This window comes from Microtus oregoni, unplaced genomic scaffold, assembly GCF_018167655.1.
Source record: "Microtus oregoni isolate MIOR12 unplaced genomic scaffold, Mior012 000001F_ref0000356, whole genome shotgun sequence".
Taxonomy (NCBI): Eukaryota; Metazoa; Chordata; class Mammalia; order Rodentia; family Cricetidae; genus Microtus; species Microtus oregoni.
In genome coordinates this window covers 89,766,577-89,910,325 of record NW_024543060.1, presented here as the reverse complement: position 1 = coordinate 89,910,325, position 143,749 = coordinate 89,766,577, and the positions used below count along the sequence as shown (strand labels likewise).

General features: G+C 46.4%; 2 protein-coding genes across 2 annotated transcripts; one reads left to right on the top strand and one right to left on the bottom strand.

The window, feature by feature from the left end:
* Positions 1-25,302: 25,302 nt before the first annotated feature.
* Positions 25,303-60,169, bottom strand: Dram1 (DNA damage regulated autophagy modulator 1). The gene is made up of 7 exons (XM_041670319.1): positions 59,803-60,169; positions 46,966-47,033; positions 43,574-43,716; positions 37,516-37,693; positions 29,120-29,178; positions 27,784-27,876; positions 25,303-27,265 (listed from the first exon to the last, which is right to left on the bottom strand). Exons 1-7 carry the CDS (start codon positions 59,931-59,933, stop codon positions 27,221-27,223), a joined length of 717 nt encoding a protein of 238 aa, XP_041526253.1. The 5' UTR covers positions 59,934-60,169; the 3' UTR covers positions 25,303-27,220.
* Positions 60,170-73,757: 13,588 nt separating this feature from the next.
* On the top strand, positions 73,758-136,519 carry Gnptab (N-acetylglucosamine-1-phosphate transferase subunits alpha and beta). Its single transcript, XM_041668797.1, has 21 exons — positions 73,758-74,123; positions 90,099-90,184; positions 100,834-100,953; positions 101,322-101,363; positions 103,260-103,465; positions 108,418-108,482; positions 108,802-108,936; positions 116,985-117,146; positions 118,358-118,537; positions 118,729-118,899; positions 120,447-120,570; positions 124,882-125,085; positions 125,593-126,638; positions 126,855-127,054; positions 127,196-127,415; positions 128,478-128,591; positions 130,101-130,186; positions 130,546-130,644; positions 131,831-131,998; positions 133,951-134,041; positions 134,612-136,519. Exons 1-21 carry the CDS (start codon positions 74,007-74,009, stop codon positions 134,687-134,689), a joined length of 3,714 nt encoding a protein of 1,237 aa, XP_041524731.1. The 5' UTR covers positions 73,758-74,006; the 3' UTR covers positions 134,690-136,519.
* The last annotated feature ends 7,230 nt before the right edge of the window (positions 136,520-143,749 follow it).

Here is a 143,749-nt window from a genome sequence, read left to right as displayed (position 1 = left end):
GCTGAGGAGACAGAGATTCACGTTCACTTCAGAAAAGAGACTGTTGGTTTTCTGCTGCATACACGTTCCTGTTTCCACTCCCCAAATGTGGAACTAAGACCCGCAGTGGAGCCAAGCGCTGTGCTAGGCTTTAGGACCACAGGGGTGAAGACGAGAAACACAATTCCTGCCACGTGGCACTGACCGAAGGAAGATAAGTCGGCTGAATAAATGCCTTGGTGAGACTTTTGAGACACACACAAAACAGTGACAGTGACATTTTGGGACTCCGCAATCTGCCTTCGCCCTGTTGTGGTCCAGGCTTACCCACTCCCATTTATTTTGCCTTGGATGATTTACACAGCCTTGCTCGTCAGCGGAGCCCTCAGTGACAGCTGTCCTCACATCGCAGGGCTATGGGGAAGGTTCAGAGAGCAATAAAAACCTGTGCACAGCGCTTGAGCAAGCGTTTGATTGTTGTCTGTTAGCAACACTGGTAGATGGGCCATGCTGACCCTCCTCAGAAAAGACTGTTTCCTCATCCTTGGCTTGGTAAACTCATGGGTCCAAATACCACTAGGAGACAGCAAATTCTCCATGCCCTAACAGCCTCTTCCGTCCAAAGCACAGGTTTGCCCAGTGCCCAGAAGCGAGCTCTGTCTGCAGGGCTATACCTGTCTACCCTCAGCAGCCCAACACTGTTCACTTGCTCAGATCACCCGTGGCAAGAAGCCCTCACTCTAAGTCCTGACACTCTTACCCCAGAGATGGAATTCCCCTCCTCTCTCGGGAGGCCTGCCACCAGACACCATGTCTGCAGGCACTTGCCATCCCTCCCCTTCTGGGTATGTGTCAGAAGACGCTTCACTTGGCTCCGTGTGGGTCTCTGGAGCAGCAGAATTGCAGCTTTCCATGGTACTGGATATTGGGGGCCTTGAGTACCAGCCTCGGCACCCCCACAGGGTCCAGCTAAGATTCGCCACAGTGGGCAAAACTCTGGCTAATTGGATCTAGAGTAAAAGGGCGTGAATGGACTCTACGCGTTGCCTCCACAGGTTCTTCATTCTTTTGTGCAGAGAAGCAGTGAGAAGAAGGGGGAAAAAGGGGGGTGATCTCCACCAGGGTTTTAGTTTTTACAGACGTGGTTAAAAAATATTCCATGAACAAAACAATGATATCACATGTATTTTAGAATCACACAAAGGGGCAGGTAGAACCTGACAAAGCAGCGCTCCAGGAAGGGGTGACGCCTCTCAGGAAGGAGTCAGCATCTAAGGGGAAAAACCTGACATTCCAAACTATTAGATAAGGTTCTTCAAAGTCCCTGAACTTGGACCTCACCCACACCCAGACCTACTTGTCTGGTTAGGTCTTCCTATTTTTTGAATTTCCTATGTGGTCTGTTAGCAGTTAATTTTGTGGGATTGACTCTTTGTGAATTTGACTGTTAGAACAAAGAGTGACTGCTGTCTCTCTAAGTCTTCACGGTGTGGGGGGAATGGAAAGGTCACTCTGTTGCTCCTGCAGGAGAAGTCACACTGCTGAGGTGTTTTGGGAATGACTCCCATTCTGAAGGGAAGAATCATGGCTTCACAAGGTTTCTACAGATTTGACAGTGACTTGTTGACGGAGGCCACTAGTTCATTTCCCAGCTGCCCAGACTTGAAATAACCACACAGAAATCTCTATTAATTGCAATACTGGTTGGCCAATAGTTTAAGCGTATTTCCGGCTAACTCTTAGATCTTAAATTAACCCATTTCTATTGATCTGTGTATCGCCACGTGGTTGTGGTCTACCAGCAAGGTTACAGTGTATCTATCTCCTGCAGCGGCTACAAGGCTTCTCTCTGACTCTGCCTACTCTCTCTATATATATCTCTTCCAGCCTGGCTATATTCTGTTACGCCATTGGCTGAAAGCAGTTTCATTATTAACCAATGGTATGCAGAGGGGAATCCCACATCAGTGACTTTTCAAAAAGACAAGTGTGCCCATAGCTCTGCAAAAACGGGTTCTCCAGGCGGATGTGGAGGCATCCGCTTCCCATGGATTAGCCTGTGGATCTGCCGGCTTGTACATTCGCCGTGTAGTCTTGTGGGCCCCAATAACCGAGTCTTCAGAGTTCACTAGGAACCTACCTAGTGATTAACCCTGGATTGTTAATCCCTTGATACAGTCCTGGCTTCAAAACTTATCTCCAGATAAAAGCACCCTGCAGTTACCATAGCTACCGTACTTCTGATGACGGATGTGAGACAGCATGGCAATCTAGCTGGACCTTCCCGTAGATGGATGGCTCTTGGGTTCTTCTTGGCACATGGAGTCCCTCTGGTCAAACCATGATGAGGAGCAGAAAGCGATGCCAAACAAATTGTTCTAAATCTAGGTCTCTCCAGAACTACCTGTTCTACCCCACAGGAGAAAGATGTTTACTGGTGTTTGATCCTAAGACCCCAAATGGAGTAAAAGCTTGTAGCATCTAATTTGTTTACTTCCCTTCCCCCAAAGAGAACTAGCACACACAGAGAAATACTCCTTCATTCCTCCCAGACCACCCATTCCCAAGGAATTTATCGGTATTAGTCAAGGGTCTCTCTCTCTCTCTCTCTCTCTCTCTCTCTCTCTCTCTCTCTCCCACACACACACACACACACACACACACAGAGAGAGAGAGAGAGAGAGAGAGAGAGAGAGAGAGAGAGAGAGAGAGACTTACTGGAATAACTTAAAGGCTGCTGTGGTACAGTTGCTTCAAGAATCCAGTAGTTGTTCAGCCCACGAGGCTGGATGCCTCGGCTGGTCTTCAGTACACACTGGACTCCTGAAGAAGTGGGTTCTAAAGCCAGTGGCGTAATGGACTCGCTAGTGAGAACAAGAGCACGCGGGCAAAGAGAGATCTTTCTCCTTCCATGTCATTTACATAGATCGCAAACAGAAGATGTAGTCCAGATTAAAGGCAGATCTTCCCCACCCCAAAAGATCTAGATAAAAGGTTTATTTTTTTCACCCCAAAGATCCGGTGTGTCTTCCCAGCCAGCAGAACCCTCAGCAGCTCAACCACCCGGAGAAGCCTACGCATGGCGGAGGGCAGTGGAGACAGCAGTGGCTTCCAGAAATGATCTGGCTACTGGAGCCTCAGCCTCAGCCACGCCTGCTCCTCAGGAGCAACCACCTGAGCCTTGGACCTGTAGGCACCTGGACGAATGATCACCAAAGGCTCTGCCCTGCTTACACCTGAAGGAGCATTCAATGGAGCCACAGCCCCCAACTACACCAATTGGAGGAAAAGGGACCCCCCCCGAAACACAGGCTTCACCTGTTCCAATTAGAAGAAGAGATGGGTAGGCAACAGGGTAAGAATACACTCAACAAGATAAAGAGGAGCACAGCACCACCAGAAACTAGTGACTCTACAACAGCAAGACCTGGACATCCGAACGCAGGAGAAGCAGAAGAAAACGACATTAAAAATAACCGTATGAAGAGGAAATCAAAAATTCCCTTAAAGAAGTAGAGGAAAAGACAAACAAAAAAATTGGAAGATTTTTTTTAAATCCCTTAAAGAAAAACCAAGAAAAGGCAATCAAACAGGTGAAAGAAACAGTTCAAGACTTGAAAACTAAATAGAGGCAATAAAGAAATCACAAACCAAGGGAATTCTGGAAATGAAAAAGCTGGGTAAACAATCAGGAATTGCAAAAGCAAGCATAACCAACAGAATACAGGAGATGGAAAAAGAATCTCAGGCACTGATGATATGATAGAGAAAATAAATTCATCTGTCAAAGAAAATCCAACAAATTCTTATCACAAAATATCCAGGAAATCTGGAATACCATGAAAAGACTAAACCTAAGAATAATAGGAATTGAAGAAGAAGTCCAGCTCAAAGGCACAGAAAATATATTCAACAAAGTCATAAAAAGAAAACTTTCCCAACCTAAAAAAAGACATGCCTTTGAAAACACAAGAAGCTTAAATAACATCAAATAGACTGGACAAAAAATGTCCCTTTACCACATAATAATCAAAACTCTAAACATACAGAATAAAGAAAGAATATTAAGAGCTGAACATTGATGCAAAAATACTCAATAAAATACTGGCAAACTGAAAAATCGTCCACCATGACCAAGTAGGCTTCATCCCAGAGATGCAGGGATGATTCAACATATGAAAATCTGTTAATGTAATCCACCATATAAACAAACTGAAAGAAAAAAACAGATGATCATCTCATTAGATGCTGAAAAGGCCTTTGACAAAATTCAACACTCCTTCATGATAAATGTCTTGAAGAGAGCTGAGATACAAGAAGCGTACCTAAAAATTATAAAGGAAATACATAGCAAGCTAACAGGGGAAGTGGAGAGCTCCATACCCGTATCTCCCTCCATGCTGAGCCAGGAGAAACTTCACCTGTTTCCCGTGGCCTTGAAGCTGGCTTTCCACAGCTCCACACGTCCATGGGAGCCGCTATACCCTGGAGACCTTGCTCGAGTCTCTGACCATCTGTTGTTTAACCAATACCACCTTCCATCAGCCCTCTAAAAAGGGAGATGCAGCTCTCTAGTCCTTTGTGCTTGGCAAGGTTGTAACTAGGGAATTCTAAGCGTGGCCTGTAAGGGATGGAGAAATGGTTTGGGAAATGAGGGTAAGAGAGTACTTGTGTCTCCATGTTTTTCCCAAATGAATGAACCGCTATTTCAAAGAGATACACGTTTTAACAATTAGACATGTAACATGGGCCAGATACGGGGTATTTATCTATAATCCTAGGAATCAGGAGGCTGAGGCAGGAGAATTACCATAAATCCAAGGCGAGCCTGGTTTACGTCCTGAGACTTTATCTGAAAAAGCAAAAGTAAAGGCTGAGGTCATCGGAGGGCCAAAGGACAAAGAAATCTGATCCCCAAGGGTTAAACCACGACTCTGCGTATTTCTTTTATAATGAAGAAGAAAAGCGAGTGAGCTATATCTCAACAGTGCAGCACTTGCTATAGCAAGGACACGATTACATTCACAACAGGGGCAGGGGATCACAAGTCTGGTTAAGACAAAATGTAGTATAAAGTCAACCACGGAAGACTTTAATGGTCTATCTCAGGATGCCACAGGGGTCCTCTGTATTCCCACCCCAATACTTCTTCAGACGCCATCTTTGAGAACATTTTACTTCCATTGGACGTCAGAGGGTCCAGCCCCATCAGCCCCATCATCAAGGCAGTGGAGAGACGTTACAGGCCACCGTTACAGTTGCCTGTTCCCAAGGAGACCAGCCTTGTCCTCAACCCAGGTCAGGGAACAGAGCGAAACAGCAGAGTCGTTCTGAAAATCCCCCTGACTGGCCATCTGCTGTCCCAGGTGCCCTGAGTCGCATTGGTCACATGAGGCAGGGGCCCTGTTGCCTGCATCAAAACCGACTGAAGGGCTGGTGAGAAGAGGAATGGGGGCTGCTGACCAGTTCCCTGAAGAGCCCCAAGCGTCCTTGCTCTCGGCGTGAGATGTCTTCTCCACGGGTACTCAACAGAGGAGAATCTGGAAGGTATTCCAAGTCCACCAGGCTCCACCCGTACTGAAAGTAAGTTACACAGGTGGGCGGAGGTGGGTCAGCACTATGACCCGGAAGATAAAGGCATTTGCTGGCAAACCTGATAACCTTAGTTAGGTCCCTGGGATCTACCTGGTGAGTGAAGGGAACTGATTCCTGAAAGTTGTCCTCTGATACTGTGGCAGTGTGCCCTCCTGCCACTGCTCGTGTGTGTGTGCGTACACACTAAACAATAGACTAACAACAGGGCCCTTGGCGAAGCAGACCAGGTGAAGACTTGGTTTGTCACAGGATCAGAGAGGAGTACCTAGAGGCCTTTTGCTCTTCCAGGCCTTCGTATGGCTCTGCCTCAGTCATGAAGAACTGAGCGTCCCTTTAGATGGAACAGAAGAGCCCAGAAGCCTCTGGCCTCCAAGAGGCAACATGTCAGTGACTGTCTCTGCAGCCTGCAGGATGATGAAACCTCCCAGACCGAGGGAGAAGCCCGTGGTCAGGAATGCCTGCTCCCGAGAGCTCCCTAATTGCCATCCTCCCGTGAGTGAAAACAGATGTGTGCTCGCAAAGACAGCAAACATTGGGGGTCAACGTATGTTCCTCTCTGCAGACCTGGTTTGGCACGTCAGTCTAAGCATGTCGTCTCTGAGGTGGAGTGGAACTCTTCTTTAATGTCGGTGTCGTGACAGAAGTGCATCTACAGATTCGGGTAACTGTTACACCGACCATCTACAATAGGTCTTTTTGTCTTCCCCAGAAGGCTCTAAGCTACAACTCTACCAACATGGAATACATAAGAGAGTATAAGATGTGAGATCCTGTGTGTGATCTTAGTTTTAAAACGCTTTTCTGTACAGTCTGGTGCAAGCCATTTAACCTCAGTGCCTACATCTGTAAAATGGAGCTTTTGTTTTTTAAAAAAAAAAAAGTTTAAAATGGAAATATACATGAGCTTACTTTTACATCCTAGGGGAACAGGACGTTGGGAGAGAAGGAGCACCAATGGTTTCTCTGCTGGAGCTGCTATTCCCATACACTCATGCTAACGAAGTCACCGTGAGGCTGGGCCTTGTGTCCTTGTGTTGCCACCCTCCTGTACTGTGCTTCTCCACCCATCCATCCGTCACGCGACTCACAAAGGACCCAGACCCAATGGGTCAGCCACCGTACAGCAGAGAACCTATTGTATTTGTCTTCCCCCTGTGCTTAGCGTCTGATTATTCCATGGTGCTTGAAGAAGTGGTCTCCCAAGAATTGAAATACCCAAGTTCGTCTCCGTTCATCCCTTCCATACTGTTGATTGAATGCATGCAGCGTGCCGTGTTCAGAGCTGCAGCCGTAGTGACGGCACGGTAATAAGAGCCATGTCTGAGTCATTATGAAGGATACGGTCTCATGATTCATTGCTCTAAGTGTGACCACCCACACGATTCATCACCCAAAGCTTGGGTTTGTTTTTTAAAGGTTTATTTATTGAGTGTGCACGGGGATGGGTGTGCTCGAATGCACATGTGTGTGTTGTGTGCATTCAGGAGCCTGTGGAGTCTCCTGCAAGAGCAGTAAGTGCTTGTCACCTCTAAGCCGGCACCCAGCTCTAGGTTGGCCTTGAAACCTAAGACCCACATAGCAGCACCCTCAGAAAAGACAGACCCTAACCCATCATCTCACCCTACTCGGTGACTTCCTGTCTCCTCTATGGCCAAACTAGGGCAGAGCAACCCTTACCACAGTCATATGCATGGGCGTTGCCTTGGAAACCACAATATTACCCTCTAGTGGTTGATAGCCAAACGCCTTCTGGAGGTTCTGAGGGTCGAGCCTATGATTTGCCATGGGACCCTGGCATCTACCTCCTCTTTCTGGGTTTCCTGAAGACATGAAACAGAGTCTACCTAATGAGTCAGTGGGTACCTGTTGATCCCAAGCTCCACCTGTAAGTTGTACTACAGAGTTCCTGTGACCAGGCTGCCAGTTGTTACAACAGATGGATTTCAAGGCCTGCCCCCACCTTCCTTGGCTAGGAGATGACCTGCAAGCTCAACGCAATGTATTTTTTTTTCTTGATAAATTATCAGGCAGGGGAGGTCTGGTTACTCTCTGCACACCCACCTGCCCTCTCATTACCCTTCCCTTCTTTCAGCAGTAAAAATCCTCTGATTTTTAACTGCTCACAAAACCCTGCAGAATAATGTCTGTGTTGACCTTACTACTGTGACCAGTGGGATCATGGGTGTCACAGGGCTAAGTTTAGGAGTAGTCCATAATAGCTAATTAGCATGTTTCTGTCCTTTTCTCTGCTGTCTCCTCGTTGCTTAGACTGTAAGGATGGTGGTTGAAGCTCTTTCATCTGCATTCAATGTTGGGGTGACCATATATTGAGAGCTCTGGGACGGAGAGGAGCCTAGAGTAGAGCAGGGGCCCTAGTTTTGAGCTGGGTAGCCCTGGACTTTGGACAAAGAAGAAATGATCTTGCATAGAGGTTAAGCAGTGCTGCTTTGGGCCCTGTCACAGAGGAATAAGTCCTTGCCAGCCCGAAGTCCGGTGTGTCCATTCTGGAGTTAGGTGGTCCAGGTTCAGCCACCTGGAAGCCCATAGCTTTGGCAAATTTGCTCCACTTCTCCCCTTCTGTAAAGTGGGGATATTAAAGCCAGCATGGTTACCATCTATGATTGTTATAAATGAGCTAAAATATGTACTGCTTAAAACGTGCAAAGCCTGTAATAGACTAGGAATATATCGACTATCTTAACAGCTGCTATTTAATATATAAATGAAGAGATTCCCCAAAGGCAAGGTTGAAGGCTATTCTCTAAAGTCTGATACAGTTTTTTCCAGATGCTCCGGTAATAGCACTTGTTATAATAGTAATAGCCTTCTAAAATTGGGTTGGAGATATTCCCTTAGTGCGTGTCTATAGCATGCACAAGGCCTGAACTGCTTACTTCGTTTTTTTATTTGTTTTGTTTTTGTCTTGTCTGTTTGTTTTGTCAACTTGACACATGCTAGAAGCATTCAGGAAGAAGGAACCTCAGTTGAAAAGACGCCTCCCTCAGACTTCCATGTAGGCAAGCTTCTGGGGCATTTTCTTGATTGGTGACTGACTTGGGAAGGCCCAGGCTACTGTGGGACTTGCCACCCCTGGGCAGGTGAGCCTTGGGTTGTATAAGAATTCAGAATGAGCAAAACACGAGGAGTAAGACGTGACCTCTGTTTCAGTTACTACTTCCAGGCTCCTTCCTTGAGTTTCTAAACTTCCCTCATGTCAGGAAACATGAGCCGAAATATAGCCTTTCCTTCCCAAGTCAGTTTGAGTCAGACATTTACCACAGCCATAGAAAGAAAGCAAACCAGGATGTGGCCATGGGTTCAATCCCTTGCACCAGTAAATAAATAGAATTTTCACGTAGCACTTAGTAACTTAACCTGATGGGTCAGGTATTATTATCCTTATTATTTTGAGGCAGAGTCCTGCCATGTAGCCCAAGCTGGCTCGGAACTTGCTGTGCCATCTAGAACAGGAACTCATAATCCTCCGGCCTTCCACCTTTCAAGCTTTAGGTTTACAGGCACATACCCCTATGCCCAGAGAGTTAGGTATTGTTACTTTTTATTTCAAGGAGAAGAAAACTGATACTCGGAGAAGTCAAGCCAAGGATTACACAGTTGCTAAGAGACAGCGGTGACATTTAAACACAGATCTTTCCCTTCCAAATCCCCTACATTTTCCACAGGCTTTCGCTTGTCTTTCGATACAAACCAACACACCATTGTGCGCTGTGTATATTTTTTCTAAAGGACTGGATTTTTCTGTTAATAAAAAGACATAGAAAATGTGCACATCCCCACGTAAGAAACACTGTTTTCCAGTTCCTGGCAGAACCCCGACGGGACTAGGCCCTTCGTGTGTTTATAGAAAATGTCAATCCTAGACGCTTGAGGACAGCAGATCCAGCTGAGCCTTGGCCCGGGAGTGAGCGTGGACAATGAGCCTCCCTCCATCTTGAGTGCCGTCTCCATCCCCGGGCCTGATTCTGATATTCAGGCTCCTTGCTGAAAGGGACTCCAACAGGACTTGCGCATCTGGGGTGGGGCCGGCCTGGAAGCATGTGTTTCGAATTGGCAGTTCTTTTCACAGAAGCAATTTGGAACCCAGACAGGGAAGCAGCCGCTGCTGGGACTCTGACAGCCATTTTCCGTGTCCCCCGAGGGCAGGGCCAGCAGGGCCTCTCTGAGGGGACTTCAGTTAGATGTTTGGAAGAACTTTCTCAGTCTGGTGACTGGGGAAGATGTACTCAAGTGGGTTTTAGAACTTGGCTAAAATTGGGGGGCTCTGAGGAGAGAAGGGGTGTCACACAGGTGGAGGGTGTGCTGCGCTCCCCACCAGTAGGAACTAGGAAGTGAAAATGGGAAGTCTTGATATAGTGGTTCCCAGCAAGGACTTCTTCGTATGACAACCCTGAGTTCAAATCCCAGCTTACTGATTTGGTAACTTGGGCCCATGTTCCTCACCCAGAACAGAATGACTGAGGTTGAAGTAAAATGTATCCAACGTTATGGAAGGTGACGGGCGGATATTCGTTTCGTCTTTTTTCTATAAAGCTTTTCCTAGCCTGTGTCTCTCTGATTCATCACTTCCTGGAATTCTAAGACACCGGTAACTTTCCAAGCGTGGAAACTGCCTCGGCTGTGGCTTCCAAGCCCTTCCCAACATTCCTGTGAGAGGTGAGTGGAAGATACTGATCAGAAAGCAGCAGCCCAGCCCGATGTTCCTATCAGTGGACCCAAACACCGCATTCTTCTCTTCAGCTTCTAGTAGGACAAAAACAAAATTGTCAAACCAAACAAAGCAGGTTGCTTCATGAGGTAGCGGAATCCTGGTGGAGCGTGGTTTGAGGACTCCTGGCCACGCTGCCTGTGGAGGTCAGTGCCTGGAGCCCCTTGAACACCCAGGGCTAAGTCTACCGTAGGACCGTGAGCCACACTCCTTTGGAATGGGACTCGGAACCTGGAGCATTGGTAGGGCTGGTTCCCATCTGCCGCGCTTGACGAACCTGATCACCTTACAGACACAAAGAAATGATGCCATTAGATGAATGTCAGAAATCCTCTAAACTCAAAAGTTCCCAGGAACCAACCATGTACAGACTATCTATAGGCGGAGACAGATGGTCTGCCCCGACTTGGGTCCGCGGGCTGCCCCTACCCAGTGTCTGTTTAGACTTTCTTCCGGAGAAACGCTTTTAAAAGCCTACGTGAAATATTTTTCTTAAGTAGGGCTTTACGTAGAGGGAGGTATCAGTAGGAAAGGCAGAGGAAGAAAATAGGCGTCTTCTTGAGTGTTTGCTGCTGGCAATATTATTTCAGAGCAAGTCACCCCAGAGGGCTTGGGGTGCAGCTCAGTGTTGGAGTGTTTGCCTTGAATGCACAAGACCCTGGCTTCAATCCCCAGCACTGAAAAGGGAGAAAGTCATCATAAGTTGTGTTTAACTTGGGCTCCCTTCCTGGATAAGTATCACATGACAAAGATGTTAGAAAGATGTGTGTCCCCATTTTGCCCCCAAGTCTCTTATAGCCCACCCTATCATTAAAAGAAGTCAAAGTATAAAATATTAAGGATATATATTCTAAAGAAATCTGTTTCACAGCTGTGTGTATATCACTATGTAGCCCAGGCTGGTCTTGAATTCCCCATCCTCCTGCCTCAGTCTTCTTACTGTGAGGTTTAAAGACATGCAAACCACACCCTCTTTTTTAATTTATAATAAAAGAATGTATCAAGAAAAAAAATAAGGTTTTCATGGCCAACTGCAGCTGGCTCAAAGTGAGTACAGACCCTTGAAAAATGGATGAAAATATTTGCTTTATGGGATGTGTTTTCTGCCTCTGAGGACAAAGGGCAGAGCCTGCTTCTCTACTCGGTTCTGTGCTTTTCTTCCCCTTGTCCAGAGGAAATAGAAACCCCAAAGAAAAGCAGCTAGTTCTCAGTAGCTTTCCATTCGGTTGGGAAAGGAACTGCTCAAGTCCCCCTGGCTGCTGCAGCTTGGGGTTTGCCCTCCCTTGCCAAGTCTGCCGTGGGTCGGCCAGTATGACAGTCCACTAGTGCCCCCTATGGTCCGCCTCAGGACACTGGCCATGACCTATATACTGCTGAACCTTTCAACCCTCTCCGAAAAACTAATCTCAGAACTTCAAAATCAGAATTTCACCTTTGATTCCCCGAGGAACCACTGGAAGTCACGTCCTGAGGTTATCTCCTAGACTTATGGGATTCTAGAAAGAGTCCCTCAAAAGCACTCAGCCAAATTGAAAAGAAAAAGTGTGGAATTAATTATGACCAATGTTATTCAAGGCAGAGGGTTGGGAAATGCTGGGTGAAATAGACTCAATAAACCTCAAAGATGAAGGTTGCTTTCTGCTCTTCCTCGGAGCATTTATTCTGGACGTTATATCTCCCAAGGGGAAACGATATTCCCATTGCCTGACAGTAGATCAGCAGCCGGGAGGAAGCATAAAGAAATCGTTACTCAGATGTGTACACTGAGTCCCAGGAAGGTGGCAAGGATTCCTTGGAGGACGGTGACAAGAGTCCTTTGGTGATGGGCTCTTCACTAGAAAATACAGAGAGAGAGAGAGAGAAAGAGAGAGAGAGAGAGAGAGAGAGAGAGAGAGAGAGATCACCTTTAGTGTTACCATAAAGCAGTTATCTGTAGAACCTGATACGGCATTACCTTTGACCACCAGGAAAGCAAGTCGCCCCCTTCCACGCTTGGCTCACCTCTTCAGGAATAATTTGTTCCCATGACATTAACTGTGATTTCTCTGTTCCGGGAAAACCTTGCCGTTATACGAAATGTTCTATTCAACAAATACTTATTAAGCAACCACTGCCTCCACCTACAAATGAGGGCAAAAATCACGCATGGTCCAAGAAGAGCGGAGATTTGGTGGCTCAGGTTCTGCTTTGGCCATATCCTCGCTGTGTTCTCTGGGGAACTGCTCATCAGTCTAACGAAGCGGACTCCCCATGTACAAAACAGGGCTGACGATAGGTCCCTTGCTGAAGTGTATTGAGAGTACTCAGATCATATCCACAAATCAGTTAGCAGAAGGCTAGCATATAGGGAAAACTCAGTAAATATTTACCACTTCCATTATTGTTGTTGTTGAGATAATTCAGGCATGGTACCTGCCCTTGAGGACGTGATAGTTCCTCTGAGACAAGGGACAAGGACACTTACGGAATTAAACAGCGATATGAAGGAACGGGCCAGAGAGGGCAGCCAAGTTTCATGTCGTTTGCCCATTCCAGGCTGCTTTTAGTGACGGCCTAAAATGCCACTTAAATTTAGTTCTGTTCTAAAGGTCTTACTAGCATTTATTAAAGTACATAGTAAAGGGTTTCGGCATGATATTTCCTACTTCACATGACACGTTCCGTCATGTTTCTTCCCTCGTATCTTCAGGCCACTTCTCAATTATCTTTCATTTTCTTCTTGCTTCTCCTTCTTCGCTGGCTGGTTTCATGTCAGGTTGACACAAGCTAGAGTCATCTGAGAGGAGGGAGCCTCAGCTGAGAAAATGCCTCCGTAATGTCGAACTGTAGACAAGGCTGTAAGGCATTTTCTTAAATAGCATTAATGTAGGAGGTCCCAGCCCCTTGTGGGTGATGTCATCCTTGGGCTGGTAGCGTTTGGTTCTATAAGAAAGCAGATTGAAGCCGGGCGGTGGTGGCGCACGCCTTTAATCCCAGCACTTTAATCCCAGGGAGGCAGAGGCTGGCGGATCTCTGTGATCCAGGACAGGCTCCAAAGCCACAGAGAAACCCTGTCTCGAAAAACCAAAAAATAAAAAAAAATAAGAAAGCAGATTGAGCAAGCCATGAGGAGCAAGTCAGTAAGCAGCACTCCTCTGTGGCCTTTGCATCGGCTCCTGCCTCCAGGCTCCTGCCCTGTGTGAGCCCCTGCCTTAACTGCTTTGGACCATGAATGTTCCATGGAAGTGTGAGTGAAATAAGCCCCTTTCTTCCTATGTTGCTTTTGGCCACAGTGTTACGCACAGCAGTGGACACCCTAACCAAGGCTCCTTCCTTCCTTCTTTCCCTTCTTTCTCTCATTTGACAAGCTCTGTGTAGCCCAAGCTGGCCTTGAACTCACAAACTTCCTGCCTCAGCCTCCCAGAGTGCCTACACACCCCACGCCTAGCTCACTCTAAGTTTTATTGTAAGACTTCCAAACCAAACATAGAGATCAATGCCTATAATCCCAGCAGGCGTGAGAATAAAACCGGAAAATCACCAGTCCAAGGATGGTCTAAATTGCCAATCAAGACCTTGGTTAAGATAAAACAAAAACACCCAGTGACCCGTGTCTTTAATCCCTGCATTCAGGAGGCAGAAGCCAGTGACTCTGTGAGTTCCAGATCAGCTGGTTAGCACTACACAGACTCTGTCTCAAAAACAAACAAAAATAGGCACCACCCCTACAGATGTAGCTCAGTGGTAGAGAACTATCTGTAATACATAATACCCCAGGTTCAGTCCCCAGCAAAACAGAGAGACAGAGGGATAAAGAGAAGAGGGGAGAAAGGCATTGATCGTTACAAAGAGAAAGGAGCAAATCTGTAAATAAATACATGTCGGAGACATCACAGAAGAGGGGTGGAGAGATGTGGTTAGGAGCCATGCATTTGCTGTGGATATAGCAAGTGGTTAAATGATTAGACAGATCAATAAGCCATGAAGGAGGGCAGACACATCCCTGGAGGGTGAGTCGGCCATGACCACGAAGAAAACTGGAAGACAACGAATCAAACGGATAGTTTTGTGAGTGAAAAGCACAAACCCAACACAGGCTGTTTAGGGGTGACTGATCTGGAGGAAGATTTGATGCTGGAGGCTCACTTTGTAACTATGGTAACCAGAGACACTGAACCCATCACCCACCATCAAATAGGCTGCCTGTGATTCTGACAAACTCCCTTATACACACTGGACCACGGGCTTAGATCTGAAGGGGAGTGGCATGGACGCCATTCAGCCTCTGCCATGAAGCTGGAAGAAAGCTCCTTCTCACAGCCCTTGCTCTCAAAGAAAATCCCACCATGTCAACTCGATGACCAGGAAACCCCATGGCCAGGACTATGCCTGGGTTTGGAAACAATGAGAACCCGGGGGTCTGAACACCACTGGCCTTCTCTCTTCCTTCGCTTGTTTCTCTTGCTCCCTTGTTCCTCATCAGCTTTGTGCCCACGGAAGATCCACTTTTTCCACGTGGCAAAAGACATTGGGGCCAACAGCTCCTAAATTTCTTAGCACCCTGCAAGAAGGCTGGTCAGTTTCTCTGGTTCCAAGACCAAAAGTCTCAGGAAAGACCAAGAAGCAGAAGGAGTCAGTCCAACCTGGAGAGTCACAAGATAGTTCAGCTGTTTATGTGGGGGACACAAAAGTGGGGGGTCAAAGAAGAAAAAAGCTCTGGGGAAGGGGAGAATAAAATTCGAGGCAAGCAACATAAAGATGCCTGCTACATTCTTCCCTTATGTGTCATTCGTCTCCTGTATGGTTTAAACGCAAAGGTACTATTCCCGTGGTGGCGGCACTGTTCCTGGATGAGTTACAACCTCTTGGACATGGAACCTACCAGGAGAGGTGAGTTGCTGAGGTGACCTTTGAAGGGAATATCCATGCCTGGGTCCAGCCTGAGTTTCTACTTCCGGAACCAGCAAGATATCTGCAGGCCGAAGCAAACGCTCCCACCATGATGAACAGGTATCTGCTGAACCCAGGACCTGAAAGCAAATCCTTTCTCCTGGAACTTTTTTCTGTTCATTACCCTCTCCCAACAGTGAGAAAAGCAATATACATGGCAATTAAATTTATCTGCCCACCAACAATTCTATTGCTTTAGTAAGCACCTGTTCTCTGGCCAAATGTGTGCACTAGGCCAGGTTGTGCACTGGATTTTAGGAATGTACAGAACTTCCCATGCTTTTCTGCAAATAATGCGTTTCTCAGGGGACCAGGCATTCAGAGATACAAAGAAATATAAGACAGGCATGGAGCCTTTAGTAACTCATGTTATAGCTGGAGAAAGAAAACAATACTGAGTCATATAGTAAGCTGTGTGTCGTCTATGATGGGGCAGGAGGTCCCAGGTTAGAGAGGCCAGTGAGGGCACTTGGTGGGGGGCATCTGGGAGACATCAGTGGCCTTGCAGGGTCTTTAGAGGAGGAGGGAGCTTTGTTTACAAGCGCATGTGTTTAGCATCCCGTATTTCCACAACATCGCACCAAATGAGGCCATGTGTGTCTGGAGGCTTTCGGGAGCGCAGCCTGCAGTCGGCGGCCTGGTCCTTGTTCACAGACAAGACTGCCACCCACAGCTCTTCTGATAGTCTTGTTTTTACTTGTTATGGCCTGTTGGATCAAAGCCGCTGAGTTTGATGCAAGTTTAAAATAATTTCCTTCAAGGATTAACTCATCTTTCTGGACTTGGGGAGCTCCACGAGCAACATCTGGTATGGCAGTCAGAGGGGTTTTTTTTTTCTTTTTCACCCAAGGAGTTTCAGATTTCAACATGTGAGCCATCCTGCTGAAAAACACGGACGGGAAATGGGTCTGGGTGGCTTTATCTTGTAATGAGAGTCCCGCAGAACACCCCCGCCGTCATGTTTTGCACACGACCCTAATAAATAGCACCAACTGTAACAGGTTCCTTATCATTCCCTCTCTTGCCAGAGTGACTGGATTCCAGCTGTCGGGTTGAAGGCCCCTTGCAGGTTTCCTCTGGGGCCATTCCACAGCCCATCCTAGGCCCGTGAATGACACAACACCCTCCCTTGTGCACCGAACAACCCTTTGCTCGCATTTTAAAGCATCCTCAGGGATTCTGCTGGATGGGTCCTATCATCTGACTCCACCCACCACCTCCCTGTCTGCTCAGGCCTGCTGGCAGGATCCCAGGGCCTTCTCTGTGCCTTGTGATCTTCCCTGGCCAGTTTTCTCCATGCAGTGAACTTGGTATTCCCGGCTCTCTCCTCTGCATCTCCTGGTCTAGTCCGGGCATCCCTGGAGTTCTCTTCCAGGGTGAGATATTACATGTTCTTAAAGAGGGGACACCGAGAGTTGGGTGTTGTGGCAGGGATGTGGGGCTTTCGGTGTCGCGATTATCATCAACCGAGACTTCTTGATGGAAAGATGCCTATTGTGAGCAGAGAGCTGCAAAGCCTTTCCCTGGGCTGGAGAGACAGCACAATGGTTAACAGCACATACTGCTCTTTCAGAGAACCCAAACCCAGTTCCCAACACCCGCGTCAGGCTCACAACCACCTGTATCCCCATCTCCAGAGGGATGCAGCGCCTCCAGCCTCCCAGGCACCTGTGCTCACAATATACACCCACACAGAGACACTACCCCTAGTGACAAATTAAATTCTTTTTTAAAAACGTAATGTCTGGGTCTGGAGAGATTGCTCAGTCAGTAAAATGCTTCTTCCACAGTGTGAAGGTCTGGGTTCTATTCCCAGCACCCACAGCCAAAACATTTAGTTGTGGCAGCATGCCTGTCCTAGTACTGGGAACAAAGAGATAGCAAGGTCCCCGGGACTTACCGGCTAGCCCAGTCCAACTGGGTCAACGGGCTTCAGGTTCAATGAGAGACCCTGTCTCAAAAAAAAAAAAATCTGACATATGCACACATACTCATGTGTGTGAACATGCACACGTATGAACACATACGTACTCAAACTCACACCCCAGGGTTTCTCTGTAGCTTTGGTTCCTGTCCTGGAACTAGCTCTTGTAGAGCAGGCTGGCCTCGAACTCACAGAGATCCGCCTGCCTCTGCCTCCCGAGTGCCGGGATTAAAGGCGTGCGCCACCACCGCCAGGCTTGGGACTGCTGTTTTTAAAGAACAAACATGAAGATCCAAGGAAATGGTGACGGAAGTCTGTGCTTCCACGTGAAGGTAAAAAGGATGGCAGGGAAGTAAAACACGAAGCGCCGTGGCCGGAATTGGAAGGAGAAACTTGTCTGAAGCAGCAACGTCTGAGCATACAGAAGCCACCGGCATCCAGAAGCTGCTAGCACACATTTTCCAAAAACAAAAAGTTCAGTAGTAGGTCTGGAAGAGGTTGTGAGAAAGGGGGCAGGAAGGGCGGAACACAAACGAGAGCAGTTGGTAAGAGAACTGGTCTCTCTCTCCTCCATTGGAGATCTGGGCCTGGGGCCTGGGGCTCATGGCCTGCTGGGCCCTGCAGGTGAGGCTGGCTTGCTGAACTGGAACCGCGGAGCTCCGTGAAATTCCTCTGTAATTGGTCTGCTTTCTGGGGTTTGTCAAAACTCTCCCGGTGGCTCCAGTGTGCAGCCAGGGTTGAAAACCACTGCTGTGGAGAGAGGAGAGTGGAAGGGGTGGAGGGGTTGGTATGAGACGCGAGCTCCAGCCAGGCCAGGCACGGTGCTGAGGCTTGGGATGATCGTCTGGATCACTGAACAAGCCCCTTGGCACCTGATTTCAGGGGGTGAGTATCTCAGTGGACAGTGAGGGCAGAGCTATGGTGCAGATGCCAACACTAGTCCTTCCTGACAGATGGCTCCAGGAAGTACCTGACGTCCTGGGTAGTGCTGGGACTGGGAAAAGTGATCTTTTTAGGCAGCAACATACTCAATTTTTAAGAAAAGTATAACAAAATGAAATACTCTAACCTTTTTTTTCCCCCACTGTTTTTTTTTTGTTTGTTTGGTTGGTTGGTTTTTGTATTTTTGAGCTAGGTTCTCCTGCATCTCAGGCTGGCCTTGAAGTCACTAGGCAGCGAGGATGACCTTGAACTTCTGGTCCTCCAGCTTCCACCTTCCAAATGTTGGGATTACAGGCCTGCACCACCACACCCAGGTTTAGTTGGTGCTTGGCATGGAGCCCCTGGCATCGTGCATGCTAAGCAAACATTCTACCAACCAGGCCACCTCCCAGTTCTGCAGCTATTTTTAGTGTATAGTCCAACAGTATTGAGAACACTGTACAGCCCCCATTACTGTCCATTTCCAGAAATGCTTCAGCACACCAAACACAATCTCTCATCCATTAATAACGATGTTCCCCTCCCCTTCCCTGCCCCTGCTGACTTCTGTCCTTCATCTCCATCAATCAAATACTCATTCTTCATCCCTGTGTCGTGATGGATTCCAGCAGAGATGGAGGTACTGAATGTGATCAAGGGATTTCCTTGAATTAATGGTATCTCCAAGTTAGCCAAGGCCAACACCACACCTTTCACTCCTAAAACAAGTTTAAATACCTTACTCCAAAGCACATTCTCTCTTCCTCCCGTGCTTCTGCACTTCTGAAACCCTCTATGAGTTGTAGCCTCACCCCTACCTCACCTCCTCCTTCATTTAGCATATGTGGCCCCCCTCTGAGTCTCTAGTCCAGACTTCAACCAGTGTGGTCTCATGGACCAAGGTTTCAAAAAGAAGCATTCACTCAGTTTGCTTGTGGAAATGCAGGAGTAGATTCGATGAGTCTGGTGCAGAGGCCTGACGCTTCTTTCAAGCTCCCAGGTGATGCTGAGGCTGAGGCTGGGTACTAGCCCCCACTCTGTTAGAGAGGGCTACGGATGAAGTCCTCCACGGTGATGGACTTTACACTAGCGTTCGCTTGGCTGCCTCACTACTCCACTGGAAACATCTTGAGGGCAGAATGCCATCTTGTCATTATGTCCCCAGACTCTAGAATTGTGACCGGTCCAGAACAGCATTCGATAAATGCTGAATGGGTGAACAAATGAATGAGCTCAAAAGTTGGCGGGAAATAAACAGGAATCTAAGATGTTTGAGATGCATCAGCCTACAGGCAGCCTCCAGAGGATTTTCAGTAAGCGTGTGAGAATGTTAGATGTGTGTCTGTGTTTGTGGCATGTAAGATGTGTAGAGAAGGGCCTAATCTGGAGGAGACGGCCGCACACTGGGAATCTTTATTTCCTTCTCTCTCTCTCTCTCTCTCTCTCTCTCTCTCTCTCATTTGGTTGGGTTTTTTGTTTGTTTGTTTGTTTGTTTGTTCTTTGTTTTTCAAGATAGGGTTTCTCTCTGTAGATCATGCTGTCCTGGGACTCTCTCTGAAGACCAGGCTGTCCTTGAACTCACAGAGACCCACCCATCCCTGCCTCCCCCAGCATCACTATCTAGAAAAAGAACTCGTAGCTTTTCTTTGAAAGTCTTTGAGTTGGAGAGTTATCGCGACGTGTGACGTACTTTGCAGTCCAGGGCTCGGTAGGAATTGTGCAGCAGACACACAGTGGTTGCTGTTAGTAACATAGGTAGAAGACACTGCCAAGCAAGAACACATCCCCGGAAGCTCAGGATTGAGGTGGTCCTGGAGATTTCATTACAGAGGGAACCTGCCTTGTTGGCTATTGAGACAGAGTGATGACAGTGGATTGTCCAAAAGGCTAAGCCATTCTGGTTTCCATTTTTCTCTCCTCTTTCTCTTTCCTCCAGATCACCAACGCGACTGCCTCTGTTGGTGTTCTGTGACTTTTGAGTGTCTTCAGAATGAACTGGACCAGTTAGCCAAGGTCATTTACACAGTCCGTGTTAACTACTTACCACATCAAGGCCTGGCTATTTGAGTTGGAAGAATGCGTGCCCTTGGCCTGACAGTTCCAAGCCAAAGCTCAGGGACACAAAAATGTCCTGCGTCGTTTATAAGCCTCATGACCCGAGAGCATTACTAATCCCCAGTCCTCCTTGCCAGCACATCGGCTTCCACCACCCCTGCAGTGTGTCAACATCTAGGTAATTATTTAATAACAACAGGAGACAGGCTTGTGCTTCCTCCCCTGGCGAGTGATAAGGGATTTTCCTGGTTTCAGTTTCAAGGTAGCTCTGACTTAGTGGCTCAGAGTGCAGTCAGATGGAGGATCAGATCCACCTGCTGCCGCCCTGGGGGGAGCTTGGAAACAGCACGTGGCTTTTCAAGTATTAAGAAGAAATGAAAGACCGAATCTGTTCATTGTAATCTGTGTATTAAGGAGTCTGTTCTCAGCGGTCTATGTGCTGGCCCGTTCCACGGACATCACTCTTCATCTTGAATCAGGTGACCCGGGGTGGTACCCAGCCGGAACTAGCTTCCTGAGGATTACCCTGACGGAAGCGCCGTGGAGAAAAGATAGAATATGCCTTCTAGGTCTTCCCATCATTGGTCCTACTGATATCCTGATCAATGAGACAGAGAAAGAAAGCTGGAGCCCAGGACTCCAAGTCCTACTGCTCTCTGGGCTCAGAGAGGACGACACTGTGTGCCGGAGTGTCAAACCTGTATATTCGATGTATATTCGATGCCAAGACACCATCTTGCACTCATTCTGATGGCTACTATCAAAAATCCTCGGAGAGAAAGCAGCAAACACTGCAAGAATAAGGAGAAATTGCAAACCTATGCACTGAAAGGTGGAAACGTAAAATGGTACAACCGTTGTCGAGGAACTGAATGGAGCCCCCTCTGAAAGGACTGTCTGGAGGACAGCTCAGTAGCAGAGAGGGGCTGGAGAGAGGAGAGAGACAGAGACAGACAGAGTGACAAGGAGAAACAGAGACAGAGAGAGGAGGCTAAGACCAGGCAGGGTAGCTCATACTTGTAACCTCAGTACTTACAAGGCAAGAGGGTTACAGAGAGGTCCAGGCTTAGGCTACAGTGTGAGACCCTGTTCCAAATGGCCAAAATGCGGCGGGGGGGGGGGGGGGGGTGTACCATGAGTTACAAGGTTATATAACAGTTTTACTTGTGAGTGTGTACCTGGCAACAGGGTCACCCAAGGCTGTTTGTACGTCTGTGTTGGCACCAACATCACACATGATAGCTGAGCTATGGGAGCAGCCAGTGTCCTTCGGGTCTCTGGTGACTGCAGAAGTCGAATGGGGGACATTGTACAGTGAGGTCCTATCTGGCCTAATATAGGAAGGCGACCCTGTCACACAATACAAGAGGAACCTGGGGGACAACATGCTAAGTGAATCAAGCCGGTCACACATGATGAGGACCGCTTGATCCCAAGGCAGAAAGTAAAATGGAGGCCTCTAGGGCCTAAGGTAGCTGAAGAATTCTTGTGGCTACGTGGCTTCTGCCTTTTAATGGAGAGAGTGACAACAGGAAAAGCCCATTTATTAACATTGATGCATGCTTTAAAGAGCCTGAGATAAATAAATGTGATTTCGTGTGGCCGTACTTCGCCCCAACTGTATGTAAAAGTAACTAATGCTGACAACAAAACTTTAACCTCAAGATTTTCTTCTTGGAGAATTCAGTCTCCCAAACTCTTTGCTCTCATTGACCAAGTAAAGTACCTAAGTCATAATTATTATTTATCTCTGTGTTAAAAATACCACTATTCTTTTTAAAACAAGATCTCATTACAAATCCAGTCTAGAACTCACTATGAAGAGCAGACTGGCCATAAACTCATGGTCCTCCTAAGCCAGCCTCCCAAGTACTGGGATTACTGTAGTCATCATTCCTGGCTTGATTTTTTTTTTAATAAGCTCTGCCCTTCCTCTCCTTTCTCCTTTCCCATCTGTCATCTTCTCTCCTTTCCCTCTTCTTCCTCATTGCCATATAATATATATATTGTTTTATATATATAATCAATCTATGTCATATATATATATATATATGGTGCTGGGGAGTTGGGAGGGGTAGAGAAAGAAAAGACTATGCTGCTACAGTCGAGTGCAGACATCCTCTTCCGACCACTTCGGTACCCACACATCGATGCTCACATATACACACACTTTAGATCTTAAGAAAATAAAAAAGGCCAGCTGTGCCACACAGCTGTCCCCTGCAAACAACCCCCAAGAAGATCTAGCTGTGTTAACAAAAGTATCTCCAAGATAGCTTGCTAAATCAAGGGAAAGAAGGCTCAGATCAGTATTTAGAAACATAGTTTTAATGTCTGTGCTTGAGATAAACATCTAAAGGAGAAAACTAAGAAATGTTTCGTTTTGCTTATGTTTAAAAAAAAAAAAAAGTAATGGAAGTAACTATCTATAGGCCAGTGGATCAAAGAGAGTTTGATCACCAGATCCCATGGTATAAGGAGAGGATCAATATTCAAAGTCACCCCTTGATTCCAACATGTGCTGAGCACATGCCCCCCACCCAATACAAGTTATAATTTATTTTTAAAGTCTCTTCTGTTATCCATTTTCATTGCAAAATGACCACAACTATTTTTATTAGTTTCTGATCAATACTCACCCCATCCCCTACTTCCCCGATTCACCCCTCCCCTCCCTAGGCACCCAACTTTCTTTTATTCTCACCCCTCAAATCCAATTTGTGCACCCCTATATTCTTGGAGGCATGGCCTTCCGATGAAGGTCGCGTGACTCACCAGGGCCTACACTCCTAGAAAAAACTGGCTCTTACTCTCCCAGAGCTATTGGTTGCCAGTAATTCCCAGCTATGTGTGGGCGGGATTTTGTCTCCACTCCCCCTCCCTCCCCTCTTGGGGCTGAGATTTAATTTTTAAATAGTTATCTTTGGGGATAGGAGTAACCTGAATAGATGGAGATACTGCCAAGTGAATTGGCTGCTCGGGGTATACGTAGTTTGACGTTGTTATAAGACTTCAATCAGTAATACACCGTTTACTTAAAATGTTAGAGCAAATGGTTCAAAGGACTTCGAGTATAGGTGACCGAACCCCACTTACCGTGAAATTTCTTTTCTACCCATAGAGTGACAGTCACAAACTGTCATTGGCTTTTCTGTCTTTCTCTCGAAGAGGCAGCTTCTGTGTCTCCCCACTTCTCCCCTTCCCCCTTCTCTCTCCTCTCCTCTTCTCTCTCTCTCTCTCTCTCTCTGTCTCTCTCTCCCTCTCTGCTCTTCTCCCCTTCTTCCTGTGTCCTCCATAATCGACTAAATAAATATTCAACCTCATTCTGAAAAAAAAGAACTGTCATTGGTAGGACCCCGGATTAATTGTGTCAGAAGTCTTACAGGCAAAATGTCAAATGTGTCTTGAGCTGGGTCTGGTGGCTCACACCTGTAATTTCTGAGTTTGGGTACCTGAAACAGGAGTACTGCTTCAAGCTCAAGGACTTGGCTAGCAAATTGGGTTCAGGCCAGTCTGGCCTACAGGACCAGATCCTGTCTCAATTTTTAACAAATGAATCTAAAATGGATTCCTGCCGGAGAGCAACAATCCACTCCTGATAAGAACAGAGGTGGAGCCGTCTCGGGGCTTGGGCGGCAGACAGAACTGCTTCCTGAGAGGGAAAGCCTGCACCACAGGCTTCCCAGCAGCTCTGGGCACCCCGGCCTCAGCCTCACACATTGCGGGAGTCTCCTCCAGCCCTTTTCGAGCGTCAACTTCGGAGGTCGCTGCCATCTCCATTACGAGCCTGGGGTTCTGTTGCCCTTCGGTTTAGAACGCTGATCTGCTGGGGGTGACCAGAGGGAGCCAGCAGCTTCCCCTCCAGGGCTTCAGTGCGGTTGCTGTCTTGTGCAACCGACATGATGCAGATGCATGACATTCTGGGCTGGAGAATGTGGGGCACTCAGAGCCAGACCGAGAGAGTGTGTGGGGAGACAGCTGGGCTTACCGGCTTGCCAGAATCAGGGAGGGGGAGCGAGCCGGAGACCACTTATCTCCCCCCCACCACTCCCCTTTCCCCATTCCAGGCCCAAACTCCAGACCAGCGTGTCTCCAAGTGAGGGGGGGGAACGGGAACATGGGACAATGCCACATGTAAGGGATGTTAGGAAACCCAAACACAGTTCGGCACTGATGTACTTAATTTGGTTTATAAAATTGCAATTTGCAATTTCTGTGGAATCCTCTGTTAGTGTTAAGAGGGAAAACAAAAGGGCTCAGTTGAACAGAAGACAGGAAAAACAGAGTTCCGGACTGGAGTCTGTCGCCATGGGGCTGGAGACGGCTCACAGGTCGCTGGGCCGTTCTGTTAGTTTCCTTATCTGAAAAACGTGATGATAGCCTAGGCAGCTTCACAGAGGTTAGATAGAAACATAGGAGCCACAACTTAGATCTTAACAAAAGGCATATGTGTTACGGAAATAGCTTACTTTTATTTTTTTAATCTGAAAAGATTATTAGTAAATATAGTTTATATAGCTTGATCTGCTTTCAAGTAAGTGGGCTTCTTCTTCTTTTTTTTTTTTTTCAACCTGTCCAAGGCCTGTTGCTACAGCTTTCTGAAGGTAGCTTTACCCAGCATCAACCCAGGGATTCTGGGTGATGCCAACCACTCCTTCCACCCCCCCCCCAGTAGACATGTGACCAATCCGAGCAAACCCGTCCCAGACACGTGACCCATGCTAACCAATCAGGGCAACAAGTTTCAAATATAGCTTCCGGTGGAATTATTAGACAAGTCCATCTCCTCAGAATAGGTGGCAGGCCTGGGGGCTCTAAAATCCCTCCTCACTCCTCCAGAGGAGGGGCTGCGGGAAAACACCCACCAAGACGCTGCTGCAGTCCCTAACGCCAGTTCTGCTCGGTGACCACTTCAACTTGACCAGTCTGACCAGCCAGTCACAACCATCCTCCTGTATCCTGGCCCCTCCCAGCACTGGGGCTCCAGGGCTCGTAGCCCTTATGTGGGTGCTAGGGTTCCGAACTCGGGACTTCACGTTCGGGCAGCTCTTGCCCACCGCATCACGTCTCTAGACCCAGCCACACCCTTGGAACAAACACCCAACTGTCTGGAACCAGATAAATATTCTTCGTCAGAGCACCCAGGGGACATTTTATAACAAAGACAAATGACTAGAATAAAAGAAATATTTTTATTTTACCTTCTTAGGCATGAAGTTCCAAGGAAATACACATTTGTAGAAATGAAAAAGAACACCAAAATGGGGATAACGTTAGAAGTTGCATGGAATCTGCAGAATGGGGTGATTTGGGGCCTTCTCGGTCTAGCCCGTGTAACAATTGCTGTGGTATCTGTCCAGAAGAGAGCTGTCACCGAATCATGAAGCCCAAACAACTGCAATGTGTGCAGGGTACACAAAGCAAAATGGACAACGTTACTAGGTAGCACAGCCTAGCTGTTAACATCAGAATAACTAGTGAGCTAGAGTAAGTAAAGCCGGAGATACGGCACCTCACACATCCCCAGTCATTGTGGGATTTGTTCATTCGTTCACACGCGCATACATTCAGTGGGCATTTATTAAGCACCGACTGTGTGCCCGAAGGCACTGTGTTGAACTCTAGGTTAAGGCACATGTTCCGCCCTGAAGGAGTGAGTGTCCAGGAGTCTCCAGTGGACAGGCAGAGAGCCGCCCGCATTCTGGGAGGTTCCGATGTTCCTGCTCAAAGCCAAGAGCAGCATGCATTCAGTCAACCACAGTTCCCACGGGAAAGGTGCCGGCTCCCCTTTCTCTTCACGATGACGAAAGGCCACTGTCTTTGTGTCCCGGGACTAACGTGGCATTGTATTACAGCGGACTCACAAACGTTTGGTCGGCAGTTTGCACCCCTCCACGCTTGAGGACACACAAGACGTCATGGCACAAGTGGCTGCTGACGCTCACCCAAGCAGGACTCAGCACTTACGTGCCCCTGGATCTCCAGGAGTCCCCTCACCAAGGCTGCCCAAACGGGCTGCTAGGCCCTGGGCAGCTCCACTTTCCCAGACTGCGATAGGGAGCTTGGGACCTCGTTGGCACCTCCAAGGCCATGTCTTCTCTACAACATCTGTCTTTTCTTTAGTCAGTTGTGAGCCGGATGAAGAGGCGGAGTCTGCAGACCTTGCTTAGGAAAGGGCCTGACTCCCCTTCCACATCATGTGCACTGAACCCCGGCCACAGGCATTGAACCAGCCTGCCCCTGGGTTTCTAGGCCCCCCTTCCCCTGTCTTGAATTTGCGTTCTCGCTGACTGGCTTACAGAGAAGAAGGGCAGTTTTGACATCTAAGCTGCCATCCTGAGCCCATCCTACCAGGAATGAGTTCCTGTGCCACCAGTTAACAGCAGCCCAGAGCTGTCACTGTGGCTGTGTCGGGGAAGCAAACCAGCCGGGGAGGCTGAATTTCCAGACCGAGGTCTTCTACACTGCTTGGTGAATGTGCATAGTAAATGGGTTTTGAAGCCTTGACTGTAAAAACGTTGTGCCTAAAGCACTAAAAATCAGAGTGCTTTAGTATTAATTTATTAACTCTATCTTTACCATTAGGGTATATAATCACTATGAGTTAGATTGTGTAACTGCTCTTGGGATGAAAATGTGTGCAGCTCATTGTGGTTTTCAAAAAGCAAAATTTTAAAGTGACTATGTCCTGATTTGGCTGCTCCTTTTTAAAAAAAAATGTATTAAACTTAACATTTTTTCACTTAGTGTATTTTCACCGATCATACATAAAAAGTCTAAAGAGTCTATACAAAAATAATCCCCTATTTTCCATAAAATGGAAAAATTTTCTTTTCTGCATATGAGTTTGTCCATATAAAGATTATCTTAGAAAATATAAAAATATCGCTAAAGTGTCATAGCTGCTGAGCTTTCTCTAGGAAAACATACCTTTGTAAATAGAACAACTGCTAGAAATTCTTAATGGAATTCAAGTCCCGGGTGTGCCACAGATACGTCCTGATCAGGGCGACACCCAAGCCCCTCTGTCCTCTGTGCCACTTCCAGAAACTGTCTGCGGCATTCGCTGAGTGAGCAGGATGCCCAGGCTTTCAAAAGTCATCGTTGATCTCTGTGGATATCCTCAGGGTGACGCTCTACGGAGAGGGAGGGGAGCACAGCAGACAGGGAAGCAATCCCGTGTTAGCTACGACATTCTCAGACGCTCTCGGCCCCCTAAGAGGTGACCCCACTATTGCGCCACGCTTGAATTGAGCCCCAAAGGAGTTCCGGCTTTGTACATCAGTTTGGCCCATGACTCACTTGTTCTCTGTGGTCAAACATGCTAAGTTCTTGTCTTTTCAACAGCACAAAGTTTTTTACACAGTCATATTTTCGGGGTTTTGGAACTAGTGAGATCTACCTGAACACAGACAGGACTTTGAGCCTCGAACAGCAGACAGCACAATGTTTCACCGGTTACGAGTAGTTAGAGCTGTAATCTGATCTATCCCCCTTTGGGAACAAGCTAATAAAGTTGTGTGCGACACAAGCCCTCCCCCCAACACACACATTATTAAAAGGGAATGTTTTTCAAAATGCAAGAACTTTTCTAAATTTTCACTAATCCTAATCGTCACGGGCTCATAGAAGGTTTAAGCTGATGAATCCTTACCTGGAAATCTTGGATGAATGTTAGGAAATAGAAAATAAAACCAAAGGCCACGATCCATTCACAGATGGCGCTCACTACGTGAAACACATAATCCTAGCAGCGAGAGCAAAGAAACAGAGGTTAGGCTAGCGGGCTCATCCAAAGGAAACAGAGGTTAGCCTAACGGGCTCATCCGAAGGAAATCCCCCAAAATATGAGAGAAGCAGGACCAGAGGAAAAAGCTGCCCAATGAACATAGACTGTGACCACGAGGAAATGCCAGGGGCAAAGACTCGCGGCGAGAGCTCGGAGACCAGCTGGAGCCTGATGGGAAACGCACAAACGTGCCCAGAGTTCTATACGGCTCTCGCTTCTTGTTTGAAGACTCAATGTACATGACTTCAAAATTAGGTAGATTAAGGACCACAGAGCAGCTGAGACCTCGAAGCACTTGAGCCCCAGTGAAAATCAGAGCTTGATTTGATTTGGTTGCCCTTCCCTGGGGACCCCATAGTTGAAGGGCACAAGGAAGGGTCTTGTGGGCTCTCCCAGGGATGGCCCAAGAATGAGTGCGGGCATGCAGACAAGACCAGGCCAGCCCGGCATCCCGCTGGGTTTGTGTGTGTCTCTCTGCTCCTGTAGGTGTTAATTGTGCAACCAGTTCTGCTCAGTACCATAAGAAAATACAGCTGCACAGCAGACGCCAGCAGCAAGACACCCATCGAATAAAGTTCCCTTTGGGGAAGATGGAAGCCCAAATCAGGGCCTCGGAACTCAGCTGTGCTTGGAGGTGAGGGATAATGAACCAGACAGTTGAGATACAGAAGGTCAAAGCCCGTGGTTCATCAGCTCATCCCATTTCTTTGGATTCTATTAAGTTTTACATTAGTTTATTATTTGTAATCTTTTTTTTTTCATTGTTGAGCCCAGCTCAGCGGTTGATTGCATTTGATTGGTGGTGAAACACTGCCACCTAGTGGCTGAGGATTGAAGTACATCCGGAGTTGCTCAACGGTCATGATGTCCTCCAGTGTGTGTACCTGTGTGTATGCGTGCGCACGTATGAACGCACACTCTTCTTCCCCGCCCAGCGTAGTTCTGGAGTCCAAATCCTAGTCTGTAGACCAGCAGCTGCCTTGGACTCAAGAAGTACAAAATGGCCAATTGCTCCTGTTCATAAGTTTGCTTCCGTACTGTCTTTTGGAGCTAATTTTCACGTGCACTAAGCTGATTCCAAGTCACACTGACTCAACGTTTTCCAGCCCATTCTAAGAAAGGACGGGGACTCTTCCTAGGATTCACCAGCCACAGGCTCACTGACCCAGGCTCAGCAACTGTACCAAAGATAAGTGGTTACCTTTTCTTTTGGATTCCATTCCAGCTTGGTTATAGAAATTAGTGAAGCACAGGCAATCACTTGAAAAGAAGGAGATGGTTAAGGAAATGGCAGAAGAAAACAGGTCTTTTACTATTTACTATTACCTACTAATGATCTATTAACACGATCATTACACAATATTTAAATATAATATTTCTACAATCAAACCAGCTATATGAATTTCTTGTCATCTCAGACCCTCAATCATGACAGTAGCTAAGTTACAACCGGGTTGCAGAACACTTTCCTGGCAAGCCCAGGGCTGTTGGGAGCAGTGAGACCCCAGATCCTGAATTTCTTGTAAACAGCTTGTCCTCCCCTGATCTGAGTGAGTACAGCTGCTCTGAGCACGAGACCTTCAGGAGTTCCTGATGGCAGGAGAGTGGTTTCTGGTGGGTTTGGCTGGGGCGTGGCTATCTCTATATAATCTATATATATTGAACACAATAAAGGGGGCATTCTCGCGGCTTTGGTATCGGTGTTAAAAGGTCTGCCTGTCAGTCTGTGTCTGCGTCTGTGTCTGCGTCTGTATTCTCAACCTCCAGACCCTTTCCTGAAGCTCGCGAACTGGGTTCTAGCGCACAGAGCGCAGACACGGGGGGGGGGGGGGGGGGGGGGGGCTGGCGGTGCACGCCACAAGGCCTTGGGTTCAGTCCCCAGTTCCACAAAGGAAACACATAAATCAACAAATTCTAGCATGGAAATGCAGTTATTCCTTAGCCATCCTTTTTTGGATGCTGGGGTGCTTTGAATAAGAATGACCCCCGTAGGCTTGAATGCTTAGTCACTGGGGAGTGGAACTCTTCGATAATATTAGAAAGAGTAGGGGGTGTGGCCTTGCTGGAGGAAGTGTGCCACTGGGGTGTGCTTTGAATTTCAACTCAAAAGCACAGAAAACTTAATTAACAAAATCATAGAAGAAAACTTTCCCAACTTAAAGAAAGATATCCCTATGAAGATACAAGAAGCTTACTTGGATCAAATGGACTGGATCAAAAAAAAAAGGCCCCTTGCCATATAATAATCAGAACACTAAACATACAGAATAAAGAAAGAATATTAAGAGCTGCAAAGGAAAAAGGTCAAGTAACATATAAAGGCAAATCTACCAGAATTACACCTGACTTTTCATTGGAGACAATGAAAGCCAGAAGGTCATGGTCAAGCATTATGCAGACATTAAGAGACCACGGATGCCAGGCCAGACTACTATACCCAGCAAAACTTTCAATCACCATAGGACAAAACAAGATAGTCCATGACAAAACCAGATTTAACCAATACCTAGCCACAAACCCAGCCCTACACAAAATACTAGAAGGAAAACTCCAACCCAAGGAAGTTGGCTACCTCAACAAAAACAAACAATTGATGATTTCACAGAACAAATCAAAAAGAAGGGAAAAACACACAAATAATATAACCAACAATAAATACTAAATTAACAGAAGATAGCAATCACTGGTTATTAATATCTCAATATAAATGGATTTAACTCACCTATAAAGAGACACAGGCTAACAGATTGGATTTAAAAAAAAACAGAATCCATCATTCTGCATATAAGAAACACACCTCAACCTCAAAAATGGACATCACCTTAGAATAAAGGATTGGGAAAAATTTTCCAATCAAATGGACCTAAGAAACAAGCTAGTCTAGCTAGCCTAATATCTAACAAAATAGACTTCACACTAAAATCTATCAAAAGAGAGAAAGAAGGACATTTCATATTAGTTACAGGAAAAATCCATCAAGAGAAAATCTCAATACTGAACATCTATCCCCAAATACAAGGGCACACTCATATGTAAAAGAAGCACTTCTAAAACTTAAATCATACATTAAACCCCACACACGAATAGTGGGAGACTTCAACACTCCACTCTCACCACTGGACAGGTCAGTCAGACAAAAATTAACAGAGAAATAAGGGAACTAACAGATGTTATGACTCAAATGGACTTAACAGACATCTATAGAACATTCCATCCAAGCATAAAAGAATATACCTTCTTTTCAACACCTCATGGAACCTTCTCAAAAATTGATCACATACTCAGTAACAAAACAAACCTCAATAGATACAAAAAATATTGGAATAACCCCATGTATCATATCGGATCACCATGACTTAAAACTAGAATTCAACAGCAACACTAATTCCAGAAAGCTTACAAACACATGGAAATTAAACAATTCTCACCTGAATAATCAATGAGTCAAGGAAGAAATAAAGGGAGAAATTAAAGACTTCCTAAAATTCAATGAAAATGACCACATAACATAGACAAATTTATGGGACACAATGAAAGCAGTGTTAAAAGGAAAGTTCATAGCCTAAGTGCCTACATAAAGAAGCTGAAAAAAATCCCACGCTAGTGAATTAACAGAACACTTGAAAACTTTAGAACAAAAAGAAGCAAACTCACCCAAGAGAACTAGACAGTAGGAGATAATCAAATTGAGAGTTGAAATCAACAAAATAGAAACAAAGAAGACAATGCAAAGAATCAATGAGACAAAGAGTTGGTTCTTCGAGAAAATCAACAAAATGGACAAACTACTAGTATCAAGTCATTTATTTATTTACTCTTTACTTCCGCCTTCCCTGCACCAGATACCACGCTGTCTGGGGGTAGATGGGACCACGCTGTCTGTCTGGGGGTAGCTGAGGAATTCAGTTAAATAGACTTAGTCTCAACACTCCGAGATATTAAATTCCTGTTCGACAAAGCCCAGAGAACACGGTGTGCTAGAGAGAAGGGAATGACAATGACTCAGAAGAAAAACACGAACAAACAAACCATTAATTCAGTATGCACTGGCATTTGGGGCACTGTTGGGGAATTCATCACAGAGCTCGGCTTCATCTGAGTTATTTCTTTGAAGGCCTCTCTATGGTAGCCATGCCCCACAGTACTAGAATGTCCTAGTTGCTAGTATTCATGTTTTTAAAAACCAAAAAGAGCCGGGGCAGTGGTGGCACACGCCTTTAATCCCAGCACTCGGGAGACAGAGGCAGGCGGATCTCTGAGTTACAGGCCCACTTGGTCTACAAAGTGAGTTCCAGGATAGTCAAGACTGTTACACAGAGAAACCCCATCTTGAAAAATCAAATAATAGTAATAAGTAATAATAAAATAAATGCAACCAATTTTAATAATGTATCTTATTTTATCCAACTTAACTAAAATGGTATCACTATAATAATATTAATATATTATTTAGTGTTGGGCTTTTGTTTTGTTTTGTTTTTCAAGATAGAATTTCTCTGTGAAACAGTCCTTGCTGTCCTGGAACTTTCTCTGTAGACCAAGCTGGCCTCGAATTCACTGAGATCCGCTTGCCTCTGCCTCCCGAGTGCTGGGATTAAAGGCGTGCACCACCACGGCCCAGCTTACTGTTATTTTTTATACTAGTAGATCGCATATATTCTATTAACTATAATATTAGTGGTGGTGGAAGAGAAGCAATGGCTCACTGTCAACAGTGTATGCTGTTCCTGCAGAGGACATGGGTCTGGTTCCCAGCACACACAGCTGGGCAGCTGACAACTTGCCTATAAACCTCAGCTCCAGGGCATTTGATGCCCCTTCTGATCTCATGGGCACCTGTACACATGCATACATAATTTAATTAATAATATAAATAAAATATTGGTAATGATATCATTTTAATATGTCATAACATAAAGAATTATTAGCGTAAGTTGGGTGTAGTACCTCATGTCAGTAACCCCAACACTTGGGAGGCTAGGACAGGAGAAATGGAAGCCAATCTGAGCTACATACTGAGTTTAAGTACATTCACAATCTCCCCACAAAAACAACAACAACAACAAACAACCACCAAAAGAGCAAAAGGAGGAGGAGGGGGATCTAATGTTGTCATCTAAACTACCTTCCTTTTTCTTACCAAGTCTTTGAAATGAGTGCGTATTTTACGTTTATGAAAGATCTCAATTTGGGATAGCCACATTTCAAGTGTGCAAAAAGCCAGGCAGTTACTGTGATGGACCAATAGTCCAGCTCTAGGACGGCCCCTGGGAGGAGCAGAGGCAAAAACAGAGAACAGGAAACCACCATGTCCAGGGGAGAAGTGTTACAATGATCATGTGTCTCAAGAACCCCGTGATGCTCTGTTCTCTTCCTTTCTTCTCCGCTCCCCCTTTCTTTCTTCTTTTTTTCTTTCTTTCCTTCCTTCCTTCCTTCTTTCCTTCCTTCCTTCTTTCTTCCTTCCTTCCTTTCTGTCTTTCTTTCTTATTAATTAATTAATTTATTTATTTTTGAGACAGGGTCTCGTTATGTAATTCTGGCTGTCCTGGAACTCACTCTTTCAAACAGGCTGGCCTTGAACTCCTGGAGATCCACCAGCCTCTGTCTCTCAAGTGCTGGAATTAAAGGCTCGTGCCACCACCACCCGGCCCTTTTCTTTCTCTTTCTTCTTTTCTTCCTTTCCCTCTCTCCTTTCTTTCTTTTGTTCTTTCTTTTTCTGAGTCAGGCTTGGGCTATTACCATCATGACTGGCTTCTGTGAAGTTTTTGGAAGCTTTACAAGTTGAAGCAAGATGAGCCAATAAGCAGGAGAAATTTAGAAGCCTGGTATGAAATGAAAGGCCTCCCAGACGGGCGTGGAGGCTGGCACATGACTTTAGTCCCAGCACTCAGGAGGCAGATGCAAGGGGATCCAGGACAGAGGAATAAAAGAGACTGCCCTCACTCCATGGTTCAGTTTCTTCGGGAGTCAGTGAGGCTGTTTCGTGCGAAAGAAATATGAAGGAGAAACATGGGCATTCTGAGGAGCCGTTAACGCCCTTCCAGAGAAACAGTACCACAGAACAGCTGGAGGCCACAGACTTTTTCAGGAGGAAGTTTGTTGAAATCCATTCGGGGGAGTTTCTCGCAGGGATTTGACCTGCGTCTGTGAGGGTCTCTGATCCTTTGGCTTGGCTAGAAATACGAACCACCTGGACATGAGACCAGCAAATGGAAATGCTTGGATGGGAAACTGAGGCTGGCATGTCTGTGCTGGGACTCTCTGGTTGGAGTATCAAGAGATTTGCCTCGTCGGGGCAGTGGGGGCACAACGCCTTTAATCCTAGCACTTGGGAGGGGAGGCAGAGTTCGAGGCCAGCCTGGTCTACAGAGCAAATTCCAAGACTGGCTGAGGAAAATTTGCCTCTAGAAGTTGTAAACAACAACAACAAAAAACTGTTTACAAAGCTACAAACGTCCCTTACTTCTACATTTTACAGTCAACACAAGCTAAAGATTTAAGGAAATCTCCTTTGAAAGTCCGAACATCTTCAAACAATAAAGAGGACAAGGAGAAGCAGGAGTTATCTTAGGAGTGAAGGCTGCAGTGTGCTAGTAGACAGCTTAGTCTTGGGGCTTAGTTCCTCCTTGACTAAAAATTCCATAATTATATTTCCCCAAGACTAGGAGAGGAACCCAGCTAGGTGGTGCATGCTTTTAATCCCAGCGTGTGCCTTTCACCCCAACACTCGGGAGGCTGAGATGCAAGGCTTGCTGCAAGCTCGTGGCCAGCCTGAGCAAGACTCTATCTCAAAACATTAAAGAAAACAAAAGCAAAATTGCATACTCAGGCCACCTGGTGTTAATATCTATTTAGGGGAGAAACAGGGAGCTCAGAGTTTAGTCACACAGCTCTTTTTTTTTTTTTTGTCAGTTGATGGGTTTGTAATGTAACAGTAAAATTGCTGAAAAATATAGACCGCTTGGCGAATTTGCACGGCATCCTTGCGCAAGGGTCTCTGTCACCCCAGTCTTACCGCGTGTGCTGCCAAAGTGAGCACAGAGCTGAGTGTTTAAAGGACAAGATGTGTCCCAGAGCTTGGCCACTACACACCATGACCTGGACTACATTGCTTACAGAATAGCACACACACACACCCCAATTTTCTTTCCTGCAATCTGACACAAGATCAAAAGATAGAAAACTTTCCACCCTTGGAATATGGTATCGCTTTTATTTTCTTGGTTTAAATACTTCATTAAAGAAAGAAAGGTAACTGGGGGTGATCATACACACCTGTAATCCCAGCACTTGGCAGGCTGAAACAGGCTGGCCAGCGGGAGTTACATAGTCTCAAGCAAGCAAATAAACAAACAAACAAAATACACACAGGAGAGGAAGAGAGAGAGAGAGAGAGAGAGAGAGAGAGAGCTTCCGTTTTCTTTTTTTTACTGAAAATAGATTTTTCTTTGATACACTCCATCCCTACCACAGTTTTCCAGCTTTTCCCTCTTCCCATCTCCTCCACACCTCTCCTCTCCCCTAGATCCACTCCCCTTCCACTTCCCCTCAGAAAAGAGCAGGCCTCCAGGAGACAACCACCAAACCAACAAAACCAAAATACAATATGACAAGGTCAAAAGCCTTCACATCGAGTCTAGACAAGGAGGGAAGGGATCTTTCTTAAGACACCAGTCCCGTGAACCCAGGCTGATCCTCCTGCCTAGGCCTGTCAAGAGCTAGACCTACAAGCATGTACCATCATGCCCAGCTTTCATTTCCTGTAGATCAGAACATATAAGCATGATTAAATATTCGTTTCCTTTTTTTTCTCATTGCTTAAAAAGAAAAAAGTGAATTTCGTACTGAAGACAAGAGCGGCCACTACAGAAAGGCTAAGCATATCTTGGTTGACTTAGTCACGAGTGGTAAGAGTTTAAGAGGAAACTCCCTGAGTACAGCCGAGCTGGTCAAACTGCCACGTCCCCAGCGGGCAACGCGTCTAGACTCTGGGGGATGTCGCAAAGCTACTTCTTTAAGTGCAATGCCAATATTTGATGTCTTTAACCAAGCACTTCAGAAATATTAAATATTTTCATGTGGCTTGTGAAACCGACTGGTGGGAAGGAAGTGTCAACAGGCTCAAGTGTACCTTGCTTTTTTTCTATCCCCCTTCACTCCTTCCCCCCAAAGCCTGTTTGGATCTAATTCTTCTGTAGCACTGTACACTTTTTTCCTATTTCCTCTGAAGAGAACGGACAGCTGGCAAGGGAAAACTCAAAACTCCTTCATGCTTTAGGAACAGCGGCATAGAGGGAACATCAGACTTGCTGGGACAAAGATGCTTTGCTTTAGTTGAACTGGAATCTGGATCCTAAACCTTCTCCTGGGCCCATCTACGCCCGTCAAAATAAAGAACAACTTAACTGGGATATAAATTTAGAATAGGAAATCAATTTAACTAGCCCCTGATTAAGGTTAGTGAGGTGGGCTGAATCAGAATGGCCCCCCACAGGCTCATATAATCTAACGTTTGGGTCTCAGTTGGTGGAAATGTTTGGGAAGAGTTCAGAGGCGTGGTCTTGTTGAAGATGCGTCACTAGGGGTGAGATCTGAAGTTTCAAAGGTCTTTGCCATTCCCAGTTACCTCCCTTTGCCTCACGACTGTAGATCAAGATGTAAGTCCTTAGCTACCGCTCTGGTGCCATGTGGGCCTGACCGCCTGCCTGCTGCCATGGTCCCCTCCTCCTTACCCCATGACAGTCACTGGACCCCAACCCTCTGCAAAGGTAAGCACCAAATAAACTCTCTCCTCAATAAGTTGCCTTGGTCATTTCCCAGCAACAGAAACAAAGTAACTAAGACAGATATAAAGTGTCTCCATCCCAGCCCCCAAAGGTTCAAGCATCTGTGGGGGACTTGGTCCCAGCAGGTGGTACTACTGGTAGAGATTCTGGAAACTTTAAGAGGTAGGACCTATCTGGAAGAAGCAGATCACTGAAGTCAGTCCTTGGGTCAGGGCTTGGGGTGGCATGTCCCAGACTCCTTCCCCCACACCTCCTCCTCCCTTCCCTGCCTCTCCTCCTCCCCTTCTCCCTCTTCCTCCCCTCTACCCCTTCCTTTCTCTTTCCTGTTCATAACGAAGCGGAGAAATCCCATGCCCATATGCTCCAGTTGTCACGGTGTTCTGCAAGAGCTTCTGGGTCCAAGCAACCATGGCCTGAAGTCTCAGAGACAGTGAATGGAGTCTAGTAACCCATCTCCTCCCAACTGATACCATCTCTCTGGTGAGAGTCCACTCCCTCTGTCCCCAACTCCTGGGATATTTGATTGCCCTGATTGTGTCTTGTACAAGAATCCCACCTAGGAAGTTTAGCTACCTCAAGGTTTCCTTGGTTCTCTTCTACCCAGTGACCCCAAGTAGCTCCCTCACTCTAGGCTCCCACTTAGTTTGTCTTGGCAGACTGGGAAGGGAGTGGGTGTGGCTTATCTCTTAAAGAGACAGGACAGACCATTACACGTGTACTCAGTGAGTCTCTCCCTATTGCAAGACCCCCACTTGAGCAGCCCCCCTCTAGAACAGACCATATTTTTCCAGCTGACATGTGGAAAGGATACTGGGGATGACAGCTACACAGGAAATGGCAGAGATGACCATGCGGACATGACACGTGGTGTGGCTGTTCCACTGGGGACACGATTTGTAGGAGATGACCGATTGCAGGAACGTGTAAACCACACCGCAGACGAAAGCCAGGAGGGCGCCGGCATCGTGGACCGCAGGCATAGCTAACTCCTGCAGAGATCATGAATGGGTTCTGACTCCATGGGGAAGGACTAACCAGAAGCCACCAGCCGCTCCTTCACGCACTCTGGGAGGCTCCAAGCCAGCGATTCTCAACCTTCCTAATGCTGAGACCCTTTAAAACCATTCCTTACGTTGCAGTGACCCCCAAACATAAAATTCTTTCCGTTGCCACTTCATAACTGTAGTTCTGCTGCTGTTATGAACTGTAATGTAAATATCTGGTGTGCAGGATATCCGAGAGGCAACCCCTGTGAAAGGGCCATTTGACTGCCCCAAAGGGATCGCGACCCCCAGGTAAGCACTACCTTCAGTCGTCAGCAGTCAGGAAGGTAGGTGTCCATTCAAGTATCGGTATGAGAAAAGCCTCCCCTGCTGAGGAACACCTGCAGCTGAAGCCCCTGGCTCCACCATTATTCAGGTACAAATGGGAAAGGAAAACGAGCATCCACCCTGGAGGAGAGCTGGGGATGGGCCTTAGAGCCTGGCATTCTAAATCAAGTCATAACTCCTCTATGAGACTATGACCTTAAGGTAATTAGAGCCTCCGTCTTGGTCTGCCGTCTACACAGTCGGCTCACAGTGCCGACTACAGGAGAGTATCTCCTATAAAACACTGCATTTGGAGTAGGGCAGTGGTGGCGCACGCCTTTAATCCCAGCATCGGGAGGCAGAAGCAGGCGGATCTCTGTGAGTTCAGGGCTAGTCTGGTCTACAGAGTGAGTTCCAGGACAGCCATGGCTACAGAGAAATCCTGTTCAGGAAAAAAAGAAGTGCACTTTTGCATTTAGAAGCCATGTGAGGCAGCTCAAGCCTATTATTTCAGTACTTAGGAAACCGAGGCAGGTGAGTTACTGTGAATACCAGCACAATTGCATTCATATTCTACAGTGTGCTGTGTTATTTCCTATAACTAGGATATCTAACATGGGCATACAGATATAGTTCTATATGAAAAGTAAGGGACAGTCTATGTTTTGAAATATGTATGCCCCTTTAAATGTGGGTGTACGTACAGAATTCAGAAAAATAGCCAATGAATAAGATAGAGAAAAGTACTTAAGACGAAAATTCTGTATTATGTATATTTTACCATAGTTTTAAAAGATGTCTTTAAAGAATTGAGAGAAACAAATCCCTTTCATGGCTTGAATGGGAAGCAAGTTTGTGTGAGGGCAAAATAGAAACCAAGGGCCCCTTCTGCTAATGAGTCACTTTCAAGAATAGTCGGAATTCGGGGACTTTCCACATTCACAGACATCCTGAACTTGAATCCGTTTTCTCCTCCCGCTGTAAGAACATTTCCTTCCTCTGCCCTGGTCATCTTGACACATCCTTCTGGAGCTTCATGGATCCCCTGGGGATGCTTGTCCTGCCATGATCATATCGAAAGGCTCCAGACTTGGCAGGTGTAGCATCTCTGATGGGTCTTCTTCACAATGGTCTATGTACTCCGTCACTAAAGGGGTCTTAACTTAGGTGTGGGGGTACCCATATCTCTCAGGAAGCCGAGAAAGGGGGATCAAGCATTCATGGCCAGCCTGGGTTACATAGTGAGATTTCATCTCAAAAATCTCCCTCTCTCTCTCTCTCTCTCTCTCACACACACACACACACACACACAAAGGAGTACACACACACACACACACACACACACACACACACACACACACACAGAACTTCATGTATTCCAGGCTGGCCTCAGACTCCCTATGTAGCTGAGGACCTTGAATTTTGTATCCCTTTGCCTCTACCTCCTAAATGCAATAGGCAGACTTGCACCATCCCCAGAATTATAGGGTGTTGGGGATTAAACCCAGGCCCTCGTGCATGCTCAACAAGCTGTCAACTGAACCACACCCCCAGGTTCCTGTCTTTAGAAAGGGATGGTTCCTAGGTCACATATGGATTTTGGGTGGATAAGGTGGAAAGCTTTTGCAAGTTTCAAAGCCATGAAGTGCAGAAAACACCAGAATACTGAGGGGTTAAACTTTGGGTATTTTCTTTTTGCCATAATGAACACCTCAGTAAAAAAAAAATAGTTTTAAGGTATAAATAGTAATTGTATATATCCATGATATTTATGTAAGTTTTGTATATGTTTATAATGCGACCTGATCAAGATAAGCTCTGTCTCTGTGGTGACTGTGCACTACCACATCTGGCTTGTTTTCCTTTGTTTGTTTATTTGTTGATTGAGATAGGTTCTTGCTTTGTAGCCGAGGCTGACTGCCAACTCATAATCCTCCTCCTTCAGTCTTTTGGGTGCTAGAATTACAGCTGTGTGCCACCACACTAGGCTTATGGGTTTTTTGCTTGTTTGTCTGTGTGTTTTTTTGTAAGAGAGAAAGAGAGAGTGTGCATGTTCATGCAGGCTATGGTGCATGGTCAAGACAACTTTGGAAGTCTGTTTTCTACCTCTATGGTGGATTTTGGGGGTTGAGTTCAGGCCCCACAGCAAGGGCTGACTCTGATGAGCCATCTCATTGCCCTGATTTACAGCTCTTAATTGGCTTTTTTTTTTTTCCAGTTCATCACTTTAACCACTTGACTGTGACTATACAAGCATTGGATTTTCTTTCTGTTCTGCAATCAGCCACTCTTTTTTGCTTTGTTTTGGTTTGATTTGGTTCCTGGTTTTTTGAGGCAGGGTTTCTCTGTGTAGCCCTGGCTGTCCTGGAACTCACTCTGTAGCCCAGGCTGGCCTCAAAGATCCACCTGCCTCTGCCTCCCAAGTGCTGGGATTAAAGACTTGTGCCACCACTATTGGGCTTCAGCCACTCTTTTATTCCATAAAATAAACGGTAAAATAAAATTTATTTATAAAAATAAAAAGTAAGCGCTCCCTTGCTTCGGCTCCTTTAGAGTCGACTATGAGGGAGATCGTGCGATAGTTGTCTTTTCTGCATCTGGCTTATTCCATTTTGTGTGGGGTGCTGTTCATGTGTGTGCAAATGTGTGTATGTGTGTGTGTGTGTGTGTGTGTGTGTGTGGTGTGTGGGTGTGTGCGTTCATGCGTCCACACGAAAAGCAGAGGTCAACCTCGGGCGTCATTGCTCAGGAGCCCCCACCTTGTTTGGACAGGGTCCCTCACTGACCTGTAACTCACCAATCGTGTTAAGCCAACTGACCGGGGATCTGCCTGTCTCTGTGTCCCAGTGCTGGAGTCACCTGAGTTACGTGGGTTCTGCGCACTTTATCAGTAGACAGCAATCTCCTGGCCCCTGGCTCATTTCACTTAACACGCTGTCTAATGCTATCACTTCACAGGTCGGAATTCTGCGCAGAAAAGGAAGCCCTGGCAGAAATAAATGAGGCAAGCACAAGGCAGGTAACCTGCGCACCCGGTGGGGGAAGGCAGGTAACCTGCGCACCCGGTGGGGGAAGGCAGGTAACCTGCGCACCCAGTGGGGGAAGCAAAGCTGTGGCCATCTCGGGAAGATTTAAATGATCAAACTCCGGAGCCTCCTCCAGTCTCTCTTGGTCTCAGAGTTCAAATTCTTCTCCAGGTCCACGGCTTGTAGCAAGCTAAAAATGTACCACGGACCCTCAAACAAGGACACTGTGGGGAAAGGTTTAGGAGCGCACTGACAGGGCAAACAGTGGGCGTCTACGTCTGGATTTTTGTAAGGACTTAACTCATGGACGCTTTAAGGTGAGTTTAGGAGAAAATTTATAATATTTTCTTCACAAAGTCTGTCCTTTGTGATTTTACACCCTATAATGCTATTCAGGGGAGAAAGTGGTATTATCATAGCATATTATATCAAAGCATATTGTATCATATTATCAAAGCACACTTTCCTCCCGCTGAACAATTCATATACACTCACTGATAAGGCTTATCATTCAAAGGTCCTCTGCCCCTGTTAGCATGCTGTCTGATGCAGAGCTGTAAACTGTGCCGTTCTAAGAACCATCTCCGCCCTATGGGTCATTCTGAATATGTGGTACTGTATAAGGAAGGTGGCCTTTTCACCCTAACTATTGGCAGACAGCCCTGAGTTTCCTGCGGTGCTTTATCATGAGCTCCCCAGCTCCCCACCCCCCCACCCCCAATGCTAACAGAGGGCGCCTCCCTTGATGGGTGCAGAGACAGTGAGTCTGCGGGGTTCATGAGATTCACGTCAGGACGAAGCCACTCCAGCCGTGCTCCAGTTCCACGCAGGAGTAGACAATAGAGCATGGATGGACAGCAGGTGACGTAGGAAGGTTTGCACTTATTCCTGTGTACGGCACATCCTGGAGCAGCCCACTAGAATGAAGCCTGCCGTCTTTGTGTAAAAACAAGCATCATGCAGGTCATTGCTGGTGGCGAGAAGGTTAGAGATTCCCCTGGACAGAATCTGAGGCCTCCTATAGAAACCCATCCTGCTCTCCTGCAGAGACAACAGAGGGCAAGACCATCACGGTGTCTATGACTACGACAGCCACCGAGAGCGGACGGCTGACCACTGTACACTGATTCTCTCTGGGCCGTCCTTGTAACCGTCTTAAAAGGTGGGGACTGTCAGAAGTATGAACAGGAAGCTTACAGATTTTTCTAAGATATTAAATAGCTTCTCCATAGACAAATCAAATGCTCTCTTAGAAAAAAAGACTGTGGGATGAGCAGGAATATAAAAATTAAAGGAACAGTGTGGGTCCTGGAATAGAGGCCGTATTCTGATTCTGTCAACTAAATTCACTGAAAAAACCTGAGCAAATGATTTCATCTCCATAAACCAAATCATCAACAAAAGAGAGAGGTTAGGAGCTTCTCTTTGAGTAAACGATGGATCATATCCAACAGCAGAGACGTAAGCATTGGCTCAATTGTTTACAAAGCTAAAGTATAGCTTGCTTCACACGACACGAATATGAACTGGAGAACCAGGCGTGGTACTTCATGCCTGCAATCCCTGAGGCAGAAGACTGAGGCAGGAGAACTCAGCATTAGTAATTTTAAGGTTAAATCTGTGTGTGTGAGTGTGTGTGTGTGTGTGTGGGCACGTGCACACACATAATGAAAATGAGGCCTGCCAAAAGTTCCAGACCAAGCTGAGCCATATAGAAGAAGATAAAGATGGGTCCTTTTTTTTTTTTTTTAATGAGGCTGGGGCCAGACGGTGGTGGCGCATGCCTTTAATCCCAGCACTCGGGAGGCAGAGGCAGGAGGATCTCTGTGAGTTCGAGGGCAGCCTGGTCTACAAGAGCTAGTTCCAGGGCAAGCTCCAAAACTACAGAGAAACCCTGTCTTGAAAAAAAAATTAATGAATGGTTGTTAGGGGCTGGAGAGATAGCTCAGCGGTTTAGAGCATTGCCTGCTCTTCCAAAGGTCCTGAGTTCAATTCCCAGCAACCACATGGTGTTCACTCACAACCATCCGTAGTGAGGTCTGGTGGCCTCTTCTGGCTTTCAGGCATACGTATAGACAAAATATTGTATACATAATAAATAAATAAATATTTTTTTAAAAAATGAGGCTGGGAGGTGGTGGTGCACACCTTTAAACTCAGTACTTGGGAGGCAGAGGCAGGAGAATCGCTGTGAGTTCGAGGGCAGCCTGGTCTGCAAAGTGAATTCCAGGACACAGAGAAACCCTGTCTCGAAAAACAAAAGCAAACAAACAAAATGAACAAACAGGGAGCAGTGCCGAGCCTGTAGCACCATTGGAGGTTCATGCTCTCATGAGCTTGTGTATAAAAGCCCTTCTCCCCTAGTTCCCAAGAAAGACTGATGAGCATGGTAAAACTCAACCCAATCCTAGCTCCTTGGCCATCTCCCAGGTCTCCCAGGTCTCCCAGCACAGGCTGGTGTCTTGAATTTCCTGCTTCTCTACTCATGCATGGGCTCTTCCATGGTCAACCACCCCAAACACTCAGGCCATACCTGAAAATTGGCTACAAGGCCCATTCCAACACAGCCCACAAATCCAAGAACCAACGACACCAAGTTGAAGACAGGAGTGCCGAAGGAGCAGGCCTCATTTTGCTTCTCCACTATTTTATATCTCATGTACATTGTAGCCGCACCTGAGGGGAAAAAAAGTTCAGTCTAGTGAATTTTAATCCCTGATTTTTTTTTTAATGAAAAACAAGAACACGTGTGAGTCATTTTTCATTTCATACAAAATTTCTTAATTATGGTCGGGAGTGTAACATGAGGCCTTGGGTTTGATCCCCAGAACAGGAAAGAAAGAAAAAAGTCCTGATTGCAACACATTTAGTTCTTCCATTCTCTGCCCCATGTGGTGCACACACACACACACACACCATCTTAGCTATTTTCATGTAAAGGGCATTGCACTCCATACATTATTCTATGACTTGCTTTTCTCACTTAACAATGGACCATGAAGCTTCTTTCAAATTACTGCAAAATAAATCTACACTGTCATTTTCCGGGGGCTTCAATATGGCGTGTGAGATCCTGTCTTTATTTTGCTCTTCTCTTATGGATGGCGTTCTACTTTGCTCCCCGGGTTTTCCAGCTACAACCCACACTCCCTTACCACTCCTGACATGTAAATTTGGGGTACGTTTTCAGAGTTGCAGTCTAAGGTTAAAAGAATAAATGTGTGCGTGCAAGAGTAAACTGCTGAGAGGCAGGTCTCACTCGCTCACAGCCTGTCTAGGCGGGAGTGTAACTGTGTGCATAACCCTTTGAAATGAACAGTCAGCTGAGGCCTGAAGACAGGAAACTTTAATTGGTATTTCCTCTTCAGTGGGCGGTAGCACTTTCAGCCTCCTGAACACTGCCTTTTGGTTTTTTGTGTGTCTTCTGAGAATTACATGACCACGTTGCATTCATATTCTGCCCCTGGGTTCAAGCTGTAGTGACTTGGACACATTCTGCGTGCCAGTAGCACTTTCAGCCTCCTGAACACTGCCTTTTGGTTTTTTGTGTGTCTTCTGAGAATTACATGACCACGTTGCATTCATATTCTGCCCCTGGGTTCAAGCTGTAGTGACTTGGACACATTCTGCGTGCCAATCTTCCGTCTGCTTCTGATAGGAAATGTTTTCTTCTGGGCGGTTTGTGAAGTGTGTAAAATGTGTGACCCTCACCTCTGAGAAGGTGGACTTTGTGCGTATTTACACAGTTAAGGCCACATTGGGCAACCTAGAAGAGACTTTATCTCAGCATTTTAACAAGTTAAAAACAAAGTAAATAAAAAGCAGTCTCGCAAGGGGCTGTGATGGCCCATGGCGAGAGCCCCAGCCTTTCAAAGCCTAATGAAGAACTGCAAGTTCTACCCAACCTCTGGCCTACACAGCAAATATAAGTGGGCCCGGCCACACAGCAAAGGGGAAAAGCTAAACCTGAACACTTAACCCCATTTTAAAATTTGACTGCCTGGTTTACAAGAGCTAGTTCCAGGACAGGAACCAAAAGCTACAGAGAAACCCTGTCTCGAAAAATCCAAATAAATACATAAATAAAATAAAATAAAATTTGAATATATTCATGGCGTGTATTGGGTCTAAAGCCAGCCAACCTATGGCTGGCAGTGCTCAAACAATTACTCGCCCTTCTAAGTCTGGTTCGGCAAAGATGCATGAAAAGGCTTTGGGACTGACTGGCCCTCTCTTTCTTTCGTCCCCCTTTCTCACCTCCAAACCCAATTGGGAGAGCCCACAAACAGGTGAGCAAAAGAAACTTTCTGCCAAGTTGCACAAATTCTAAAGTGGCCCACCACTCCCTCCAGAGGGTTCCTGGAGGTCCTCCTGGCCTGCTCTAGGAGGAGAAAGGAGGGATAGACTCTGAGGGTTCCACAGGGCAGAGAATAAAAGGATGGAAAGCTACCCCACCCCATCCCCGACCCCACCCCCCGCCCTCACAAGCCCCCCTCCCATCTGACACCTGTATCCTCCAATCCTCTGGTAGAAGATGAAGTTTTATAGCAATGGCAAAGTAATTGGAATCAGTGTACATGATATTAATTGGCGTATGACAAGATTGCATCCCATCCATTATTTCCACCTGACTTCTGAGGAATGGACAAGAATGTGTATATAATATATATATCTGAGACAGATACATACTGGTTTTATCTTTTTCTATTTCCCCTCACAAGTCAGCCATTCCCAGTCTATAAAAGGCAATCAAGTCCCCTGAGATGCTTTGGTTTGGATTTATGGATTAAACCCAGCTCTGCCTACATGCCAGGCAGGTGGTCAGTCACTCTTCTCCACCCTGGCTCCACGTGCCTATGTACAACATGTATTCCCCGAGCCCTGTAACAGTTCTTGACTGAGCAGATCGGTAGGTAGCTCAGGAACATGCTTCTAACCACAGCCGATTCCGTGCAAGCTGCCCTCAGAATACATTTTAAGACATGGCCTTAGCCGGGTGGTGGTGGTGCATGCCTTTAATCCCAGCACTCAGGAGGCAGAGGCAGGTGGATCTTTGTGAGTTCGAGGCCAGCCTGGTCTACAAGAGCTAGTTCCAGGACAGGCTCTAAAAAATTACAGCGAAATCCTGTCTCAAAACAAAACAAAACAAAACAAAACAAACAAAAAGACGTGGCCTTACACAGTGAATTCCTCACGTGCCTTGGTTACAAATGAGGCTTTTTTGTTGTTGGTGGTGATAGTGGCTTTTCTGTTGTCGTTTGATGGGGCTAGGCGTAGAGACAGGGTTTCCCCCGTGTCGAGACAGCCCTGGCTATCCTGGAACTCACTCTGTAGACCAGGCTGGCCTGGAACTCAGAGATCTGCTTGCCTCTACCTCCCAAACACTGGGGTATAAATAAGTTTTTTAAAACTAAATTTCCTGAAAATCGCATTCAGGCCCAGAGAGGTGACTAGGCAGTTAAGCAATCTTTGTTGCTCTATCACGAGGACTAGCATTCAGATCCAAGCACCCACATCGAGTGACTCATGAATGCTTCTAACTGTAAGGGATCTGACTTCCTCTTTCTAGCCCCTGAGGACACTGACACATGTATGTGTCTGTGAACACACACAAACAGTGAAAATTAATCTCCAACGTGTGCATGTTTATGCATGCACACACACAAACAATAATACATCTTAGATAAAACAAAATTTTAGAAGTTTGGGGTTTAAAACCACCTCTTACAAACTCTGTCCTAGATTACCAGATAAGGCATAGTTCTATAATAAGGCTATATATAATTCCGAATTTTTTTACATACTTTAGTCTCTCAAAATTCTAGTTATGCAGGTTGTGCTCTTTTGCAAAGTATACAAACTAAAGGTAACATTTCATTTCACATGAGACTGTAGATTTCTCATTTATAATAATCGTGCACTTACCAAGAAATGCGGAGAAGTTTATCATAAACCCAAAGATACCGCTCTCTGGTGGTGTGGTTCCCGTGTCACTGAGAAGGAAAAAATTAAATATCTAAATTATTTCTAAAGGAACTACAATTTCAACCCCTGGACAGATAATTGGTCTGTTTTATATTGGTCTTCCTAGGTGTTCACTGAATTCCGGAGGTATCACTTGAAGTTGTTCTAAGGTATTTTTGTTTGGGCTCTAAAGAAACCTAAAATTGGTTTTCCGCCAAAAAAAAAAAAAAAAGACATTTTGGGCTAGGGAGACGGATCTGTCAATAAAGTGCTTTTGGCAGGAGCGTGAGGCCTTGAGTTTAATCCCCAGCGTCCACGTGATACATCTGGGTGTGGTACCTCAATTCGTATTCCCGAAGGACCCACTGGCTGCCCAGACAGCCCAGATGAATCGGTGAGCAATCTTGTCTTTTTTTTTTTAATATTTATTTATTTATTATGTATACAATATTCTGTCTGTGTGTATGCCTGCAGGCCAGAAGAGGGCACCAGACCCCGTTACAGATGGTTGTGAGCCACCATGTGGTTGCTGGGAATTGAACTCAGGACCTTTGGAAGAGCAGACAATGCTCTTAACCTCTGAGCCATCTCTCCAGCCCCTTGCAATCTTGTCTTGAGAGGGAGAGCAATTGAGTGTGTGAGTTGGACCTCCAGAAGTATGTGCACACACACACACAAGCTGCATCTGCATATTCACATGTCCTCATGCATACATGAAGACATACATGGCCCTCAAAGGGAGTGGCACTAGGTGTAGGGCTTGTTGGAGCGGTGTGGTCTTTTTGGGGGAAGTGTATTACTGGGGAAGTGGGCTTTGAGGTCTCATATATGCTCAAGCCACGCCCATTGAGATGATCACTTCCTGTTGCCTGGAAGCCAAGATGTAGGACACTCAGCTACCTCTCCAGCACCACGACGAACTGAACCTCTGAACTGTAAATGAGCCAACACAATTAAATGTGTTTCTTTATAAGAATTGTCCTGGTCTTGGTGTTTCTTCACAGCAATAGAAACCCTAAGACACACACGGATAAAAGCTAGGAGGTGTTTAAAATAAACAGCAAGACTGTCTCTCAAACAACCCCACCTCGTAAGCTCAATATGAAGAATTGAGTGAGACTGTTTTGGAAACAAAAATAACTAAAAAATATGCTTGAAAATTCCATGGTTGAGGGCTGGAGAGATGGCTCAGAGGTTAAGAGCATTGCCTGCTCTTCCAAAGGTCCTGAGTTCAATTCCCAGCAACCACATGGTGGCTCCCAACCATCTGTAATGAGGTCTGGTGCCCTCTTCTGGCCTGCAGGCATACACACAGACAGAATATTGTATACATAATAAATAAATAAATAAAATTTTTTTAAAAAAGAAAAAAATCCATGGTTGAGATATTAAGGGCACACAAATGCACGCGTTATAATGACTAGATTTATGCACAATGACAAAGAATTGGACCATACTATCCATCACTGCTGAGCACTCTATGGAAGCCCACAGATAGGGACTCTCTCTCACAGCTGTCCTGGGCTACAAGCAGCCCGTAGGCCATGGGTCGACTATGCCTGTTAGAGTCTTTTATTATTATTATTATTATTTTAATTCATTTTTCTTTTTTTATTTTGTTTGCTTGTTTTTTAATATTTATTTATTTTATTATGTATACAATATTCTGTCTGCGTGTATGCCTGTAGTCCAGAAGAGGGCACCAGATCTCATTACAGATGGTTGGGAGCTACCATGTGGTTGCTGGGTTTTGAACTCAGGACCTTTGGAAGAGCAGGCAATGCTCTTAACCGCTGAGCTATCTCTCCAGCCCCTGCCTGTTAGAGTCTTAGAAGTATGCTCATTTGGTCAATTGTCTTAACAAAAAGAGGTACCTAGTAATAAAAGAAAGTCTTGCTGGGTGGTGATGGTGCTCGCCTTTAATCCTAGCACTCAAAGGACAGAGGCACGTGGATCTCTGTGAGTTTGAGGCCAGCCTGGTCTGCAGAGTGAGTTCCAGGCCAGCTAGGGCTATTACACAGAGAAACCCTGTCTCGGGAGGGGAAAAAAGAAAGCCTTAGGTGCAGTCTATCAGTTACTTAGGTGACTCAGAAAGCCGTTGTCAAAGAGCGAGCACACACAGGCACCCAGTTCCATCAGAGAAGCGTTGGGCATGTTCTATTTTCTTTTCATTGGTACCACCTTAAAACTGCCAGGCTTCTCACAAGCACCTTTTCCAACTTAAAAATGGTGACAGAGGTGCTCCCAACATGCAAAGGCTTGCACGAGCTCAGGACGCTTCCTCTTCCCAAACCAGCTTTGAAACGTATACGCTGGAGACCGATCACGTTGGGCAGACACACTTCCAAGCAGGCGGACAATTCTACTAGTAGCCCGTGCGTGCAGAAAGCAGGTAAAGTATGACACTTAACTCTTCAAGAGGGTGCAACGAGGCTAAGAGCGGCTGGGAACAAACACCCGGACTCCCAGGTGTTTCCATTTGGTGTCAGAGCCTGATTAGGGCAGAACATCCCCACTTCCCCAGCTTCCTACACTCAAGGAGGGCTGGAGAGGACTACGCATGTGCAGGCGGCCCTGTTGGGGCGCCCAGGGCTGAGCGGACCAGGGGGGAAGGGACAAGAGCCAGGAACACAATAATGGCAGAGACAGCCTGAGCCTGCGGGCGCCACATCTGCAGATGATTAAGTCTGATAAGGACATCAGGCCTTCCTGTCTCCGCCTCAGGGTGTAAAAAAAAAATAATCAAAACCAGTGAGGCGCCTCACAGTGCCTGGCATTTATTTGCTACCTTGGGCGTGCTAGGGACGGACAGGAGCTAGCATAGAGGTGCAAGTGTTTCGGAAGGGAAGGAACTAGCATAACAGGTCGGTCGCTATCCAAGACAAGTATGTGGCCTTATGAGGGGTAAAAAACGTTTGAAAGGTCGCGAGAAAACAACGAGATGGGGCACTCGTCTATTGATGGCAGACCAAGACACAGGTCACAAGCCTGGATGTAGAGTCCGTAGAGCATCAGATATGGGATCTGGAAGTTCAGACTTTCAGAATGGTATTTTCTTCTTGTTTATCTGTTTCAAACCATAGGGGCACAATGTGGCTCATTACCGGAGTGTTGTATGATTCATCTGAGGGAAGGGTTCGGTTAAAATAGGAAAATAAATAAATAAATAATAAAAATGAGTAAATAAATAAAACACATAAATAAATGGATGAATAAACAAATAAATGGACAAACAAATTCCTACAGGCAGAACATAAAGCACCCTGAAAATAACATATTTATTTACATATATGTTTATTGAATGAGTGACTCTCACTCTCCACCCCCAAAAGGACTAGCCAAGACTTGGTGGACACACACCTATAGTCCTAGGACTTGGAGGTTCCAGGCAAACTATGAATTCAAGGCCAGCTTGGGCTACATAGCAAGACTGAAAAAAAAAAGACCTAATTTAAATCACTTATTGAATATTAATTATGCATCTGGTATGGTTTTATGTTTACTGTACTGTTTGTAATTGCGCCTTCAGGAGCCTCGTTGAACGTTTATGGGGAGTGTCTTTGATAAATTCCATTTTATTCAGGGAGAAATTGGGTATGTGAGAGGCTTCACGGCTTGTTCAAGTTACAGAGGGATCTGTACCTAACGTCCAGCAACTTGATTCCCTGGCAGTCAAAGCAAGCCGTCAGAATGACTGGGGGGCGGGGGGGGGGGGACCACTGATGTGTTGACAAATGTTTACTAGACAGCCCTGGAAGATGCTTGGTTGGCTAGCATTTGCCAAGTCCTTACATGGGAAACAAAGGTTACCAAAATCCAAGACACTGAGCCTGGAGTTGGGAAGAGAAGTATACAGACGGTTCTCAGGAGAACATGGCTGCTGGCCCCAGCACGTCATAGGAAAGATCCCCTTGGAAATGAGAAGGGACCACTATGCCTTTGCTGTAGACCAGGAAGGGATTAAGTAGGTGAGAACTCTAGGCTCCTCAAACAACAGAATTTAACTGTAAAGTCTCTTTGACAAGCAGGATTCTGGATGCACAATAACTATCATCAGTGCGTTATTTCACACCCAGGAGGCTCATAGTTGGCTACTTTTTGCCACCATAAGCAGCTGTCAACATAACAGCTATTTAAAAATAGTATTATACTTTATTCACTGATCAATAAAACATACTGTAAACCATCAGAATTCATCAACAAGAAGTAGGTGTGGTTGCTCACTCTGTATTCCCGGGCTATGAGAAGACGAGGCAAGAGGATCACCTCAAGTTCAAGGCCAACCTAGGCTCATATTGTGAAACTCTGTCTCAAGAAAAAAAAAATCAGAAAACCAAACCATTTGAGTCACAATTTCCTACATCTATCAGATAAGAATAGTCAGATTTGGGGTTTCTACTCACAGATAAAACAGTACCTAATTGCATAAGCCAATTTTTTCTCAAGAACATTTCGTGAAAAGCTTCTAAGTAGCAAATAAAACCTGGTCATATCTACAAACTTTTGGAATAGTATTGGGAAGCAGGGGGTGGGCGAGAAGACAATGGAAGATGATCTTCTATGTGGAAGGGGTAAGGGACATGCAAGATGAAGACAGAGGAATGGGGGATGGAGATACCTTGTAAGAAAGAGATAAACAGCTGGGAGGTGGAGTCCACCTTTAAGCCCAGCACTCAGGAGGCAGAGGCAGGAGGATCTCTGTGAGTTTGAGGCCAGCCTGGTCTACAGAGTGAGTTCCAGTACAGACTCCCAAGCTACAAAGAGAAACCTTGTCTCAGAAAAGAAAAGATAAACAAAAACAAAACACAGTAGTATACATATTCCATAACTAAACTTGTCATTTTGTATGCTAACTTAAAATTTAATAAATAATAATAGTAAGTAATAAATAATAGCATTGTTTGCACATTATCATTAGTAAAAGTAAAAGGGTTCTTATTAGCAATGAAAAATGTCTTTATGCTGGGTTTGATGGTAAAGATTTGAATCCCAGAATTCAGGAGGCAGAGGCAAGCAGAGCTCTGTGAGTTCAAGGCCAGCCTAGTCCATATATTGAGTTCCAGGCCACCCAGGGTTACATAGTGATACCCTGTTTAAAAAGAAAAGAAGAGGAGAGGAGAGGAATCTTCATAAGTCTGTCAAGTCTCTGATATTACATATTACATGATAAGTAAACATTGAGCAATCCCTTCCACCAGATGTGGAAATGCAATAAATGTATTAACAGCAAGGGGCAGCCAAGAGGCTTTGTGGGTGAGCCTTGTTTAAATTTTCTTTGTAAGCGCAAACTAAACGATACCATCACACAAGCTCAGAGGTCGAGCAGTTGACCATCCATATCTGTATCTTCATTCATATCTATTGAACCCATGGATTCAACCCGGCAAGAATCCAAAACACATTTCAAATTGCACATGTGCTATATATATTGTCATTATCCCCTAAACAATACTGCTCAACAGCGATCTTCATAGTATTTACTTTGTATTAGACGTCCTAAGTAATCCAGAGATGGCGACGTATGCGGGAGGCTGTGCAGGTTTATATGCAACCATATGCTGTTCTACATAAGGAATTTGAGCAGCCATCGACTTTAGCGTCCTCAGGAATTTTGTATTCCCGGGGTGTCCAGGAACCAGCCCATCACAGACACTAAGGGATGTATTTCATTGATAGAGGTATACCTGGGTGCTTGGTTCAAGAACCTGGAGAAAGCGAGGGGTCAAACCAGTCGCTTTCCAATCTAGCTGAACTTAATCCATCCTGCTCCCAGTATATGACTTCCCAGCATGCTTGTCCCTGCCCCAGTCCCATGCCCCACCTCACTGGCCTCCTCCTTAAGGAGGAATTTACAGCAACAATCGGGAATAACTTTTCTTCTGCCCGTGGCTTAGAAGTTGTTGAAGCCATCAGAAAGGCAGTGATTTCAAAGCGAGCTGTACCTGGCAAACCAACTGTGACCACATTTCCTGTGTTTACATTTACATAAATTAAGCCAAGTTTGAAAAATTCCAAGGGATTTGAGGAACATACTCCAAACTAAATTTATGCTCAGGCAGAGAACAATCACTTAGAGTTCAAACAATAAAATGAACACAGTGACGTCCCCATGCGTGGACAAACAATGTTCTTTATCACTCAATGCACGCGATTCCCACTCCCAAGGTGATAGTTTAACCCGGGGCTGGAGACGCTGAGCACGAGATGTAACATTATTTGTGTTTTCAGACAGAGGATTATTAGCCTAATGCCAGGCTCAGTGAGAGAGAGAGAGACACCTGATGGGATGAGGCCTCTGGGGGATTATACCCTCATTTGATACAGAATGATCAAATGGGGTGAACATGAACCCCAAGATGAAGGTTACCCATCACTCACTCACTTGTATACATGCCACATACAATAAATAAGTAAATATAAAATTAAAGGCATTGGAGTGGCTAAGTGCGACAGCATGTACCTGTAAATTCCAGCATTTAGGAGCCTAAAGCAGGAGGACCTGGAGGAGTCTGAGGCCAACCAGGGGGATTTAACAAGAATTCTGACTCTGAGTTGGTTAATGGTAGTACCTGTCTTTAATCCCAGCACTCAGGGTTTGAGGTCAGCCTGGGGGACTTAAGAAGTCTGTTTCCCTCCAAAAAGGAAAAAAAAAAATCTGCCTAGTCCAGGATTGGGTCACTGTTAACTTTCAAACCTAAATTCTCAATCTCAATTTGTAGCCGGGCAGTGGTGGCTCTCACCTTTAACCCAGCACTCAGGAGGCAGAGGCAGGCGGATCTCGGTGAGTTTGAGGCCAGCCTGGTCTACAAAGAGCTAGTTCCAGGGCAGGCTCCAAAGCTACAGGGAAACCCTGTCTCAAAAAAACAAAAATAAGCCGGGCAGTGGTGAGTGGTGGCGCTGCCTTTAATCCCAGCACGAGACCAGCCAAGACAGGCACCAAAAAAAAAAAGACGTTACATAAACTATGCTCCCGTGGCAATGCAACTGCGCTTAATGAAAGGCAACGCGGGCCATCACGGCCGAGCTCCTGTGTCCATTAACTTTAGATGTTTGGCCTGGCTCCCACTCACGTGGCGGCGGCGAAGTTTTTTTGTTTGTTTGTTTGTTTGTTTGGGTTTTTTTTTTTTGGTAGTAATACTGTCTTTGATAGGTTTCCTATTGCTGTGGCGAGACACCACGATCACAGCATCTCATCTCTTATCATTGGGGTGGCTCATTTACAGTTTCAGTGGTTCAGTCCGTTATCACCGTGGCAAGGTACACGGTGGTATGCAGGCAGACTTGCTGCTGGAGCCGAGTGCCGCACTGCAGGCCACAGGAAGTCGACTCAAAGTCACTCTGGACGCAGTCTGAGTGAAAGAGACCTCAAAGCCAGCCCTGCCCCCACAGTGACGCGTTTCCTTCAGCAAGGCCACGCCCCCTAATGGTACCACTCCCTTTGGGGCCGTTTTCTCTCAAACCACAACTACTAGCTACTTCGTTTAGGATCATTCTGTAGCCCTAGCTCAACTGCATCTCAATAGGTAGCCCAGGCTGGCCTTGAACTCACCTCCCTTTGCCTCTCAAGTGCTGAGATTATAAGTATGAGCCACCACAGTGTGATGTTTTTTTTTTAAAGACAGTCTCTTCCTCTGTAGTCCTGACCAGCCTCAGATTCACAGAGCTCTACCTGCCTCTGCTTCCCTAGTGCTGTAATTAAAGGAGTGTACCACCATATCCAGCTGTAATTTTCCTCTTGAAATTAAAGTCCTGACCAGACTTTTCATATCCTTTACTATTTAACTGGTTCCCGCTTTGCAATGTCTTAATTCTATAGCTAGCTGGGGTTTCTGCCGTTGTTTACTGAGCAGAAATTATGGCCGTGTGGAACTGCATAGGTGCTCAAAGACCACATACGCTGTCTCACCAGCCCACACTCCCACAGAAACTAAGGTGGATCCGCTTATAAGAGGACCCAGGACTGACAGAACTCTAAGAGTGTAGGGTCACGTGGAGGACGCGAGCAGGTGTGGAGGAGGAAAGAGAAACTCCAAATTAGGCCTGGTGGCTTGCGCTTGGGAGTGTGGGCGTGGCCTAATCCTAGGAGCTAGGTTTTCGATTGTTCTTGGTTTTGATACCCTTGCATAAACTCGTGTATAGTGCACACAAAAATAACTGCTTTATATACTCCAACTTACTGCGTGCAGTGGGTCTGATTCTGTGTTTCTAATTTAACTATGGGATAGAGAGCCTGTTTGTTTAAAATGTTGAAAACATATAAAGATATGCCAGGACGACTCTTATAACGTCTTACTGACCTCAGCAGCCCCCTGCCACAAACACTTTTTATTGGTCTATCTGAGGAGCTGGTGATGACCCAGGGCCTGGTCCAGGCTGAGCATGTGGTTTATTTTTTGCTTTATTTTGGTTTTGTTGTTGTTGTTTGTGGGATTTTTTTTTTTTTGAGACAGGGTCTTAGTCTGTTATTCTGTCCTTCCTGCAGCTTGCTATGTAGATCAGGCTGGTCTTGAACTCACAGAGATCTGACCGCTTCTGCCTCCTGAATGCTGAGGATTAAAAGCGTGCCCCACTACACATGGCTAAGCCTGTGCTCCCAGCTCTGAGTTTAGCTCCTAGTTCTTTGGTGGCTGCTAAAAGTCTTCTTTACATCAGGCTGTCCTTGAGACTGTGGCAACCTCCTCAAATCCTGCCCCTGCTGGGTGCTGAGATTAAGTTGCGCTCTGACAAACCCAGTTTCCGAGTAATCTTCGTGCAAGCTGATACAAGTGCATTTGGCTTTCTCCTCTCTTGTTTCTAACTGCAGATAGCAAGTTTCGCTTTTTCTCCAGGTAAGACTGTATCTTGGACATTTATCCATCAGAATGCAGTGATTCAAAGATAAGATACCACACAGAGGCTCCAGCTTGAAGCACTTCATTCTCTGGCTAATCTATTTGTCTAGCAAGCCCTTTGTTATGGCTATTTTAATAGTTTCCAGGCTTACTGAAAATGACAAAGTTTGTCGCAACTCAGTGGGCGAGACCTTGTCACATGCAGAAAATAACTAAATGAGTAACTAGAAACACCGAGCAACCTTCCCGATAGACATGTCTTTCACCCAGACAGGCAACCCTGCAGGATACTTTTCCTGAAAAAAAGGGGCAGTTGCTACATCACAGGATGCAGTCATCCTTCCTGTAAAAATCTTCACTAAAGTCCCTCCATACAATTAAAAGTCAAGGGCTGGAAAGAAGACTCAATGGCTAAGAACACTGCCTGCTCTTCCAAAAGACCCAGGATTGGTTCTCAGCACCCACTCAGAGACTGACAACTGTCTGTCACTCCAGTCCTGGGGGATCCAACACTTTCTCTAGCCTCCTGGGGCATCAGGCATGCGCATGGTGCACAGACATACATGTAGGCAAAACACCCCATCAATAACAATAATAATAAATTTTAAAATTTAAAATCGATTTACATTCCCAGGAGCAATGTATGAAGGGTCTGTTTCTTTCCCAAACTTCACCAACAGTGCTAGCAAATGGGAAACAGGGGACATTTTCTTTATTTTTTTTATTATTTATTTTATTTATGTATGAATTTCAGTTTCTTTCCACGTCTCAGAACCATCTGAACATTTATGCCACGTAGTAAAGAATAATGGTGCTACTCCCTGGGCCTGGTGGTCCACACCCTTTATCCAAGCACTTGAGAGGCGGAGGCAGGAAGGCTAATAAATAGTCCAAGGTAATCCTTGGTTTCAGATCAAGTCTGAGGCCAGCCCGGACTTCATTTCAAAAGACAAACCAAACCAAAAAAAAAGGTCGTCAACAGTGTCACAAAGAGAAGTTATCTGATAAGAAGGAAGCTGACTTTAAAGCCGTCCTGGCAAGTCGTTTCCCTCTTATTTCATAAGTGCGCTAAAAATACCAGACTGCCACAATGGCCAAACGGCGCAGGGAGAAACGGCACATCGCCAACCAAACACCCAATTGGCCGGTCTTGCCTTCTAGGGATCTGCTATGACCTGGAGTGAACAGGCTGGGGAGGAAAGGGGGGACATTTTTCTATACATGCGTGTATTTAGGTGGAGCTGGGAATCCAGTCCAGGGCCTTGAAGATGTGAGGCCCGCACTGGGCTCCACCCGCTTTCAGAACTCTCCTGGATCTTACAATCCTGATTTGTTAGAAGGCAAAGAGTACTGGGGTGAAGAAAAGACAGGAATGATGCTTGTGGTTGTCCCCTGCTGCCTTCAGGCAGTCGGACTATAGCTGTGGTTGCCCTGGGAGACCCACGGGCCAGCGATGGCGAGTGAACCACACAATTGAAATGGGTGCACTAAAACTGCATAGCCTCCAAGATGGGTCAGCGGGTAAAACCGCTTGCTGCCAGGCCTGACAGCCAGAGTTTGATCCCTGGGAACCACACGGCATCAGCCGAAAACTGACTCCAACAAATCGTCCTGTGACGGCTACTTGTACGCCAAGGATCTCATGCGTGCACACACATCCATGTGCACACATAGACCGGTTATAGGAGTCCAAGGGTAGCAAGAGGCAGTTTTAAATCTTCAGCTACTCTTCCAGGTATTATTAGGACAGGTTTTGCTAAGATGATGTTTGAAGAAAGAGTCGAGAATTTTTGTAGATGTCTAGACAGCTGTGGCCGTGACGTGCAGAGGTGTGCTGTGCGTGTATCTACAGTGTGGGAAGAACTGCAGAGACTGCTCGGCAGCTGACTGGCCTTGCATCACAAGGTTCAGGCTAGAGCAACAACAAAACAGAAGGGAGCCGGACTCAGGAGCAGCCGATTTTTATGCCAGCTACTTGGGTGACTAGGGTCAGGAGGGTGGAGACGGCAGCATGGGCTACAGTGGGATGCCCAGGTCATGAAGGAAAGGAGAAGGAGATGGGGTTGGATGTGGTCGCTCAGGCCTCTAATCTCACTACTCGGGAAGCTAAGACAGGAGGATTGCCACGAGTATGAAGCTAAGTCTGGGCTACATAGCAAGACCCTGCCTTACAAAAAATGAAACAAAAAAAGAAAAAAAAAACAGAAATCAAGACAGACATAGAAAGGAAAGGCAGTGTGATTAGAGAAGACACAGAGACGTGGAGAGAAGAGAGGAGTAGAGAAGAGGGAAGGGGAAGAGAGAGGAAGATCCGTCGAGATAACTGGTAAATACAGAAGTAGAGGGGTTTTTGTTTGTTTAGAAAAGGTCTCTCTTTGTAGCCCTGGCTGTCCTGGAACTCACTATGTACACACCAGGCTGGCCTCAGAGATCTGCCTGTGGAGGTTTTTGGATTTTTTTTTTAACTTTATTTTTCTTCTTCTTGCTTTTCTTAGTACTGGGGACTAAGGCCAGGGTTTTGTGCATTGCTAGACAAACAGTCTACACTCTGATTTATTTCCAGTGCCCACAGGCTACATGATGTCTAGCTCTTACCTGCACCACCCCTATGTCAAAGGCACAGTGTCCCCACGGCTATAAAGGTAGAATACAGTTACCCAAATCTGCAGGCACACTTGGACAATCTTAGGTTTGTTTTGGCTTGTAGTTCCTAGCCATAGGGGGGTCCGCCTTGTGACTCTGTGTCCCGTAACTTGTCACTCCTTAAGGCTTTCCTTCTTAGTTTGTTATCCTCTTCCTTGGAGCGTCTCTGATTTCAGCATCTCGCCTTATTTTGGCTGATTTACCCACTCTGATCTTCTCCCGTTTGAGGGTCACATTAGGGGAACATCAATCATAACTACATCAGACATAAAGATGGCAGCCTTGTCTCTTATAGCCTGGCCAATCTCACGTTAGCTAGGAAGGAACTTCAGATCGAGGAAAAACATAGCTAGGATTTTCCCAGAAAGGCCAGCAGCTCATTTATATACACATCAAAGGGAGGGCGTATCTTCAGAAATGAGAGGAAGGAGACGGGTACCTGGGACGGACGTGGGCCATGAGTACCACACCAAGGTTTTTTTTTTCAGGGACACAGGACCCGTTATTAAAGTTCCTCCAAAGGCAAAGCTACCACTGTCGCTAAACACATAGCCATTAAAGAGGACCAAGCTGTTGTCCCTACTGTGGATAAAGTGGCCCTCGGGAAAGATGAAGACAAAATAGAAAACGTTACGTAGTAATGCAATTGTCACAGGTTTTTTTTTTTTTTGACAACTTCAGGCCTCTGACTTTGGAGGCTCCAGGTCCAAGAGAGTCTGAGGATCTGACAGTAACTCTGTGTTGCTGTTGGCACAGGGTAACCAGGGCATGAATTCTGTTTCTGACCAGGATGTTGGATTCTGTTTCTGTCCTCTGGTAGCTTTCATACCAAGGCTCTCTGTGAGTTCAAGGCCAGCCAGGGCTACCTAGTGAGATCAGTCAGGCTCAGAGAGTGGAGGAGGGAGGAGAGGGACCAGGAGTTTTTGGAAAGTGAAGGAGTAAGAGGTGAGCAGCTTGGCACATGCCTTGGTCTACTTATAATAAACCGTGTTGATTCAGAACTATCCTTCCTTCGATGTCACGGATGACAGCTCTTCCCCAGATTTTATCCCATACCCCAGGTACCTTCTGATGGTCCTCGGGATGCGACTGCTCAGTGCAATGTTCCTCATAAAGGCAGAGCCCAGCTCGCGCTCCCTGTCTCTCTATACAGGCCGGGGGAGGTGGGAGGAGGTGTCAGAGACCATCTGTCATTGTCACACCTTGCCCCTACCTCAAGAAGACGCCGCTGTACCTGGCCTGGACACCTTCCCTCCCTCTCAGCCGCGCCGCGCCGTCTTATGGACTCGGTCCCCTGGTCCCTGACGCCCCACTTGCCCCTCACCTGATGTAGGGAAGAAAGGGACTGACGTGTCCTAAGAGCACCGCGACCACGTAGGAGATGATAAAGGCTGCGGACGACCATGTCACCAGGAAGAAGGGGACAAAGGCCATTCCCCTGAAGAAGCACAGCATCGCGGTGAGAGGGCGCTGCGCTCGTCGGGCCACGAAGCCGGCTTGTTGCGGGCTGCCTGGAGGAGGTGGCCACGACACACAGACAGCTAACCTGCGGCGGGTTGGAGGCTCCGGAACAGCCGGGGCAGGCCCAGCCCCGAAGGGAGGGAAGCGCTCAGGGGCGAGAGGGCGGAGGGCGGACCGGCAGCCGGGTGGGTGGGGCGCGGGCGGTGGAGGTTTGTTGCGAAACCCGTGAAGTCACAAAGCGGCCGCATGGTCCCCTCGGAGCTGGGGCGCGCGGCCACCTCCCCGCCCACGCCGGGTCACGCCGGACCGCTCGGCTTCCTTTCGCTTTTGCTTGGGACCGCGTCGGGTGGGTGCAGCTGGAGACGCGGGACCCCGCGGGGCTGGTCCTCTCTTGCGCAAGTCGGCGGGCTGGGCTGGATTCCCAGCTCCTCCTTCCTTCCCTTGGGGTTTCCCTCCGAGCCTCTCTCCAGCACCCACTGGCCTTCCTTCCAGGGTCTGGCCCCCAATGCCCACCCCATCAGGGCGCGCTATGGCTGCAGGGGTTCAGGCAGAGGGATTCAGTGACGCTGGCTAGGTCACTGGGCATGGTTGTGACACATGGCTGGGTGATTTGCACCCAGAAACCCAAATCGCATTGTAGCCAGGCTTGATAGTACGGGTCTGTCATCCCTGGCGGTGGCTACTACGGAGGCTAAGGCAGGAGGATCGCAAGTTCAAGGCCTGAGTGGGCAGCTTATTGAGACAGTCTCTAAAGGGGCGGGGATGTAGCTCAGTTGTAGAGTGTAGACAGGGCTTCATCTCTAAACATTGTAAAAGACCTCATGGCAAAGACCTTCATTCAATCAAGTAAGGGAGGATTGGATCCAGCCCTGGCCCAGCCTGGGTTGCCCAGGTTGCTGCCCACAATTCTGTTCCCACCAAAACTACTTGGAGTATTTATTTCCTCGCAATAAGACAAGAAGACTTGATTTACTTGAGATCCACTTCAGACTCCACCAAAACTGACCCGACAGGTGTTCCTGAAGCACAGGCCTGTTCTGTGCAGCTGAGTTAAAGTTTGGGGATTCTGAGCCCACTTTTGGCCACAGACGACCTAATATGGGTTCACCTCAGCCAGATAAACTTGTCGAGTGCTACACTGTGCTAGGGAGCAGCCTATGGGGTTCAAACAACACCATTGGAACTAAAAGACTGATCTACCGGGCAGCAAAGCTATGTAGGACAGGATTTAAAACATGAAAAAAAAAAAAAAAAGATCAGAACTGGGGACCCAGAGCTCAGATGAAGGACCAGAGAGGTTTTGAGAGGATAACAGTTTTCAAGACGTCTGGGGACGAACACATGACCTCCTGGTAGCACCGTCCCATAGCTCCAACTCCCAAAGGAAATAGTTAGCCAGACAAAAGCAAGATTACCTTGCCAGGCCAAGAAAATAGCAAAGACTGCACCGGCTGAAAATGCCTGCTTCTTCAAGACGAAGACATTTAAATACCTGTGAGTCAAAGGACCGCTTGGTTTTAGCCAGATGTGGAGCTCACAGCGGTAATCCCAACACTTGGAAGGGTAAGACAGGACAGCCAAGAGTTCAAAGCCAGTCTGAGCTACACAGAGAGTTCTAGGCACACCTGGGCGACAGAGAACCTGCCTCTCAGGTAACTATAGGCCAACCGCGAGACATTTAAGACTCTTCGGCCAGAAACTCCCTGTACCTTCTAGAGCAGCGATCCCTGGTCACTCCAGCTTATAGAAACCTGGACCTGGGAGACAGCTCAATGGATAAAGGTGCTTGCAGCCAAGCCTGGTGGCCGGGGTTCCATCCCATGGAGCCACATAATTGAAGGAAAGGACCCACAGCCTCAAGCTGTCTTCCACACACGCTTCCCCCCCCCCCCAACTGTCATTCATGGTTTCTCTCCCGCCAACCAGTTCCCAAATAATCACTCAGAGGCTTAATATTAATTGCAAACAGTTTAGCCTATTAGCTCAGGCCTATTATTAACTAGCACTTACAACTTACATTAACCCATATCTATTATTTTATATTTTACCACAAGACTCGTGGCTTGTTACCTCATATCCGGCGGCTGCTGGCATCTCCCTGGCTCCACCTTCTTTTTCCTTTTATCGTTGCTTAGATTTTCCACCTGGCTTTGGGCCAAATCAGTTCTTTTATTAACCAATGGTGATAGGACATACTCACAGCATACAGAGGGGCATCCCACATCAATTCACTGTGCATCTTGCCTGGTTTCCTGGGCTTTGGAAAACAGCTCTCATTCAGTCTTCTCCCCCACCCCACCCCCATCCCCCACCTCTTTTCTACTGTTAGATTTAGATCAAAATGCAGCTCCCCCTTGGTCAGAGGACTAATGGTCCCCAAAGAAGTCTCACCTGGTTATTTATGTTTTGTTGATTGTGAAAGACCCAGATAAATCCAGACCCCTCTAGCAGGAAGAGAAGAGCCAAAAATCTAGCAGGAAGAGAAAAGCCAAAAATCTAGGTTAGCTGGTTCAGTGACTCTGTTCCAGGAACTAGCTGATCATAAAGTTAGATTATAATCTTGAGAATAATCTTGAGAAACAGGAGTTACCCCCTTGTGATTATCACTGGTATTTTCAGAATTTTCCAATGACAGCCCTCCCTACCCCCTTTGGGTTGTGGTTTCTTCACCTAAATACTCCTTCTCCCAGCTACTCGGGGTTGAACTCCTTTACCGCTGTGTGGGATATGAGTCGGCCCCAGTGCGCTGGTTCCTGTCAATAAACCTCGTGTGATTGCAACAAGGACGGTCTCTCATGAGTTCTTGGGGGGTCGTGTTATCCGAGAATTGAGTGAGAGTCTCCCCACTCCGGGGGTCTTTCAATTGTATAATTCGCTACAAAATCCAATTTAACAGTTACTATTTTTGTCATTTAAGGGTCTCTCTCTCTCTCTCTCTCTCTCTCTCTCTCTGTGTGCGTGTGTGTGTGTGTGTGTAACCTAGGCTAGCCTCAAACTCATCTTGAAATCCTCCAGCTTCAGCCTCATGGATGCCGAGATTACAGTATGCACCACACGGGCTTGCTAGCCATTTAAAATATTGAACATAATAAATCATCTGACCATAGTGGCAGCGGTGCGTTTGCTGGCGCTGTTGTTTTCAGGGATTCACGTGAAGTTTATTACAAGCTGAAAGTGTGCATTCAAGGGCAAATGCAGACTAAAGGGTCACTCCTTTTGTTAGTTACAATGGATACATTTGCATCTGTACCTCTTAAATAAGATTGCTTTGCAGAAAGCCAGCATAATGATCCATTTTTATTGCCAACTTAATACTATTAGGAAATACCTAGGGCACTGACAGAAGACATCATGGGTTTATCTATGAAGATATTTCCAAAATGGTTTAACTGAGAATGGAAAAACTGGCCCTAAATATAAGTGGCACCATCCCATGGGCCCAGAACAAATAAAAAGGAACAAGGAAAAACCGAACACACTCACCCATCCTCAGAGCTACAGATCAAGCAGGTCTGTCGCCATGACTTGCTCACTGTGGTGGATGAGGGCCTCCCAACTGTGAGCCAACATAAGCCCTTCCTCTGCTAAGCAGCTTTGTCTTAGGTAATAAGTCATAGCACTAAGGAAAGCAAAGCATATGACCAATGTATGAGAAGTGGTCACCAAAGGTTGATGTTACCGAGAGACAGGAGAAAGAGGCAAGCAAATCCAAGTTGACGTCCAATGCAATTTTTTAAGGCTTGCCAACAAAAGCATGTCTTGGGTTGGAGGGAGAAAGAAGGACCAGTCACCATAGTGTGAGAGGGAAGGGTTGATAAACTGTTAATCAAAAGCCCACAGCCAGTAGTAAGACAACTGGATTTTCTCTTTCTCTCTCCCTCCTCTCTTTACATCCACTTCTTTATATTGCGTGTGCATACGTGTGCATGAGAGTGTATGCTCATGCCATGGTGCGTGTGTGAAGGTCAGAGAACAATTTATAAGACTAGGGTCTCCAGGAATACCACTTTTGGGTATATATCTAAAGGATGCTCAATTGTGCCACAAGGACATGTGCTCAACTGTGTTCATAGCAGCTTTGTCTGTCATAGCTGGAACCTGGAAACAACCTAAATAACCCTCGACCGAAGAATGGATAAGGAAAATGTGGTATATTTATACAATGGAGTACTACACAGCAGAAAAAAAATAACGAAAGCTTGAATTTTGCAGGAAAATGATTGGAGCTGGAAAACATCATTTTGAGTGAGGTAACCCAGACACAGAAAGACAGTCATCACATGTACTCACCCATAGGTAGTTTTTAAACATAAAGCAAAGAAAACCAGCCTACAAATCACAATACCAGAGAATTTAGACAACAATGAGGACACTAAGAGAGACTCACATAGATTTAATCTACATGGGAAGTAGAAAGTAGAAAAAGATAAGCTCTCCTGAGTAAACTGGTAGCAAGGGGACCTTGAGGGAGGATTGAAGGGGGAGTGGAGAGGCAGGGAGGGGAGCAGAGAAAAATGTAGAGCTCAATAAATATCAATAAAAAAAATAAAAAAAAAGAGTAGGGTCTCTCCTACCATGTGGGTATTTGGGTTCTGGCAAATCATACTAGGTCATCAGGCTTGGCAACAACTCCTTTAGCCACTGAGCCATCTTATTGGCCCCCACCCTAGGCTTTTTCAGAATCTCTTCTCGTGTCAAATATTAGCTAGGGGACACAGGTCTGCCTCAGAAGGCTTAATTGGCTTTGGTGAAGACTTTGCTCGTCTTGTAGAATTTGGAATATGCTGGTCAGTCATTTGTCATCTGAGAAGAGAGAGGTTCGGTTGAGAAAACGTCCCCTCTAGGCTTGTAGGCTAGTCAGTGGGGTATTTTCTTGATGAGTGGTTGATACAGGAGGGTCCAGCCCAAAGGGGATCATGCCACCCCCACATGGTTCTGGGTGGTATAAAAAGAAATTTGAGCAAGCCACATAGAGAGAGCCGGTATGCAGTGTTCCTTCATGGTCTCTGTTTCAACTCCTGCCTTGAGTTTCCGCCATGACTTCCCCCTCCTGGATTAAGCGCTTCCCACTTTGGCTTTGGTCAGGATTTTATCACAACAAGGGAACCCAAATGAAACAGAATGCAAACCAGGGCCACCTGGCAGGCTAGATAGCACTTAGGTCCCCATGGCAGGAGTCATGGCAAGCTGGATTCCTACATAGGTATGTAATTGTACCTAACCGTGTGTGTGTGTGTGTGTGTGTGTGTGTGTGTGTGTGTGTGTGTATACAGCGTATGGGGTCACACAGTCCTGAGAACACAGCTGCTACTTTCCCTTCCCGAAGTTTGCTCCACCACAGATCTTCCCAGGCCTAGCGTTACAGACACGCGATACCACGCCCAACTCTTACTTCTGTATTTAAAATAACACAACACACCTCAACTCTGTTTCCCACAAGAGCTAGTGCCCTGCTAAGAAGGCAAATGAACATATCAGTGACTCTCCGTAAGCATCCTCACTCACCTGAGAGTCTGGCATCGTTTTCTTAGCCTCCATTCGCGTGGGTGTGTCAGTCACGTGTTGGCTCTGTTTCCATTGGCGCTGTAAACTTTTAATTTTTAAGTTCTGACCTATACTCCCCTTTTAAAGTCAGTGATTATTTTGTTGTTCTAATTGACCAGTTTCTAATTTCCCTTCTCACTAACAGAATCCTTACTTATTCTGCCCATCTTCAAATGCTCTGGGTTCTTTTGGACTTGATTTTGCCCTATGCATGAATAAGTAGTGTTTCACAATATCTATAAAAAATGCTATTTCAGGAAAGCTGTCTTATAATTCGATGAGAAGACTGAGATCCAGTGGCTATGTTGGAATACAAAGTTATAGATTTTAGAGGAAAAAGCTTTGACTGGTGGTTGCGGTTGGGGTGGGTATTTCCAAGTTCTCGGTCTCAGGCAAAGGCTCACACAGATTTGCAAAAGAATCAAGATAGTTGTATTTTGAACTAAATGGATTAAATGGGACTGCACTGACTGGGCTTGGTGACACACGCCTTTGACCCAGCACTCGGGAGGCCCTAAGCAAGTGGACCTCTTGAGTTCAAGGTCAGCCTGGTCCACAAACACCGTCGAAAAACAAAACAACAACAAAAGCTCCCCAAGAACAAACAAACAAAAAGGCGTGCAGCGTCGGTGGCCCACGTGAGCGGAGGTACTCAGGCCCCCCTGACACTTTGGGGGGAGGGGTCCTTTTATGGGATTCAAGACAAGAAGGAGGTGGATACCAGGCAGCATAGTTTGGGTGCTTTTCCATTCTGAATTATAGTTTATATAATTTATTTTTCTTGCTGAGCACGTCCCTACCCATCTGATTTTAACCAAACGTACACCCAACTGTGCATAGACCTTAGCTGATAAGTGGGAGGCTCTCCCTCCAAGTTTACTAGAGGACGCAGGATTTCCTCATTTCTACGTAACCGGAATCAGTTCCGGCCTGTCCACCCCCTCTGTCCTTCACGTCTGGATCCACTGGGAACATACCGAATAGAAACTGGCTAGATTGTCACTAGGACTGAGGAAGATGTTGTCTGGGGCTGGGAGTACAGTACTTGTAGCCCGATGAAGGGGAAGGAATTAGGATTAAAAGTGCATTGTTAAAATGAAGGGGACACTAGGCAAAACCAAACAGGGGCCCCAGCTACACTCCCTTTCTATGCTTGCCTGCCTCGAAGCCCTCAGCTGCATCAAAGGAGGAAAATGTATCCCTTTCTGACCTCAGAGCACTACTGGGCAGCCTGGATTGTCTTGTTCTAGGTTTCTAATGTAAACAAGAAACACAGATGGGACATTAGAGAAAAAGGAAAAGCCATAAGATTTGAATAAAGTCTGTCCTCAATGAGCACCGATGAACAGGTGCTAATTTCTTGTTTTGTTTTGTTTTGTTTTTTAATTTATTTATTTTATGTACAATTTTCTGCCTGCATATATCCCTGTGGGCCAGAAGAGAGCGCCAGATCTCATTATAGATGGTTATGAGCCACCATGTGGTTGCTGGGAACAGAACTCAGGACCTCTGGAAGAGCAGCCAGTGCTCTTATCCTCTGAGCCATCTCGCCAGCCCCCTAATTTCTTGTTTTGATGAATGTGCAATGGTCATATAAGATACCAACGTTAGAAGAAAAAATGGGAAAAGGTATGAATTATGGGTTCATTTACATTGTAAGGAACTAGTTAATAATAAGCCTGAGATAATAGGCCAAACAATTTATAATTAATACAAGCCTCTGTGTGTTTCTTTGGAACTGAACAGCTACAGGACCGGCCGGACAGAAAAATCAGTCTACACAGATGGGTCAAACAAGAGTGAGAACATGTAGCTTGTTATCTCCCAAAAATAATAGCCCTCCAGCATTTCGGACTAGGCAAGAGGCTTGCCAATCAGAGCCATGTCTGTTTCATGGATCTCTAAGGCATAGTTATTAAGATTTAAAATGTAACTTTGGCCCTCACAGATGCAGTTCTGCTCTATAGGGCTTGCTGAGCATACTCAAGGTCCTAGATTTGATCTCCCACACTGAAGATGAAGACTCCGATGAGCCACAGGTACAGGACAGTTATAAAATGGGCAAAAAAGAATTGCGTGATTGCTGTATTTAGAATTAAAATAGTATCATGATACAACACTTTGCTTTTTTTCCCCCCTTTGGTTCATGACCACAATTTCTGGCTGTAATTCCCTCCCAAGTTGGGACACTGAAATTCTTATTATTTCTAGCCTTTGGCTGGACACAAAATAATTAGCTGATCTGCCTTATCAAATATTAGGACATAGGACCCTCCTCATTCCAGAAGGACCGTCCCCTACTGTAGACAAGAGGGCACTACAATACCTGGACCTCCCTGGGTTCTCTGTTCACTCTGTCAGTGAGCATGGGTTCACTCCGTTTAGTCCAATCGCACTTCAACCTGGTCATCCATGTTCAAACCATTCCTATATATTGAATTCCTCTCCCCCACCAAACCCAAAGGAAACAGGTATGATGATCTGTTCATACAGTCAGCACCCAGGAGACTGGGGTGGGAAAAGAGAGTTTGAAGCCAGCCTAAAATAGATTATAAAACACTGACTGTCTCAAAGAGAAAAGGAGATGAGGACAAGGGGGAGAGAGAAGAGAAGAGGGGAGGAGGAGAAGGAGATAGAAAAGAAGAAGGAGATGGAGAAAGAAAAGGAGAAGAAGAAAACAAAAAGAAGAAGAGGAGGAGAAGAGAGGAAGGAAGGAAGGAGGGAGAGAGAGAGGAACAAAAGAAGGGAGGGAGGGAGGGAGGGAGGGAGGGGTGTATTTGTTTTTTTAGAATGTTTCTCTGCTTAACTCTGTTTTTTCTTGTAGACAGAAGTTTCTGTACCACCCGGTCCCAAAGCTGTTCAGTCCCAAAGAAACACACAGAGGCATATATTAATTATAAACTGTTTGACCTATTAACTCAGACTTATTATTAACTAGCTCTTACAACTTAAATTAATCCATAATTTTTATCTATGTCTAGCCTTTTCTCAGTAAGGCCTTCTCGTCTTGCTTCCTCAGCATCTGGCTTATGACAGCCTCTGCCTTTTCTCTTCCCAGTATTTTCCTAGTCTGATTGCCCTGCCTATACTTCCTGTCTGGCTAGTGGCCAGTCAGCGTTTTATTAAACCAATACGAGTGATAAATCTTTACAGTGTACAAGAGCATCATCCCACAACACTTTCTTGAGGCTGTTCTCCTATATATAGGTTCATTATGGTCATCTAGATGTGAAGTGATGCTTGATGTGGGTGCTTCATAACCGTTTGTTGAGCCATTTGCCTACCAATCCAGATGTTTGACTTTCGAGCCTCTTCTTTGTATCCCAGGTGTTGAAATAGGAGCGGCGGGGCTGCGTCCCCAGCACCCCCGCCGCCTGCATGGCTAGCTTTAGCTTATGCCCCGAAATAATTACACGGAAACTGTATTCTTTTAAACACGGCTTGACCCATTATATCTAGCCTTTTCTCGGCTAACTCTCGCACCTGGACTAGCCCATTTCTAATAATGTATGTAGCCCACGAGCTGGCTTACCAGGAATGATCTTAACCTGCATCTGTCTGGAGTGGGAGAACCATGGCGACTCCCTGACTCAGCTTCTTTCTCCCAGCATTCCGTTCTGTTTACTCCGCCTACCTAAGGGTTGGCCTATCAAATGGGCCTAGCAGTTTCTTTATTGCTTAATCAATGAAATCAACAGATTGATATATGACACTCCCACATCACCCAGGGCTATTTCTATTTCATATTCCACAATGTTAACATGTTATCCTATCAACTAGACTCTAAAGTCTTTGAGAATAGGAACTGAATTTGTTAAATTTCTATCTCTGGTATCAATAATGGACACAGATTAATTGATTAATGTTTATTAAAACAATATATGAAAGCAAAAGCTTGGTAATAGTTTGATCCTACTACCAAGACAATCTGGCTTTATCCATTTGTATATTATATTTAGTATCCAGTGTATTAGCATTCCATAAGAGGTACTATGGCTTTAAGCACAGAAAGCAGAGATGTTTGACAACCACTGTCATTCCAGTTCAGGGATCCAACACCTTCTTCCAGCTGCCAGAGGTACTGCATGCATGTGTTGCACAGGTATACATTCAAACAAAATGCCCATGCACATAAAATAGAATGGAAATAAATCTTCAGGGCTGGAGTAGAAGCCTCAGGGGCTGTTCTGCCGTAGGTCCTGGCTTCCATTCCCAGTACCTACTTCGCTGCTCACAACTATCTCTAATCCCAGTTCCAAGAGATCTGATCCCTTGTTCTGCCCAGCACAGACGCCAGGTATGAGTGTGATACATAGACACACACGCAGGGAAAACACACACACATACAAATGGGAACACAAAACAAATTTGAAAGAAACAGAGAAGGTTTAGGAATGTCGACTTCTCAAAGAGACAGAACATCCAAGTCCTTAGCGATCACTGTAAGGAAAACTCAATCGCCCAGGTCATTGTCACTTAGGGCTTTTAGGGTAGTAACATCTGATACTTCCTTAGTTTCATAATAATTTCTGGCAATTGGTTTTATTAAAGTTAGTAAAAAGTCTTTCTGAGAAATCTGGGGATTTCCACTTTGACAGTGAATACGAGAACTGTAGGTTTTAAGAGGTCAGTTCTTTTCATGCATAGTCTCTAGATTAAGTCACAAATACAGGAAGCCATATGACTTGAGTTTCTCAATTTGGCTAACCTCAAATCTTTACTGACTTCAATAGTCATGCATAGGGTTTTTCTAATAGGTAAAAAATTCATGTTCAGTTGTTGTTATCTACAGAAATCCTACGGTATGATGCTATCATTTATAAAGACCACACTGATTTATCCACCTATTTGTGTCCCATAAGAGGTTCTGTGTCTATATCTCATAAGAGGTACAGACTCCACACACAGCAAAGAAAGACCCCGGCTAGGCGTCTTCTCTTGGTAGTCTATAAGCAGTGAACCACGCTGGACAAGAGCCCAGGGCCAGGGAGGTGGCTCAGGGGGTAAAGGGCTCACCACCAACACTGAAAACCAAGTTCAATCCCAGAGACCACGTGGAAGAGAGAGCAAAATGATTCCCACAAATGTTCCATGTGTGCTCAGGTACAAATGCACGCACGCATGTGTGTGTGTGTGTGTGTGTGTGTGTGTGTGAGAGAGAGAGAGAGAGAGAGAGAGAGAGAGAGAGAGAGAGAGATGCTCTTAAAAAAAACTTGAAGAGGGCTGAGAAAACAATAAGAACATCAGGCCGTAACTGCTTGCCTTCCATTTCCAAAATAAAATGCAATTTTGGAATGTGGGGGCTGCTGGAGACATGGTTCAGAGGGTAAGAGCACCTACTGCTCTTGAAAGGGGTCAGAGTTCGGTCCCTACCACCCACACTGGGAAGCTTATAGCTCAGGGTCGACACTGCCCACAGTGTTCGGGGCCCTTCCCCATCGATGAAACTGCCCTGCAGACGTGCTCACAAGCCGACCCGATGTTTCAAAGCATTTTCAACGGAGGTCCCTCTTCCCAGGCGACTCTCGTCTCTGTCTAGTAGACAAAAAGCAATGGGCACACACGGGCAATCTGTAGCCTTTGGAGCGATCGCTATAATGAAGCAGCAATGTAGGTTATTCTCTGAATTCTGTGAGCAGCTGAAGCAAGTGAACTGAACCTGGGGAGATGGCGTTGCGCGAACCGTGAGAACTCCGGTTTGTACCCTGCCCGTACACTGAGAAACCTGAGGGTTTGACTGACATCTAAATAGAGAGCCCAGTGTTGGGATCAGTCACTGTGTGGGTGTCAGAATTTAACTGGAGTGGACACCCGGATGTTGCCCGGATGTTGCAGAACTTACGCTGCAGGAGTTTAGCACAGGTTTTGAGGTCACACGTTTTCTTTGTTTAGTACTGTGTGAGGGAAAACGGGATGTTTGCTTGTTTAGACAAGTTCTAATTGTATAGGCCAGAACTGCCTTCAGTGTTGTGCCAGAAACCAATTTTCTGTTCCAAATTGGTACCTCTGGTATGTTAACGGTGATCGCCTGTGCCGCGGGTGTCATGTTAAATTTGGCCAGCAGAGGGCAATAAAGGCACATTGCAGGAACAGGGCAGCCGCTTCCTCGTGATTATATGGCTTTTGCTTCTTCCTTCAGCTGCGTGGTGAGTCGGTGTGCAAGCCTGTGAGAACGGCAGTGGTGATTTGTCCCAACCACAGATGCCAGAAAACATCTTCTCGCGACCTTGCCATCATGGAACGGGTTTGCTGACCTCCCCTGCCAGCCTTCCCCTTGTCCCAGGTGCCCCAGGCCTGAAGCAGCACTCCATGAAGAATGGAGAAGCTGTACTCCATACCAGTCTCTGCGAGCTACAATACAGGGAAATCTATAAATCTATAAATGCTTACAGGGAAATCTATACTTTGGGGTTTATAAGAACCAACGCAGGAGGCCCCGCGTTCAGTCCTCCTGGCGCCACAAAACAAAAATACTAGGCAAAGAGGTGACCAGAGTATCAAGTTTGAGAATCAGAGTCAAGAACGTCAGAACAAACAGACGAAAAGAATGGAACTTACAAAGGCAAACGGAAAAGTCACGTAGCTCGTAGCTTTACTTCTCCTGCATGTCCTGCTTCCTCTCGGCCCTCTCTGGTCTCTCCTAGATTCATCTCGTTTTACACTGCTCAGAAGTCCCGCCTAACCTCTTCCCGTCCAGCTGTTGGCCATTCAACTCTATTAATCCAACCAAAAGGTGCCTTGCCATAGACACATCTTCACAGCATACAAAAAGATTATTTCACAACGCAGGCATCAAGTAGTATGTGTGCATTTATACACACATATATGTACACATACATACCTATATACACATACACACATATATGTATGTATGCATAGTGAATGGGGCTGGAGAGATGGCTCAGCACTGCTTTCTCTTCCAGAGGTCCCGAGTTCAATTCCCAACAACCACGTGGTGGCTCACAACCATCTGTAATGAGATCTGGTGCCCTCTTGAGGAAGAGACCCGGTCAGTCATCCTTGTCAACTTAGACCATGGACAAGTTCAACAGATCCGCCATACACGGGCTGCCCATGCGTGCTTCAGCATTTTTCATTTCATATATAGTAAATGAGCAAAGTTCAAATTATTAGCCCGCAAGTTTTCTCAAACAATATGATGGTGTCTAAGGGGGCAGGGTTGGGGCTCCTTATAGCACCTTCACTAAGTGCCCTGTGAAACTCATGGTTTCCTAGTTAAGTACAGAAAAGTATTTTATTGTTTGGTTCAGTCCATTTCTTTTTGGTCCTGGGAATGAACCCAGGTCCTCCTCCATGTGAGGCAATCACTCTGCTACCGAGTGATATCCCGGTTCAGATAAAGTCGTGTGTACACAGATATTCATGGGGTATCGTTCCCATGAGTGAGTTATAGTTCCCATGAGTTTTTATAGTTTCCATAAAAAGCAGCACCTGTGGTAGAGATTCCACAAAACCAAAATTGCAGGCCTTTGTGTTCACGGGCAGTCACGATCATTGCAGACCAGAGCCAAATTATCTTGGGATGCTTTTGGTTCTTTTGAAAGCCTCTCTCTCTCTGCAAACCAATAACCTTGTGACTATACAACTTTTCAGTTGTATTTGAGGGAATGACCCAGGAGGGTCAGGTGCTTGCTTCAAAGCCTGACTACCTGGGTTCGATTTCTTGAAGCTATAGAGTAGAAGGACAGAAACAACTGACCCTTACCCCACGCACACAGAGGAGTACACACACACACACACACACACAACGAAATATAGTTAAAAATAAAAATAAAATATTCATAACAAATCACCTATCCAAAGCTAAGGCATCAGATAGTATTTAAACCCGTTAGAATTTTCCCTGCTCTGCGGCAGCCAGTCTAACCTCAAAATGTATTTGGCAAATGCCTTGATTAGTGACTTTCGTTTTTAATAACTAACCAAACCTCGTGTAAGAACACACAGAGTAGATTGTCATTTGGGGGCAAGCTGAATGTGTTCCCTAACCACGGCCACTCACATTTGTCTCAAGTCTAAACTTTAGATAGAAGCTGTGCTTTTTGACCCGGTGGAACTGTCAAGCAGGGTTCTTCAGGAGACAGTCCCGGTCGGTCACCTGACAGACTGAGTGGGTCCCACCAAGCTTGCCTGCCAGGGCCCCAAGACAGAGCCCGCCGCGCACGCGCAGACGCCAGGGCCTGCCCTTGCCCCCTCCGCCCACCAGGTGGCGATGGCGATCCGCCGCCGCCGCCGCAATCGCCGCCGCCTCTCGGAGGCCAACCCGGGCGGCGCTCGCCGCCTTGCGGGCCTCGGGTCCGCCTCCGCCGCGCCGAGGGCGTGGGCTCCGGGCTCCCGGAAGCGGCGGCCACGGCGTGGAGCCCAGCGGGCTGTCGGTCGCCGGAGCGACCATGCGCGGCGCCCCGGGGGCTGCGAGCCAAGCGCGCCGGTGAATGGCGGCTCGCTGAGACGGCGGCGGCCAGGCGCGGGCTCCTGCCGGCGTAGGGTGGCGGGGCCGGGGTGATGCTGCTCAAGCTCCTGCAGAGACAGACCTATACCTGCCTCTCCCACAGGTATGGGCTCTACGTCTGCTTCGTGGGCGTCGTTGTCACCATCGTCTCGGCTTTCCAGTTTGGAGAGGTGAGTCGCGGAGCCCGAGCCCCGCAGCCGCGTGCGCAGCCCTTTTCCCCGGCCAAGCCCCGCGCGTTGCAGGCGTTCCCCCCACCCCCCTTCCTGCCTCCCCCATCCTCGCTGCAGCCTGGGGACCAGCATGCAGCCCACCCGCCCCGGCCGCCGGCAGCATCTCCTCCCAGGCTCGGCTGCGGCAGCTGCACTAGGTCTCCGGGCTTCCCGTGCTCCAGGGTGCCAGTTCCCTTCCTTCCCCGGGCTGTCCCCAAGAGCCCTCCAGTCATTTGACTTCGGCCTGCGAGCCTTGCGCTGGTGAAACTCCCTTCCAGGATGTGCAGTTTGTATTTTTTTTTTTTTCTCTGTCGCGATCCTTCAAGCCTTGGTCCCCCTTCAGACCCAGTCCTCCGGTGCCACCCTATTAATCTTTCACCTTTGGCAAAACACCTTATCTTCCTCATCCGGTTTCTTCTGGATTTCAGACTTTAAGAGGCACGTGCAGTTTTGCTTGTGAATTTTGCAGCATGAAGGGAGATTTTTTTTTTCTCAAACCCCCACCCCCCCTTTTCATGTTGTGCTGTATTGAACAGCTGTGTGTCAGCGGGTGGAGGCCTTAACTAGTAAGACCGCTCACGCTGTTGGGAGGCACCAAGTACTTATCTAGATCAGCTGGGAGTAGGGTCCTCTGTCAGGTGACTAAAATTGCCGACCTTGGGCTCCCTCCTCTTGGGCGCCAGCACAGACTCTTGCGTCACAGGGCATAATAATACTTTTTAGATCAGGGCGCTAGTCTGTCTTGGGCCGAGACCTGCGCTAAGTTTACGTGCCGTAGAGCAGTTTGGTTAGATTGTAAACTATTCAAAGGGCACAGGCAACCGGTTTGGGAGGTGGGAAGCACCAGGGTAAGAGGATTTTGTGCTCCTTTGGAGTCATACCTAGGACGTCTTTGGACTGAAAATAGACATTCCTCTTTGTTTTAAATTTCACAGTAATTTCACTCTTGGCAGCCTGGTGTGGTACTCCATCTTCGGTGTGCAAAGGGTGATGAGAAATAAATGGGTGAGCACGTGGGTGTGATTCAACAAAACACTGCTTCTGGAAACAGGAAGAAAAGTTGTGTTTGCGAATGGCCTTGAAATGTGTCTCCCAGTTTTACGCATTCGTTTGTATTTTAGTAAGAGGTTTCAAGGGTTCTGAAATGATCAGAGTGGTTTTGTTAAACGCCGCGATGCACGTGCGTGCCGTCCGCACCCACCCTGGACTGTAAGGTCTGTAGAGGAGGTGGTTATCTGTTTAATTGCGGTGACTCTAGCAGAAGCCCAGTGCCAGGCACCGCCACTGTCTGCAGACTGAGCACGTGTTTAGTGACTGGCTGAATTATATGCAATGTGGCTAGGTGTGTTTTTAGTGGTTACAGGAAAAGAATAGTCTTACTGGTGGGAATGCGAACATCCCAGGCTTGTAAGTGTGGGGTGTTTTCTTAATATTGCACTCCCTCCTACTCTGTCTTTGTTTCATCGTTAGTGTCTTACTGCTTTGGGGCGACTTTGTTTTTAAAATAGTCTCAACTAAATTGCTCCGGCTAGCCAGAAGTTTGCAGTTTTCTTGACTTAGCCCTCCCGAATGCTGAGGTCACTGGGTTATGTTTTTAACCTGGTTAATTTTGAGTGAGCGGTTTATTAACCATAGTGTAAAATACATTTGTTACAACCTTGAAGTCCCCATAAATTTTCGTTTTATTTTATTTTGAGATAATGTCTCACCATGTAGCCCGTGGCTGGCCTGGAGCTCCCTATGTAGACCAGGCTGGCCTTGCACTCACAGAGATCCACCTGCCCCTGTGTCCGGAGGTTAAAGGTGTATGCCACAATGCCTGGCTTGTGGGCACAGACCTTAAAGTGTAGGTTAAGTAAGAGAAATGAGGCGTGTCAGAAGGTCACACACAGACTGCTGGTCCGTGCTTTGCTCACACAGAGCAGTGGAGAGGCTGGAGGGCTGGGTAGATGGCATCTGGATTTGGCTGATGGTTCCAGCTTTAATCATGATAATAGCGAACGTAGTCTTTACTAGGCACCCTCTTAACTGCTTTGCATACTAATTTAGTCTCCACAGTATCACCTGATATGGACAGTATTATTTTACCCACCTTACAGGTTACACAGTTGAGGTATTTGCAGAAGTTAACATAGCGAATTCATGGCAGACATTTGTGTCAAACTTAGACAGTTGGTGCCGGGTGGTGGTGGCACATGCCTTTAATCCCAGCACTTGGGAGGCAGACGCTAGTTCCGGGACAGGCTCCAAAGCTACAGAGAAAGCCTGAAGTTTTCATTCGTTTATGTTATGTGTGTACATGTGGGGCACACGTGTGTCACCTGTACACGTGTGCATGCGGTTCTCTCTCCACTTCGTGGTTCCCAGGGATCAAACTCAGGGTGTCAGGTTTGGCAGCCAGTGCCCTTATCCATCCCCTAAGACATCTCATTAAGGTCGCCTCCTTTCCTTCCGCTGTTGGGGACTGAGCCTGTGACCTGCTGCATCGGAGGCAAGCGAACTTCACCCCCAGTCTCGATGGCTTCTTGGTTTCTCAAGCAGCCCACACTTATCTGATCTGGGAAAAGAAATCTAACCTCTCTGTTTCCTCCTTCAAAATACAGATGAGAGAATATCTTATCAGGGTCGCCAGTGGGAATTAAATGTGTGAAGCCCATCATTCTGTTGATAGCACATGACATTACTGATTAGCTAATGTCACTCAATGTTATCAATTATTTTGCCTTAGTCTCTGAAATATTATTTTGAGACAGTACTTTGATTATATATGTAGCAACCACTTGTTAACTAGTTATAACGTATATAAGGGTTAAAAACATCGTTAAATTACGAGTTCATTATTCCCCCTCTAGTGTTAGAGGCAATGTGGGTATTTTTAAAAAAAAAAAATTGTGTGTGTGTGAGTGTGTGAAGATCCCCTGGAGCTGGAGTTCCAGGTGGTGTGAGCAGCTCAGTATAAGTGCTGGGGTCCAAACTCCAGTCTACTAGAGGAGCCCTACACTCTTGAACTGCTGAGACAGCTCTCCAGCCTCTGCCCCCACCCTGTGTGTTTGAGACAAGATCACATTGTTAGCCTCCAACTCCTTGCGTACCTGAGGCTCCCCCCCCCCACAGGGTTTCTCTGTGGCTCTTGAGCCTGTCCTGGAACTAGTTCTTGTAGACCAGGCTGGTCTTGAACTCACTGAGATCCACCTGCCTCTGCCTCCCAAGTGCTGGCCCTCCCCTGTGCTGGGGTTAAAGGCAGGTGCCACCACCGCCCAGATGACCTTGAACTGCTTTCTGTCCTGTGGCTTCAACCACCCTAGTGCTGGGATTATAGTTGTGCAACACCATACCCAGTACATCTAAACCAGGGCTTTATGCCTGTTGGGCAAACACTGTAATGAGTAAGCTGTCTCCCCAACCCTGGGCTGTTGTATTTTAATAAGCTGTTTGAACACTGGTTCAGATTTTAAGGAAAAATATAGTCAAAGGAGGGATCTACTAAGTAACTTGTTTTCCCCTATAAGTCTAGCCAAGTACTTCCGGAAAACCCTTGGGAATTCTGATAAAATAGAAACACAACTGGATCCAAAGGTGGCAGTTCAGAGGGTGGGCCCTCCTAGCGGAGGTCCTGGTCTGAATGAAATGACAGGACGTCACCGCGGTCTGCTGAAGAGGTTATCATTGTCGCTGTGAAGGAGAGTGCATCCAGAGAGGCATCTGGAAGAGTCCAGAGCTGGGAGAGAAAGTGGTAGACTAAACAAGGTCGGTAGAGTGAACCTGTAAGCCCAGCATTTAGCATTTTGTCCCAAGTCTCCTTGGGACTGGGCCAGTAGCTGAGGGGAGCGGGGGAAGAGCTTGTTTGTTGTAAGTCACGTGGGTCTGAGCTAAGTTCCTTCTAAGTCTGAGCACTAGACTGTCCTTAAGAATCCTTTAAGGAAGCCGGGCGGTGGTGGCGCACGCCTTTAATCCCAGCACTCGGGAGGCAGAGACAGGCGGATCTCTGTGAGTTCGAGGCCAGCCTGGTCTACAAGAGCTAGTTCCAGGACAGGAACCAAAAGCTACGGAGAAACCCTGTCTCGAAAAATCCAAAAAAAAAAAAAAAAAAAAAAAAAAAAAAAAGAATCCTTTAAGGAATCTAGATCAGCTGTGCCCTCGGTTCAGAAATGTTTTCGTGTGCTCTGTATGATAGAACACGACTGTGATATTGGCGCCCAGGAGACAGGCAGGAGGGCTGAGCGTTAGAGGATAGCCTGGGCTACATACATGGTGAGACTTTGACTTGAAGGAAAGGGCAGACTTCTGGCTTTAGCGTTGGTGTTTGTTCTTATTACAGTCGCTGTTAGGGGTCTTAAGCCGTGCTCTTGAGGTGAGGTTGTATTCCAGGCCCGTCCTTTCCTTAATAGACAAAGTATACACCCCTTCCTGAACCTTCCACAACTACCCTGATCTTGCCGTCAAATACCCGCACTCTCTACGGTGAAGAGCATGAATATTTATACTCCACAAGGAAAATTCTGCCTATAAATAAATAGCCTCTCGCCAGTTAGTTAGGTCAGGTTCTTACCACCAAGTGAGTTCAAGAGAGGTCAGTATGCCACCAAGCAAGGGACTAAAGAAAAACGGGTGTTTGTAGATCACTGGGACGTGGGTGTTTGTGTGTGAGCCTTGTCTTACTTGGGACTATATCACTTTCTTGGAACAAAACAAAATTAACTCCCATAAGAAAGTCAGTCGTCTCAGTTGAAGCCTGTCTGCTCCTACCGACAAGAATGCCCCCCTCACCTCCCTGTTTAGGGTCATGTTTTTGAATTAATAAAAAGTACTCCTTTTCCATGGCAAAGAGGATTGAAAACCGGGTTCAGCTCAAGTTGCCTCTGTGACTGGTTTCTTAACTGGTCCAGTTTCAGGAAAGGAGTGTGTGTGGCCATGAGGTGTCCTGATTAAACTGTGGGTTTCTAGTGTGTTCTTGGTCAGAGACAAAATAAGTAGGTAGGTAGGTAGGTAGGTAGGTAGGTAGGTAGGTAGATAGATAGATTGACAGACAGACAGACAGACAGATGATAAAAGGTGACCTGAAAGAGACCCATCCGAGGGTCCCTGGCCTGCACAAACTAATTCTCAGCCATGCTCAAAATGAGTTACTCGCAGCTGATCCTGTGGGTGGGGGCCCCTCTCACTGCTTTATTATTTATTTTTAGCATCAGGGGTTTTATTAAAAAGTAATTATTTTGCTAGGAATGGTGGTGTGTACCTTTAATACCAGCACTTGACAGATAGAGGCAGGTGGATCTTTTGAATTTGAGGCCAACCTGATCTATCTTATAAGTTGCCTACTAGCCAGGGCTATGGAGTGAGAGCCTGTCTTACAAAACAGAAGCAGCTAAAACGACAAAATGGTTTCAAAACTACTGGCCAACATGTTGAAGGTCCCTCCCTCCCTCCCTCCCATTTTAATGTTCAAAAATATACTTTTATTGGGAGGTTCATACAAGAAACCTGAACTGGTTGGCAGTGTGGCTCAAGGGGTAGTCCCTGAGCTGGATCCCTTGAACTCATGTAAGAGCTGAAGGAGAGAAGTAACTCCTGCGTTACACACACACACACACACACACACACACACACACACACAGAGAGAGAGAGAGAGAGAGAGAGAGAGAGAGAGAGAGAGAGCGAGAGCACTAAAAATAAAAAAGAGCCGGGCGGTGGTGGCGCACGCCTTTAATCCCAGCACTTGGGAGGCAGAGGCAGGTGGATCTCTGTGAGTTCGAGACCAGCCTGGTCTACAAGAGCTAGTTCCAGGACAGGCTCCAAAACCACAGAGAAACCCTGTCTCGAAAAAACCAAAAAAAAAATAAAAAATAAAAAAAAAAAGAAACCAGGCGATGGTGGCACATGTCTTTAATCCCAGCACTTGTCCCAGCACCTGGGGAGGCAGAGGCAGGTAAATCTCTGAATTCAAAAGAAGCGTGAACTATAATATTAATGGAATTTGTGCAATGGAGAACTTTTTTTTTTTAAAGTCTTTCTTTGGGGGACACTGCTTTCAGAGCCTAGTTGATTGGTAAAGCAGAGACTGTGTCTCAGTCACGGCTCAACTCTTGGTAAGTGGAAAATGTTTATTAACCAGAAGGTGCCAGGTAAATTCTGAGGCACAGATGGTTGGATGGATGGATGGATGGACGGATGGACGGACGGATGGACGGACGGACAGATGGATGGATGAGAGGATGGATGGATGGATGGATGGACGGATGGATGGATGGATGGGTGATTGGGTGGATGGATGGGTGGTTGGGTGATTGGGTGGATGGATGGGTGGTTGGGTGGATGGGTGGATGGATGGGTGGTTGGGTGGATAGATGGATGAATGCATAGATGGATGGATGGATGGATGGGTGGGTGGGTGGGTGGTGATTTTTTACCTTGCATCCTTTTAACCTCATTTTCAGCGAGGATAAGTTACTTACTCTGATCAATGTGTGGTTACTCTATATTTTCAAACATGATTCATATGTGTAACTTGTCCGTTTCATGTTCTGAAACTCGTTTTTGTTCTCGGAAGTCTTTCTAGAAACCTGAGGCCTGCTGATAGGCTGTGGATAGTAGGGACCGCTCAGGCTGGGGAGAGGAGGCCCCACTGCACACATAAGAATTACGTCATAGTGTGAGAGAGGAGGGAATTCAGCGTGTGAATCTGTACACAGTAACGGCTTAGTTTAAAGAAGAAAAGTCACTGTTGAGCTATTTCAGAGGGGCCCCGGAGACCTTTGCATGACGCACAAGCTTTCGGATGGCCTCATATAGGAGCAGGCCTGTGGGCAGAGGGGGGGAGAGAATGCTTTGGACAGTAAGACCCTTTGGAGTAGCTGAGCCAAGGTTTGCTAATGTTGAAAGTCATCCCTTTGCATTTTGAACCCCTGGTCACTGGCAGTGGGTTCTGATTGTCATCAGGAGTCCTGGGTTGCAAGTGACAGATCACAGTTCAGACCGTTTTTTTTTTAAATGAACTTGCTAGCTGGTGTAATTGGGCAAGCTAAACCTCTGGTGTGGTGGATCAAGGTGCTTGAATGATGTCATAAATTCTCCTTGTCCTGTCTTCAGTTCCCTCAGGCAGCCTGCTCCAAAGAGGTGTGGCCTCCAACTTCTCCGCTGCCCTGGCTGGTCACTGCAGAGCCTTTGTCAGTGTGTGTGTGTGTGGGGGGGGGCACCCTCTGAGCTGCCTGCCTTGCCCTGGGGCCCAAGTGCCCTCATTATACCCACGTCAGCCACCCTAGTGTCTGCAGAGCCTCGGGGCCGGGCAGGCCTGGGAGTCACAGCTGAGTCATGTGATCTGAGCCGGCTACTCGAGAGAACAGTTACCACACTGTTATCAGAGGTCGGCCAGAGCTACAGATGTCAAAGATACCAGCTTCAGTTCAAACCCATTTCCTTTCCTTGGTCTTCGCCCGTGATAACTGTTTGCCCTCTATCGTGTAGATGCAATCACGTGCTGTCTCTGTGGAAAGTATCTGTGAAGTTTGTAGGTTTTTTTTGTTTGTTTTTTGTTTTTTCGAGATAGGGTTTCTCTGTAGCTTTGGAGACTGTCCTGGAACTGGCATTAAGGTGACCAGTCTCAGGGAGTGGCAGGTTCCAGAGCCTAAGTGGGGGCTTTGTGGCTCCCCTAGCTAGACCTGCAACAGACAGCAAGATCAAAATGGAGAAGAGAGGTGGGTTTGTGGGCCCCTCTCTTTGCTAACTCAGTGAGGGAGCATGCAGAGGGCAGGAGGTCCTTCTCGTGTACGTGTGAAGACCTCAGGATTGGCAAGTGTCAGATACCTAGAGGGCATCCTTCCAAGGCCACGCCGACAACCACGCTTAGAGCAGACACTTGGTCATCCCTGTTGAGACCAAACCCAGGCCACTTTCCTTTAGATGGGTTGCTGACTCCTCCCATAGGCTCTGGAGGTCTTAGCCTCTGACTCTCAGGGTGTGTATGTGGAATGCAGATGGGGGTCTGGGTCCAATAGCAGGTGATTCTCTGGTTCTGTCCTGTGTGTGACCCACGTCTGCTACACGGCACAGCCACCTTTGGCTCCAACTGGGGAGTGTGAGTTGATTCCCAAGTATGGACTCCCACCTCCCCCTGAGAACAGAGAGCTGACAGCTCTTCACACGTCTCAGATGCATGGCAGGGGTGGCTTTGAACAGTGTTGTGTTGAACAGAACTATGTTGGTGACTGACCCCTGAGTCTTTTCCCTGGGTTGGGGAGGTTGGGAATGATTTCTGTCCTAGTCCGTGGATAAGGTGGAACAGCAGATACAGAAGGCCAGCCGCTACCTCTGGGCTCTCGGCCTCTGCGCCCTTATGGGGATGAATTTCCCTCCACTCTCTAGGGAATTTGGTCTTTTGGTCCATGACTTACTTGGCCCTGGAATGTGGTTTCTTGGATTTGGTCCTTCAGAAGAAATGCATATTTTTATGCCCTCAGCAGCTTCTCAGGGCAGCTAGCTTGCTCAGGTGATAAAACTTAACTTCTCATTTTGTACTTAGCAACCTGAGGTCAGAGATGGCATCTCTGAAACTTTAAAACTCCGCTGTCCCCACAGGATGCCTGGCTCATTCATTCTGTTAGGAAATGCTTAACCAGGCCCCTGGGGGCACAGCAGTCAAGGAGAAGACACAGTTCCTGCTGAGAAGGAGCTGGTACAGTGGGGCACTCAATGCCACTTCATCACCACTGCGGGCATTCTGCAAAGATGTAGAGGGCGTGGTGGGAGACACCAGCAGCGAGAATAGATTCGTCCGTGGCCTAGGTCAGGGTGGCTTTCTTGTTGCTGTGTGAGCCCAACGGAGGACCAGAAGCCCTCAAGCAGGGGACAGAGGAGGCCAGGGCTGTTTCAGCTGGTGGTGATCTTTCCTTCAGGGGATGTTTCACAACATCCGCAGACATTTTAGGTCGTCCTAGCTGGGCATGGAATGAAGTAGTGCTGTTGGCTTTAATGTGTAGAGGCCAAGGAATTCTGTTAATATATAGGACAATCCCCACAGCAATTCCCATGCCAATGGCGCTGATGTTGAGAAGCTACCACTTCTCACCAATGAAGCGGAATAAAGGCCTTGACATCGGGAGAACAACTGAAAGGGTAAAGGAAGGGGCCATTGAGATGGGCCAGTGAGTAAAGGTGCCAAGTCACCAAGTCTGGTGACGGCGTTTGAGTCCCAGGACCCATGTGGTAGACGTAGAGAACAGATTCCTGATCCCTACAAGTTGTCCTTTGACATCGATGTACATGCTGAAGAATTTCTGTGCCCCTGCCGTACACAGAATGCACCAAGGCCTTTGTGGCGGGAGATAGAAAGGAAGACAGAGCTGATAGAGAGGTGACTGGTGTCATTGTGGTGACTTTCCCCCTGCACCTGGTACCCTTAAAGGTCGTTGTGTACCGGCTTTTAGTAATTGAGGCCCAGGGACACCGCTAAATGATGATATCCTTCTCCTCCTGACAGAAAAACTGGTAGGCCAGTACAGGAACGGAGAAACCCTGCATTATGCGCGGCTGTGGGCAGAGTAGTCTGCGGGAGTCTTGGACTAGGCTGGAGGAGGGCGTAGAGAAGTGGGTAGAACAGGAACGCTTAGGGGCCCAGCCGTCTGTCGTCTGGTTGCCGCCCAGCCCCTCCACCAACATCTTGATCCACAAGTGTAAGTAAAATCGTCAGCTGGCATCCCCGCTCCTAGTGGCAGATGTTCCGCGAGCCCCTGCTGAAGGACTGCCGTGAGCGGCTAAGCTTACTCTCGTTCACTGATTGTGCTGGCTGGTTTTTTGTCAGCTTGACACACACTAGAGTCTTCAGGGAGTAGAGAACCTCAACTGAGAAAATGCCTCCAGGAGATCTGGCCATGAGGCGTTTTCTTAATTAGGGATTGATGCAGAGGGCTCACCCATTTGTGGGTGGTGCCTTCTATCCCTGGGCTGCTGGTCCTGGGTTCATAAGAAGGCAGGCTGAGCAAGCCAGCAAGCAGCTCCCCTCCATGGCCTCTGCATCAGCTCCTGCCTCCAGGTTCCTGCCCTGCTTGAGTTCCTGTCCTGACTCCTTCTTGCTTTGGTTATGGTGTTCTGCCAGGGTAATAGAAACCCTAACCAAGACACTGACTGTGACTGAGCCTGGTGAGGACAGGTGGGTTAAATGAGGCGTCAGATGTCCACGAGGCACCTTGCAAAGTGCCCATGGCAGGCATCCAATAAACACTAATTAAATGCCGTATGTCCGCTTCGGGGAGCTCTTCTGGCTGTGACGCCCACGTAGGCAGAAGTGAGAGGCCGGCTCTCTCAGATGACGCTTGTCATTGATGTTCCCCAGAGAGCAGAAAAGCTCTGAGGATAGCCCTGGTGTGCTGTGTTATGTTAATGGGCCAGCCGAGGGGCAAGTACTTTATTAACGTGCCTTGCCGTTTTGTAATCACCGTGTAGAGGTCTTCCGCCGTTCCCTCTAGAATGTAGCCAACCAGTGTTTGTAATAGATGATGCATCTTCCCGGGATCCTTTCTTCATTTCTCTGTCTCGGGACAGTTTGTTCCAGTCTTGTGGTGCAGATGGCGGCGTCTGTAGCAGGTGATCTGTCAGCTCGTGGGTGATTCATGCATGCAGCACATTCGACGGGAAGAAAGGATCTTAGAGATGTCCTACAGACTAAGTCTCATCAGGACGGAGGGAGCCGCATTCTGTGATCAAGCAGAAAGCTCTATGTTTTAAAATCAAACAGAAAAAAGGAAGCAGCAGGCTGAGGGAGCCATGGAAGCAAGCCAGCAAGCAGCTCTCCTCCATGGCCTCTGCATCAGCCCCTGCCTCCAGGTTCCTGCCCTGCTCCAGTTCCTGTCCTGACTTCCTTTGATGAAGAACTGTACCCTCATTTTTCATTAATTTTAAAGTACATTTTTATCGTGTGTGTTGTGTATACATGCATGTGTGCCGTGCCGTGTGTATGGTGAACAGAGGACAACCTGCGGGAGTCAGTTGTCTACCTCATCTGAGGATTTTAGTCACAGTAGGGACAATAAGAACGCACACTTCTTGTGTAATTGTGGCCCTTTCCAGCTATCTCAGGGAAATAGGTCTGGGTCACTGGATGCCTGGTGTGTTAGGTAAACATCAGCCTCAGAAGTGGTGAACGGCTGTATTCATTAGCATATTTTACAAGCCAGCTGCAGATAAATCTGAGGGAGCAGCCTGGGCAACGCCAGCATCAGGTGACACCAGCTCAGCCCTGTGGCCAAGAGGGAGGGGTGCCTGTGGCCTCATAGCTGCCTGCCATCACGTCACAGGGACTCAGTGAGATGCAGATTGGCCTTGGCTGCCATCTTGTAAAAGTTGCCGGGTGACTGATCATGAAAGCCGTGATCATTCAAAAAGACCCTAGAAGTGGAAAACGTGGGGCGCAGGGAGATGGCTCAGCCAGTGCAGTACTCACTCCCGGCAAGCCCGAGAACCTGAGCTCTTGCCATTCAGCACCTGCGTTAAAGATGAGTGCAGAAGTGTAGTTCTCCAGTCCCAGGGCTGGAGAGAGACGGAGACAGGTGGACCCTGGAGCTCGGCGGCTGTCCAGTCCAGCAGAGCCGGCGGGCTCCAGGCCTGATGAGAGAGACTCTGCCTCAAAAACTTAGGACAGAGAGAGCTGAGGTCCTATCCCGTGTTGATCATTGACCTCCACATGTGTTTGCACAGATGTGTACACGCCACACACACATGCACACACGCAGAAACGTTTCTACCTGTTAAAACAAGCCCCCTTCTAATGGCATTTATACTTCTAAAAACTAGTAACATTGTATGGTACGTCAGAGATTATTTTTATAAACAATATCGTAGTTCATCTAATCTCAGACTTTGCCAACCAAAGCATCCTGAGGAAACTGGTCTAGGCCAGTGGTTCTCAACCTTCCTAACGCTGTGACCCTTAACATAGTTCCTCACGTGGCGGTGACCCCAACCCTAAGGTTGTTCCATTGCTACTTCATAACGGTAACCGTTGCTACTGTTATGAACTGTGATGTAAATATGACCCCCAAAGGGGTCACAGTCCACAGATTGAGAACGGCTGGTTTAGGGGCAGTACCTGAAGGAAAAGCTTCAAGTGGCAAATCTAGCATTTTATCTAGAGTGACATTAATTTTCATATAGTTTTTTTTAGGACAACTTCAACTGGTCTGTTGGTCTGTTTTTAGTTTTTATTTAAGTTTCTTTTATATGCACTGGTGTTTTGTGTGCGGGTGTTGAATCCCTTGAAACTGTAGTTATAGGCAGCTGCCATGTGGGGTGCTGGGGATTGAACGAACTCTGGTAATCTGGAAGAGCAGCCAGTTCCTTTAACAGTTGAGTCGTGTCTCCAGCCCCTCCGTATCAGGTTTTAATTTGCGTTAGTGCCGTATAATATTGTAAGTATCTCGCCATTACAATCATGAATGCTTCAGAAGCTGTGCCCCGTTTAGTAAGCTGTCTAACACGCCTGGCTAGCACAGGAGAAAAGGTAAAATAAGGAACAAGGCTGGGACTGTAGCGGTGACTCAACATTTAAGAATACTGGCTCTTCTTCCAGGGGACCTAGGTTCGGTTCCCAGCACCCGTGTAACAGCTTACAACTGTCTGTGACTCCGGGCACAAGGGATCTGATGCCCTTTCCTGGCCTCCACAGGCACTACCTGCATGTGGTGTACAGACATACATGCAGGCAAAAAGAAATAATATTTTTTAAAGATAAAGACAACAAAGCTAACAGTCAGTCACAGAGTACTGCAGACAGTGGCGGTAATTTCCAAGTCAGCAGTCAAGACACACATTCCTTAGGGCAGAGAAGGGAGCGAGCATCTGGATTGAACTGGGGGGGGGGGGGGGTAAGGGATTGTTTTACTAATACGTCAGAGCGCCCTGAAATTGACGAGGTTGGATATTCTGGTGTGAGCCAACACAAGGAGGGAAGATAAAGATTATCACCTGGGCTTGACCCCTGGCGAGGCTGTGTGCCCTCCCTCCCACCTGCTGCGTCTTCTGGGCAGCCCACTAGCCACGAGCTGGGTCCTAACGTCTTCCTCGGGGAGGGGGTGAACGACCACAGATGCTGAGAGTCGGGTAGAAGGCTTACAGCAGACTCACGTCTTTAACAACTGGGAAAACACTTAATACCCTCCCAGCACCCAGGCGGTCTGATCCCTTGACAGCTGACACCTCAAGCTCATCTCTCATTGGCTAGGCATGATCAGGACCTCCGACAGCACCTCTTGCTAGGCGCTCTGGAAATACCGCTTGGTAGCTAGCTCCTTCTGGTTAGGCACAGAGGGGGATTTTGGCAGCTCCAGGCAGACTCCAGGTTGGCTCCTTTTGGTCTGGTGGGCTAACTTCCCACAACAGATAATTGTCCTAGCTTAATTTTCTTGGTGATTTGTTTTTCAAAGACGACTAGCGGTCGTCCCGTGGCAGACGGCACAGAGATAGCGATGGGGAATTTCTGTGTTGGCGCTCAGTAAGCTGAGACTCATGCAGTCGATACTCTTGAAAATTAGCACACCCGTGCTTCACAGGGCAGATGGCATTTTATAACTCCAGGTTCGGTTCTGTGTGATATAAGGATGGAGGGCAGCTTTGTGCATGTTTAACTTCACTTACCAGTGATAGCAGGACCCTGGATCTCACCAGCCCTCATCATTGTACCTGTTCCTCCTGTCACCAAATGGTCACCGACTCTTTGTGTGCTGCAGGAGAAGTCCTGGAAGTCCTAACAGCCACCCCACATTCTCTTCCTCCCCCTCACTCCTCCGTCAGTCTGCTATTAGAACCTGAACCTGCCGACGTGCCCTGCGCTTTCTGACTGCGCTTGGGAAAGGCTCTGCTTGTTAACACTGCAGACCTCGCTTCCTCGGGGAAGCCGTTCTCAGTGGTTTTTCCTAGAAGGGGTTGGCATCCCTTCCTCCGTGCAGCCGGCATTGCAGTCAATTTCCGTTCGAAAATCAATTGTAGAGAGATGTTGGCCAGAGGGCACAGAGTTTGGCAAGGAGGAGTAAATTCGGAGACCTATGAATGGTACAGCTTAGTGGCTGTGATTAATAGTACATTTGATACACGTACATTATCATGTACATATACATGTGCAAATAATAGATTGAATGCTTAAAAATTGCTGAGGGCCGGCGAGACGGCTCAGCAGCAAGAGGCACTTGTTGCTGCTGAGCCTGAGGACCGGAGTTTGCTTCAGGGACCCGCGTGGCAGGAGAGGACTGACTGTCCTCTCACCTCCACATTCTTGCTACGTGCAAAATTTTAAACCATAATAAGTTGTTCAGTGAGTTCATCCTGAATGTTCTCATCACAGAAATACGTCCGATGGTAGCTCTATCGGTTAGTTTTATTTAATCACAGTATATGCATATACTAAAATGTAGCGTATATCGTAAGTATGTATGATTTTCGTTTGCCTGTTACACATTAATGAAGCCATGGAAAACAACCAGCCAACATAGTTCCTCGAAGTTGGGGCTCTTAGCTTAGTCCTTGCAAACCTGCAGTTAGGTGCAGATGTTTGTAAATAAATCCATTAAGTGAAGACATTGATATGTGGTACTCGTGCGGGGTCTGAGTGAGGGAGGTGGCAAAGACCAGATCTTGGAGTATCCGAGGACCATGGAAACAAATGACCGTGTGTTGTCGAGCACACGGCTTCCCTGTGCCAGCTGTAGTGGCATAGCTAAGCCAAGGAAAGCACAAGCGGTAGGTGCATTTTCAAAGATGTCTCTGAAGAAAAAAACCTGCTTTTTGCTGGCTGGAATGAATCCAAAGACCGGGAAGCCTACAGCCTTGAATCACACTGTGGCAGAGAAGGACCATGAAACTAGAAGGTGTGGGGCAGGAAGGAGACCGTTGCAGAATGAAGGACAGAATAAAAGACACATTTACAAACTGGACAGATGACAAGCCACCCGAAGACAGAGGGAGAATGAGGGCTTCTAGAAAGTGGGGGTGGTCAGCTATCAAGAATTAAGGTGGACACTCAGTGATTGTCATCAGACTTGACCTGGATAGGCCACTGAAATGGGGGGGGGGAGAGGGCAGAAGTGGTATTGGGGAGGGCCGAGGGTTCTAGAAGAAATAGATGATGCGAATGGTCAGCTAGAAGGGCTGTAAAGGGAAGGCTTTCAGAGATGTGTTTGTGCATCAGTGGGCAAAATCCTACTGAGAGGAGAAGAGAAAGGCAGGGAGGCCGTGAGAGGAGAGTCAGTGAGGCCTAGAGCAAATCCAGAGGTAAGGTGTGCCAGGAAGAGGGGCGGAGTTGTTCAGGGTTGAAGACACAGAGGAAAAGCGGTCTATGAGTGTTTGTACAGCATCTGTCTCCAAATAGCGAGGCTGTCAGTGGACACCTCAGGTAGTGAGGTCCTCTTCCAGATCACATCCCCTTCCTCTCTTGTTGTTGGTTTTCTCACACACTCTGAGGGCTCCCTCCTCAGACTGGAGGTGGGGCATAGGTGCCTTGCGGCCCCCCAGCGAGTGCATCTGTTAACCCATGCCTGGCAGGCAAGTCATCGTCAAGACCCAGCTCCTATTTTCTCCTGGTATCTACCCAGCTCTGCTCGAAAAGGTCAGCTGCACAGCTGCCCTCAAAGAACCTGCCCCAAATACACTCTTCTGACTAGCTGCCGTTACCCCTCTCTCATCCCCCTCGAGACCCCGTTCAGACATCACTTCCTTTCAAATTTTGTATTCCCAGACCCCACCCCAAGGCCCGTGAGCTCCTAAGTCTTCTCAGATGGCTTAGCCACACCTGTGGCTTGTTTACCGGCCTGAGCTGGGTGTCTGGAGTGGGCGGGCACTCCGGACTGCTTACCTGCTTCTGCGGCAGTTGCTCACGTGAACTAACTTTCGTATTGAACTGTTGGTTTTTGATACACAGAAAGCATTGGTGTTTTTCTCTCTCTCTTTTTTTTATTCTAGGTGGTTCTGGAATGGAGCCGGGATCAATACCACGTTTTGTTTGATTCCTACAGAGACAATATTGCTGGGAAATCCTTTCAGAATCGGTAAGAGTTATTTTGTAGCTTACCTGTTATTTGAATTTAAAGAGTAAGCCGTGGATTCCTTCTTGTTTTAAATGTGGTGGCCGTTTAAAGAGATCTGGTCAGGCTGCTTTTGTCAGGACGAAACACGTCTCTCACCTGCAAGGGAATACGAAAGAATTTATTTTTTGAGGCAGATGTGTGTGGCGTGGCTGGGAGCATGGATTCGCATTGTGCAGTCGCGTGTTCCTATGTGGAAATGGGGTTATGACATCTTTATAGTTACGCAGCAAAAGACAATCATAAATGTGTTTCTTCTTTTTATATTTATTTATTTATTTATTTATTATGTATACAATATTCTTTCTGTGTGTATGCCTGCAGGCCAGAAGAGGGCACCAGACCCCATTACAGATGGTTGTGAGCCACCATGTGGTTGCTGGGAATTGAACTCAAGACCTTTGGAAGAGCAGGCAATGCTCTTAACCTCTGAGCCATCTCTCCAGCCCATAAATGTGTTTCTTAAGCATTGACGGCAACATCAGGAAAGTGGGTTCCAGCAGACTGGGGGGATCTCTATTACAGGTTCTGATGATGCCATTCCTAACTTTTGGGTTGGTGGAAGCTAATGGTTTTGTTAATACATTTGAGTGTCTCTCACTTGGTGGTGACAAGGACCTCAGCTCTGACACTCAAGCGAGCACTGAATGGCTATTAAAGATATTAAAAATAGCCCAAGTGAATTTGGCTGTGCATCAGCAGAGTTCTAACTCTATAATCAGATGGCTCCAAGTGGTCAGTTATCCTTGTAGAATCTTTAACAGAAGTGTGACTTTGTTCTGGGACTCTCTAAGTATGGTCTTGTATATTTCAGAATAAATACCACACCCACGTGTAGAAACCATCTAGTTCATCCTACTTTGTAGGTGAAAATTTTTGATCCCTAAGAAATAATCATGCTCTGGACGGTGGTGGCGCACGCCTTTAATCCCAGCACTCAGGAGACAGAGGCAGACTGGTCTCTGTGAGTTCGAGGCCAGCCTGGTCTACAGAATGAGTTCTAGGACAGGCTCCAAAGCTACAGAGAAACCCTGTCTTGGGGAAAAGGAAAGGAAAGGAGGAAAGAAAAGAAACAAAGAAAAGAAAGAGAGAGAGAGAGAGAGAAAGAATGAATGAATGAATTTTGCTTGCAGGTCGACTAGACTGAGTTGTAAGGACTCGTTTTCTCTCTCCAGTTCCGTGAGGTACAGGAGCTTTCATCCCTCACAGGAAGCTAGGTCACCACCACACAGCCCGCTGTGAGCGCTGGCCAGCTACAGGAGCTTTCATCCCTCACAGGAAGCTAGGTCACCACCACACAGCCCGCTGTGAGCGCTGGCCAGCGTAGCAGCACTCTGTCCACGCAGCCACTCCCATGGTGACTGCAGGGCTGGAGCTGGCACCTGGTCATCACACATTGCTGCCCCCGAGGTACCCATAGCCTCCGTGCTGGGTTCTCCTCGGCTTAGGTGAAGCTTCCTGCTGAAATGCTTTCTTTATTCTTACCCTCACAAAATTTTCTCTTTCATAAGCCAGGCCTCAGAATAGAAGCAATCATCCCCTTATCCTGTGTCTCTTCTTACAGAGAAAATGAATCACATAGGTCTTTTTTTTTCTCTAGAAAACTATTACTTATTTTAAGTATTTATTTTGTTTTTAATTATGTGTTTGTATGTGGCTATTGCATGTGGGTGCCCATGGAGACTAGAAGAGGGCGACAGTTTCTCCGAAACTGGAGTTTCAGGTGGTTTTGTACAGGTGCTGCCTGAGGTGGATGCTGGGAACCGAACCCAGTTCTTCTGCAAGAAAACTGCTAAGTCAACTCTCCAGCCCAAATAAAACATTTTATATCATTACAGCAATGTATGTCTGTGTTGTGTGTATGTGTGTGTGCAGTGTGTGTGTATGTGTGTGTGTGTGTGTGTGTGTATGCGTGTGCACATGCACAGAGGCTGGAGGTCAGTACTGAATGTCTTCCTTTGCTGCTCCCCCCTCCCTCCCTCCCTCCCTCCCTCCCTCCCTCCCTCCCTCCCTCCCTTTCTTTTGGAGACGAGGTCTCACTGACGTGGAGCTTGCCGGTTTGGCCTATGGCCGGCAGGTGAACGCCAGGGTTACTCACCAGCGATAGATAGCGCCTGGCTCCACCTCCTGACACAGCAGGTGCTGCCACAGCCTGTTATTTACACAGGTGCCGGGCATCCGAGCCGGCACAGCTCCAGCCCAGGCTTTCACTCTCTGCTTTGGTCTGTACTCTGTCCGTGGTGTCCCTTTCACAGAGATCGACTCTCTCGGATTCACCCTGCTCTAGACATGGAGTTGTGTGTATCTGTGTTAGCGGTGAGTAGGGAGGCAGACAGCGTGTCATCAAAGCGAAGGACAGCCATCCCGTAGGGTCTTCAAAACAGCGTTTTTCAGACATTCGGGCTTCCCAAGGCCTCGGGTTCTGTGAAATACAAGATTTTTTTTTTATAACAAATATTTGTATCTTATTTGTTTTTAAAAAATTATGTATCAGTGAGTGGAGTCAAAGCAATAGTGTGTGGGATTGCTCACACCCTGACCTTTTCATCCCTGCATTGTGTAGGAACAGACAGGATGGTTCTGTTTGTAAATGCTCAGGATAAGGCAGTGATGGGTGTTAGCCTGTTACATGTTGATCCTTGGGGATACATTTTTTTTAATACCTGTGGGTCACGACCCCTTTGGGAGGTCGCATGTCAGATATCCTGCCTATCAGATATTTACATTACTATTCATGACAGTAGCAAAATGACAGTTGTGAAGTAGCAATTTATGTTTGGGGGGTCACCACAACGTGAGGAACTGTATGAAAGGGTCGCAGCGTTAGGAAGGCCGAGAACCACTGTCCTAGGCGATGCTCATATAAACAACATGGTAGTCGCTCACGTAAAAACCATGGGACCACTGAGCCACAAGTTCAACTAGCCATCTTTTTTTTTTAATTCTTCTATTTTTTTTTTATTCGTCGTGTCTGTCACATCAGGCATCTCCATCCCATTCATTTCCCTGCCCCTTTGTATCCACCCTCTGCCCTTGCAACCTCCCTCCCAAAATAAAAGAAAAAAATAAAGTTTAAGAAGGAAAAGAAAAAGAGAGAAGGAAAAAAAAATCTCATCGTGGAAGCTGCATGTGTGATACAGTGAGTCACACAGTAAACCCTTTTGTCTATACATCTTTACTTACAAGTGTTCGTTGCAGAGAGTCATTGTTTGGTTTGAGGCTCTGGTTTCTGCTACACTATCGATGCTGGGCCCTCACTGGAACTCCTCTTCAGTATCCTGTTGTTGCCCTGTGCTGTGGAGACCCCGAAGCCTTGGGTGGGCAGACCGGTCCCTTCACACGCTGCTGGAGATCACAGCTGGGGTGGATGTTGGGGTGGGCCAACTCATAACCCTGGTTCTAGTCCTGGGTAGTTGCAGGATTGATTGGTCAGCCTGTCAGTTCTTCCCTGTTCTCACCACCGGGGAGCGCTCTCCTGCATTGTCCTGACAAGTTCTATCAATAAGCAAGGGATGGGGCCATCAACGGGACATCTTTTTCATGGTAACTCTTGTTGCTTGATAGGACAAGCAAGAGTGGGATTCCTCAGATTTATTTATCTATTTGTTTTTTTGGTTGTTTATTCCTATATTTATTTATTTGTCAGTGAACATGGTCTTGTCGTTTCAAGGAAAGCAAGTAACAATATTTGTTGGTAATGGTAACATTTGAATTTTCGGGCGTCTAGACCTTGCTTCCAGCACGGTGACAGTAACAGCATCAAGATGCTTTTGTGATTAGGTTTGGCCTCATCTCCCAAGTCACGTTTGTTAACATTACATAAGAAGGGTATTAAATGTGTTACCATTTGGCAGATCCACGTGACTATTCCAGCTGTGGTTTTCCAGGGTGTGATGCTGCAGAATCTTGCATTAGTGATTGGGCCGTTCAAAGGGTTTTAATGAAAAAGCCCCAGAGGTCCCTTGTGTGTTTTCAGATTCCGCGCTGCAGCCAACCCTGAAGTCACTATGGCTGATTTTGTGTTTTAGCGTCAGAGGAGAATATAAACTATTGCCCGAAAGGCTGTTAGAAGATGCCTGGCCCCTCATGTCCCTGGGAGTGGACGTTTTCTTCAAAACCCTTTTCCCTTTGGTTGGCTAGATAGATGGAAACCGGAAGCTGTCAGATGAGCATAAGAGAGATTGTCAGAATCACAGTGAATTTTGCTGTTGTTGTTGCCTAGAGAACGCGGTTTCTGGGTCTTAGAAATGGATCTGTTGGTAAAGTGCTTGCAAGCAAGCGCAAGAACCCAGAGTGATCCCCAGCACCTGGGTCATATAGCCAGGTCCATACCTGTGAAACCCAGGGCAAGGGAGGTGGGGAGGAGCAGGGGTAGTAGCTCTGGCTGGCCTGGAACTTGCTGATAAACCAGGCTAGCCTCAAAAACAAGGGATCCTCTACCTCCTGAGTGCTGGGATTAAAGATGTGCACCACCACACCCAGTTCCCTAAAGAATTTGTTTTTTTTTTTTTTTTTTAAATCTTGGTTATTTTTTATTTTATTTTTACTTTTTAGAAAGAAAGCAAACTCCTTTTTTTTTCATTTTACACACCAATCCCAGTTCTCTCCCTCTCCTCCTCCCATCCCCTCACCCTCCCCATCTCCAGCCCCCATCCACTCCTCAGATAGGGTAGGGCCCATTGCTTTGGGGAATCAGATCTCACCTTGTAGCCCAGTCTTGTCCTGCATTCAGAATCTCGCCTCAGCCTCCCAAGTGCTAGGATTGCAGACCAAAATCCTTGTGACTAACGTTATTACCTTTTTAGACTGCACCTAGCGATGCCATATTTAATAAAAGTTTCTAATCTCTTGTTAGTTTTTGTGCAGTTTTTATTAGTGTCATTTGCTCTAAAGAAAAAGGAAATCCTAGTCTCTGTGGTAGTCACAGCAAACATGTAGATCACCCACTGCTAGTGATTTCCAGGCAGCCATTCATTCTACGGCTCCATTTCATTACGCATAAAACATGGGTATTAAATTGTGTGTAAATCCTAACTATTTTAGTTCTGTGGTTTGTCCGCCTCCCCCCCCCCCCCCCCACCGTAGAACTAAGGTCTGTTAAATGACTTTAAAGGTTACCTTTAAATAGCGGTTTATATACAAATTGTTTCACTTTTGTTCTGAGTCCCAGGCTTCCTTCTCCTCTGGAAACCAAGATCATGGTCTAGCAGTCAGAGCTGAAGGCTCAAACTCATCACCACCATGCCTGGCGGAAAAACAACTGACTCATGACCATGAGCTGATCATGCGGTCTTTCTGGGTTTTAAATCCAGCCCGTGAATTAAGCTGGGCATGTGATAACAGGCTCATTTGAAGAGAGCCAGTGTATGAATGACTTAGGGACTTGAGTTGCTTTCTTCAGCTGAACGTTTACCTGGATCTCCGGATTCTATTAAAACCCATTAAGAATAAGACATTGCTTTGCCAGGAAAACTTCAGAATATGAATCCCCACTTCCACCCTTCCCATGTTTTCTTTGGAAACTGTATTGACTCAAGCAGGTTTCTTTTTATTTTTCTCAATATTATTATTTTTATTTTATGTTTTTAGGGTATAAATGCTTGTCACGCAAGCCTAACCACTCGAGTTTAGTTGCCCAGAAATTATGTAAGAGTCAGACGCAGTATTGTGTGATGGAGGAAGGTCATTGGCTAATAAAGGAACTGCCCTGGCCCATTTTATTGGTTAGAGGATAGGTGGGAGGAGTAAACAGAACAGAACCCTGGGAGGAAGAGGAAGTGAGGTCAGAGACTCGAAAGCTCTCAGGAGCAGACGCCTGAGAGAGACGCCATGCCCCGCTCCCGGGATGAAGCCCCGACCCAGGATGGACTAGGCTAGAATCTCCCCGGTAAGCGCACCTTGGGGTGCTACACACAGATGATTAGAAATGGGATAAATTAATATGTGAGAATTAGCCTAGAAGAGAATGGGCCAAGCAGTGATTAAAAGAATACAGTGTCCGTGTAATTATTTCGGGGCATAAGCTAGCCGGGCAGGCGGCTGGGGTGTTGGGGACGCAACAAGCTCCCACCCAACACGGCACAGTACACACATCCACACCAAAACAAGGAATTTTAGTCTGAATAGAGGCCACGAGGGAAGCTGGGAGTTAGAGTGGCCTTGAATAATTAGTATGTGGGTATACCGAGTGAGATATTGGGGGAAGCATACATGTGCTGAAGGCATTGTAGTTATTGCGGCTGGAGAGGCGGCTCAGTGGTTAAGAGCACCGATGACTCTTCCAGAAGATGGGGGTTTGATTTCCAGCATCTGAATGGCAGCTCACACTTGTCTGTGACTTTATTTCCATGGGATCCAGTGCCCCTTTCTAGTCTCTGCAGGCCCTGGGCACACCGAGGACACATCGACATACAAATAGGCCAAACATCCGTACACATTATAGTAATAGTAATAATAATAATAATAAAATTTCTAGTCAAATGATTTATCTAACTAATATGTATTGATCCAGTCGTACAGACACTATCCTAGACCCTAGGCAAACAGTGGTGAACATATAGGACTGGCAGTGTAGAAGGGAACCATGAAGTTCAGTTCCAGGGGCAGCTGTTCTCAGAGTATAGCCTCCCAGATGGCAGCGTCAGCACTAGCCGAGAACCTCTTAGAAAAGAGCATTCTGAGGTTCCACTTTAGACCTGTGCATTTAGAAACTCCATTGAAAGTCCTCAGTGTAGCTGCTTGAACCATTGCAAGGCATGCACAGGAAAAACCTGGGGGGGGGGGAGGGCTGGAGATGGAGGAGAGAAAATGAATGACCAGCAAAGCAGGGCGCAGGAGGCAGAGTTCTGCTGCCCAGATGCTGTCTGTCTCTGGAAGGTGTGCACACCTAGTAAAAGTTAGTTCTGTGTACTAAGAATCCCTTCAAACAGGGCGGTGGTGGCTCACGCCTTTAATCCCAGCACTCGGGAGGAGAGGCAGGCGGATCTCTGTGAGTTCCAGGACAGCCAGGGTGACACAGAGAAACCTGCTGTTGTGGAATAATAATATTTTAGCTAGGCATAGATGAGTTACATTTGTTTCTGCTGCGGGATCTGACTTTAATTGTGAAAAGATGAGTTACATTTGTTTATGCTGCAGGATCTGACTTTAATTGTGAAAAGATGTGTTACTTTTGTTTATGCTGCTTTTTTTTTTCAAATATTTATTTATTTATTTATTTAGTATACAGTGTTCTGTCTGTGTGTATGTCTGCAGGCCAGAAATGGGCACCAGACCTTATTACAGATGGCTGTGAGCCACCATGTGGTTGCTGGGAATTGAACTCAGGACCTTTGGAAGAGCAGACAATGCTCTTAACCACTGAGCCATCTCTCCAGCCCTGCTTTTTTTTTTTAACTGTGTAAAGATGTGTTGTATTTGTTTCACCTTGCCCGCCTAAGGCACTGAAAGGTCTAATAAAGAGCAGGTGGGCAGGAGAAAGGATAGGCGGGGCTGACAGAAAAAAGAAATAGGAGGAGGAATCTAGACTCCAGAGAGGACCACAGGGACACGCCCTGGGGCAAGAAGCCAGGTAGCTTCCAGGCAGCCGGACTGAGAAGCAGTGAAAGTTAGACACCTGGAAGGAAGGAGTAGTAAAAAGCCCCTAGGCAAAGGTAGATAAAGGTTAAGTTTAAGGAGCTAGGGGAAAGGAGCAGAAGCTAGACTAGTGTAGTCTCTGTGTCCAGTGCTGTGGGAGAGTCTTGTGAGTTCTGAGAAGAGCGGGCTGAAGAGGAAGAGAGGACTGGGGAGGAAGTGCTTGAAAGGAAAGGAAGGGTGAAAGCTTCCTGCGAGTTCTTAACTCTAACATGAGGGTCAGCACGCAGATGCCCTGAGAAGGACAGTGGTGAAGCCCAGATTGTACCTGGGGCGGTGGTGACTCTTCACACGCATCCCCATTTCCCCAACAAAGCTGTGGGACCGTCATGTCTCAGGACACACCAGGGTGCCTCTCCCGACTGTCTCGGGGCACACCAGGGTGCCTCTCCCGAGTGTCTCGGGGCACACCAGGGTGTCTCTCCCGAGCGTCTCCTCCACTTCCAAACTGCCCCATCTCCACACTCCACTTTTTCTCTCCTATGCCATCTTCTCAGCCCCTTTTCCCCGGTGCTGAGCATGGAGCCGTAGACCTCACGCACACTGAGGAAACACTCTGCGTCTGGGCTCCATTCCTCCCCGAAGCCAGTTCTCACTAAGGCTGTCTCTGGCATTGATGACAATGGTCCTACACAGACATGGTTTCGAACCCCATTTTTCTGTTATTTTCTGCGACATTTAACATCTCAGACTTCACATCTATTTCATTTACTTCCTGTTTTCACTCATCTAGCATATAAGTACCTCATCTCTTGGGGGCTGTGGTGGGGACAGGCTCGCTATAACCCAGGCTGTCTCAGGCTCCTCCCAATCTTGGGCCTCCTGAGAGTTTTGTAATGACAGGCACGTGCCACCAATTGCTTGCCCACGTCTTTCAAGGAAAAGGTGGGGTCACTCTGTTTTCCCATGAGATAATTAATCTATGATTTAAAAAAAAAATGTAGTTGCAACCAGAAGCCTAATCGTGTACCCGGGCTGCAAGAAGACCAGAAGGACAGTGTGTTTCGTTGTTGCTGTGATCAAACACTTTACAAAAAGCAGCTTAAAGATGGAAAGGCTTGTTTTGGGCTCTTGATTCATAGTGGGGACGGCACAGTAGCTTGAATGGCTTTGCAGATGGGGCAGTTAATCTTGTATCCTGCTACATTACTGAAGGTATTTATGAGTTGTAGAAGTTCCTTGGTAGAATTTTGGGGGATCACTTATGTAAGCTATCATATCATCAGTAAATTGTGAGAGTTTGACTTCTTTTCCGATTTGGATCCCCTTGATCTCCCTTTGGTGTCTTAGTGCTCTAGCTAGGACCTCAAGAACTATTCTGAATAGATATGGAGAGAGGACAGCCTTGTCTTGTTCCTGATTTCAGTGGGATCACTCGGGGTTTCTCTCCATTTAGGTTGATATTGGCTGTTGGCTTGCTGCATACTGTCTTTATTATGTTTAGGTATGTTCCTTGTTTCCCTGCTCTCTCCAAGACCTTTAAAAAAAATAAGAGCAGGTTGAGGGGGAAAAGGACCATCCCTGTGTCTCAACCACACGGTTGGTCCTCTTTGCCAGGTGCCACACTATCTCATGCTTTGGGAAACAAAGCAAGAAGGTCTCCTGCCTCCTTGGCGCTTACCTCCACAGGAAGGGCACGTGTAACCAGTGGGAGAGGCAGCAGATAGTCATTTAATGTGTTAGGAGGATGTTAAGGGCTCTGGAATAAAGGAAGAGAAGAGGGAGCAGGATTTACGACTTCCATCTGAGCAGGAAGGTGGAGGCTCTGCTGGGCCCAGACCATCCTGGACTCCAACAATGTCGCTATGTTTTACTCTGTAAGCTTCTGAGTCCAGCGCTTTATCTGGCCACGTGACCCGGCTGATCCTGCATTTGTGGAATGTGTGAGCTGTCAATTATCTAAACTGAGGTGTAAGATTCATCCTCTATTCCCAGACCATCGTCATTCCCAGTCTGCTTGACATTTTCTTATTGTAGCAAAACATTCCGTAGCAAGGAACTCAGCATCTTAACCATTTCTATAGTGTATGGTAGAGAGTAGCACCAAATGTCTCCACTGTGTGGAGCGCCTGTCGTGACCGGCTAGTTCCAGAACTGCCGTTGTCCACACCTGATGATCGGGCTCTCCCTGCTTCACTGGGACCCTCAGGCCTCTGAGGAACCACTTTTGTCTCAGATTCTCCTCCATTAATCTTTGATTATTGTTGCTGTTGTCGTTACTGTGTGTGTATGAGGGTGGGGGGGTGATGTGCCCAGTGCACCTGTGGAGGTCAGAGGGTAACTCCGGGAGTTAGTTCTCTTTGCCTTCTCAGGGACTGAACTCCGTCTTAGGTTTGTGCAGCAAGCACTTTCAATTCGCTGAGCCATCTAGATAGCGCGCCCCCCACCCCAGAATCTTTCAGAAGGAAAGGTACAGTGGTGCACACTTTTAATCCCAGCACTTAGGAGGCAGAGGCAGGCGGATCTCTGTGAGTTCGAGGCCAGCCTGGTCTACAGAGTGAGTTCCAGGACAGGTGTCAATCTCTTTACAGGGAGGTTGTGAGGATCAAAGGATAGAGATTTCACGAGGTTCCTAACAATGCGGTTCGCAGGGATGGTGTCCAGTAGACACCCCTCTCCCAGCCGTGGCCCCAGGACATCACATGGTTCTGTTGAATGGGTATGCCATAGCTCTCTGACCTTTCTGTGGTGATTTCTAAATTTAAACATGTTTTTGTTGGTTTGTTTTAATGTTGTTTTTTTGTTTTGTTCGAGACAGGGTTTCTCTGTGTGGCCATGGCTATCTGGAACTTGCTCTGTAGACCATGCTGGCCTCGAACTGAGATCCACCTGCCTCTGCTTCCCAAGTGTTGGGATTAAAGGCCTACACCACCATCACTTGTTTTAAATTTAAAATCTCAGATACAAGTTCTGTTATAATCTTTTCCCCAAATGTTCTGGAAAGCCTACGTTAAGCTGGAGGACTTGTGGGTTTGCCCTAGGCTCTGTCTGCCCATGCCGATCGACGTGGTTTACACCTGGGTGAATGGCACAGACCTTGAACTGCTGAAGGAGCTCCAGCAGGTCCGAGAACAGCTGGAGGAAGAGCAGAAGGCGATGAGGTAAATCCGCTTACAAAGGAGCCCGTGTGTGCTGTGAGCTCACATAGGTGTATGTCAGAGGTGGGCAAAGTGATACTCACAGCCAACTCGCTGTTCCCTCTCCCTTACCTGGAAGATTTGCTAAGCGCCTGCCCCCCAGCACACACACTCATTTCTTTATAAATGTCACCAGTACTTTCCAGTTAGCCATCCTCTGCACCACACACGTCAACGCCTTCCCTCTGCCATAAGCATTGTAACCCTTCCTATTGGCAAATTGGTTCCAGTGAAGTCACCAAGAAAGGCAACATTGTTAACTCTCCCTTGTTCACATCTTGGGCTAGCACCAGCTGATGCCTATGTTACAAACTGTGTTTGCTTTTTATTAGGGAAATCCTGGGGAAGAACACGACAGAACCAACGAAGAAGAGGTAAGGGTTTTAGTTTCTTCTCAGAAATAAAGCTCGAAGGCCAGAAACGAAACGTCAAGTCGCCACTTGTGGGTACAGACGGTTTTGTTTTGTATTTGCCCGTATTCAGCCCCACCCCTGCTATTTTTGACACCCCAATTAAGTGCATCCATTAAAGAGAATTTGCAGTGCTAAACAGCATGACTGAGTGAGCACGCAGGTTTTTGCGTTCAAGCCAACCAAATCCTGCTTGTTTTTGGCAAGCCCAGAGTACTCATTTATCTGTCTTGATGCGTTGTTCTCTTGGCCTCTTCAAACTAATTCTACCCTGTGTTTTGACTATAAAATTTGTGCCCATCATCTCTTTGTCCATTTGTAATCTCTCCTTATCTTTGGAAGCTGTCAGATTGTATATACTTAAGGACCCGGAAGGGGATTTAGCCCAGTGACAAGAACCAGGTACATCTGTCCCGCTAGATGTATTGGTTCCAAATTGGTTTCAATCATGCTTGGCTCTGATGAGTTCATAAAACCGCTCTGGTGGACAAGTAGAAACTGCTTCACAGCTTCTTTTCCACTTTAAAGAGGTTGTCTGTGGAGGTGATCCCCTACTGTCTTTTTTTGCTTGTTTTTAATTTTTGAAAGAAGCTAGCCCAAGCTAGCCTTCACACTCCCTGCGCAGCTGAGAATGCCTTGATCTGCTCCTGCTGCCTCTTGCTCAAGTGTTGGGTCGTAGGGGTGTGCAGCTGCACTCAGCTCACAGCTGTCAGCTGTGAATTTTATAGATATGGGTTATAGGATTTTAGCTGAAGGTGCCCTGCTTTTTACCTCCTGTGTCGACGCGGTATTTTCATGCTTCCTACCTCAGTAGAGTGGGCAGGCACGGTATAAGTATATGTGTATGTATATGTGTTATAAGTATATAGTGTGTATGTATATGTGTTATAAGTATATAGTGTGTATGTAGTTACCACAGTGTGGCTCTATGAGCTGTAGGCCAAGTATATTTGAGAGGGACAGAGTTAGTGTTTGGATTAACACTCAGTCACCATTTTTGAGGGGTGCTAAGTGAACAAACGGGGTGACAGTTGCTTTCTCTTGCACTTCTTTGATTATTAGCTAAGACGGTTGAATGGTTTTACGCACCATTGCACTATCTGTGAGTCCCACTTTGTGAGCTTTCTAGCCATGTTCTGTGACTATGGCTTTTACTCGGGTACTCTTTAAAAGGGTGTCTTTTATTCAGACAGAAAGCCCCCTATGTGGTGACACTGGAACCATGCTATCCTCGTCATTTGTATCGTGTGATGTCCTGAGTTGCTCATATTGTTCTAACTGGGCTGGGGAATTTTTTTTTTTTTTTTTTTTTTTTTTTTTTTTTTTTGGTTTTTCAAGACAGGGTTTCTCTGTGGCTTTGGAGCCTGTCCTGGAACTAGCTCTGTAGACCAGGCTGGTCTCGAACTCACAGAGATCCACCTGCCTCTGCCTCCCGAGTGCTGGGATTAAAGGCGTGCGCCACCATCGCCTGGCGGGCTGGGGAAATTGTATCCAGTAGCATGATACTGTTAGCCAAAATCTCTTTCCAAGTATGCTAACAAGGGGCTTCAATTGACTTACGTATGAGACATGATTTCACTGACCTAGAATTCATAATTGATTCTCTTACCTTATCCATCAGGTATGAGATATCACACTTGAGTGGTATACTCTTATAATTAATAGAAGCTTGAACACTGTATGTTTAAAATTTGTCTTATTTTTATTCCATACTTACTAAAAACAATTTTAGCATTTTTGAGATGAACTTATTTCTTATGGTATGAATTTTATAGATATGGGTTATAGGATTTTAAACCCCCCTCCCCACATCTAGCAGTGGCCTCAAGCTCTTCCTTGGTGATGTGCTTGTCTGTGCAGTGAGAAGCAGTTGGAGTGTCTGCTGACGCACTGCATTAAGGTGCCCATGCTTGTTCTGGACCCGCCCTTGCCAGCCAACAGCACCCTGAAAGACCTGCCATCTCTTTATCCGTCTTTCCACGCCGCCAGCGACATGTTCAACGTGGCAAAACCAAAAAACCCTTCGACTAATGTGTCCGTTGTTGTTTTTGACAGTACTAAGGATGGTAAGATTTCTTTCCTATGTTTTTTTTTTTTAAAGATTTATCATTTTGTGTGTATGAGTGTCTTCTGCATGCATGTCTGTCCTCTTCATCCCTGGAGGCCAGAAGACGGTGTTAGATCCCCTGGAAAAGGAGCTCTAGGGAGTTGTGAGCTGCCATGTGGGTCCTAGGGGTTGAGCCGTCTCTCCAGCCCATGTGTATTTATTATTATTATTGGTAGTTTAATTGTTGGGGCAGGGTCTCTTATGTAGCCCTGACTGTCCTGGAATTCACTATATAGACCCAATTGACCTCAGATTCTGAGATCCACCTGTCTCTGCCTCCTGAGCGCTGAGATCGAAGGTGTGTGCTGGTGGGCACTGAGATCGAAGGTACGTTGCTATGCCCAGCTCTGAGTGTATATTTAGACCATGCTATCATCGATATTTAGAATAGCAGAATTCTGAACGAAGCAGTAGTTCAGCTTTTAAGAACCGTCCTATAAACTAAAGATGTCCAGGGAAAACCCCCAGAGCCATTGTCGCATTGCCCTGTGAGCCGCCTGCCATCTCAGGAGAGGGCTGCGGGCACAGCATTGCCCGTGCTGAGTACCCGGGAGGATCTTCGGTCTGCTGTACAGAAAGTGCCTCCACCTCTGTCTCCTGGTGCAACGTCATCCTGGAGGCTGGTTGTTGTTGTTGTTTGTTTGTTTGTTTGTTATTTTAACAATATAACTTGATGAGATCGTGCTCTACAGTTTGGACAGAACACACTGGAGCGTTCTTGGTCTCACTTCAGAAATGGCTTGTCTTCCTTCTACTTTACACGCGAAATCTGAACTCCCAGTGGGATGGCACAGGAGGTTTCTCCTTTGGGAGATGATGAGGGCACGGAGGTTAAGACTTGAGTAGAATTTTTATAATATCGCAGACTTCATGAGTATTATTATATTTTTATAATACTGCAGGCTCCGTGCGCCCCCCCCCCCCCAGGGAGTTGACAAGGTGCCTCTCACTACAGTTGGGAAGAATCAACTTGGTAGACCCTGCCCTTGCCCTTCCAGCCCCTGCCCTTGCCCTTCTGGCCCCTGCTCATATCCTTCCAGCCCCCCTGCTCTTGCTCATCTGGCCCCTGCCCTTGCCCTTCTGGCCCCTGCTCATATCCTTCCAGCCCCCCTGCTCTTGCTCATCTGGCCCCTGCCTTTGCCCTTCCGGCCTCCAGAACTGTGAGGCAGCCCCATCTGCTGTTTGTAAGACATTGGGTGGCCCTTGGAATCTGTCCCTGTGCTGAGATATGACTGCTAAGGCCACATGTGTGAACAGCTCTGGTCTCTCAGTCATCCTGTGCTCTGGGCCTCTCTACCTGGAGACGCTGTGAATTTTACGTGGGTACTGTGAAAGTTGTCGGGCTCCTTCCATGATATGGGGAGAGGAAATATTTTGTCCGTATCACATGTCTCAGCCTTGCTTTTTGTCAGCATCTTTGCCCCTTCCCTGCTTACTTCGTAAACTAATAACTAACCTCATCCTATTATTTGCTTTTATTTTGCCAATAAAAAGGAAAAGGTCTTAGGTTCTTCCCCTGTTCATTCCATTTCCTTCACAGACACCCAGCTGTTCTATCTGTCTGTAAAGCTTTCCTCCTAGCTGGCGAGTAAATCTGAAAATCCAGACCTCGTTGATTCACTGTCTCTTCAAAGACCGTACTTCAGTGATATGTATTTGCTTTTCATACGGATGTGAGCTCCTTCCTGTCCCTGGGGTCGCAGGTTCAGCTTGGCTGTGCCCTTCATTCTCTTCCCTGTAATCTCCGTCAGCTGCCAGTTATCGCTGCAGGTGGTGGACCATGGCTAACGCCACAGCCACCTCTTCACCATCTCCTGTTCTTCCCCATCCATCTCCTCGGTGGGAAAACGAGGGCATCCATGATGCTTTTTGTCTTTGCTTTGCTAACTCCATGGTGTTTGTGCTGTAACTCATAATTTATATGAAATTACACAGGGATTTATGGTTTCCCATGTGATTTATTGACTGAGACAGAACTTTGCCACACACCGGCTTAAGTCACAGAACATGCCAAAATGCTGCTCCTGGCTCTGACGTTATTTTTAGATCGAAGGAAACTGTGAGCTTTCTGAATGCAAGCTTCTTCCCTTCCCTTCAGATGAGAGGAGCCGTCACCTAGTCCAACCCTGCAGCCTGGTCCCAGGACTCCAAGGTGGCTTTTCCAGTCACACTAACACCCCTCAGTTTACGAGAAATGACACCTTTATAGGGCGATTCACGTTACCTCCGTGAATCCGCAAACAGCTCTATTTTTATACACAGGTATAATGTGTGTCCAGTGGCTAGGGGGTGTAATCCCTTCCCCGTGGGGTATTCCTTTCATTCTTGATCCCTTAGTTCTTACAGGATGTTCACTGGGCTATGGGTATCGCTTGGGGGTAGAGCCCTTGTCTAGCATGCTCCCTGTATATGATCATCAGCATAAAAACTTAACAATGTGTCAGCTGGGCCTGACCTTTGTACTTCCTGTGGCTCGCTCTGCAGGTAAAGCAGGCCGGCCTACCCACTTAACAGTATGCCAGGTACTGTCCTCAGTGACAGAGACAAGGCACACAAACAGGTGGCCGTATTCTCTGCCCTGAATTGGCAAATAATTAACAAATAAGTAAGTTACATACTTTGTAGAAAAGAACACAGTAGAGAAAAACCAGATGGGAGGCGTGGAAAAGGAAATGGCAGTCAGGAAATGGGGTGAACATTTGAGTGGTGGGGCAGGCTTCGAGTAGGGGGTGAGCTTTCTAAATTGGTGGGGACAGGCTTCAAGAAGGGGTGATTTTCTTTTTAAATGAAATATATAGAAGGTTAGGGTACCAGCAACATGAATGACCTGATAAAGGCCTATCGGGGAGTTGGAGTAGCTAGGGCAGAGCCCCGTAGTAGGAACAGGAACGTAGCTGCTGGGTTTGAGGAGCAGGAGGCCAGAGTGAGCGAAAGAGAGTGGACAAGAGAAAGCAAAAGATGAGACCAGAGAATGGGGAGGGAGCAGGAACAGGAGGCCAGAGTGAGTGAAAGAGAGTGGACAAGAGAAAGCAAAAGATGAGACCAGAGAACGGGGAGGGAGCGGGTCACGGTAGCCACATGGAACCCAGAGTCTTTGACCCACAGTGTGATGGGGGAATCACTGGAGCTGGTCTGACTTGTGGTCCATGGGAATCTGTTAGCTGTGTGCAGTGTGCATGGACGGTGAGAAACATTTGGATTCTGCCCGTTTTGAAGGTCGGCCGACCTCGGTCCTTGGTGAATACCTCCCATGATGGTTGTTTGTAGAATTAGCTTGTGGTGCCTGATTACAGATTTTACCTTTGCTTGTAGAAGACGGTATTTTGCACATTTGAATCCTTTGAGTCCTTAGTCTACTAGCTGGGACACAACATTGCTGTCAGTTTGTCCACACAGTTCACAAATATGCTTCCTAGTTCTTTTTTTTTGTTTTGTTTTTGGTTGTTTGTTTTTGTTTTCTGAGACAGGGTTTTTCTGTGTAGCTTTGGAGCCTGTCCTAGAACTTGCTTTGGAGACCAGGCTGGCCTCAAACTCACAGAGATCCACCTGCTTCTGCCTTCTGAGTGCTGGGCGGCATGTGCCACCACCGCTTAGCTCTGGTTTCTTCCAGAACTTTGGTGTGGGATCTCTCTTTGTCTCATAAACATGAAGGTGGCGTGAGAATGTTGTGACGATTTGATGAGATTACATGCATGTTCTTTTTTTTTTTTTTGGTTTTTTTCGAGACAGGGTTTCTCTGTGGTTTTGGAGCCTGTCCTGGAACTAGCTCTTGTAGACCAGGCTGGTCTCGAACTCACAGAGATCCTCCTGCCTCTGCCTCCCAAGTGCTGGGATTAAAGGCGTGCGCCACCACCGCCTGGCTTACATGCATGTTCTATCCCACATATCAGACCTACTAGAATTTTCCTATTTACCAGCACATCACCCACAATCCGTGGGGACAGTTACCTGATAAATATGTTTGGAAGTCACAGTCATTCCTAATGTCCATGCTGGATACTGTTCTTAGGGGTGGGGTTGTTGCTGGTGGTGGCCTTTTGAGATAGGCTACCGTGGATGGCCCTGGCTGGTCTGCCGTTCACTGTGTGCAGGCTAGGATTGAACTCTTGACAGTCCTCTTGCCTCAACCTCGTGAGGGTTAAGGAAGAGCGAGCTATCCATCGCTCCTGCCTTCTTTTAGACTGTTTCCCAGGGCCCTGTGTACCCTAAGCAGGTGCTGTCCCGCTAGCTACAGCTACAGCCCCAGCTCCGTTGGTACTAGCTTGAGACTTCCCCAGACCGTAATTTGTAGGTCCCTCCAGAAGATCCAAATGGGAGCCCGCACCCCGAGCTTCCTGTTTCCCTCCATTTTGGATGTCAGCAGTACCTTCGCTGAGCCGCTTGTCCCCTCTTCTTACTTCTCCTGTGGCTGTGTGCCCACCCACTCTGAGAAAGTCGCCTCCTGTGGGCATAGTGGCTCTAAGGCAGCTGCTTGCTTTTCTGTAAACACCTCTGCTATTGTTCACGCCCCCTTCCCTTGTCTGACTACTCTTCATTTGCTGGTCGTGACATTCCCGGAGGTTTAGCAGTCAAACAAAAACCTGGCCCAGGTTTGCTGTTGCATCTGTGAGTTTTCTATCATCCCATCATTTCTTCCTCTGAGTCCAGCTTCAGTTTATGTTTTTCCACAAAGCACCTCACGTTTCTGCCGCCTGCATAAATCTCTTGACAGTGCAGATTTTAATGTTCAGTTATACACCACTTTACAGTATGCCTCCTTGGTTGAATGTGCTAATTTTATCGTCTCTTTTTTTTGAAACCACGCGTTATGCTACTTTAACAGCTCCCCAAATGCTCTGTTGTAGTGTTCTGCCAGAGAGTTAGATAAGCGTTTGTTAAACGTATGTTTGTTTCTTGCATTGTTTCTTGTAGTTGAAGATGCCTATGCCGAACTATTTAAGGGAAGCAGCAAGCAGACAGTTTGGAGAGCCTACTTGGTATGTCATTTTAAATCTGATTGTACTTCTGCATCCGACCAGAATAAAAGTCTGAACAATAAAGCTGCTTTCATTAGGTCTTGCTATGTCCCATCTGGCCTTGGACTTGCAATCTTCCTGCCTGCCCCTGGGAATGCAGGGATTGCAGTCCTGAGCCGCCACGCTTTGCTCCCTAAGAACCTGGCGCCACTGAGCGTCCAGCTACGGTGTCTTCTTACCTTGAAGCTCAGCAAGCACAGCAAAAGCTCACCAGCTTCTCCGCTGTGTTTTCGCCAGCTCTGAGATGAAAGGTGAGCTGAATCTTTTCCTTTTATTTCAGACAACAGACAAAGAAGTCCCAGGCTTGGTGCTGATGCAAGACTTGGCCTTCCTGAGTGGGTTCCCACCAACATTCAAGGAGACAAGTCAGCTGAAGACAAAACTGCCGGAAAACCTTTCCTCTAAAATAAAGCTGGTAAGAAGAGGAAAGGTCACCAGCGTGGCTCGTCTCAGTCCACGCTCGGTTCGACCCTTCCCTCGTGACCCATTGTGCGTGGGTTCACAGTGTAGCCAAGGCAAAGATGAAGTCTGTCCTGTCACAGTCTGCTGTCAGAAAGGCAGATCTGCACAGAAGAGCCTCGTTCCTTCCTCTCTTGCTTGAGACTAGATCTTACTCCAAGGGCAGATTGGTTTTGAAATTGTAGCAATCCTCCTGCCTCAGCCTCTCAAGTGCTGATATTTGTGCATACAAACCCAGCTCTGAAATGACTGTTTTAATAATTTATCTTTTTTTCTTTTCTTTTTTTCTGAGACAAGATTTCTCTGTAGCTTTGGAGCCTGTCCTGAAATTTGCTTTGTAGACCAGGCTGGCCTCAGACTCACAGAGATCCACCTGCCCCTGCCTTCTGAGTGCTGGGATTAAAAGCATGCACCATTACTGCCCAGCTCATTATTATTATTATTATTTTAAAATACGTGGTGTATGTGTGTTGGGGAAAGTCATAAAAGTAGTAAGAGCTCTAATGAGCACATTTATGAAAGCTTTCATTCATAAAGGGGTTATATGGTTATATTTCAGGCATTGATAATGTGGGATGATATGAAACTCTGGTTCATGAACAGCAAATCCAGACATTGATGAATTTAGGACGTGTGTATAATTCTTACCCTTCAGCCTCGACTGGCCTTTTCCTGAACAGGCGTAGATTCAGGACACAGTCCATGTTTTTTCAAGTTGACCTTACTTTCGGCATGCTACTGCCACGTATTCCCGGTGGTAAACACTAGCCTCTCTCTTAGTCAGGGAGTAGTAGAGTCCTTGCCTCTGGAGCTGCAGGGATCTGCTTCTTGAACTTGTGAGATTCTGCCATAGGTTGAGCTTGCCTTCCCAGTTCCTCTCCTTTTGCCATTTAATAGTTTGTGGGGGATGGAGAAGGTGGGGGTCATGGGGCAGGGAGGAAGGAAGTTTTCTCCATTCTTGCGTTAGTCACCCCATCCCAAGTTCCCCTTTTCCTCTTCTCTGGGTCTTACAGTTTAGATGCTTTGTGTTATAAGAACAGTGATAAGGATGCCGCCGGCCTTGTCTCTGTTTTGTATCTCCCCATAGCCAGCTTTGTCTTTCTGTTTCTCCTATTTCTTCCTCTTCATTTCTGTTTGCAGCAGGTCTCGCTACGTAATTCTGGCTGGCCTGCAACTTGCTGTGTAGACTGGGCTGTCCTTGAGCTTGTAAACTTACTGTCCCTGCGGCACCTGTGCCTGGCCGGCCCCTGTAGCTTTTCTTCATTGTACTTTGAAGTACGGTGGGGCTTCCAGCAGTGCGATTGGCTAATACGCAGCACTTGTATGGAACGGAACAGCGCTCAGCTATATGGGGCTGAATTTGTGGTTGATCTGCAGTTATTTCTAAAATAGATACATCTCCTTCCCCTGCGGGACTTTCAGTACTGATTTGAGCAGTTAAAACCATAGATTAGCTTTTGTTTCAGCCGAAGTTTATTTGGCTTCTTAGCTTCTGGTTCCAGAACGACAGATACAGGCGCATCTGTCCTTCCCACTGTTCACGTTCAGACTCTCTTCCTCATGAGGGAAGAGCGACTTCTGTCGTCCACGTGAATCCAAACCTGAAAAGAAATTAGGAATCCACTCTGCTTCTTACGCTTTTGTGTGACTGTGTAACACCCTGCTCTGTGCGGCCGCTCCTCGGTGCTGATGACATTCAGTGTGCCTCCTGGTGGTCGGTGTGTGTGCTCATGAAGATGACAGCTCCGAACAGTGGCGGGCCTCCGGAATCCTGGGCCGCCTGGTGTGTGGTGCGTGGAGGCAGATGGGAAGTACAGTGCTCACTTGAGTCACCAGGGAAATTGAGAACCAGGAAGGTCAGATGTGGTGGCATTTGAGTTTAGTTCTTCAAATCTGTGTGTACTGAGGGGGGTGATACCTGTTCCGGAGAGAGAGGAGCGAGGATGTGTACAGGTGTGTATGAGTGTGTTCACAGGTACATGTGTGCGAGGGTGTGTGTTTGTGGGTGGGTGGGTGAGTGCGGGTAAGTGTGTATTTGTGTGCACAGGTATGTGCATTAGTGTGAGTGTATGTGTGCGCACACATGTGGATGTGGGTACATGTGGAGGCCAGAGGTTGATGTCAGGCATCTTCCTTGGTTACTCTCCACCTGATTTTTTTTGAGCAAGAGTCTCTCCTTGAGTCTTTAGCCTCACCAGTTGGCCAGGCTGCCCGACCAGTGAGCTTTAGGGAATCTGCCTGTCTCCCGTCCCCCTACCAAGTGCTGGGATTGTAGGCATGCCCAGCTTGAACGTGGGTTCTAGGGATCTGACCTCGTGTCTCCATGCTGTCTTCCTGTAGGCTCTGTCTCTAGTTCTATTAGGATCTTCCGAGAACTGAGTTTCCTATCACAGGCTCCAGTCCCTGGATTTTTTTTTTATCAGATACCCCCTGTGTGTCGAGGGGTATGTCAGGGAGAACCAAGGGAATCAAAGCATTTGTTTGGGGCATGCACATTACCAAAGAGAAGTATAAAGTGCCCAAGAATGCGTGGGCCTTAGGTGCATTGGGGGTTAGACAAGCTTTGCAGCCTGCTGGGCCCTGGGCAGAGCTGCTGTTTTTGGGCTGGGAGGGGCATGCAGAGGAGACAGCCTGAACAAAGGGCTGGAGGCTCGGAAGTCTGGGGTGTTTCGAAAGCTTAATTGCCAGAGGTAGGGGAGGCAAGATGGCTGGACCTCATCCCGGAGGCAGGAAGAAGGCAGTCTGGTGTATTTCTAAGTCACAGAGTAGGGACAGGTGTGGTAGATGCTACCGGGAAGAAGCCAGAGGCAAGAAAAACAATTCAGTCCTGGAAGACACTCCTGTTTAAGGGCCTCTGGCCATGGGGATGCCAGTGGGGGAGGAGTTCCAGAAACACCCCAGAGGCACTCAGCATCCTGTGTTGACAAGCTGCGGGGGAGAAGGGAGACTGAAGAGGAGGTGGGTGTGTGTGGTGCTGTGGAAGTCAAGGAGTCACAGAGCGTGTGGGGAGTGCGGGAGTGTTTGACAGACCTGCTGCCATGGGGTTGCCTGGTTAGCATCTGGATAGAAATGGTTCCCGGAAGATTCCTGTGTTGGAACACCCAAGTCTCTGCTGGTGACAGTGTTTTGAGTGGTTGTAGAACTTCGGGGAGATGGGTCACAGCTGGATGTCTGTGTGGTTGGGAGACACCGAGGAGTTTGCAGACGGCCCTGGTTCGCTGAAGGCTAGGTGATCTCATGGCGTAGCCAGGCAGGGTGGCACAGGCAAGGTGTGACAGCTTAGTGAGTCACCTGCATTCCCGCCCCCTCAGAGTTCTGTTCCGGACCCGCTTAAGGTCACCACAAGTTATGTTTTCCATGAAGTGTCTCTAGTCTCAAAATCCAGAGTCTAAAATGCTCCAAAATCTGAAAGTGTCTGACACCAACCTGCCACCACCAGTGTAAGATTAGCTCTACATCCTCATAGGACACTTGGTTTTACATATAGAACTATTTAAATATGTCATCTTCAGGCTATGTGCATAAGGTATATACGAAACATGAATTTCATGTTTAGACTTGAGTTTCATCCCCCAAATAGTTTCATCACATGTGTATGTAAATATTTGGAACTTTTTTTTTTTTTAAGACAGGATCTCACCATGTAGCCCTAACTAGCCTAGAACTCACTATCAAGACCAGGCTAAGCTTCAAACTTAGCCTGCCTGCTTCTTGAGTGCTAAGATTAAAGGTGTATGCAGCTGTGTGGGGCTGAAACAAAATAGACACTGGCACACCTTTTATCCCAGCACTCTGGATGCAGAGGCAAGCAGATGGTTGTGAGTTCGAGGCTAGCCTGGTCTCCATAGCAATTTCCAGGCCAAGTCAAAACAACAACAAAAATCAACTCTTAGCACTAAAACCTTCTGTTCACAACCATTTTAGATAAAGGCCATGTCATATTATTACTAACACTTTCAGTGGCTTCCGTGGAAATATCTCACTTGGCTTTCAGTGCATGGCCTTCCTCTTTATTTCTAAAGTTAGTCAGCAGGTGAAGCAGCGATTGTGGAACTAACTTTAGCTTTGGAACAACCATGAGGGCATTTTCTAACCTAGCAGCCCCCGACCAATGCCTTTTGGTTTGTTCCCGGTTAGCCGTAGCAGAAGTGTTTTTATCCCGAAGTCTTCTCAATAACACACAAATCAACCCAAATTTAAAACCAACTTACAACTTCTGAGTTTTTGAGGTCTTTAAAATGTTGTTGGGGATTTTGTCTTAGAGGGAAGCCCCTGCCCTCCTTTAGGATTTGCCATTCTCCTTCCTAGAACAGGTTTGCTTGCCTCTCTGTATTGGCAGTCATGCCCCAATACAGGCGCTCCTAGGATGTTTAGCAGTGCCAGGGCCTCTAACTTTGCCCTCTCACCACAACCCCTGTGGCTTGAGAAATTTTAAATGACTCTAGGTATATAGTATAGGAAATAGGTGCCCATTTACTGATAATAAATTATAAGGAAAATTTTTGTTATTTACACTTATATTGTGTGTATGTATGTATTTACACTTATATTGTCTGTGTGTGTGTATGTATGTATTTATACTTATATTGTATGTATGTGTGTATGTATATATTTACACTTGTGTGTGTGTATGTATTTACACTTATGTGTGTATGCATGTGTGGAGGTCACAGGACAACTTCAGGAGTCAGTTCTGTCCACTGTGTGGGTCCTCGGGATCAATCATGTATGCTTGGTAGCAGGTGCCATCCATCATCCACTGAGACATCTTTCCAGCCCAGGAGTTTCATTTTCAAATAATTCTTTGGTATACATGTAATTTTTCCATTTATCAAAGGCAAATGCAAATTTCATACTATTAAGGTGGTCATAAATAATTACATTCTGGACGTGGTTGATACTTAAGAATCAGAGTTTTCTGTTTTGTTTTTTTTTTTCTATGCTAAGACTTCTGCTTTCTGGTAGAAACATGTCTAGGGGTATTTCAGAACGTTTGAAGCTGGGGATGTAGGCCAGTGCGTTGAATGCCAGCATAGCGTACCAGAGGCCAGGGGTTGGGCACACAGACCAACCCGAAGTTCCAGCTCCACAGAACTGGCGGCAAAAAGCAGGAGTTCTAACCAAGAACTCAGTGCTTCAGCAGAAACCACAGCTACTCAGGCTTACTAGAGACCAGCCTCCAGCTACAAATGACATTTGCTGCAAAAAAAAAAAAAAAAAAAAAGTGTGTATGTACGTGCATATGTGTGCGTGTGTGCTTGTGTGTGTGTGTGTGTGTGTGTGTGTGTGTGTGTGTGTGTGTATGTATGTATGTATACCAGGATCAAGGCACATCTCAAATCCTTTTCCAGCAGAAGCAGCTTCTAATACTCTTAATAGCTAATAGGGTTGCAGGGTTGGGTTGCCACCTAGTGGACAGCAAAGGATACTTCATGCTCCTTGCCACTGCCCCTTATAGAGGCAGAAAAATCTGTCCTTTAAAGTTCCTTGCTTTTTTAAAAATTGATTTGATTGAGCTATACATTTTTCTCTGCTCCCCTTCCTTCCTCCCCCCTCCCTCTCTCATGGTCCCCATGCTCCCAATGTAGATTAGATCCACGTATGTCAAGTTCCTTGCTTTTTATCTCTTTCAGCTATTGTGTGGTGACCATGAGAAAACCTATTTCTGATTTTCAGTGGTATAGTTAGAAACCAGTCCTGGGCAGCTGCTGGTAGGGACCGGTGAGATGCCTTAGTGGGCAAAGGTGCTTGCAGCCAGATCTGACCGCATTCAGTCCCGTCCACCCATATGCAGGAAGGCGACGGCTCCTTCAGGTTGTCCTCTGACTTCTACACCTGAACGGTGGCATGCCTGCCTTGTCCTCCCACAAAAATACATATATAAGATAAAAAAATTAAATTATTAGAGTATAATTTCTATTTAAGAGTGATTTTTCTTGTTGCACTTCTTACCGAATTAAAGGCCATTCAAATCATTAAATAAAATTAGATGTCATTTTTAAATAATGATGTGAATCTTTGAATTTCTTATTAGAATTCTCAAGCTTAATCTCTGAAACATCTTTTTTTTTTTTTAAATTGATAATGCTGAGTTGAAGGCCAGAACCTCACACACAAGGGTCAAGCAATCCACCTAGACTGTATACATACTTGGCCCAGTTTATTCTCTTGCCAGTAATACAGCAACAGACATTTATACTTAACAGGAAACAGTAAAAAGAAAAAAAAAGGGGGTGGGGGGGATGTGTTTTGTTTGCCTCGGAATGGAAAGCCCTGGCCTTTCAAGGGTGGTTAGCTGGGCTGCTCTGTGACCTGGGACTCTGTAGGAGCCGTGCAGGACCTAGTGACACACAGCACCCAGCAACAGCCCGGTTCCTGCTTTGTTCTCCAGCCAGCGTGGATGGTTTTCTCGTGCCGACACTGGCTGGTAATCCCTGGGCTGCTTGAGTACAGGTGCCTGCCGAGCCGTCATCGGCCCTGCACCCCTTGCTGCCATAGCAACAGAAGCCTGGATGGATGGCACTCAGGCCCAGAGCAGGGCAGGCCCGCGTTTACACTTTAACCCTGCGCAGAAGCTGCTCAAGGCAGTGTCTGCTGCACATCACATGCCCAGTCACCGGTGGGCCTGGTAGTGCCGCTGCTATGATTACCAATAAAATACAGCGCAGACTTGGAATCTGCCTCATAGGCTGGGGTAGGAGGATTGCAAATTCAAGGTCTGTCCGGGAACCTCAGCAAGATCCTGTCTCAAAATAAAAAGTAAAAGGGCTCGTATATAGTAGCAGAGTCCTTCCCTGGCACACATGAGAATCTGGGTTCATTCCTCAGTACCATCCTGAAGAGAAAGTGTCTTGTGTAAACATGCTGAGACAGTTTGATTTTGTTGGTTTGTTTGTTTTTTTTTTTTAACACAGCGTATTTGTAGCAACCTTCTTATTGAGAGTCTGTGCGATTGGCGTTCCCTCGTGAACAGCACCTAGGAAAAAGCAGGAAAAAAAATGCTAGCATAAATCCATCACTAATGACAAATGATGCTCGTTGTGAGTTAGAAATTAAGATCACATTTGGGTATGCTGGTCACGCCAGCGATGTGTATTAGCCTCAGGTCATTAACTGGATTTTAAATTTATCCTAAAGCATTTTTTAAAAAAACTGTAAACTTTTAAAATGTCCACGAGGCTTCAAAATAATTTCCAAGAGATTACGATGCAGACATTTTTCTCACTAAGTTTAAAATTAAATTGTAATATTAAATTACTGTTTATTCTAGAGCAATGGGATTTCCCACCCTAGGGGGCCCTTAGAGGTCCTGTGGGAACCAGGGAATGGGAAGAAAGGGGCAAGGAGTCTTACAGGGACAGGTGGGGACGTGCCTAGGTGACTGCTTCCCAGTCTGCTGGCACACAGAGGCAGATTGACAGCAGGGAGAGCTGATTCCTTGACAGGGTTTCCCTATGTAACAGTCCTAGCTGACCTGGATGTCCTGAAACTCACTCTGTAGACCAGGCTGGCCTTGAACTCACAGAGATCCATCTGCCTCTGCCTCCAGATTGCCGGGATTAAAACTATATAGTTTTTAAAATGAAGATCATAAAAAATCATTTAAGCCAGCTCTGAGAGTTGGGGGGATTTCATAAAAAGAGCCTGACATCTCAGGAGATGTAGAGTCTCCGGTGGGGTTGAGTGGCTACAGCTGTCAGATGATGCCCAAGGTGCCCTGGTCATGCTGTCTCCCACTCCTGTTAACAGAGGTTCTGTCACAATCATCTGGCGAGCACTTTTGGCCTGCGATACTGTCTTTACATTTCAAGATTGGAAGTTAAACAGCTGGTCATGATGGCTCGCACCTGTAATCTCAGCACTTGGAAAGCTGAGGCAGAAGGATTGCCACGAGTCATTCCAGACCCTGAAACTCTGTCTCCAAAAGAAAAAAAAAAAAAGAAAGGTAAATCTGTGTTTATTCCCTGAGGTCCAGGGTGCCCATGTGTATCTCTTGTCTACCAGCTGCAGTTGTACTCGGAGGCCAGTGTTGCTCTTCTGAAACTGAACAACCCCAAAGGGTTCCAGGAGCTAAACAAGCAAACTAAGAAGAATATGACTATTAACGGGAAGGAGCTGACCATCAGCCCGGCGTATCTGTTGTGGGACCTGAGTGCCATCAGCCAGGTGAGGGCTGTAGACTTCTAGACCTCTATAGCTCGGGAATGACTGTAGACCCCTGCAGCTGGGGGAAGGGGCGTGGACCCCTACAGCTCAGGTCAGGAATTCAGAATATGTGCCTTTGTCGGAATAGCTGGAGAGCGGTGGGCTGAGTGTTAAAGATCTAGATGTTGGTTTAGTAGGAGGAGGAGGACTTACTGAGGATCTCCTTAGACTTTTCCAAACTTCCCTTCTCTGCCATTGGTTTGATACTTATTGAAAAGAACAAGGCTAGAGAGATGGCTGTCAAGAGCACTTGCTGTTCTTCCAGAGGATCAAAATTTGGCTTTCGCTCCCACATTGGACAGCTTATAACCTCCTATAACTCTAGCTTCAAGGGATCTCACCCCTTCTCTGGCCTTGAAGGGCACCCACAAACACATACACTCAGTCCCTCACTCATTAATGTCAATAAAAATCAAATAAAGCTTTGGTCAGGCTTGATGGCACATGCCTTTAATCCCAGCACTCCAGAGCAGAACCAGGCAAATTTCTGTGAATTTGAGGTTGGCCTGGTCTAAGTAGTGAGCACCAGGCCTGAAGACCAATCGGATCTAAGATCCTTTATGTAAAGTATAATAAAGAGAAGGTCTCTCTCTCTCTCTCTCTCTGACACACACACACCCCTGCTCACACTCACTTGAATTTAAAGGGTAGCCAAAGCCCCTCTCCTAGTTAGGGTTTCTTTTGCTGTGACGAACACCATGACCAAGGCAAGTTGGGGAGGAAAGGGCTTGTTTGGCTTATACTTCCACATCACCGTTGTTCATCAAAGGAAGTCAGGACAGGAACTCAGACAGGATAGAACCTGGAGGCAGGGGCTGATGCACAGACCGTAGAGGTGCTGCTTACTGCCTTGTTCCCCAGGTTTGCTCAGCCTGCTTTCTTATAGACTTCAGGACCACCAGCTCAGGGATGGAGCCACCCACAGAGGGCTGGGCCCTCCCCACGCATCACTGATGAGAAAATGCCCAACACTCTTGCCTGCAACCTGATCTTACGGTGGCATTGTCTTAGCTGAGGTTCCCTCCTCTTAGATAATTCCGGCTTGAGCCAAGTTGCGATAAAGATATTCCCCCTTAGAGCAGGCAGAGGGTAAAGACGAGGAGGAAGAGCTGGGGCTTAGCGTAGTTACTTCACGTCTTTATGTGCTGCACGATGTCTCCCCGACCTCCCAGTCCAAGCAGGATGAAGATGTGTCCGCCAGCCGCTTCGAAGATAACGAAGAGCTGAGGTACTCTTTGCGGTCTATCGAGAGGCATGCGCCGTGGGTTCGGAATGTCTTCATAGTCACCAACGGGCAGATTCCATCCTGGCTGAACCTCGACAACCCTCGGGTGACAATAGTCACCCACCAGGTGCGTGACTCCACAAACGTCACCGGGCTGTGGTCTTCTCTCTGTGCCTTCAGTGTGGTACAGTGATCTCGGCTTCTCTGCCTCCACGGCCACCTTCATTGAATCAGCACAGCCTCCTCCCTTTCCCCATTCTAAGTGCCCAGCCCACTCAGCACGGGGCTTCTGTTTACCTTCTGTGCTTTCTGTTCCAGGACATTTTCCGAAATCTGAGCCACCTGCCCACTTTCAGTTCACCTGCCATCGAAAGTCACATCCACCGCATTGAAGGGCTGTCCCAGAAGTTCATCTATCTAAACGACGACGTCATGTTTGGGAAGGACGTTTGGCCGGACGACTTCTACAGTCACTCCAAAGGCCAAAAGGTGAGCGTGAGGATGGGCGGGCGCCTAGCTGGACGGTCACTAGCAGTGGAGGAAATCCACTCGGGTATCTGTGTATACATTTCTATATGCAAATGTGAAATACGTTTCTGCGGGTGTCTGTGTATACATTTTTTGTTTTATTTTTTTTAATATTTATTTATTTACTTATTATGTATACAATATTCTGTCTGTGTGTATGCCTGAAGGCCAGAAGAGGGCGCCAGACCTCTTTACAGATGGTTGTAAGCCACCATGTGGTTGCTGGGAATTGAACTCAGGACCTTTGGAAGAGCAGGCAATGCTCTTAACCACTGAGCCATCTCTCCAGCCCCCTGTGTATACTTTTCGTTACGCAAATGTGAACCACTTTGCGACTGTGACTCCCAGGCTCAGGAAAGTCTGGGTTGAGCAGAAAGCAAACAGCAGCAGAGCAGAATGTTGCTCTCCTTTGGTCTCAGATAAACAGAACCCCCCCCCCCCCACCCCTTTTCCTCCTTGACCCTTAGACTTTGTACTGCAGCAAACCCACTTTGCAACAAATTTGTGGCTGGCACGACAGCAAAATGACCAACAGGCAAAATGAGCTTAAAGTGTTTCAGATGGGGAGGGGGCGAAGTTCTGTGTACGGTGGCCCCTCTGTTGTGGGGAGGCGTAGGACACAGAAGGCTTAGAACAGCTGGGCTGGAGAGCCTGCTCCATTGAACTGGATTTGTTTTCTGTGCTGGGGGTCAGCCCCAGGAAGTCAGACACACTAGAAGACTACTCTCTCATAGAGCCAAACTGTAACCATTGGCAGCTTCTAGTTTCAGTTTAGAGTTAAGAAATTAATTGGGAGTAAGTGTGCTGTGGCAAGGAAGGGTGACTTTAAAAAAGGAGGGGCATGTTTTTCTCTAGCGGGTTTAATTTGTAAAGTAACCAAGGATTTAATTTGTAAAGTAACCCTGCCTTCAGGGATCTCAAATGCTGCAGGAATTAATTTGCCTAAACACAGCCTTAGGGTGGAGATAATGGCTGCCAGTGTTGCCTTCTCCTTCCTCAGCCTTGAGGCAGTTATGCCGAAGATCACTGGGTTACGAGTGAGTGTCCTGGAGAGAGTGAGTCTTCATGTCTAAGTCTGACACATTGCTATTTTATTTAGAAGAATATTTTAAGAGCATGTTATTAAAACTAATCCATGAGCCAAGCCCTTGTTCTCTGAAGCAAGTGGGGAGGAAGAACTGTGCTCAGCAGGTTAAACTCTGCCGTGGGCATTGGCCAGCCAAAGGCGGTGCCCACGGTCAGCAGGTTAGCTCTACCGTGGTCATTGGCCAGCCAAAGGCAATGCCCACTATGAGCAGGTTTAGCCCTGCCGTGGACGTTGGCCAGCTGAAGGCAGTGCCCACTGTCAGCAGGTTTAGCTCTGCCGTGGGCACTGTCCAGCCAAAGGCAATTCCCACTGTCAGCCAGTCTTTGGGAAACTTTTGAAGTTCAGCGTTTTTTCTAAAGGTGTTTTAATCCAAGAGTAAAAAGCATTGGAAACTGTTGTAGCATCTCTGATCTTGTCGCAGGTGTATTTGACGTGGCCTGTGCCCAACTGTGCCGAGGGCTGCCCGGGCTCCTGGATTAAAGACGGCTACTGTGACAAGGCCTGTAATAATTCAGCCTGTGACTGGGATGGCGGCGACTGTTCTGGTAAGGACATGCTCTACGCAGCTTGTTTGTGTCCTCATCCTCATTCCTGAGAACGTGTGTGTGCCGTTGACTGCTTACATCACATGCTGAAACGTTCCCGAATCCAGAGATCCCTGGTCGGTGTTACCGTGTGGCCTAGTTGATTCGTGGTATTCAATAATGGATCCATTTCTCTGATGTAGGCTCTGCACTGGAAAGCGTCTTCTGTCATTACTTGAAGTAGCTAGAATACCCTTGATTATGTAAACCTAAGGATTGTTGTAGTAATAGGGGCGGCGGGGCTGCGTCCCCAACACCCCAGCCGCCTGCCAGGCTAGCTTATGCCCCGAAATAATTACACGGACACTGTATTCTTTTAAACACTGCTTGGCCCATTCTCTTCTAGGCTAATTCTCACATATTAATTTAGCCCATTTCTAATCATCTGTATGTAGCACCCCAAGGTGCGCTTACCGGGGAGATTCTAGCCTATGTCCATCCTGGGTCGGAGCTTCATCCCGTGTGTCTGCCCGGGAGCGGGGCATGGCGTCTCTCTCAGGCGTCTGCTCCTGAGAGCAGAGCTGTTGTGACTCTGAGCTCACTTCCTCTTCCTCCCAGCATTTTGTTCTGTTTACTCCTCCCACCTATCCTCTAACCAATAAAATGGGCCAGGGCAGTGCCTTTATTAGCCAATGACCTTCCTCCATCATTTCCCCTTTTTCGGTTTAAACAAAAAAAAAGGCTTTAACTTTAACATAGCAAAATTACATATAACAAAACAGTTATCAAGTAAAAGTTACAATAATCTTTATCATAACTAAGGAAAACTATAACTATAACTAACTATTCTTAACTCCATCAAAGACTCCAGAAAGATACAATGCTACCTAAGCAAACAAGAAAAAAAGCAACTTTTTTTTTTTTTTTTTTTTTTTTTTTTTTGGTTTTTCGAGACAGGGTTTCTCTGTAGCTTTGGTGAAAAAAAGCAACTTTTAAAACTCTAGAAATGACAGAGACATCTCGTTGCCTGGACAGTCACCCAAAGTTCCTCTGTACCGTTGGGGCATCCATCTTCAGCCTTCAGGCCCATGGTATCCAACAGACATTTCCATAAAGCAGGAAAATTCAAAGTCAGTTCAGTCACTATCTGTTGTGTCCTGCAGAATGTCTCGCAGACTCTTTCATGAATCAGGAACCCCGAAAGATCATCTCACCTTAGGCAAGTTCAGTAGTCCTCTCTCTGTGGGTTCTCTGTGTCCAGTTTATGCAATAGTCCAGGCAAGAGCAGTTTCTTGCCCAAATGACTATCAAACTCCATAAGGTGCCTCTTCGATGCCCATCTTCCTCTTAAAGTACATTGGTGCTGCCAGGAGCAGAGTGTCTCATTGTCATGAAAAGTCCTCAGTTATTAAATCATTAAATGTCCTATTCTGTAATCTTTGAAAGACATGAAGAATGTCTATCTAAAATATATCTCTATATATCTAGAAAATCTAACTAACATGACTACAAGCTTTACTATTATCAATGATTATCCATTAACAACCTATATTTCTTAATTATACATTACATTTTTAATAATGAACTACACAATCACAATACCTTAATAAAAATCAGAAACACTTATATATATATATATATATATATATATATATATAACAAAATTGACCTTAAATCTCTATCAATAAAGCAAAATCTATACTAATGTAAATTATTCATATCTATATCATATCCCCCTTTAAATGTAAAAGAACATTTATAAACATTTTTTGGGAATATGGGCGCAGTTATTTCTCTCCAAACTGCTTCCTGCTGAATGGGGGCGTCGTTAATTTGGTCTTTCATGGTATAACCTGTGTGCTAGTTTCATCTCAGTTGGCAGTTGAGCGAAGCAATTTTCTGAAGATGTTCACACCAACCCTTCAGGAGGGCGTGGTCCATCATACCAAATCGGAATAGAAGAAATGAACAGCGCCTCATCCTCTGTGAAAACAAAATAAGAAACTCCTTTCCAATGTATCATATCCTTAGATCTTAATTCAAAATATCTATGTTGGATTAGTTCAGCAGCATTTATAAATAAATATCTTTTAGCATCTGTTGCTCCTTCCTCAGCATTTAAATAATTTAAAGAGAGCATAATAGCATACAGTATCAAGATTCTCTGTGTATTTTCCATCTTTGTGCAGCTTTGTTTTAACCTCTATTTTGTTTATTTTGACTTCTAACTCTTTGCTTTTTGAGACAGGTTCTCTGTATCTTTGACCTGAAGTAACTCTGTAAACCAGGCTGTCTTTGAACTCTCAGAGATCTGCCTGTCTCTGCCTCCCAGGCATTCGGGATTAAAGGTGTATGCTACTACACCTTGAACTCACAGAGATCTGTTTGCCTCTGCCCTCTAGGCACTGGGATTAAAGGCATGTGCTACCACACACAACAACTCTCTTCCTTTTTTTTGTTACTTTTTAAGAACTTTAAATTTTAGTCTGCATATATTTTTAACACACTTCAAACCATTTAAAAATTTTCTTTGTCTTTGAATCTCTCTTTACTGTATATCTCTCTTTTTCTGACCACACGAGCCTTTAAATTATTGAGCAATATGAGTAGGATTAAAGGCGTGGCTTTGCCAGCTAGATCAAGTCCATTCCTTAGCTTTCCAGCCTCATGGCTGAGGTACTGGCTGTAGCCACGTTTACTGCGACAACTCTATGGCATTTCAAGGTCCCTGCCAGCAAGTGAGCTACAACAGACAACACTCAAGTCCTCTCTCTGTAGTTGGCCCTCCTGCCTCAAACAGTCAGAGTTTGCCCTGGCAGGATGGCCCAGAAAGCCGGCATTTTTAAACGGCGCAGCTTTTTTCCTGCTACGGCTGAAAACCGAAAAGCATGCGTTCAGCTTTTCGTCAACACCGTTCAAGTGTTTCGTGGCAGGACCTCTTAATGAGCTGCAGGGTTTTGCAGCTAAAGCTGAGTCAGGAAGCCTCTCTTAGATGAGGCGCTTGCTTGCCTCTAGCAAGCAGAGTAGACCCGAGAAATTGTCACTATCAAGAAAACATGCTTTACTCTTTCCCAAGCTTTTTCAAGCTTTCTGTGGATTCAGTTGTCCACATGGGCGCCAGATTGTTCCAATTGGGTCTGCAGGACTCCATGGCAGAAACTTTAGGTGGGAAACTGTAGGAGAGTGTAAAATGATCACAGTTGCAGAACAAACCATGCTTATCCAAGCCTGCTTCTGCGTCCAGAGCACCAGGATGAGGACATCTGTGCACACTCTTTCTCAGAGCAACCACCCCGCCAAATGCCCCCCCCCCCCCCGTGCTATTCTCCTTTGGACTCGATGTTGGCACTTTGGAAAATATATTTACTTACTATTTTTCAGTTCATAAAGGTTCTGCAACCTTCATTACCCTCTTGATCTGGCGGGGTGGTTGCTCTGAGAAAGAGTGTGCACAGATGTCCTCATCCTGGTGCTCTGGATGCAGAAACGGGCTTGGAAACGTATTGAGTATTAGAGGAAGCGAAGCGTCAAAGCCGAGTTTAGTCTTCTCTGTCAGGTGCCCTTTTGTAAAACGTAGGCAGCAGCAGGGAGAGGATGCGGGTGTATAAAGTAGACCTAGCAAAACATTAACACTGGAGATGTTATTGCCTGTGTCTGGACCTGGTTTGGGGAATTCTGAGCCGTGGTCCTTGGGATAATCTCTTTCCCTTCTCCAGCTGTGCTCTCCCCGTGTTAATCCACTGTCTGTACTCAGCCGGGTAAACTCCCTTCCCTTAAGGCACAGGGAGTCTCCTGTTAAAGAATGGGATGAGCCTCTGTAGCTGCAACCCCTGCAACGGTCTCCACATTAAAGAATAGGATGAGCCTCTGTAGCTGCAACCCCTGCAACGGTCTCCACATTAAAGAATAGGATGAGCCTCTGTAGCTGCAACCCCTGCAACGGTCTCCACATTAAAGAATAGGATGAGCAGTAGGATCAAAAACCGTACTGGCTTTGGGGGAGCCTAGGCAGTTTGGATGCTCACCTTGCTAGACCTGGATGTGGAGGTGGGTGGTCCTTGGACTTCCCACAGGTCAGGGAACCCTGATGCTCTTCGAGCTGATGAGGGAGGGGGACTTGATCGGGGGAGGGGGAGGGAAATGGGAGGCAGTGGCAGGGAGGAGGCAGAAATCTTTAATAAATAAATAAATTTAAAAAAAAAAAAAAAATGAGATGAGCATCTGTAGCTGCAACCCATGCATCAATCTTGCAACATTAGTAAGAAATGATGAGCTGTCTTCTTTCACAGTTGTAAGCCCAGTAAAGACTCTTCCTTCCTCCTCCCTCTACAGGTAACAGCGGAGGGAGTCGCTTTGTTGCAGGAGGTGTGGGTACCGGGAATATTGGCGTCGGACAGCCCTGGCAGTTTGGTGGAGGAATCAACAGTGTCTCTTACTGCAACCAAGGGTGTGCAAACTCCTGGCTCGCCGATAAGTTCTGTGACCAAGCCTGTAACGTCTTGTCCTGTGGTTTTGATGCTGGTGACTGTGGACAAGGTATGTTTATTGCCGTGGAAACATTAGGAACAAGGAGCTAACTCCACAGACAGAGGAGCACTCAGTGGGTGTCATTATTGAAAGTAATTTCCAAATGGGCAAAAAGTTGGAAATTAGTCATTGAAATTTATTGATTTAAAATTATGCCCCTATCTCTATAGTGAACCAGGGACAATGTCCCGTGTAAACTGCTATGGTCAGTTCAAATGGTAGGGCGGCCACATCCCCAGACCTTGTATTAGAATTTGTGAGCATTTTAAAATAAATTTCAAGTCTTGAGCCCAGAGAATTAAGAAATGACATAAGAATGTCTAATTAAGTTGGCTGGTGGTTGCACATGCACTCAGGAGGCAAAGGCAGGTGGATCTCTGTGAGTTCGAGGCCAGCCTGGTCTACAAGAGCTAGTTCCAGGACAGGCTCCAAAGCTACAGAGAAACCCTGTCTCAAAATACAAAACAAAAAGTGTCTAATTTAAAAGAAACCATGTTTGTGTGTTTTTTCCTCTAGATCATTTTCATGAACTGTATAAAGTAACTCTTCTCCCGAACCAGACACACTATGTCATCCCCAAAGGTGAACACCTGCCTTACTTCAGCTTTGCCAAAATCGCCAAGAGAGGAGTGGAAGGCTCCTACAGTGACAATCCGATAATCCGGCACGCGTCCATCGCGAACAAATGGAGAACCATTCATCTCATACTGCACAGTGGGATGAACGCAACCACGATCCACTTTAACCTCACACTCCAGAACTCCAACGATGAAGAGTTCAAAATCCAGATAACAGTGGAGGTGGACACAAGGGAGGGGCCGAAACTGAACGCCACAACCCAGAAGGCCTATGAAAATTCGGTTAGCCCGGTGACACCTCTTCCCCAGGCCGAAATCCCTTTTGAAGATGTTCCCAAAGAGAAACGCTTCCCCAAGGTCAGGAGACAAGATATAAACACCACAGGGAGATTCCAGCAGGAGGTGAAAATCCCCCTGGTAAATATTTCACTCCTTCCGAAGGAGGTCCAGGTGAAACTGAGCAACTTGGACCTGCAGCTGGAGCTTGGAGACATCACCCAGAAAGGATACAACTTCTCCAAGTCAGCCCTGCTGAGGTCTTTCCTGAAGGGCTCACTAGATGCTAAAGGAAAACCTCCGTCTAGAAGGACCGACGAAACAAATGACCGTCTGGAGGCCCCACAGGAAAAGCCCTCTCACAGAAGCCCAGGTGGCTTTGTTGGTGGTCAGAGAGCAGAGAGACAGACATCCCCAGTGGGGACAGTGGACACGAATGGCCGTGACCCTGGTTTGAATCCACCCCCGGTCTTGGAGAGCAATGCAAGATTTAAGTTGGAAACTCAGGCCCCACGTGCACCAAGCATGAGTGTATCCAGAGAAGACCTCACCGGGAAAGAGGAGGCAGGAGGCGGAGCGGAGGGCGAAGCTGACAGCCCCATAGCTGTAGAAGAAGTAGTTCCTGGAAGGCGGCTGCAGCACTACACGGAGACTTACCCAGGCTTTTTGCCTTGGGAGAAAAGAAAGTATTTCCAAGACCTTCTTGATGTAAGTTTGATCCAGCTTTATCCCCTGTCATGCCCACGAACATAAATAGCTTCTTAAGTGGTAATATTATAGTAACTATCATTTGTCATGCACTGAGGACTGTTAGTGACCAGGTGCCACATTTTGTAACTCAGTACACGGTGGCACCTTTATCTCTTGTTGGTAGAGTCTACTCTGGGCTAAACAGTGTTGAGTTACGTGGAATCCTCCTTACAGGAGGAAGAGTCGTTGAAGACACAGTTGGCATACTTGACCAACAGCAAACGTGCAGGACGGCAGCTGAAAGACACGTTTGCGGACTCGCTCCGATACGTCAATAAGATTCTCAACAGCAAGTTCGGATTCACGTCCAGGAAAGTGCCCGCCCACATGCCCCACATGATCGACAGGATTGTCATGCAAGAGCTACAAGATATGTAAGTCTTAGTATGCTCGACATTTGTGTATTTGCCCCAGTGAGCTACGGCCTTCGAAGATGCCATGCAAATACGACGTGAAGACAGAATACCGTATGTACCTTGAATATCCAGAGCTCTCCGTGTGTTCTCTCTGGACAGGTTCCCTGAGGAATTTGACAAGACTTCATTTCACAAGGTGCGCCACTCGGAGGACATGCAGTTCGCCTTCTCATATTTCTATTACCTCATGAGTGCAGTGCAGCCCCTGAATCTTTCCCAAGTCTTTGATGAAGTAGATACAGACCAGTCTGGTGTCTTGTCGGACAGGGAGATCCGAACGCTGGCTACCCGGATCCACGATCTGCCTTTAAGCTTGCAGGTAACGTGTTGTTTCGGCCCTAAGCTTGTGACGTGTCGAGTGAGAAACACAATTCTGACAGGGCCTCTTTTCCTACTGCATTTCAAGTAAAGGAAATTCTGGATATTTAGTGTCCGGGCTAGTAACTCCTCATTCATTTATTAATGCCGGACATAAAATATTTGAAATTTGTGTTTTACAGATTATTTTTTGTGGCCTTGCATTGGGGTAGTCGTCTGCCGCCTGAGGGGAGAGGCAGGTGATAGATACCTGCATGTGAGCCTTGTGGCAAGTTCATTCAGGGTATGGTGTGGGACTGACGGGGACTCTCAGCCAGGTCCCTCTGTGATCCTTAGAAACGCTAAACTCATGTATGGAGGTGTTAAAATGATTGAGTTGCACTGCCTTCTTCCGCGTGAGCCTGCAGCACCTTGTGAACACAGGTGTCTCACAGCCCTGTGTTCTAGTTCAGATGAGGGTGAAATATTTGTCATTGTGCTGTCTTAGTTTGCTCTTTTGAAATGTTTATACTTAGAGTCCTACTGATTTTGAGTCCTTTAGAATATCCACTTAGGCCGGGCGGTGGTGGCGCACGCCTTTAATCCCAGCACTTGGGAGGCAGAGGCAGGCGGATCTCTGTGAGTTCGAGACCAGCCTGGTCTACAAGAGCTAGTTCCAGGACAGGCTCCAAAACCACAGAGAAACCCTGTCTCAAAAAACCAAAAAAATAAATAAATAAATAAATAAATAAAAGAATATCCACTTAGAGACCGTCACATAAGTTTTTATCATGAGTTTTCCTTTTATTTCTTGAGATTACATATAATTATATCATTTCCCTTTCCTTTACATCCTCCAGGTCCTCTCACGTACCTCCCTTTCTGAGCTTTTTCAATTTCACGGCCTTTTTCTCCCCATTGTTGTTAGATACATGTATGTACATGTATGTGCATGCATCTGTGCACTTCTGATTGCATAAATTCAACCTGCCCAGTCTATAGAACGTGTGCACATGCTTTCTGTTTTTAAACCACAGTTTTTATCTGTCATGTATATAACAGGTTTATGTTTTGCTTTGGTTAGGATCTGACAGGTTTGGAACACATGTTAATAAATTGCTCAAAAATGCTTCCTGCCAATATCACTCAGCTGAGCAATATTCCACCAACCCAGGAAGCATACTACGATCCCAACCTGGTAAGTATCGTGTTAATCCTTATCGGGTGTATCACCACCGTTGCTGTGTGGTACACCGGAACCAGAGGCTATGGAGCAGTACCCGGTCACTTACATCCTGCCCAGAACCCCTCCCCACTCTGTGAATATGTTAAGTTCACGTTCAGATTGGTTACCTGGATTCCGTAAACAGACACTCCAGTGACCAAAGGTAGCGGTACCAGTGAGTAACCCCAGAACTCTCTTGGAAAGAGAACGCCCCAAAGAAAGACGGCAGCCGGGTGCTGCTGGTCTTCCTGGCTCTGTGGTAGATGGCAGATGAGCTGCACACACCTCTGGCAATATCACTTGTCTAAAGTAGTGAGGAGATTGTTCATCGTAAGAGATGTGAGAATATGTGTGCCTCAGAATTGATGAATGCTCAGACACAATACACTGTTTAACTGGGTTTTGTAAGCTGTACATGTGATATGTGGGAAAATGCTTAGAAAATCAGCTGGATGAGGAGGGAAATGGGAAGCATACACTCTGACTTGAATAATCAAAAATTCCCTAATGTAATCCACCTCTTCTCGGATACCAGAGCATACACACCTCAATATTTTAAATCACAGCTGGGTTTTGGTGTTGTTATCTTGCATTTTCCATATTTTGTACAACGAATAGCTCTTGCTTTCATAATTAGAATAAAATTCTGTTAAATTTTTCTGGAGGGGAGAGGTGGCCCGGTGGTTAAGAGCACCTTTTGTTCTCGCGGAGGACCTGGGTTGGGTTCCCAGCACCTACATGTTGGTTTACAACCATCTATATCATTCCTGTAACGCAGCTGGCTGGTTCAGTGGAAGGGTATGTATGTAGTCATCTTCTGTCTCTGGAGAGAATAAAATCATTTCTAGGGCCATAGAAGTTAAGTTATGCAAGCTCAAGAACATTCTCGGGAGAGTTTGTAAACAATAATAACTCTTTTCTAAATGCTTCCCCAGATTTAGTTACGCCGGTTCTGTCAAAGCTCATACAGTCAAGGCATTTGTAGGTTAGTTACCTCTTGGTTTTTGCTTTGGGTTTTTGTTTCTTTGTTTTTAATTCTATTGCCAGCCAGGCCTGGTGAACATGGTCTGGAGTCCACCACCTGAGAGGCAGAAGTGGGAGACAAGTTTACAGTCAGCCTGGGCCTCCTGAGTAAGTCATGTGCCTGAGAGAGCAGAAATAATAACTAAATACTTAACTAGGCCAAGGGCGGGTCATTCGTTTTTCATTTTGTTTGTCAAGGTAACCAAATTGCTGTTAGTTATCAAGGACGTGAATGCACCCTTTCTCCTCAAGAGGGAAAGTAGGCTCTCTAGATTGCCAGCCCCATCATGACTTTTCAGACATCTTTTCTTACACATCCTGCATGAGCTCGGCTAGGGTGCCTGGCCCCTGAGCCCCGGGAACTCTTGGTGACCCTTGGGTTCAGCGCCCAAGGCCTGTGCCTCATTTGCTCTTTCTCGCCGTGCCCTTGGTGTCTGACCCTCTTGTGTTCTCTCGTAGCCGCCAGTCACTAAAAGTCTTGTCACCAACTGTAAACCAGTAACCGACAAAATCCATAAAGCGTATAAAGACAAGAACAAGTATAGGTGAGTGGCTGGTGCGTCTTTGCTCAGCTCCTGGACAGTTCCGAAGGCCCGGCACGGTTGTCCCTTACGGTGTCTTATTAATTGTGCATTCATTCCAAGGTCATGTGAGATTTCCTCCCGGCAAATCTAGACGCAGTCATTTCTGTGTACGTTGAGTCCACTCAAGTTTTTGTTGTCTGTTTTTGTTTTTTCTTATGTTTTATTTTGTTGTTTTTCAAGACAAGATTTCTCTGTAGTTAAAGGCATGTACCACCACCACCACCCGACTTCATAAAGTTCTTAAGAAAGCTTTTATTAATGAAATTTTGTTTTTCATTTCCACATATTTATTAAGCTCTCTCAACATATCTGACCATTAGGTTTGAAATCATGGGAGAAGAAGAAATCGCTTTCAAGATGATTCGCACCAATGTTTCTCATGTGGTTGGCCAGCTGGATGACATAAGGAAAAACCCCAGGTACTAACTTTTAATTTTTTTTTCTGAGTGACTATAAAATGTGGTTATTTTTTTCTTTGTTTTTAATTCTATGACTAAGAAAGGAGCAAGCAGAACTAGAGAGAAGGGAGTGGCTTATTTCAGTGTGGAGTAGAGAGAGACGCTCCATGGAAATGACATAGCGTGAGTTAAGTGTGAGGTTCCCCATGCGGGGCCTCGCAGAGATGGGGTCCAGAGTGGACTGGACAGGAGAGGTGGGGCTCACAGGCAGTGGGCATTCAGTATTTCTAAAAAGGTTCTTCCTGAGAGTCGTGCTGCTTAGCCTGAGTCCCTGGCGCCCTAACATGCAGGAAGAGGGGTCTCCTGAGTGGGTTCTCTAACTGCTGGGGCAACTCACTGGCTGTTTGAGCCCGGGGCTTCTTAGCCTTTCTGTTTTCTATTTTGTTTTATCTTATTTTTGAGACAGGTTCTCAGTAGCCCAAACTAGCCTGAGATCTGCCTCAGCCTCCTGAGTCCTGAGATACAGCTAATTTCCTTTGTGAAAAACTCATTTCCTCTCTGGTTCTTTATGTAGGTTCTTAAGATATCCCTATGTCCTCTCTATTTTTCCATAATTGGTAGTTGGATCTGAAGGATTTGTTAATTTTTTTTTAAAATTTTGCTGTTTTCAAATGTACCGTCACAACTTATTATACCCTTAATGGGACCTTGGTGTAGTGATTTCTACCTTAAAGAAAACTTCAACCAGAAGGGATGCCCCCATCCTAACCTGGTTCTTCTGAACTCCAGCCTCTCAGCTTGGTTGGAGATACATTGATTCAAACCTCAGAGGTCTGCACTGTAGGACACCAACTCTCTCCAACCATGTGAGCATGACATAATGGGCAGCTTGGAGAACCTGTTTTACGTGGTTACTGATTTTCCCCTTAGCTGCTAACAAAATATCGCAGCCAGTCAGGTACATACATCTGGCCGCACTAAGTGGAAGTCATTTATTTATTCCCGTAGTTACATGGATCTTTAGAAATTATCCTCCCTCGTTCCCCTGTTTTGCAGGTGAGGGACTCCCCCAGGAAGCTCCATCAGCAAAGGCACCGATGCTGGGTGCGGGCACACTGGGAACAGTTTTGGAGCCCAGATCCCTCGCTGGATTGGGTCAGGCTCATGTGTGTGATGACCAGTGAGTGACGTTAGCTTTCTGTTTCAGGAAGTTCGTTTGTCTGAACGACAACATTGACCACAATCACAAAGACGCCCAGACGGTGAAGGCTGTTCTCAGGGACTTCTATGAATCCATGTTTCCTATCCCTTCCCAGTTTGAGCTGCCGAGAGAGTATCGGAACCGTTTTCTTCATATGCATGAGCTGCAGGAATGGTAAAGTCTGGTTTTGCATGCACATGTGTGTGCTCGTGTATCCACATACACATCCGTATCTGGATTTCAGATTGCTGACATTTCTTTGATGTGTTATCATCTGATGTGTAGTTTAGGAAAATATAACTACAATTTTTGTTTTATTAAACATTTAAAAGACGTTTACTGGCATTTCAAGAGATTTGAAAAAATATGTGACTGAATTTTTACAGTTTTACTGAATGAAACTTCATTTATTCAATTGTTTGTTGACCAATGCCAAAATAGCAGCACTGACTTGGAAGATCTTGTGTCGTACAAACCAAGAGGCACATGAAGTCAGCATGGCAACCTTTGCTGCCCAGACTGTCAAGCAAGCTTTCAGAACCAGTAGAAACTGCGTAGATCATGTCTGAAAGACTGACATTTGGTAAAGCATTGTCCAGAAATTATCTGCAGTGGTTGGGAAGGATGAAGACAAGAGAAGACTAGTAACAACTGAATGGAGGTCGCGGAGCACAGCTCCCATCTGCACAATACAGTTCAGGCCGTTTATGTATCCGTGGTGCTCGGGGTGAACACTGGAAGTGTTATGTGGTCCAGACCAGAGGGGGAATAACACAAGTGATAAGGTTTTCCCCTACAGCAAGGTGTCTCAGCTCATGGCAGAGCGTACCTGCGGTTGTTATGGACCAAGGAGAGCTGGTGAGAGAAGTACCCGTCTGTTCAGGATGCACCGAGGGTGCCAGTCTGGGTGTCCCCAGCTTGGTTATTGCAAAAAGAGAAAAAGATGGTCCTAGACTGATGGTAGACCCGTAGACATGACCTGGGGCCTAAAAGAGCTAGCAAGATCCAGAAGCTTTTCAGTCTCTCTGAAGATATGTTCTCAAGAAGCCCTTAAACAAAGAAGGGAAGAAGCCCAGACCAGCACCCAACATTCAGGGTCCTGTTAATCCACATGTCCTACAACATAAACGCTGCTGTTTGCTCTGAAGAAACAACACACTTTAAAAAAAAAAAAAAAACAAGGAGAAGGTTGCCTGCCTGCCTCAGCCTCTTGAATGCAGGATTTTTTTAAGTTAGGTTTTTTAAAAATTCTATATCAGATTTTTTTTTGTTAGCATATATACAGCATTTTAACACTGTATACTCTGATGTTTGTTCTGTTCCCTTACTCTTCATCCCTATCTCCCCATCCTCTTGTTGGTTCCCTTTCCTCCATTTATACCCCCTATTTCCATGTGATATGTATATTCACTTAGCTCCCATTCCCCCACCCATGTAAGAGTTGTTCTTGCCCCCTCATGAAGTTTTGTAACTTCATAACCTAGGCACACACAGGAATATATACAGATTAACCTAGACACACAGAGGAATATATACAGATTAACATAGGTATACAGAGGAGTCTAGCTTTTTTCTCCTATCTTGAGTATTCCCGGTTGCATCCATTTTCCTGTTAATACCACGGTTTCATTTTTTTGTGGCTCAATAAATCCCATTGTGTATGTGGACCATATTTTCTTTATCCCTTCACCTGTTGAGGGACATCTAAGCTGCTTCTGAGTCTTAGCTGCCGTGTATAGGGCAGCAGTAGGCACGGCTGTGGAGGTGTTCCTACACACACGAAGAGTTCACTGATAGCTTGCCAGTGACTGTCTAAGCTTCTCCACACTCTCAAGCAGAGACTTAATCCTGCTAATCTCTCTGTGTCCAGGATTTTTTTTTCTGAAATAAATGAATGTGAATGAATGAATTTTAAAAATTTTAAGGTCTACAAGTACTGTTCTTTTGAAGCTGAGGAGACATTTACTACTGGAGAACAGCATTTATTAAAAAACAACAGATCTAAACTTGTGTTAGAAATGTGTATTTTATTAACATTTTAGAGTTGACTATGCATACTGTCTTTTTGCCTTACTATATGCACAGTATGTTTTTGTAAAACTCAGTAACTCTTTGTGTCCGAACAGGAGGGCATATCGAGACAAGCTGAAGTTTTGGACCCACTGCGTGCTAGCAACACTGATTATATTCACTATCTTCTCGTTTTTTGCTGAACAAGTAAGTTGTCTCCATTTTGCATAGATCTAAACAATGTTTCTAGGTGGACCGTATCAGCCGTCTCTCCAGCACCTAGAAATGAACTCTTTGCAGTGCAACCCATTCATAACCAGCGTCTTATTTTCAAATGATTGTTGATAAGTATAGAAAACATTGAAAGGATTCTAATATAGTTTTTAACTTTCTTATAAAAAATAATCTATTCAAACTCAGAATTAATGTTCCGTTGATTAAACATCAGCAGTTCCTTTCACCTAAAAAAAAAAAATCAAATGAAACTGGACAGAGATCTTGAAAATAAATGTCTTTAGCAATGGCTCTCCCTGCAGGTCTTTGAACAGTGAACCATGAGCCAACATCATTTGGTCTCACAGCTCTGTGGGAACATGCTTGAGCACATTGACTATAGCGCTGAGCAGAACTGTCAATTGCTTTTGTTTGGGAGGAGTGTGAAGGGAACTTGTTTCAGACTGTGGCAATGATCAGGGTCACAGAAGGAACACCTGCTTCACCAACAGTCTCTCATCAATATGGAAAACTAACGCTGATTTTCTGCTCTCCATCATGTAGATAATTGCCCTTAAACGGAAGCTATTTCCCCGGAGGAGAATACACAAGGAAGCTAGTCCAGATCGAATCAGGGTGTAGAAGTTCTTTGTTTGCAATCACCTACCTCAGCGTCTCCTGCGCATCTCACACCTCACCATCAGGGGGTGTCTGCATGATGTGATGCAGACACAGGCATGTCCCCATGATGCAGTGCAGATACGGGGTGTCCCGTGATGTGACGCACAGACACTGGGGTGTCCTGTGATGTGATGCAGACATTGGGGTGTCCCCATGATGTGACGCACAGACACTGGGGTGTCCTCATGATGTGACACACAGACATGGGGGTGCCCTCATGATGTGACACACAGACACGGGGGTGTCCCATGATGTGACACACAGACACGGGGGTGTCCCGTGATGTGATGCGCAGACACGGGGGTGTCCTCATAATGTGATGCGCAGACACTGGGGTGTCCTCATAATGTGATGCGCAGACACGGGGGTGTCCCCATGATGTGACGCACCAACACTGGGGTGTCCTCATAATGTGATGCGCAGACACGGGGGTGTCCCATGATGTGATGCGCAGACACGGGGGTGTCCCATGATGTGATGTGCACACACGGGGGTGTCCCCATGATGTGATGTGCAGACACAAGGATGTCCCCGTGATGCTGTGCACTGACACCGGGGTGTCCCATGGCGTGACACAGACACAGGGTGTCCCCATGACGTGACACATGGATGGCCTGCTCGGAAGAAGGGACAGCGTGCAGACCGTGTTCTCCTGCAGCATGAATAGAGCCCACTGCCCTGGAATTATCAGCACACTGAGACCTGGCGTTGGCTTGTACTTTTAAGGGATTTGCCGAAGGATCTGTCAGCTTGTTGATGGACCCTCGCTGACAAGCTGCCGGTTTCCTCCCACAGTTCCTGTGGCCTGGGAACAAGTGCTGAGGGACCCCAGGCTTTGCATTCCGAAGTCCTTTGGCCCTAACTTTCCACCTTTTTCTTCTTTTCCTTCATTTCTCATTTTTAAAAATAAGTAGCGACTAAGCTGTCCTCACTTCTGAAAATAACGAAATCAGAATGTCCAAATGTTTGTATAGATCTTATTTAAATAATGTAGAGCTATCCTTTCCTTTTAGCATATCTAAATTATTGATTTTTATGAGCCTTCAAGCAGTCTTGAATCACTAATGACTACTGCAGACCTGGGGGGGTTGATGTTGGCAGCACTTTGTTTAACCTAGCCCCCAGGATGCCGGGATTTCGTCGGCAGGCCTGATTGCAAAGGGCTAGTGTCAAGCACCGATGCTACTCACCAGATGTGGTCATGTCTTGGCAATGGACACACTCAAACAAAAGTGCCTCACTTTGGAAATGAGTAGTGCCGACGGCACCAGCACGCGGCGCTGGCGTCCAGCTGAAAATCCGTCTCTCTCAGCAGCTCACTTTCAGCCTGCCGTGCGGGAACAGCGGTCAGCCAGCTTTTTCTAAAAGAACAGAGAGCGGATAACTTGAGACACAAGCTGTCTTTATCAGACAGTCTTCTTGGCTTAATTTTTTTTTGTTTGTTAGGTTTGGGGGGGTTTCTTTTATTTTTGTAAACAGCCCAATAGAACCAGCTTTAGCTCACAGCTGTACAAAAACAGGCCCCAGCCAGACTTGAACCACAGCCTCATTTTTATGTAAACCCCAACATTAGCCATGCTCCGTTATATCATTGTATAGTGGTTTTGTGAGGCCCTGATTCCATGAATCCGCTCTGAATTCTGACAGATAGCTCCAATCATGATTTCAATGGTGTTCTTCCCAAATGGCACACACTTTTGTAATAAGAACTTGAAATGTAAATACCATGTTTGTGCTGTAAATTCTGTGTATTTCAAAACCGAAATCTCATAAAAAGATCACATTTACTGATTTGAGGGTTTACTATTATTATTTATTGTGTATGAGTGTTTTGCCTGGATGCATGACTCTGCACCATCTGTGGAGATCAGAAGAGGGTGTCATAGCCCCTGGAACTGGGGTTACAAATGGTTGTGAGCCACCATGTGGGTGCTGGGGTTTGAACCCGGGTCCTCTGGAAGAGCAGCTGGTGTTCTTAACCGCTGAGCCATCTCTCCAGCCCTATGCTTTTAGCTTTAATAAAGTCTTTGAAGATTGGTGATATTACTGTCCGGAATCAACAGTCTTGAATGGTCGTCTGTGGGGAGTGTTCAGCCCTCTGGCTCTGCAGTGAACACAGTAAAGTGTGAAGTAGTGTATGGAAAGGTTAGGATTATCACATACTAGAGAACGCTGCTTTGTGGGATGGGGAACAGATTCAGAATGGAATTTGTCCCCCCCCCCAAAAAAAAATTGTTAACTGGGTATTTTTTAAAAACTGAGAATTGATTTTGGAAAAGTTATAGATACTGGCCATTTGGATGTAATATAGACTTCTACAGTTAGATGAGTCTAAGGTTAATAAGTTTGGTAGCACAGTGGATGATAAAATACAAACATTCGTGCAATCATTTATCTAATGATTCAGCAGGTTGTTGGGAAAGAATTTGAACAATGAGTGGCCAGAAAGTTTCAACCTTAGAACCGTTCACTCAGATGGAATTTTATAAAAGGTCAGAATGTGATTTGAGTCCATTTGTTGTACAAAAATAAAATATGATATGCTTGTCGTCCCTGCATTCAGGAGGGTGAGATAGAGTTGCAGGAGTTCAAGGCCAGCTGGGATACGTAGTTCCAGGTAGCCTGTGCAACAGAGACTGCATCACAAAACCAACGCCACAAGGAGTAACGCGCAAGCATGAGTGAGTGTGAGGGACGGAAATGCGTGTCCTAGTAGGGTTGACAAGTCCAACGCTGGCAGGTTCGGTTGTCGCCGAGCACTATTCTGCTTCCAGGTTGACCCCTTGAATACTGTGCCCCCCCAGAAGTGATGATGCCTTGTGCTAATAGGGCAGACGGCAGGAAGACAAAGGAGACAGGTTCTTTTCATTGAGCCTTTTATAGGTGCCACTAATCATGATCACTGAGGTTCTGCCCTTGTGAGTTAATCACTCCCTCTTAGCACTGTTACAGGGGTGATTAAGTTTCACAGAAATCCCCCTGCCTCCTGGGTGCCTGGATTAAAGGTGTGTGCCACTGTAACCATCTTATGTATTTATTTTGTGGGTGTGGGGGGGGGGCATATACATACCATGGCGTACCTTTAGAGGTCAGAGACCAACTCGTCGCTTGTTCCTGTGACGTGGATCCTGGGAAGCCAGCTCGGGCCATCAGACTTGACAGCATGTGCTTTCACGTGCTGCACAACATCACCAGCTCCGGTAATAGATTTTTCCAGACTAGCATGGCGGTCAACATTTTTCATTCCAGAATCCTGAAGGTAAGGCTAGAAGGTAGCAAGTTCAAGGTCTACCCAAGCTTCTTAGCCAAGGGGAGAGGGAAGAGTTAATACCCCAGATCCAGTGATGAAGGGGGCTTCTTAGTCTAACTGCTCTGTGCGTCCCCCTTGTTCTAGTTCCAGCCCTATCTTAAAATTCTATTAAATAGCAGGCAGTTTTTCTACACACATGAAATTCATTTCTAGGTACTGAAACACGCTTGGGTTGCAAATGATGTAGGTGCCGTAAACTTCTTTAAAAAGAGGAGCACCAGAGACACAGCCTATGTGTGTTCAGTTGACAGGCTCGAGAATCTTCTAAGAGGCAAGCCACTGGGCACACTCCTAAGGTATCATCTAGGTTAGGTCAGCTGTAGTGGGAGACCCATTCTACCCATGGGCCGCACCTTTGTGGCAGCCCAGATGTGAGGAAGTCTGAGGGGAGCTCTTACCGTTGCCAGTTTGCAGGAGCCTCTGCGGGTGAGGGTGTCTACCGTGTTGGCAGCTTTCCTAGCCTGTGGCTGCCCCTGCCCAGCTATTGCGGCTGCTGTCCTTTGTTGGCACCTGAGCCCAGCTTCTTCAGCCTTTCAACAGAGGCTGAAGATCATCGGCTCTCCAGGAATCCCCTGGGGCCTGCGGTACCACATTGGAACTGCCCAGGCACCCAGCCTCGTGCACTGAGCAGTCACCAGGTAGCGGGTGTGCAGACAACCATTGCGGTACTGCCCAGAGCAGACAGTGGGAGCCAGGCTAACAAATCCCCCTTTAGTATATGCGCATTCCACCTGTGACCTTCCAGAGACCCCGGCTAATCAGCCCCGCCAGGACTGTTGCTCATCTGTCCATCTCGCCCCTTTCCGGTGTCTGTTCTATCCCCAGAATGAAGGCATGCCTCCTAACTCACACTCTTTTTTTAAAATATTTATTATGCATACAATGTTCTGTCTGTGTGTATGTCTGTCGGCCAGAAGAGGGCACCAGACCTCATTACAGATGGTTGTGAGTCACCATGTGGTTGCTGGGAATTGAACTCAGGACCTTTGGAAGAGCAGGCAATGCTCTTAACCACTGAGCCATCTCTCCAGCCCCTAACTCACACTCTTCAGGGAGTCCAGAAACTTCATGTCTGGTTTAGTATAGAAAATCCTGGTTGGGAATGAATACAGTGATTTGTTTATTCTAGGCGCTGTGTACTTCTGGCCTGAGAAATGGATCCTTTCATCCAGAGGAGGCTTGCGAAATCGACAAGAGAACTGCCCCCTGTGAAGCTGTGTGTGTGTGAGAAGAGAGAGACAGAGAGACCAAATTCCCTGAATTGCCCAAGTTGAAGGTAAGCTGCTATACTTGAAAGCATTGCAAAATTTAAATCTGGTGATTAAAATTCAACCAAGGTAAGGCTAAGTGTTGATAAAGAGCACCATAAGGACTCTGTAAATTTGGCTGATGTGTAGCTCGGTGCTGGAGTACCTGCCCCTTGTGCACATGGCCTTGGTGGAGGTCCCCAGCACAGAAAAAAAACATTTATAAAAATATAGCAATTAATATAAACTTAAAATTAATAATTGGTCCTTCCTTCTGCTTCCCCTCACCTGCCAACTTCAGACTTTTACACTGTGCCGGCAACATGGTATTTTCACAGATATGCTGTGCATTTCTCGGTTGGCCTGTGCGAATCTTACTGCTTCACGTGCCTTTTCCTTCTTACCCATTACTCTCTGATTCACGCCGCATCGCTGTGGTCTATCACTAGTTGTTTACCTGCTGTCTTAGTTAGGGTTTCTATGGCTGTGATTGAATACTGCGACCAAAAGCAAACCTGGGGCAGGGGGAGCATTTCTTTCATCTTGCAGTTAAACAGTCAATGGTTGAAATCTGGACAGGAATTCAGAAGCAGGAACCTAGAGGTTGCTATTGAATCAAAAGCCATGGAGGGGTGCTGCTTACTGGTTTGCTCCCTGCTGTTTGCTCAGACAGCTCAGGACCACCTGCCCAGGAGGTGGCACCTCTTGCCATGGGCTGGGTTCATCTACATCAATCATCAATCATCAATCAAGAAAATGTCCCTACAGGCTTGCCTACAGGCTGATCTTTTGGAGGCATTTTCTCAATTGTGGTTCCTTCTTCCCAGATGATTCCTTAGCTTCTTCCAAATTGACAGAAAAAAAAATAGCCAAGGCATACTAAGACATTAAGTTATTTTTATTTCATCCATTATTATTGTGGGGAAGGGGACAGTGCCCTCTTCTGGCCAGCAAGCATACAGACAGACAGAACACTGTATACATAATAAATAAATATGATGGATTACATTGATAGATTTTCGTATGTTGAACCAGCCCTGCATCCCTGGGATGAAGCCTATTTGATCATAATGGATAATTTTTCTAATGTGTTCTTGGATTCGGTTTGCCAGTATTTTATTGAGGATTTTCGCATCGATGTTCATGAGTGAGATTGGCCTGTAATTCTCTTTCTTGGTTGAGTCTTTGTGTGGTTTTGGTATCAGGGTATTGTAGCTTCATAAAAGGAATTTGGCAATGACTCTTCTGTTTCTATATTGTGAAATACATTAAGGAGTATAGGTATTAGCTCTTCTTGGAAGTTCTGGTAGAATTCCGCATTGAAACCGTCTGGACCTGGGCTTTTTTTGGTAGGGAGGTTTTTGATAACAACTTCTAATTCTTCGCGACTAACAGGTCTATTTAGATTGTTCACCTGGTCCTGGTTTAGCTTTGGTATATGGTACTTATCTAAAAAAGTGTCCATTTCTTTTACATTTTCCATAAATCTTTTAAAAAAAGTGCCTCCAAAGATCGGGCTGTAGGTGAGCCTGTAGAGCATTTTTCGTGAGGGCCTAGCCCACTATGGGCAGTGCCAGCTCTGGGCAGGTGGTCCTGGATTCTGTAAGAAAGCAGGCTGAGCCAGGCGCACACCTTTAATCCCTGCACTCAGGATGCAGAGGCAGGTGGAACTCTGTGTTTGAGGCCAGCCTGGTCTACAGAGCAAGTTCCAGGACAGCCAGGGCTACACAGAGAAACCATCTCCAAAAAAACAAAAATAAAAAAAAAAAAACACTACCCCCAAAAGAAAGAAAAAGGAAGAGAGGGAAGGAAAGAAAGCTGAGCAAGCCATGTGGAACAAGCTAATAATCAGCACCCCTGGCCTGTTCATCAGTTCCTGCCTCCAGCTCCTCTCCCTGTTTGAGTTCCTGTCCTGACTTCCTTCAGTGAAGGACTATGGATGTGGAAGTATAAGCCAAATACTCCACCCCTTCCCCCACCCCCGCTGCCTCTTGCTTTGGTCATGGTGTTTCATCACAGCAGTTTCAGCCCTAACTAAGACAGAAGACAAGAACGGCAGCAGGTCCCTTAGGCAGCAGTACTGACGAAGTTTCAATTAATATGGAAAGTAGCCAGCATCTGCAGCAGGGGCTCTCAGCCGAACCTCAGTCCCAACACACCCGTGCTCTCTCCCCAGAGCCTCTCTGCCTACTGCCAGCGTGTAGACATGTCTTGATTCTCACTGTCCCTATGTTCAGAAGGGATCTTTTCTGTGGATTCTAATATAGTCATTCACTAGCGATTCTTTTTACCATAGGCTGTCTCAATGTGGTCAGTTCTGGAAGGGTTAGGCTATTTCTCTCCAAACAATATTTCATATGCATTTTAGCAAAAACTTAGTTCCATAGTGTGTTACTTTACTTCTATTTATAAAATATGCCAGCACTTCTGAACATTTCTTACTTAGCACTTTCAAATACATACACAGACACACATATACACAGAGAGGAGAAATAAACACACACATAATGATGGGATATTTAAAAACAATGTCTTCTCCACATGACCCATCTGGCTCCCTTTCTGCTCAGCCCTCCAACCTACAGAACAGTGACAGTGTCGCTCCTGAGGTACCAGAGGCAGCCTAAACAACTCCATTTCAGAGTTACTTCCAGAAGACACCCCTCCAGCTTAAGACAACTGGACCAACACATGTGAATTCCCCTCCACTTTACCGTGCGTGGGCAATCCCTACAGCTAGATGCCTAGATTTAGTCCGAGTTTTTTAAAAAATTTATTTATATATTATATACACAATGTTCTGCCTCCACCCCTGCAGGCCAGAAGAGGGCACCAGATCTCATTACAGATGGCTGTGAGCTACCATGTGGTTGTTGGGAATTGAACTCAGGACCCTCTGGAAGAGCAGCCAGTGCTCATAACTTCTGAGCCACCTCTCCAGCCCTAGACTAAGCTTTTGTTGCAGTGGTTCTCAACCTTCCTAATGTTGTGAACCTTTAATACAGTCCCTCATGCTGTAGGGACCCCCAACTGTAAAATTATTTCATTGCTACTTCATAACTGTAATGTTGCTACTGTTATGAATCATAATGTCAAGAGCATAATGTTGAGAGCAGCTTTCTCATCCTATATAGGCAGACCTTCTACAGTAAGGTTCATTAGCATTTCCATCCCAATGCTGGAGAGGTGGAGGAAGCTGAGGCAGGAGGACCCATGGGACCCAGCCTAGCTTACCTAGTGACTGACAGGTACCAATGAGAGGCCCTGTCTCAAAACTGCAAGGAAGCTGAGGAATGACGTGCGAAACTGACCTCTGGTTTTACATGTTACACACATGTTAGAATACCCATGCGCGCGCGCGCACACACACACACACACACACACACACACACACACACACAGATGCAGAAGACCAGTAAGACTCAATCCTCTCTAATTTGGTCTATAGATCAGTGAGACCCCTCCCACATAAGAGACAACAACAAGGTTTGTTTTGTTTTTAATGGATCTAGGAAATGAACGTTCAAGAACCCACAGTATATTTATGAGGGAAAATCAAGGCGTGGGACTTGCTTTATCAAGTACTGAAAGTTTCCTAATGTTGGGGTGATGAAAATTGTGGTTTGGATGCAGGGATGTAAAAAAAAAAAAAAAAGTTGCCAGAGGAACAAGCAGGAAGAGTAAACGTGAGAATTCTGGGAAACCTCTACTTTGATTTGATGATTACACACTGCCAATGTGTCAAATCATCACACACACACACACACACACAGAGAGAGAGAGAGAGAGAGAGAGAGAGAGAGAGAGAGAGAGAGAGAGAGATGGACATTGTTCTAGCACAGTCTTTCTACACATAAGCTAGCCGGGAGGTGATCTATGGCACCGCTGTAATGGGAGAGCACACACGTCTTCATAATTATATTGAGACGTCAGTTTCCATACTAAAGAAAAACTAATAGGATAGATACATGTTTGATACGAGGTATAAAACTGCAGGCAAACATAGCCAACATTTAGAAAAAAATTATCTTAAAAGAACTTGTAGAGGAATGATTTTTATCATTCACAGTAATGATAAATTTTAAAAAAATGAAAAAGAACCCAGAAAATGTTAAAGAGATGAAAAGTTAGCATGAAGGACCTTATAAACTCAGAGCTAGGGCTTTCTCTGCATAAATCCCGAGTTTTCACGATACTCCTGGCTATCTATAATCGTGGTTCTTATAGCAGCAATGAATGTAACGTGAGTCATAGAATATTATAGAGTTGTCCTTTTTTGTTATTGCAATGCTCAAAAATAAAGAAAACTAGGGCTGGAGAGATGGCTCGGCAGTTACTGACTGCTCTTCCAGAGGACCCGGGCTCAATTCCCAGCACCCACATGGCAGCTCACAGCTGTCTGTAACTCCAGCTAAATAAACCATAAAAATCCTTTTAAAAATATAAACAAAACTATTACGTGTT

Bases quoted from the DNA above. Each gene is read 5' to 3' on its own strand.
- Dram1 (XM_041670319.1), bottom strand. From the start codon at position 59,933: ATGCTGTGCTTCTTCAGGGGAATGGCCTTTGTCCCCTTCTTCCTGGTG. The intron at 47,034-59,802 runs GTGAGGGGCAAG...TTTCCTTCTCAG, and splicing joins CCCTTTCTTCCCTACATCAG to TGACACGGGAACCACACCAC. The intron at 27,266-27,783 runs GTAAGGATTCAT...CCCTCTCCGTAG, and splicing joins CATTCATCCAAGATTTCCAG to AGCGTCACCCTGAGGATATC.
- Gnptab (XM_041668797.1), top strand. From the start codon at position 74,007: ATGCTGCTCAAGCTCCTGCAGAGACAGACCTATACCTGCCTCTCCCAC. The intron at 103,466-108,417 runs GTAAGATTTCTT...TGTTTCTTGTAG, and splicing joins TTTTGACAGTACTAAGGATG to TTGAAGATGCCTATGCCGAA. The intron at 127,416-128,477 runs GTAACGTGTTGT...TGCTTTGGTTAG, and splicing joins ATCTGCCTTTAAGCTTGCAG to GATCTGACAGGTTTGGAACA.